A 130,232-nucleotide genomic window follows, 5' to 3' on the forward strand; every position below is an offset into this window, starting at 1 on the left:
ATCATCCAATTTGGCACCGTCTTAAGCATTGCAGTGTTTGTCTTAAGTCATTATTCCTCTCCATTACAGTTGATTTCAACGTAACACGATGCGACACATCTTAGGTGAGCGAATGATGATGATGATGCATTACCACGGAAAGGGGGTGCAGTGGCTTCGGAGGGTAAAGACCCCTGAGTACCCGAGGGCAGAAATCTGACTTATAGCTCATATGAAGATGACACACACATTCGCTTGCACAACCCCTTTTTACGGGGGCTCTTTCACGCCCCTCACAGACAGAACACAGGGTAATGAACAACTATGCCCGAACCCGAGACGCCCAGATCTCGGGGAAGACGTGCTACCTCTAAGCCAGGATGCCGGCATTTGAGTGAATGGTAGCTGGATTGAAACATGTTGCTAATATAAAAAGGAAAGTAAGGAAAGTAAGCATAATCACTCAGATGTTGAACCCTCTTAATAGGTTTAGTTTAGTTCAGTTAAATTAACGTCCCGTTTTAAAGCAACACTAGTAGAGCTATTTCGAGACGGACCTCGTAATTTTGAACTGCGGTCAGACGACGAGGACGACACCTGAGCTTTTTTGAAAGGGGACAACCATGAAGGCAGAAATACATTTAAAAATCGCACTAATTCATTGAGAATTCTTAGGAAATTTCATGACTTTACTATATTATTATCGTCTGCCAATAAAAATAAAAACTATTGCAAAAATTCAGCAATGTGAGGAAAGTGAAAATCTAAGAAAAATCGATCGAAATTGTTATTATTTTATTATCTCTCAAATAACTTTAGAAAACAAAAACAATCATAAATTCGAGTCAACACTACTATGTTTTAATGTTTTTCAAAATAATCTGCTACAAAATTTTAAAAACTTCAAATACTAAAAAAGCAGAAACTAGTGCACTTGAAAAATGAGCATGCATTCAGTGGGAATCCTCATAAGGCAGGTTTACTATCGTGCTACCATCTATCGATAAAAAAGAAAACTACATCAAAAATTCAATAATATGAAGCTGGGATAATAAAATCGTTTGGGATTATTTTTTATATTTTTATTCTGTCAGAAATTACATCAAATAATTTTAACATATTAAAAGAAGTTAACAGTAAAATTACTATGTTCTAATGTTTCTCAAAGTCATTCCCAAAAAAATTTGTGGAACGTCCAAATATTCAAAAAATAAAAGAAAGTGTATTCAAACATCGCGCTGATTCAGCGAGAATTCTCATAAAAGAGCACAGTTTTGTGCTATCATCCAGTAGTAAAGATTAAAAGTATTGCAATGTAAACATTTTCTTTGGACGGTTTTGAAAAATAAATTTGAAAATTGAAAAGAAATTTATGAAAATTCAATGATAATTTGCAATGCAAGGACTTTCTGACGTTTCCAAGAACCACCTTTGGAGATTTTATGCAAAAAACACGTAGCCTTCTATTAAAGAAAAGGGTTGGTTGAAAAGACTTGATTTTACTTATGTCTCGTTTCAAAGTTAATCGTGAAAATATTCAAAGAAATTGCGCATGTCGAGATCACACAACTAAACGGCGAAAACGATCCCTATTCTGAAGAGACACTCTGCGGACTTTCAAGAACAGGACATTTGACTCAGAATAACTCATTAAATTTTTACCAGTTCAGCATATGCTGTGTACAGCTAACGACGAAGAAAACACAGCAAAAATATTTTCCCTCGATTTTCTCGTGCATTTACTATTATAGTGTGTTCATATTTAATTTTGTTGCATAGCGAAGAGAAGAGACTCGACTAAATTTCAAACAAAATGTCAGGACCACTTAAATAGTCGAGGGGAAAATATTTTCCCCTTCAATTTTCTGCATTTATATTTACAATGTTTTTATGTTTAATTTTGTTTGTAGCAAAGAGAAGCGACTTGACAAAATTTCAAACAAATGCCCAATTTTAATGTCAGGATCATATACAAAGTTACTTCTATCTTGTTTGTAGTCTTTTTTAAGTATCGTGCTTTCATACATACTCAGATTCAAGTCGATGTCAGTAATTTAGATTGCAGTGCACTGAAAGTAACTGATTAAGAAAAACATCGATAAGCATCTTCAGCAATGTTATATGAAAATTTGTTGAGTTTAAAAAAAAGAAAAACGAACTAACTTCTGTATTCAAATTTAATAGAAAAAAGTTTCTTGTTGAGATTGTAAATTGCTTGAAGAAGCAAATTCTAATAATTTCACCTTTGCTTTTAAAGACTGAAAGCATGCCGAATTATTAACACAACATGAAAACTTTTCTCAGCATCAAAAAGAAAGTTCACATTTAAAAGAATCGGTGAAGCAATCAATGCGTCTCTTTTAAAAATATTTTTTAAATATGTTTTAATAGACAAAAAATATAAATTATTGAAAAAACCATTTCCCAAAGAGCACTGAAAGTAATTAATTTTTGGTACTTGGAGAATTGTTATCTAGAGATTCTAATCAAACGGTTAGAAATAAATAAAAACAATAAAAATTATTTAGTGTCCATTCAATTATTTTGAAAATTCTATACATTGTTACAACAAACCTATATATATATATATATATATATATATATATATATATATATATATATATATATATATATATATATATATATATATATATATATATATATATATATATATATATATATATTCCATTGCAATAGATTTAACATCTGATGCTTCCCATTCTGATCCACTAACAATAATTTGTGTATAATCCAGTATTTGCCTGGAAAGATTCAAACGAATTCTTTACCGACTATAAATTGTTACGATTTTTTTTCGAAACTTGGCTGTGCGCAATATTTTTGGTCTCTTGCCACTTTTCGGCGATGATTATCAATATTGATGGATACTTTGCCCTTGTCTTTTCTAAATACAGTTGCGTACGGAAGGAACTTTCGTCAATCAAATAAAAGCCTGTGATTAAGAACAATTTTCCTTGTGCTTTCTTAACTGTGTTTGCAGATACAAGTCGAAGAAAATATTGCAGTAACTGGAAAGTATAAAGCAAGTCAGTGTGAATGTGTGGTATCTTTGGAATTAGAACATACCAGATGCACTTGTGAAAGTGAAGGTTTCGATTAAATGAGCATGTAATGTGTTGGCTTCTTGTCTGATTAGTTAATTAATCCAATCATTCATAAGACATTTCTTGTTATCTAGAGATTCTAGACATTTCTTTAAAAAGACGAAACCAAGATTTATTAAGAAAAAAAAAATGTGCTCATATCTTGGACGCACATACTGTACTGTTTACATTCTACAGTAATTTAATTCCAAAGCATCTACTTTTTGTCATTCCTCTAAAGACATTCTCTATCTAATTGCTATAAATAAAGCTTGAAATTAAAATAAATCAATAATTTTTTTGTCAACCACAAATTAAATATGTTTAAATTTAACCATCTTCAGAGAATTTTCCTCACTTGAACCAAATCTTGTCATAATTATAATAGAAAATGAAATAAAACAATAAGAGCAGTTCTGCCCAGCTTACATAAAATGTAACGCAATGGTTTACACAGAGTTAACTAGGGTCGTTACTTAAGCGTTGGGTTCGTCATTGAAATTTGCATCGAGCTTATCGTCGTTTTCATTCCAACTTTTTCAGACTTTTAACTGGCTGACTAGAGTCGTAACGGTATAAAAGTAGAAACTGCTATCTTCTAACTGTGATATTTTATACATAACATCAAGAAATATGTCTGAAACAACCATTGGTCTTCAGTACCTTGATTTTGTTGAATTATCTTTTGCCTTAAGAGAAAACTATGATTTCTCTTTTATCAATTGATAATATATCAGACTTTTTTTTATCGTAATATACATTTACATTATCATGTTATTTTAAGATATTTTTTCACTTTCTTTGAGTTGTAATCTTACTGAATCATTTCAAACTCCACCTTCTCCATCTGCAAATAATCTCAAAATCCTATCTTCATATCCCACGAAGAATTTCAAACGATGTTCTCCCATGATTTATTCGCAGTGTTGTCCAAATTACATTTTATTTTCTTATATTTACCATCCCAATCTTTTTTATCGGCATTTTTACCGGCTGTTAAAATGATTGACTATAATGTTCTATGTATATACTCGACCATTTTATCTCCTTATGGATGGAGGCAAAGTGTAATGTCTACAAAATTTCATTCTTCTGCAGAAACTTCGTCACTCATGCGAGTGAAACAGGAAATACATCTGATATTATACCATTCATAATCTGAAGTCTTCAATGAGATACATCTCTTAGATGACGCGTCCCTTTCAGGATAGAGGCGTACAAATCTGGTTACTTTACCAATAACGACAAATAATTCTTTGGTTCTTTTAGAACTTGTTAGGAAGGCACCTAGGTGATTAAGACATATAATAGCAAGGATTTCTGACTTGATGAGATGGATTGGAGAAGACCTTGCCTCTTTCTATTTGGAAATTTGGAACTTAAATGATCATTTATTCGAAACAGGTTGATAGGTAGTGTTGAACAAACTTCAGCATAAAAGTGAATCAATAAAGTTTTTTGACTTTGAAAACAATCTTTTCTACATCAAAATGTCCCACAAGGTGATGAGTGAGACTTTGTTTTTTTTTATTTCTTTTGGTATGATGAAAAAATGTCTCGCTTGTACAACCTCATTAATGATGTAATTGCTAAATATTTTTTTATAATTAATACTAGCTCTTTCAAAGTGCCATCTACTTACTACATTATGAGAACTTGATCTTCAACACTCACCGTGAAACATTTTCTATCAAGATATCTAATGTATCTGAAGAATTTAAAACGGAACTACTGACTGCATTACATATGAGACATTTTAATGCCGGATTTATGACGAATTTCAAAATTAAATTCTTGAATGAAGATAGTTTGACTCGGCTGCTTAATTTTTCTTTCATATTGCCACATTGAGGAAATACAGGCCGAATGGTCATGGCACTGGTCTCATGATCAAGAGACCTGGGTTCGAATCCCGATAGAGACAATGTGATTAATAGTATATGTAAATACTTAATTCCTCGATTTTATGTTTTCCTTTATTTTATGTTCCAGAAGATACTGGAGATTTCCTTAGTTTACCAGACAAGTGTTCTGGACTTTTCTTACTGTCTCCAGAAGAGTATTCTGGAACTTTCTTTGCTTGTATAAAAGAAGAAGATTTGTCAGTCACTGTATTCTCAGTTCTGAGTTCAGTTAATAAATTGGTTTAGCTCTACCCTTTGTGTGTGCCATTCAGTTCTATATCATAGTATCTACGTGACAATATAAACTAAAGCTTCGTCGTCCGTCATTAATGTGAAGACGATGCCAAGCAAAAGTCGTTCTACTATGCGCACAATTGCTATTGATTCCGTGTTTTTCGAATGATATTTATTTCCCGTCTCCAGTCCTATTACTCGCACAGTAAACTAAATGCACTTTGTTACCGCTTCCCCGTTGAATCTACTCATGGATCGGGTTTTCATTTCGGGATTGTAGAAAGCCAAAGTTGATTAACTCGCTAACTTACGTTTTGCGGATTCGAACGACCCTTCCTAAACTTTTTCTCATTAAAAAATGTCCTCCTTTTTCGTAAATTGAATCAATCAAATATTTTACTTTAAAGTCATAATTCGAATAAATTTTTAAAAGTTTATCAGAGAAAGCTTCGAGCGTCATGCCTGGGTCTTGGCGTGGAGAGATTAACCCCTGCCATAAACGCAAATAGAGCAAAGGGACGCAAACTTTAAAAAAAAAAAAAATAGTAAAAAAAAAAAAAAGGTTTAAAAATTAGTTTGGTATAATTTGATATGTAAAGAAGACTTAATAACACCCATAATATTTAATACATATTTTGTGGTGTATTAAACATTATGGGAATTATTAACCAATGGAGGGGGCACCTCGAAATGAGGATGAGATGCTTCCAGCATGGTAGTTGGATCTCACCACCCTGGAGAGTACACGAAAAGATGGAGGGTTTGGCTCCTCTTATCGATGACAGGACGTACTGCCTCAGGGAAGGGTTGTATGGTGGCAGGTGATGGAGACCTTACCCCATCTCGGGTAAGGTCCCCAGGGACTCGACCACAGTTTTTTGTTGTGGCGGTCCGGTCATTCAGTATTCATTATCCGTGTGCCTTAGGGCGGGTTGGAGAGGCAATGATATGATTTATCTGTTACCAAGATGTAGTTTAAAACATAATCTCCTCCGTGACATAAGTTCTTAGAAATCAGCCGATTAAAACAACGCGGCTTTAATTTCTGTCATAATTTGATGCTTAAATATCATTAAGTTATGCATAAGAAATTTAATTCCACATAAACACAGCTGAAATTCACGACGAACTAGTTGGCCGACAAAGGAGGCTTATAAATAAGATTAAAAGATATTTACATCTAGTCATTTATTTTCCTTTATCAGACTTTCCTATTGATAATTTCAAATGTATTCAGGGACCTCAATTCAACAAGATCAAGACAATTAAAGGACGTTCTTCACATGCTAATACCGCATTCAGTTTTTGAGATAGTACGAATAATTAGACAAAAAAATTGGCAAGTTATTAGAAGAAGTACTCTTTATCTTACTCATCATGCAAGTTTGAGTGCTGCGCAGGGTTCTTACTTTATCGACTTTGTCTTACAGAATATATTTGCGATTTCTGTTTTATCTGCTACAGTTATAATTTTTGTCAAACTCGTCTTTTTTAATTCGCTCATTTTATGACCATCATTAACATCTTCTCCCAGTTCTTGAGCTAATATTTTTTTATAACATTATTTTTGCTCTACCGAAAATAGACATTTCCGTACTTATTGAAATGCTAGCAGCTTTGGAAAACAGCTGGTTCGCCGGGATTCATTTTCTATTAAACATTTTATATAACTTGGTCATTTAATAGCTTCCTCAACAAATAATCATGTAACTCACATTATTATAGTAGAAGCGTACGCTGTTCTGTTCATTGCTATAACAATCTTTCTAATTTTCTGTCAGTTCCCATAAAATTTAAATTTTAAATTGAAGAAGAAGAGATTAAACTTCAATTATTGCATAAACTTTTTTTGTTGAAATCAAACATGTTTTTTTTAAATATAACACATCACTCAATAAGTCTCAACTCTTAATTTTTTTTTTTTTTAGAAATTTATTTTATTTCTCAACATAGTCTCCGACAAGAGAGATATATTCATCCCAATGTTCCTCAAGCTTTCCGATGCCTTTTTAGTAGAACGATTTGTCTTATGTCTCAAAATAGGCCTCAGTTTCGGCAATCACTTCTACATCTGAGTTAATTTTTTTTTTTCCCTGGAGCATCTTTTTGAAGTCTGCAAAACGCCAGCAGTTGTTGGGGGGGGGGCGGATCTGGAGAGTGCGGTGGGTGAGGAAGCAATTGCGAGCGTAATTCATTCAATTTAATCATCGTTTTCATCTGTTTGTTACACGGGCCATTGTCTTGATGGAACAGGATGTTTTTCTTCATGTGAGGGCGTGTTTTTTTCCTTGTTTGTTTTATGCCTTGCAATATTCGCTAATGATAGTTTTACCTTTCTCAAAATAGTCAATGAACAAAATATGGATGCCATAATTTTGCCGACTATGAGTTTTTGGTCGGTTTGGACAACTTTCAGTGGCTGCTGTCCACTCAGTTTGACGATCTTTTTGATTCAGGTGTATAGTAGTGGATGCATATTTCATCCACTGTCACATATTGAAGCAAGAAATCCTTTTAATCTTGCATGGGCAGCTCCAAACAACGCTCTAAATCGTCGGTGAGTTTTTCTTTTTGGTCTTATGTAAGCAAATGCGACAACCACTTCGAATAGAAGTTACACATACCAAATTTTTGTGTAAACATACTACCTTCTGATATCTTTAAAATGCCAGTTATCTAACACAATTTTACTTTGCGGTTTTCCAAAACTATTTTGTGGACTTTTTTTTTTTAATGTTTTCCAGAACAACTGCCGATTTCAGGCGACCAAAGCATTCAGCATCATCGATATTTGTACGATCGCTTTTAAATTCAGCATGCCAGTGAATAACAGTTGATTTTCCAAACGCAGAATTCCCTTAACGATTATCAAGCCACTGTTTGCTTTCAATTGTATTTTTCTCAATTAATAAACAACGTTTAATCAACACACGAAATTTTTTTTAATCCATTGTATTGAAAATTACAAAACTGGCGCCACTGAAACCTCTCTAAGTTGTAAACAAATTATCAGAATGTCATGAAATTCTGGCGCCTGTTGTTGGTACTATCCAGAAATTACGTAGGTCTGCCAACCTATTGTCACATAAAGTCAGATGGAGACTTATTTAGTGATGTTTCAATGGATACAGAACACAGAATCGTTCAACATTGAAGTTTAATGTGCACTACAGAGTATTTTTTATAAATTATACAAAACGTAAAAAATTTTTCTTAAAAATTTAAGGTCAGCCAGAGGAAAACTGGGTGCTGATTGCCATGTTTTCTTCAAAACAGTCAATGGAATGGTCTAAAATGGCGTATTTTTATAAAATAGTTGACTTTAAAGGTTCTTAATTCACTCAGTTTTAATCACAATAAAATGGACCTTTCTTTTTATTTAAAATGCTAGTGTCTCAAGAATATTTTACTAAATATTCTTGACTTTAAAAATAAAGAATTCGTAATTCATTAGATTATTTATTGATTCAAATTGTATAAAATATGCTTTACTTCATTTAGACAATTTTTTCCATTAGCTACATATACCTAATATTAACATTCAGAAATTATATACTAAGATTCGATTAGAGTGGATATATATATATAGAGAGAAACCGTGTTTGCCTTAAATAGTATAGAATTAATAATATAGATATTCTAAAAAATTGCGAAAACGTTTTTCTTGCACTTACTTATCTTTCTGGAAAATATTATGCATATTTTATTTTATAGTAAGCTTTTTTTTTTTCTTCAAATTTACAGAAAGAGATAACTTTAGAGCCGATCTTAGGCGGTACGGGATACATTTCGAAACAGCATTAGTTAGAAAACGCAGATTTCAGCAAATTTGTACCGTGGGTTTTTCCCTTTCCCCCAATCGTCTTTTACGTATTTTCAATTTTGGAGTGAAATAATGATAAACAATTGAGTTTTGAAAAAGGAAAATAATGCAAACTAAAAATTTCTTTGACAAATTTATATATTTTTTAAAAATGAGAATAGACATTTTTTGCTGTTATATTTTAATGCAATGCAGAATTTCCATTAATAGAGTAAAAATAAATTCAAAACGAAAAAAAAAAAAAAAAATAATAATCTAGTCTAATCTAACCACTCTCCAACATTAATCTGTAAAAAAAGACTACATATGTGTTATCAGCAAGGGTGGATGCGTGTACGGATTGGCGCTCGACCTATCAAATTTGGCACGTGGGCTGGGGTTTCAGGACCTCGGAATTTTGGTGTTTTTCTGCCGAAACTAACAAAATTATTATTGCATAAAAATGAATATTGCAAAGATTAAAAGTATAAAAAATTATCTTTTTTTAATAAATATCCACTTAATAATCATAGGAATTAAAAAAAAATATTTGTCTAATTTTCAAGAATATATTACATTGTTCCTGAAATTCAAACTGATTTCATTGTTTCATCAATTATCTGATAGCGTGATGATATGTTGTGACTGGCCTTTATTAGAAAGGCCCGTGTGCACAATTAACTGAGCATATATTAGAGACAGTAAAAACATCACGGCTTAAAAAAACGATAATTTGGCAGAATTTTGGATATGAAGCTATACCCACACGATTTAAAGGAAATTAAATATAACTAATATTTGAAACGAACTAGCGGGTAGCCAAAGGATGGATTTAAATAAATAAATTTAAAAAAAAGGTCTATTATATTACGACTAAAACCGAGAGAGTTATGAAAATTTTAATATTACTATTTTAATAATGCGCGATTTTAGAACGCACCATCGACCGTCACAGTGAAGATAGCAATCAGCACCCAACTTCCCCATGGCTGACATGCCTATGCTATTGAAAATGTTGACTGCTCTAAAATTGTAATTCATTGTAGATTTGATCGCAGAAGATAGAAACTTTATTAATTTAAAAGTTGTAGTATCAAGAATATTTTGCAGAATTTGACTGTTTAAGACCAAAGTAGGGTGTAAAATTCAAACTTTAGAATTTTTTTAAGTATATTTATTTAAGGGAACAAAATAAAATACTATTATTTACATCATTTAAATTCTTTAGAAAGCAAAAGTAAAAACTGAATTTAATGATGAATCGAAAAAACTTTTATTGAATACTTCTTTGAGATAATGTATAAATTATTCTGTAGTGCACATAAGATTTCAATGTCAAATGATTCTGTTTTCGGTAAAATGTAAAAAATTACTTGGTTCAGCAAAAAATGTTTTTATATTAACTCAAGTTTAATTATTTCTATTTTAATTTAGAGTTCAAATTTTATGGGAGCTGACAGAAGACTTCAATAATAGCTATGAGATATCTGACTATCAAAATTCATAAAAACTAATAAAGAAGGAAATCCTCCCCCCCCCCGTCCATCATCCTCATTTTCTGAAGTTCTACACTGCCACTTGACAAGCAAATGTTATGTCTGAAATTGTTATGTTAAACAATAGTTGTAATAACTAAATCAAAATTTTCTTACTTATCCTTAAGAGGAGTTTGAAAGATAAATAAAAATTTGCACTATGAATAAATAAAACAAATTTATTTAACATAAACAAGGGATAAATAGACAAGCAAAATAACAAAGTAAAAACAGGGCAACAATGAAACAGTACTGAAGCACACACAAGTGTGCGAAATCCATTAAATGCTTCTATTTGATTACCAAAGCGTGCAAGATTACTACAGATCTATTCTGATTTACAGAAAGAATGTACTACTAATAAAAATAGACTGCTCCATGTAGAAATGAGTTCATTCATATCTTATAAAAAAAACTGTAAAAAATATATTTTTTAAAATTTAATATAAAAATGTTTCTATCCACAATGTTATATATATAAAAGAGATTTTAAAGAAATGAACCAAGAAAATTATGAAAATATTTCTATCTATATATTTATATTATATTATATATGCAATAAAAATAAATATTTTTTACCTGATAGAAGTATTAATAGAAAGACATAATCTCAGTTATAAGAAAAAAAATTTTACTCAACGCATATTGTTTTGCCTTTTTGCAAAGTAAAAATCCATTACTGGAATTTAAAAAATGTTTAATCATTTTATTATATTATATTTTCAAATGCATCATCCAGTACAAGGGAAAGGACAGAATTTCACCAATTTAGAACAATTATTACACTAGTTAAAAACAATAAATTTCTGATTAGATCAAAAACACATTTAACCAATAAAAGACATTGTTCTTACTGAAATGAAAGTATACTTTTATGATGAACATAAGCAATAGGTATAAAGTAGCATTAATCATAATGTAAGCAATTTATATTTCCAAATGGAATATCATATACTCAGTTGAGTTTTAAAACATTCACGTACAAATTTATGTTTTTACTTTATATTAATTTCAACATATTTTAAAAATATATTATAAATTTGGAATGTAAACTTCAGGAGTGGAGGAACAATTTCTCCAACATTTTGTAAAATCACAACACTAAAAGTACTGATTTTGTAATGCACATAAGTCACTGTGATACCTTTTTACAAGTTTAATTAACAAAATTTCCATAAACGATTTGTATTACTTCATTATTTCAAACATAAGTTGCACAAATAACTGCTAGAAATAAATTATGGCAATATACCAATAACAAGCACTCTTGCAAAACACTTTCTTTCGTGAAGCTGCCTTACAAAAACAGACTTAAATATAAAATAACTGTTTTCAGAATATGTTCTGAAGGTTTTATTATAAATCATGGATTGCTATAGATTAAAATCCCCCCCCTTAAGCATTTCATTAAAAATTATAAAACATTAAATTAAAAAAAAAACTGACTTCAATATGTACATATGCAATACTATACTATACCAAATTTGATTTAACACAACACTGTGTAATCCATCCCAAGACAAAGACATAGTTGAGCAGACCACATGTGCCGCTCCTGGGAGTGACTGCATAACAAATATGTTAACTTATCTTTAATCAATATTTAAATGAACTTATTAAATTTCCTTACTAAATGCCAACTAAAAAATTGCTTATTTTTTTAGCAATAGCTTTTTGATGATGGAAATAGGAACAACATGGAACAAAAGATTGAAAATCCTATTTAACAATTAATATTATTGAATGTATAAGAAATGTTTATCAATTACAATAAATTTTTAAATCATGCATTTACATGTATGCTTGCTTTTAAATTAATAGCAGACACGCAAAATTCTAACCAGATTTAAAGAATTATTATTCTAACTATAAATATTGCATCCCAGTTAATAATTAAAAATTTTTTTTTATGGCAGATAGGATATCACAAAGAAAAAAAAAAAAGAAAGTCCCATATCAGCATTATCAACAAAATGTGTGAAAATAGAGCATTAAATAATATGTACGAAAATGTAACAATAAAACCTTAGAATAAATATTAACTATAAAATACTATTTAATTCTCAAATAAAAAAAAGAGGTAAGTAAGGATTAGTTTGGGAATGTTGTCACATACGGTCAATCAAGTATTTAAAAATAAAATGTAACACAAAATTATATCTTACATATAAAGTATTACTTAGTGTATTCATAAATTCATTAAACTTACAGACTTTCCCACATCACACCATGCATTAACTATAAATTTTACATGGCCTTTTTTTTTTTAATTTTGATTTTTCTCAGTAAAAAAAAAAAAAGATTATTATTTTATGAAATGTGAAAATCATAAAACAGAAATTTAATATCCTTCAATTGAACAGCTTTATGTAAATGAACTGGTAAAGACAATTTCACTATAATTCTGAAAAATAGGATTATAAAATGAGGAATTTTATTAAAATACACTATATTGAAGGCAGCATTTGGTTATCCCAAAGCAAAATCATATGGTTGATCCCAAATGAAGTAATCCTGAAGATGAAAATTAAGAAACTCTTTATATCAAGGAATAGCTGCTTTCTTAAATTTTTAGAAATGAAGTTTAAGCTGTCATAAAAGCAAGTTTTAAAATCAAAACTGCATGTGGTGAAAAATTTTATATGCTAAAATTATAACATAAAAGGGGAAAAAATATGAAAATACATTGCAGCAGATATGATTGTGATTGTTTTCTTCTAATAAATGCTAAAAGTAATTAATCTCCTAAGTTAAACAGGAAGTTTTGAAATTTATTTTTTTATAGTTGAAAAATTCATAGTACTAAAAAATTCTAAAAAAATATATAATAAGATTATGACAATTTAGCTATTATTAATCATAAATATTATTCAGTATAAACATAAAAAAATGATTAAATTAAGAAATATGGAATTTCTCAAAATCCCAATACTATGCAGTGTGATCCCAAATGGAATCATGACTCAAGCTTAGAACTAAACAGAGAATAAACATACAGGCTGAATTTTTTACCCAATAAATATGAAGGCTCTATAAATGTTTTAAAATATTCTTTAATACAAATGGGATTATATTAGGGAAAAGAATTCATGAACTTACTATATGCTTACACTAATACTGAATAAGGCATAAATTAGAAAAAAAAAATTATATTATTTATAAGGCACAAACTCACTGATTTTTACAGATAAGATATCATCAAAAACTTCCAATATCTCTTTTCAATCTCTGGAGAAGAAAATATATATAATCTAATTTATATAACAAAATAAGGTGAACATATAGTTATACTGCAAATAAAGACAAAATTAAGAAATAGAAATAAATATTCTTTTAAAAATATTCACAGATTCCTTTAAGGCTATATATTTGTTAATCAATTTTTGAAATCTCTTTTTTCAAATCACAAACAGGTTGCTCTAAAATGCTAATTCTGATTTCATAAAGTTTTTAGTCTTTACAAATTCCATTTACCTCCCCCTTTTTTCTATATTATATATATAAATTGATTTTGTTTTTTATCATGCAAAATGAAAACACAAGGTTGTTTGTAATTATTGAAGGTTCATTTAGAAATGTGGTTTCTACATTAACGCTTAACTGGGGACGTGCGGTCTGTTAGACAGCAAGCAATGGATTTTCGGTCACCCCTATTCTATTTTTAGTTTATTTGAATGGAGTGACCCTGTAGCTTCCTGTTTTGTGACCTTCAATACACATGCATTTTTTTCAACTGATTTCAGCGAATGCTTTTTAAAATAATTCATTTTTTTAGCGCGGTCTCTAAGACCACACCTCTCTGTTAGTGTCCCAGTGATAAACAAGACCGAAACATCATCCAATTTACTAATCCTATTATGAAATAGTGCTCCAGATACTTTTAAATGAAGCAGAAAGTGATTTTAGTGATAAGGATAACTGTACAGTAGAGTTTTTTGATGAAAGTTCACATTCAACTGATTTTGATATGTATGCTCAAACACAATTTTTTTAGTGATAATATATTTTGAAAAATATATTAATTAATCAAGAGATATATATAGAGATTTATAGGTTGATTTTTATACTAATTCTTAACCTGTATGTTTAAAATGCCCGAGGAAACCGTGCTATGAAAGTCATACTAGCCGATAAAAAAAGGGTCAATTTTACCCATTGTCATTTTATATTTTATTTTTCATATAATTGTTGCATTTTACATTATATTGTCTTCTATATACCTTCATATACTGTAAAAATAAATATGATTTAAAAAGTAACACGTTTTTTCAAGAATATTATTTATTGTAACATGTAATTTGTGAAGAAAATGTATGTTCCAATCCATTTACTTTTTTCTATGATAATATATTTTGAAAAATTTCTAAAACATATCTATATATCAAGAAAAATATCTGCAAAATATATTGGCAGTTTTTCATACTAATACATTCATTAGAAAATTTCATTTGAGTGTAAATGAAATGCGGTCTCGTAGACCGCACCTCCCCAGTTAATGGTTAAAAAAAGTCACAGTGTATTTATTATATGGCTAGTAAATAATTTTTCAATAAAAACTATGCATAGCATTTCTACTACATTACTCATAGCATTTTAATATGATGCCTTCTATACAGCTAAGAGAATGCATAATTTTAGAAAATTTAAAAACTATATTTATAGTTTAAACTGAAGGATTAATATAAATATATAAAATCAGTGAGGGCAGAGGAAGAAGCAGAATTAACATTAAAATGGTATAAAAGAAACAAGAAATAAAATGTGTTAATAGATGAAATTAAAACAAAAAAATCGATGAAGGTCATTTGCATGTACTGAAAAATTAAGTGACACACAGCACAGATGTAAATATGATCATAAAATCTATGTTATTTGTATCTACTGTTAATTTGTAATAATTCCTCAATATTATTCACATTAAATTATTTTTCTGCAGTTAAAATATACATTACAATATTGTTTCTGTTTTGAAAATGACTTTTAAGAAACCGAAACCAAAATTCTATATGAAATGTAATTTAAATCAAGGAAAGTTTGATTTTTTAAGGCATTCATTTACTATTATACTATAACTTCTACTCCTGCAATTATAATGTAATATAGCATTAGAATATAAATTTTATAACTAAAATCACTGGTATTAAGAACAAGGCACATGAAATGTCTATCTATGTAAAACAATCAATTCTGTCCCTTTTTAATTATTTAAAGCAGTTTCAAAACAATTCTTGTGCTCAATATAAATATTGTAAAAAAAAAATTATTGAAAGTTTTCCCATGTTGACAAATTAGCAGACACTTCATTTAAGTTTTCCTTTCGGCAGTTGTTATTTTTGCCATCTGCAACTATAAAAGGATTTGTTGACACTTTAGAAGCAGATTTTAAAAGCAACATGGAAGGTGGATCATTGTAAACACCAGAGCAGGCAGATGGTGGAGTGGATAACGTCCTGGATAAATTTTGAGATTTAAATAACACTGAACCGTTTGCTTTCAAGGCTTCCGAACTTGAAGACAAGTGTTGTGGTGAGGAAGACTGATACATATTTACCAAATTTTTCACATTTGGACCCGAATAACTCTTGAAAATGGACAATTCAGAATCAGGCGATGAAGTCACTGAGAGATTTTGGCGAAATGGATTAGTGTTAACAAGATTTTTTTGTTCCAGACTATCAGGAAAGGAATCTCTACTATTATACTGAGAAACTTCATTAAAATTTGAACTGCTGCATGGATCAAGCTGTATGAGTAATTCTGCAGACGCATTGGAGGGCTCTGAAAGTGCACCAGACAATCGTGTGTCCAATCTGGATTTGGAGCCAGGAGGTCTAGGTAGAAGTGGTGGAGGTCCTGGATCTGAAGGTGTCTGTGGAATGTTTGAAGAGCGTTTCAGTGGGGAAGCAACACAGCTAGGGCCACATGGTACTTTATTTTCCAGCTAAAGAAAAAAGTCAAGACAGGTTAAGATCATTAGAACATATTAATGTTATACTAAACTCATAATATCAATGATTCTAGATAAAGCTTTGCAAATTTATGCACTTTTGTTCATGCACTTTTTATGTCATTAAAATTATTTTTGAATGTATCAAAATTCAATAACTTTTTAAAATCAAAGTCAAATTCCAAAAATATATTCAAGCATTAATTAAATTTGTACAGTAAATGAAAGAGGAATACAATATCAGTTCTCATATACTAAATTTTATTATCTCACACATTACATAAAAATATTGAAATACATGAAAAGTGAAATATATTTTTATATTTTCAGTTATACATAACTTTAAAAATATTAAAAAAAGGCATTTTTGAAATATTTGACAACTTTCCAGCATCTCTTTCAATAACTAACATTTCAAAAATAAATTTATAATTTGTCGTATCAAAGAAATTAATACATTATAATAATGTCAAAAATCGAAAATGGGGAAAAAAATGTTTCTTAATTTTAAGCCCTGGAATCAACCTTTCTTAATTATAATAAAATCAACAATGAACAAATTTTAGTGAGGATTTCAGTTAGTATTTTTGGTAACAAGCTTATTCATCAATAATGTTTTTCTGCCTGTTTTAAAATTATTTCAAAATGAATATTTACTTAATATTACATTTTTGTTTTTAGAAAACACTGCAAAAATATTAATCTTATGTGAAAGTGAATAACATTTTCTTAAATTTTCTTTAAAAATACAACATTAAAATAGCCTTTCAATCTAGCTTTGTCAAATTCCAAGCCAAATGTGGCAAACACTATGTCATAAAACAATCAATTATATATTCAAATGGATTTCATATGACTATCATATACATTTAAAAAAGACAATCCCATAGGTAAGGAGCACAGCATGCAACTGATTTAAAATTTACTCTAAATATTTTTAATATTTTATAATAAGAAGTGTTCGATTCTGCAATAATCATATACTAATGCTTCAGAAGTACATATAATTTATATGAAATATGCAAGAGATAGAAAAAGTTATGGGGAAATATTAAGTTGTAATATTTTTGTGAAATTTATTAAATTTTTCTTCCGAAATTGAGGGAGAAAAAGTGTACTAAATGAAAAACTATCAAGATAAAACCTTACTGATAAGTCAATAAGCTGAGGATCTGAAATACTGGTTTTAGAATTATTGCACAGAGAACAACTGCGAAAAATCACTTCATGAAGATCTCCCATTAAATCTACGTCAATAGGTTGGAATGTAAGTTGAGGACTATCAACAACACTTCTTCGGACTGGAGACATAGGAGTGAGGAGGTTTGTTATAGCAAGTGCAGAATGTCTGAAACGGGACAATAAACTGTTATATAAAAAAAAATTGGTATACAAATGTTACAGGGTTGCCACTTTTATTGAAGAAAGAAATTCAAGGACTGTAAAATTATATGCTTTAGATATAGCAATGCAAATAATAAATTTAAATAAAATATTTTTACTATTAATTTTCAAATGCAAGATTATTTTTTAATTTACTACTTCTAAATGCTTAAGAAAAGAGCATTAAGAATTATTACACTTGTTTTCAGTTAATGAGCTAACATGTGCAGTCCAAATTGAATTTCAAGGTCACAATGCAATTACCCAATGCTAATTTCATACACACAACTAAAGGCTACTGACTTCACAAATATATTTACAATTCAGTTGAAACAAAATGTTAATTCTATAAGAATAACACTTTTGTATGAATCCTTTTTTAACTTTATTTTTGATCAGTGTTTAACAGAATGAGGGGGAGGTGCAAGAGGCATATATTAAGAAATATTTATTTATATTTAAACAAATGAACTGGAAAAAATGTGTCATTATCTTCTGCCTTTTCAAATATTTTCCTTGTACTTTTTTGCATTTTAAAAATAGTCTTTTTTTGTCCTTTTTCATTTTAAATTATTTAGTAGTCTATTATGTATTTCCTTTTATTATGCTTTTTAATAATTTGAGATTGCAATCTTCAGTTATTTTTTCGTCATATTTAGAGATGACATTTTTCGGTTTATACAAGTTCTTTTATGATTTGGACATTTTTTATTACACTGCATTTTTATCATTTTAATACTTCAACCACAATATTTTTATTTAAGAAAAATTCCTCTTCCAATTGTAGTTTGGCCATAGGATTATACAATCAGAGTCTTTTAATTAATTTCCACAATTTCTAATAAGAATTTTGTTTTTTTAAATGTTTTGATGAAAATCTGTCTATTAAATTTTTGGATACTTCAAATTCCTCAAATCCTACTGAATTGCAAATCACATCATTCAAAAAGTAGTCCAATTCTATTAAAATAGAATCACATTCTTTTTCTTGTAGGTACTAGAATATACAAGAATACAAAGAATGGCTTTCATCATGATATAGCAAGATTTGTTTGTTTTTTCTTCTGAGATCTTTTTACCACTCATACTTTTGGCAAATATATGGTTGAGAAGGAAATTATTTAAAACTTTAAAAATGAAGGATTTGATTGTTGACTGTTTTTTCTGACAATTTTTTTTCTTCTGATTAATTGGATTTTTATAAATGTCGTTTCCAAAGAATCCAGAATTAACTTTCCTGATATCGACATATCAGAAAAGTTAATAATCTTAAGTTAGCTAATAAATAGAATATTTAATTGAAAATTAAAGAAATGCTATTTACAGTTTTTAAGCTTTCACAAACATCTATTTTCATGACATTGAAAGTTTTCAAACTGCCAATGGCAATCTTTTCATATTTTGTACAAAAAATGAATAGGTAATATAGAAGAATGTAAAAAGTTGTTAGATAATTTCAGTCAGTGATGAAAAAATTCTATACCTGATATACAGAATCATTACATTTAGACTTAAATATTATAAATTGCTCTTTTTGTCCACATAATACCAAACTGTTTCTTGTTAAGAATGTTCATTCAACAGTAGCTGCGTTCACCAAACACCTAGTTCTCCAAAAATATTTATGAAGTTTCCCATTCTCTAAACATATGAGGCATAATCTATTTTTGCATTGGCAAACTTTTGAATAAATAATAAATATTAGATAAAAGAGATCAAAATCCAATGCATTACTTCATTTATATCATGTCCAAAATTTTTTTGAATTTCATCACTGAATAGATCAAAAATGACCTCCCAGTTTACTGATAGATTTCCATTGAGATAGATAAAATAATTCTCAAATCCAATTTTTTCTTAGAAAATATTGTTGATTGTGAAATGTCCAATTAAAGTTGAAGCTTACACATAATTTCTATTTTTCTTTCCAATATAGAAAAGATAAATTCATTTGCTTCATTTCAAGGATTGGTTGAATGCTCATCGCACATTAGATTAAATACATGATACTGAATCAGACTCTTATACAGAGTGCACCCCGAATGTATGGAACAAAGCCAAATATAAACAAATCTTTACAAGAGTTATATGAATAATAACTCTCTTCACATTAAAAAAAATCCATCCAAGCATTGTGAAGACACAATGGATGACATATAATGTTATCTCCAGCTACTGGGCCTATTGAAGATTCCTTTCATCGGTGGTATTCTTGCTTGCTACATTCCTGTTCCCCATCCTTCAAATTATACAGAAAGATAAGATTAGAGACTGAAAATTTTCCAAGATCAACATCCATTTCTTGGTAGTGGAATTCTCAAGGTAAAACCAAGAATCCAGTCAAATTATCGTGAAAAATGTGAGAAAAAAAATACATAACAGATAATTTATTGATTTAAGCTGTCTTTTGTACACAGGCCTCTATGTTTCCACACAAATATGCTACTGGAGGATTATGGGTGCAGTAAGCAAGCTGGAACACCAGTTTTTTTACTTTAAATAACAAGCTATTCATCCCAGAAGAAAAATTTAAATTGAAAAGTTACAGATATTAAAAAGACCTATATAATGAGCAGTCAAATGTTAATTAATTAATTAATTAATTGAGGAATAAATTTTTAAAAAAGCTTAACTTTGGAAAAATAATTTAATTTTTTTTTCAATTTAACTTAAATTTTTGCAATTCCATTTAAAGACATGTTAAACAAACAAACAAAAAAATGTTTTGTAAAAATTTTAAGACTGATATCTGCATTACTTTTTCAAAATTCCCCTTTATCAAAAAAAAAAAAAAAAAAAAAAAAAAATGATTATTTACATTTTTTTTTATTGGACTGAAATGGGGGGGGGGGAATCCAGTTAATTTTGGACAAAATGAAGGCTAAAATTACACCCATTTACTGAAAATACAATACAAAATTTCAAATTTAACCAAAGAAATTTCAACATATGGATAGACCATACATACAAAATTTTAAAACTTCTCAAGAATTCAGTTTTTCTGTAGAATTAAGATAATATTGTAAAATGTCTTCAACTGTGGGATGTTCCATGAAAGTTCTTTCATTGTGAGGCAAATACATCTGCTTTCTTTGTAAAGATATGCTGAAATTTTCATCAAACTTTAGACTGTATACATTAAGACCAAACACATATTTAAATTAAACAGTTTAATGTATGGTGTAAAGCTAAATGAAATAAATTAAGAGCATTTTGTTGGCCTATAGAACTTTTTAGAGATCGGGAAGATTTTTCAGAACAAGTTTGAAATCTCTTTACAAGAATTATACAAATACAACTCTACACACTTCAAAAATCATTTCAACTCTTCAGCATTGTGAAGACACAATATCATCTACAGCTGCTGCGTCTGATGAAAATTCCTCATCAATTGTGAAGGTAAGCCTTCTTCAAACTACACAGAAAGAAAAGATTGGTGACTGATTCCTAGGGATTGCAATACCGGTATTTTGAGCCATTTGTACATTTTTGTAATACCGGTATTCACAAGTTTCAATACCGGTTTTTCAGTATTTACTAGAAATTTTTAAAATTGTCTCCACTATATGTTCAGGGATCGCCAACGTAGCCAAATAGTATACGTTTTTGTTTTTATGTCTCCCTGACGGGCGAAATTAATTAGCTAATTAATGGCTTAAATCTAAATTAGCAAAACATGGATTATCCCTTATTGTATCCATAACGACTAATGGAGCAACAGTTATGAAAAAAGTTGGAAAGTTGATTAGAGCAAATTAGCAATTGTGCTATGCTCATGGAATTCAATTAGGATTGATGTATTATACCAAAAAATAAAGATCAGAAGAATCCAAATACTGTAGATATAGAAACTTCGGATTCCAACTTTGAAGAGAGTAAGAGTGGGAGTGATATTGACAATGTAATTATTGAAGAAGATATTGCTGGATGAAATATTAACCAATCACGAATTGCTTCCTATAATTTATAAAGTTCGAAAAATTGTTAAGATATTTAAACGTTCCCCTACAAAAAATGCCATATTACAAAAATATATACTAACTGAAAATAAAACAGAATATATGTTAATAATACATTCTAAGACACGTTGGAACAGTTTACTCCTAATGATGGAACGATTTTTGAAATTTAGAAATCCAATCAAAAAAGCAATAATCGACTTAAATCTGTAAAATAATTTTTCAGATAGTGAATTCGACTTAATATCCAGAACTATATCAGCTCTACTTCCAATAAAACTGACTATAGAGGCATTATGTCGGAGAAATTTTAATTTATTAACAGCTAATGCAACAATAAGTTTCATGTTGCAGTCATGAAAAGAACAGCACATATCACTAACTGAAGAATTATATATTACATTGAAAAATCGCACAGAAGAAAGGCATACCGAAATAGAAAATGTCTTATGGTATTTACATAATTATAATGATTTTAAAAATGAAAATGAAAAGAAAATAATCAATTCAATTCTGATTAAGTTTATAGTAAAGTTAAAAAAAAATTTTTACCCACAAATTTATCCACATTCAGAAGAATTCGGTTCAGTTACCGAAGATTATGATGACACTAATGTCCATAGTGAAAAGGAATTGTCTCTTGAACAAAAATTAGAGTTAGCAATAAATAAATAATAATAAAAAAAAAATCAGCGAACAAAAATACAATACAAAAATCAGCTATATCCAAAACCATCCGACAAGAAATTGATTTGTTTGAAGATGAGGGATTTAGAGGTAAATACTTGGAAAAAGTATATCGCACATTGCTAACTACTAGCGTAGATGCCGAAAGAGCGTTTTCGGCAATTTTTGCACAAAATTACTTTTCAGGCTTAATGACAGTACACTTGATGCATTATATTTAAGATCAAATTTCAAAAATTTGTAATAACAGACTAAATAGTGATATTTACACTTTTTTTGAGAATTAAATAAATATGTTGTTCCTTTACTTTTTTGTGATATTTACATACTGTTATAATTTATAAGTTACATATTATTTTTTGTGATATTTACACACTCTTTTAAAACTGGCGAATAAAACAAAGAAACCTCTGTGTTTTCTTTCTTTTTCTAAAATTTCTAATACCAGTATCAAGATCTAAAAAAACTGAATACCGGTATTGAAATTTTGGTCCGGTATTGCAATCCCTACTGATACCATTTGCACATCAAACCTTTCATCGGTAGGTGAAATGTTCAACGTAAAATCAAATCACAGATTGTTTTTCTCTTCTCTTTCAAAAAGAATGAATGTATATCTTACTTGTTTATCAAGTATTCGAAGAAAAACCAAGTACTTTTCTGGGTCCCAAGCTCAAGTAAATGCAAAGAATTTAAAAGAATTGTGGGAACCATAAATTATTAGTCAATCTATGAAAAAGACACTTCTAGCCAACTGAATAGTGAAACTTAAAACAACAGATTACAGGTGAAGTTTAAAAATCTTTTAAACAAATTTCTTAAAAAAATAAGAAGTCTTTAAAATTAAAATGCAGACAGGCATATAAAGAATTAAAGCAGCATTTCTTAAAGGGAAAAAAAATTTATATTCATATTTGACATTTTTTTTTTTTTTTTTTTTGAAATTGTATCAGACATATTTCAAGCAATACTTTTAGTAAATATTACTTATAGGGAACACTCTAAATATTTTTAGTTCTATTTTTAAAAAATGTAGTTTGCAATAAATAGAAAGATGCTAAGTACTCCAATTTTTTAATCATTAAAAATCATAATTTTATTCAAGATTATTTTTATATTTAATTTTCTACTGAAAGTAGTATGTAATTTCCAACAAAATAACTGCATGAGATACTGTTGATCTAAAATGAATACATCAAATACATTTTGCTTCCCAATTAAATTTACTGAATACTGCTTTTAATCTTTGGAAAAAAAAAAAAAAATGCAGGGAATTCAATTCATTAACCATTTTATTCACTCTCTGCATTGCAGTTTTAATCCTCAAGAATAAAATAACACTGATAAAGTTATTTGTTCACATTCTTTCATGCCATTTTATGATATTCAATATAAAAACAGTTCAATGAAATTAATTTCAGAAAAAATGCTTGATATTTTATCAATAATTCAATAAAATACTTACACAGGTGTCTCATCAGCTTTTGATTTTGATAATGATTCTTTTTTATGAAGACTCTAAAAGCAAAGAGGAAATATACAACATTTATTTTCAGCTCAATATGAATGAACTAGTTATTTAAATGAATAAAAGGTAAACATTAGTTTTTATAATAATATAGAAAGTGTCTCTGAAAACTGCAAGAATGCAATGCTTAGTATTAAATATTTGGTTCAATCATAAGCAAGCTTAACAAACTTTGCAAATCAATAAATAATACTATTTACAATGTATCAAAATGTTTTTGAATAACATATCATAATACGATAATTTTTATTTCACAATGGACAGAAATAGCATCTACCATTTTACATAGCAAATCAATACATTTTAGATTTCTATCCATTCTTTGATGACAATATGGCTCTAACAAGGTAATTAAAGGAAGCACATAAATAAAAACAAGATATTGATTTACAGAAAATATTGTTTCATGAAAAAAGGATATTTTAAAACCAGGCTATTTTAATGCCTAGATATTTTAAAACATTCATTATCATACTCAAGCAGTTCAAAAGTAGTGTACTTATTTTATTAGTTGCTTTCCAACAATATGAAATTTAAGAAAACCTTTAAAGAAACAAATGCACTAACTTTTTTATGAAACATAATCAATATGCACTCAGTTTATGCTACTGAACACATTTAGAAAACTATTTAAGTAACATTACTAACTTTAACAGAGTTTTTGGTATGAAGATCCAAATCACTGATTGTTGTGGGGGCACTGCCTCTACGTTTTGGTACTTCAGGAGCATCATCTGAAATCATCTGCTGCAAAAGAGAGAGAACGAATAAAATTATTAAATTAGTGATGCATGGTATTATAAAAATATTGTAGCATTGCACTTTCCTTTCCACAATGCTTTAGGGGACATACCACTGGAATTATATAATTACTACATATAATCATGAAAAGCTATAAGATGTAATAACTCATAATTTAAATAAGTTTGATAGGCTACATAAAATAAGTGTTAGATGTTTGCTTCATTGAAATTCAGAAACAATTCAAGTTTTTTCAATTATATAAATATATTATTAAGGAAAATCCAAAGTATGTCGGATAAAAAGACTCCAAGAAAAAAATTCATGAGTTCTTATTAATTTCTCTGACTTTTCTAGATTGATAAAATTCCCTGACATTTCCCTGATTTTTCAGTTTCGTCACCATTCTTAATAACAAAAGATGATTTAAAATTGCTTGATTAAACCTTTCGACCATACCATGGGATCCAGGATATAATGCTGTTGTTCAAATCTTTATGATTCCCAAAAGTTTGCAAAGCTCAGAAAAGAGCGAAAAATTAGAATTTTTGCCTTGATTTGAATGTAATAACAGCATAGAAATGCTATAATGAGAAATATTGCTTCGAATGAATTCATCTATAGTTCAAGGCTTACTGACTATGAATGACTTTTAGTCATTGAATTTATGGTGAAAAATCCTAGAATATCCAAAATTGTTCTTTTGAATAGTGTACACACATTATAGTGCTGCAAAATGAACTCTATTTTCTGGTTCCGAAAGAGTTGTATTTTCTGCCCCATTCCTCACTGTTGGTGCGAAATCAATTGGAATAAAATCAACTTCGAATTTTATTTAATATTTATTTCCATGATTCCATTGCCTTCCACTAACACTACCATAATACACTGCAGTGCTTCTAGAACACAGCTCAATGAGAAAATTAGTAATTACTAATGACACATTCTTCATCTACAATTAGTTGCAAGAATAGGGTTTCTATTCATTCATTAGTAGCATCTGTATCCAAGATAAAGTTTGTCAGTTCAAGGTTAGATAAAAATAGATGGCAAGCTATCAAAGCCTGCTTTACATTATTGAAAGATTTCTCGTAATTTTCTGTCTAGTTAAAATTAGTTTCAACTTCGGTTAATTTATGTAGAGGTCTTGCTGTCATTAAAAAGTTTCTAGCAAAGTAAAGACAACAGAAGCCCAAAGAAAATATGGAGATCATGCAATGTCTCAGAAAGAGGTAAATCAATAACTAATTTGATCTGGATCAGATCTGATTCCTTCTGCTGATATGATATGTCTAAGAAAAGCGATCTCCATTCAGAGCAATCTGTATTTCATTGGGTTTAATTTAAGGCTAGCATTTTATAGTTTCAGAAATTTCCTTAAGAATAATTTTAGATGATTTTCAAATCTTCTTTTCACAGTTATAAAGTTGTCCAAATATAATAAGCAAGACGGATTTTGTGGAACATCTCTAAACTATTCGCCAAAGTCAGGATTAATATTTTTATCTGTTCAATCTGTATAAAATGTAGATTTTTTAAAAATTTCTAAAAAAAAATTAAAAATTTCTAATCTACTCTTAATAAGATCAGAATAATAAACAAACCATTCAATAAAGTGAGTGACTAAATACTATAGCAATGTTTCTGTAGATTGAACCAGAGAAATTTATTCCATTCACAATTACAGCAGTCTCGTGTATGTTTATTAGTTGCAATCTGGAATCTCATGAAAAAAGCACTGTCTCTCGAACCAAAATTCAACTGAACTATACAAAGGGGGGGGGGTGAGTATAAAATAAGTGAGTTTCTGCTTTTAAATCAAATAGCAGAAACCTGCCAAATAACATAATCGTGAATGGTGTTTTGTTTATGGAGCTTACCCTACAATTTTTTTAATTCTTGAAATGTTAAGAGATTGACATTTTTTAGGAGTAAGAGAGGGGGGGGGGAAAGAACTAAGAAAATTAAAACTTTCAGTACTCTCCCTGTTTTTATGGAAATTTTCAAACTACCCTGCATTTTCTCTGTTTTTTTCCCCAATCTGAAAGGTAGTCCAGAAATTAGGATAGTCCTGAATTCGCACTGACAAATTTTTGAATAAGTAATGCATGTTAGATGTGTTAGATAAAAAAAACTGATTCATTATACCATTTGGCTACTACTTCACCATGACTAAATAAAAAAAAGCTAAGACTACCAACATTTATTAAAAATATTGAAAATTCCTTTTGTGTTTCAGTATTTAATAAATTAAAGAAGCTTCGAATTAATTAATTATTTATTCACTGAGATATAAATCCTTCCTGAAATTCAGTTTTTCTACAGGACTTTAAAAAAAATCCCATAATGAAATGGGTAAGGACGGTTAAAGCCACATAAATAATTCCAACTTCAAAGTTCTCACCCTCCCCTTTATTTCAAAACTGAATGTATAAATCTGAAAATATGTTTGAAAATATTTCACCAGACACTGAATTATACACGTTAAGATAATCCAGATATTGAAATAAAAAATTAAAATAATAATAAAAAAACCCTTATTTCCTGAGGTAAAACCACATAAAATTGAATAAAAGCATTTTGTTGGCCTGCAAAAGTCTTCAACAATCTTTATAGTCTAGGAACATGTCACAAAACCAGATTGAAATTTCCTGGCATAAATTATATAAATAATTATTCTCCACATACTTCATTTGAAGTTCCAATTTTGAAAATTGTGAAGACGCAATAAATGACATGATAGTATTATCTCTAGCTACTGATTTATTGAAGATTTCTTGGCAATTCTGGAAGTAATCCTGCTTGTGCCCTCTTTTTTCTTCCGAATACCACAGAGAGAAAAGATTGGCAATTGATGGCATTTCCATACAAACACACTTTTCCCATTGGTAGAATTCTTAATGTGAAACCAATATTTTCTCTTCTCTCCCCCCCCCCCAAATTATAAATATATTTGCTTATTTTTACAGGATCCAATGAAAAAGTATTTTCCTGGGAGTGCACATACAGCAAAATGAAATTCAGTTTTAAAGGATTGAGCAAAATCTATATATATATTATACTAACAACAATACAACATAATATGTGATTCTATGTTCTACCAATTAAGGAGTTAAATAAGAAAACAAAATTACTCACTGTATGATTATGTATATCTTGAATACGTGAACGAATGTCTTTGTAAGCCTTTTTAGAAGTATCCTTCATCTAAAATGATGTTTATTCAGTTACAATTGAGTTTAAAAGAAATAATACACATGAATGTAAACCCTCTAATTAAAAATAATAAAGCATTGAATTTTAAAATGACTTACAAAAAAAAAAAAAAAAACATACTTAAAGCAATGAATAAAGGGAAGTTGAGAATTAATACCATGATAATGTAGTTTTACTTTGGAAATCAAGATATACCAAAATTTTTACTTATTAAAAAAGAAAAAAATTATACTATACAGTAAAACATGCATTTCAAGAATAGATGACGTTCATCAAACAGTTTCATATCTGCCAAGCAATAATACATCCAAAATTGTATACCCAATATATTATTTTTTAAGGCACACATCATCTATCATATTTTAATGCAAAAGCCTTTTGAATAAAGTCGTTTTTAAAATTAGCTAGATGAACAACAACAACAAAAACAAAACAAAAAAAATCTATTTTTATATAATTTGTTGTAATTAAATATAAGTCTACAGTGATACTGAGATCTAATAATCAAAGATTGCAAGGGCACTTTAAAATGAAATTAAGATGGAGGAAAAAGTATGCAATTTTTAGAAATACATAAAAGATTTCATAGATAAAATAAAATATTTTCATTTTAATATAGTATACATTAAGAGGCCTTTTTAATGGCAATAAAAAAAGAAGTGAAGACATGAATCATTTGCAATGTATCTGGTAAGATGTGCAAATTAATAAGAATAGAGCAAATAACTATATAATTTCTCAATATATGTGTGTATATAACTGCTAAATTGATATAAATATTTTTGATTAATTAATTCAACAATCCAAAAGTATTTAACTTGATTATTCATATAAATTCGTTATGACAAATATATAAAAACTTTCAGTTTTCTTACCATTGTCTTCACATTTTTAAAGAATGCTCCACCTTCCTTCTATAAAGTGAAGGAAAAAAGAATTAATTTCTACTACTAATAAAGGTGAATATATATATATATATATATTAGATTGGGGAAAAAAATATCCATTGTTTTCAGTGAACTTCAAGACTTTATTTAACTCCTATGTTCATTTTGTATAGTATACCATACATACAACTTTATAAAAATATACTACCACTATAAAATAATTTTTAACTTAGTTTTATTAAACGATTTATTTATTTATTTTTTGATGTTTTTTATAGTGTAAAGAAGTTACCTATATACATTTTTTTTGCTTTTCTTCAAAAAAGCAATCTTGCTACAATAAGGGTTAACATGGCTATCAATTTTGGTCAAATATATACCTCTTTATTCTTTAATTTATTGCCATTTTCCATAATGCTATTCTCATAGAAGTTTTGGTCCTTACTGATGAAAAACTCTAGTAATCAGTTTTCACAATCTTTTCTTGATGGCAATTTCTTATCACTAAGTAAGTTTTGCAATGCAAGATAAAAATGGTAATCGCTTAGTGCCAGGTCTAAACTATACGTTGGATGCATCAAATCTTCACAACTCAGTCCCAGAGTTGATGGAACACAATAATTCTGTTGGCCAATTCTGATCAATCGCTAGCTTTAAATGGTCCAGTTATTAACAGTAGAAATCCAAAATTAATGTTTGGCCATATGTAAGCAACTTCTAATAAATAATTCCTTTCCAGTTTCACCAATTGCACAGCAGGACCTTCTTGGCCATTAGACCTGGTTTCGCCATCGTTTGTGCTGCTTCACCAAACTTTGACCACAATCATTTTCACATGCAACCCATTTCTCATCCCTAGTCACCATCCATTTAAGAAATGGGTTAATTTCATTCCGTTTGGCCAAGGCTTCACAGATAGAAATTTGATCCATCATGTTTTCTTATGTTAATTGGTGTGGTGTCCAAACATCAAGCTTCTTTTTTAACCCAGCTTTGTGCAAATAGTTTAAAATTGCTTTATGATCAATCTTTAGCTCCTCTTCGATGCTACAACTGCTGTCATGCCCGTCAATTTCAATTATTTCCACGATTTTATCGACATTTCTGATGACAGGCCTACTTAAACGGAATCGACATATCCAAAATTGCATGAAATTGGTTATTGTAGCATTGGAACCATAAACACCACTCACAATTACTGTCACCTGGCTTGCATTTTCTTTTTTATCAAAGAAAAACTAAAATGTACCGAATTTTCTCTTTGTTGACTTTCAATCAAATATTTAATCATGATTTCCTCCTATAATGAGATGGCTTTAACAAATAAATGGCAGGTCAACATTAGATGAATTAGTGCATTGGACGAAAGGGAGAAAAATATTTAATGGGAACAGGTTGCAGAGAAATAATAGGATTGTGCATGCTTTCTCTACTTCCCTTTATAGATATATCTTCATTCTTTGTGCAATGAATAAGTGAAACATAGTCAAAATTATATATAACTGATATTCTCAGTAAACTATTTGGTCACTAGAGGCAGTTAATATTCTATTAAAATATATAAAGGAAGACAAAATTTTAAAAAAATGTTAAAGAAATGAAAAGAGTCAAACTTACTTTCATATTAGTTACCCAATCCCTGTACTGATTTCTTAGTCGGAAACTGGTTTTATCTTCATGCGCAGTCAATTCAAATTCGAATTCATCATTCACACCTTGGCCAGCATTCAACTTTTTAAGCCTGCTTTCTATAAACTTTATAGGGAAAATATAAAATAAAATTTCTAAATGTCATACACATATAATTGAAATTTCAATATATAACAAAAAATTTGTCAATGTCACTTTTTATAATCTGTAAATCGATTAAAATGTAAACCAATGCTGGATTAAAACAATTCTAGTAATAAAAAGATGAATAATTCACTATTAGTGAACAATGCTAAAAGGAAGAATCAAGCATCAATCAATGTCTTTTTCAAAAACTGAAAACTTGATCGCATCAGATTTACCTTTCCATGTGAAAGTTAAAAATAATTAATGAATAGTAAAGTAAATTATTTTTATAAGTTTATGTTTTATGTTAGTTGATATTCATACTGTATAATATACATAAATTTATGCTTTATGAAATTATGCAAAATATTATATAATATATTTATGCTTGGTCAAACTTTTCTATAACTTTTAAAAACAAATACAGTTAATAAAAATAAATAATGAAGCAACTCAAAGAATATGAATATGAGCAATTTTGGAGTAAACTAAAATGTTTTTAATGATATGGGTGTGACAAGAGCCTGGCATTTATAAAGTGCTGGTATATCCTTCGTTTTCATTACTTGATCTGACTTTAAGTCATATTTAACCAGTAACTGAGAGCCTATCATATTTTAACAAGGGAAAAAAATCGCAACAAATGTTGTGCAATACATTCACAAAAGTGACAATTTTTAAACCATTTTCTTATTTCTTTCACATTTATATACATTTTTGTAGTTTTCTCCCTCTTTTTTCTTGTGTTATTGTGGAATAAAGAAAGGGTTTTGTTTATATTTTGGACCTTTTTTTGCATTTCACTGCACTGATGGCTCTACAAATTTTATACAAGTAAACAAATATCCCTTGGTTAGAAAATGATACTTCATAGAAATTATTTAAATCCTAAATTTAAATGTGAATCAATTAGTTACAAACATACCTGTTGAAATATTTGTAAATCAAGCATCTTTTGTAGAAAGGGCTGCATAGCAGAAGGTCTACTTAGTACAAATAATTCAGGGCTAAACGTAATCTTTTCAGTTGGTCTTAACTTCAAAGCATTCCAATATCCACCAATGAGTTTCACAAGTGCTCTTAGGAAAGCTCTTGCAACTGCATCACCTAGCATTTCTTGGGGGCGCTTCAAATCATGCCTCAAAGACTGAAGCTGAAAATGATAAAAAATTTATTACAAAAATATTGAAGTGATTAATATTATAAATAAAATTAATATTTTTGTGATGATTTCGACTTAATGACATTTTTGACAACTTGTTGACTAAATGTATGTTTGAAAAGTACAAGGTCTCAAGATTTAATGCTGCTTGATTTCTGAGATATGAAAAAATCGACTCACGTTTCACCAGATTACAAAAGACACATAACGACTCTAGAATAGACATTGAACGCAAAAAAGCCTAGTGAGCTCTGTGATACTTACAATTCTTCACATTTAGTTGTATTTGAGCTATATTAGTAAACTTTTTCACATATCAGAATTTGTGACTTTTTAATACAATAATCATCTGCAAATTATTTTAATCCTATGATGCATTTACACCTCTTATCCTAGGAGGAAGACAATATGTGGTACAAATGGTTTCAAAAATAGGATTGGATTTTTCTGTGAATAGGATATAAAACAAAACAAACAAAAAAAAACTGTTAGAAGTGATGACAAAGATATAAGACAAGAATATTCAAAAAAGAAAATGTAAGATGCACAAAAAGATCTAGAATTCTTGGGGAAGAAAATGAAGCAGATCAGAAACAACTGATAGCTAAAACAAAATTCAGAATAAATAAATAAAAGCAGAACTTTAAAACAACAAGACGAGCTTACCAATCTTTACCTGTTGCAACTTTCAGGCAGATATAGAGAATGCTGGAACACAATTTCAGGAGAAAGAAAATTACAAGTGTAGCATATTGACCTAAAAGCTCCTTCCCTTAATTTAAATATTTTTGCCCTAATATCAGAAAGCCCGACATTTCATCATGCTTAATTACAAAAAGCAACCAACTATTGTGGAATTCAATTTCAGTTGGTTGAGCTACTGAGTGCAACACCTGCAATTTGCATTAGTACCTAGGTATTATTCATGCTTGATTGCTACTGAATTATAAAAGCATACGTCTTCAAAGCATTAGACTATGTTACCTTTTACTATAAAAATCATCTGTAAATTAAAATCCATAAAAAATCATCTGTAAATTACTCAAATCCAAGGAACCTTGGATTAAAGAGTATAATTCAAATCCAAGAAATTAGAAATAAATCCTCCTTTTGCAAATGAAAGAGTGTGCAATGCAATAATATTAAATACTGTGAGTATATGATTAAGCAAAAAATTTATCCATAAGTCAAAACATGAAATATTGTATTTATAATTGCAATAAAAATTATAGAAAAAGAATTTTTGCGACACATTTCTTTTACAATTGCAGTTTTGATTATAAACCTCCTAGAATTAATATAATATGTATCTCGAGACAGAACCAAAACAGTAAAATTTAGCTTCAGATAATGTAAGCAAATTTTGATAAAAATAAAAGTTTTTGATGTCAAATAATTACAACATTGGAGTAAAAGAGCACTCCCAATAAATGATGCAACTTTTTTCAAAAAATCTTGCAAGGCATGCTAATAATAATGAAGCACAAAGTAACTAATAGGATAACTAACTTTTATTACAGAAAATAAATAAATAAAATACAGAGTGTACAATTTTTTAAAAAGGTAAATAGAAATAAAACAAAAAGTATTAAAACAATATTTGAAGCAAACTTATTTGACAAATTTTATTCCAAATATATTTCAAGCTCCAATTTTATTAACGTGAGGGATATTTTAATGCAAAATTTTGAAGCCTGCCTTATTTATTTGAATTTTCTTATAAAACAACAAAAAAATTATTAAAATTATTTGCCTTAAAAATATCTAAAAAACAGCAATCAATAAAATATTTTTCACAAATAAACTTAAAGGATGTCTTAAAACTCATTGTACATATGCTAGGAGGTGATAGAACATAACTAGACAAGCACAAATCATCATGCAATGCATGGGTGGAACTCAAGCCATAAAGTGCTAGAGGGTACCTTCCAGCAACCATAAAAAAAAGCTGTTCACAGCAGCCATCTTCATACGTTTTGTGGATTCCTGATGAGATGGATTCATACTCAAATTAGGAGAATGCGGAGATGCATTACATCTACGGAGCTGCAGACGGCAATGCAAAGGAAGCCGAAGGAAGATTGTATGTACCAAGAGCCTTTTCTAACAAGATGCGTCCCTGATTTGAGGACCTTTCAACAACTGCACCGATAACTCTGCAAAAGGGGTTCCTTTTCAAGTGGCATGCAGGACACTGGGCGTGGAAGAAGTGCAAGGATGCCATCTGTAATGGACGACATTGTATATTGCATTAGCAAGTGCCTTGACTCTAGCATGCAGCAATGTTCCAAGCCATTCAAGTTTCCCATAATACAGTGTGGCAAATACTGTGAGAGAAAGGAATACATCTCTACCACACGCACAGAGTTCAGGGCCTGGAACCATCAGATTATCACACACACGTCAATTTTACAACGAGGTTTCTGCAACAGACTCGGATTCTTGTGCATACATTGATCACTGATGAATGCACATTCACATGCCAGGGTATTTCGAATATCCACAACAATCATAGATGGGAAACTGAAAACCTGTACATATTACATCCACGTTCATTCCAGCAATATTTTGAGCTAAATACTTGAGTTGGAATCGTGCACAATTATTTTTTTGGATCATACTTACTGCCAAGACGTACTGGATGGAGTTTCATTTCTTGTGTTTTTGCAAAAGGTATTGCCGTGTTCCATGTTCAAGCACACATCATATAACGCACGTGGTTCCAAAATTATGGGCCACCAGCACATTAAAGTGTGATTGCATGTAACACCTTAAATATCATGTATCCAGGGCGATGGATAGTCTGTGGTTATTCAATCAACTGCCCAGCCCACTTACTTGATTTGTCAAGTCTAGACTTTTCCTTCTGGAGCCATATGAAGAGCCTATCTATCAAGATGGTCCTAATGATTCTGCTGAAGACCTTATTGTCCATATATCCATAGAGGCTGCTACCATCAAAGATGTCTGGTGTTTTGCCAATGTACAGCGGTCATTCCATCGATGTTGTGAAGTCAGCGTTAAAATCAGTGGCCATAATTTTGAGCAATTGCTGTGATGGGGGACATAGTGTTGTTTAATTTTATTTTGTTGAATAAAGTGTTTTTCTTCCCTTTTATAGGTTTCGTGACACATGTTTCAAGCACTAGTGCTTTATGACTTGGTATTCTGATCACAGATTGTATGGTGATTTGTGCCTGTCTAGTTGTGTTTTATCACTCCCTCACATATGTACTGTGAGTTTTGGAACACCTAATATATCTTCCACTAGAAATTAAATATGAATTTTATGTAAAAGTTTGAACAGAATTCAAAGCAATAAACTAATTATGCAGGACAAAATTATTGCAATTTTCTGCCAGCAGAGCCTCTATACAAAATGTACCATATCATATTGATAATATCCAGGACTGACTCTCAGAAACAGACATTAGCACTAGAACAAGCTGATAAATTATTAGGACCCCTTAACAGAAAAATACCAAAATAAGTTTCTGTCACCTGAATTTAAAAAAAAAAAAAAATGTATACCACTTCAGAAGGGAGAGCATCAAGATCAGCAAATGGTGTTTCAATTTTATTTTCATCAGCATCTAAATATACAACATCTCCCATATCTGTCATTTTCATTCTCTGAAAAAGAATTAAGAGATATTATGCACTTTAACATTTAAATACAATATATTACAGGGATTGAACAAAATAATATGAGCACCTGTGGGGGAAAAAAAAACTTAAAAGAATTTATTGTATACTACCGCCCTTTCTTGTAGAAGAGTGTCACTAGTCGGGTAGAATATGTACATATCAATCTAGTGATAACAATGATAGTGTTTGCATACAAAATATACTGGAGTAATTAAAACTTCATTGTGATTAACTTCACAGATTTTGAAAAGAGATGTAGAATTTTTTGGAACCCATCTTAACAACCCTTGCTGTACAAAAAAAAGCACCATCTCGACAGTAGTGATAACCCATAGCAAACAGGGAAAGACATCATCTGTGAAGGAAAACAGCAGCCGAAAGTCAAAGTTGGTTGATAGATATAAAAGGATTTAAAGTAGATCATAGTAAGAAAGCACAAGACAATCTAGACATCCAAGTGACATCTTAGATGAACCAACATCTATCATCGACAGGAAGGTTTATCAACAAAGACTATCTACCACAAACTACAGATAGCAAGAATATACATACAGTAGAGTGGTTCTTCCAAAACTATTGACGATACCATGCAATACTTTGAAATGATAAAAATGGTATAGACTATACGAATCAGACATGGCAGAAAGAGTTATTTGGTTAGACAAATAATCATTCACCTTATTCCAGAATAGTAGACATGTGGTGAATGTAAGCAAAAACCTATAATAGTGATTGTCTCCTTCCTGTTAAGAATGGATGCAGAAAATCACCATTCCCATGTTTAGTTGTGGTTTTGAAGAAATTGTTATCCTGCATGTGCACCAGCTTATGCAAGTATTCTGGCTGACCATCTTCATCCAATGGTGCAAAATCTGTCCCTAATTTTCAATCTGTGTTATACGACGATAATGCGCCCATTCACAATGCTGAAATTTTTGGAGATTGGAATGATGGATAGAAACACCTAGAGAGAGACTTCAGTCCCCAGATATATAACTGAATCTTTGTGGGATATTTTAGAGGGCAAATTCTGCAATAGCTTTCTAACTCTAAAGATTTTGAATTAGTGACATTTTTATTGGATGAGTGACTTTGTATCTCTGTGACAGTTGAGCACGACTTGCATTTGTCCATCCTACCATGGATGCAAATTGTAATTAAAGCAAAAGAAAAACCAACAGCATATTAATAAAGATTTTGTCTCATTCCAGAGATGCTCTTATTACTTTGTTCCTATATATATATATATAATCACACTTATTCAAATAGGAAGTCTAATAAATAAAAATAATTTTATTCCTCAGTGGCAAATTGAAGTATTTTGTGGTCTAAAGCACAGGACAATATGAGGTGCCTCTTTTAATGATAAATTTAGTTTCATATTTCATAATGTTTAAAACTGAATATCATGATAATTCTATATTTTAGGCTTATTGTTTACTTTAGTAATTTTATGAAAATGCATATGATTTTATTTATTATGATACATGATTGTATGGCATTCATGTTTGTACATACTGTCAATGTTTGTACTAAAACAGATACTCAATGCTTATAAATGTTGTAAAAACTAAGTGAAAGTTTTGAAACAAACAGAAACCTGAATAATTATACTTGATAAAGTATTACTGTTTTTTCCAAATTTCTTTACTTGACACCTAAGCTAATAATGTATCTTTAACTGACCTGCCAGCTCATAGGCAGGTGCTTAGTATACCTATTTAAAAATCCAGCAGTGCAATGCTTTCGTTTTATTATTAGAATATTTGCAACTTATTTATATCAACTTATTTAAAGAAAAATACATCAAATTCACAATTTTATTTATAAAGATACATTTATGAAAAATATACATACAGCTAAAGTAGTTGCTGGGATTCCAATTAAAAATGGCATGGGAGCACTGAAAAAGAAAATAAGAGCTTCAAATAAAGGACTTGTGTAAAAACAGATTAACTTAATGATTCAACAGTTAAAAACAACAGTTATTTAACAAAGAAGATATTCATATGAATAACAGTTCAATGAAAACAAATATTTTACTGCTGGTCAGTAATTTATATTTAGCATTTATAAAGAAGGGGAAAAATAAATACTAAAGGATAATAGTTTCTTGTTTAAGAATATACCTATTTTTTTTAATAAAATAAAATAAAATTTAAAGTAGTAACCAATAATGATTTGATTTTGCCAACTGCTGTTTCATATGAAAGCTCATGGAATGGGAGCAGTAAAAGTTTCTTAGATATCAATTATTGCCTGCTTTTCACCATCCTTCCTTTTTGAGAGAAATTGAAAAAGCACTAACCTACTGTACATTCTCCAGGGGAAAGCTATGGCATAGATAGTCATATAAAGTCTCAACCACAATACAATTTTCGAAAAAGTTTTACCTCATATGGAATAATGACCCTTAGATACAACATCAATGGTTTCCTATCCTCTGTTATTCTCTACTTTATAGAGAGAAATTATAAAAACACAACTTCAGTGTTTATTCTTTATAAGAAAATCTTGCAACAGAATTTCTTATTCACATTCATTGTACTAATTTTGAAAAATGCATTTCATATTGTTGTGAAACTTCCTCCACTACGTCCATAAAGTCAACATATTCACTTGTAGTGGCTGTATGGTGTAAAACAATCAGCAGGCTTTAATAATAAGCAAGGACATTTATTAACACGAATACAGGCAAAAATTACATAGCCAAAATGCACACAAGCAATATACAGCAGCCCACAAGTAGTAATCAGTAGTGAATAACAACCCCAACACACAAAGCAGCAAGACGGAATTCAGCAGGAGGAGGAAATCTACATAGCTACACTTTACAGTTTCTTAAAATGCCTGTAATTCTCCACTATCTCCTCGCTTTAGCTGATCCAATTGCCAACTCACTATTGCACAACTGGCTACTCCTCCCAAGACTCGATGCTGCTTCCATAATAAATGCCAGGATTTGGACACAGTTCAATTCACCAATTGCTTGAGCTCCACTCAACACTTGCGCTTCACTAGAATGATGCAACTAATTTGCTGTTGACTTGCTACATGACTCTAAACTTCCCTGTAATAAATACATGACTGTTTTCAACTCGGACTGCTGGCCTTTTATAGTTTCCAGAGCTGGGCAGAGAAGGTTCTAGAACAATCAAGCATATCTTAGCTAATATTGGCTTGAAGATTTTAGCATCATCTATTTTGTCATCAAATTTTTGTCGCCAAGCCTGGGGGTCACTGATCCGACATTCAATCAGCATCCAATAGAGCTGGTGATAAAATGGTCTATCCAATGATAAAACTACACATGCTGGGAAGCAACATTACAGATTCGTAACATTATGAATGCTCATGATTCCTACACAAATCTTGCTTTAATTGTGATAAGATTGTTCATCAAAGTTGACTGACAATACTAAATTAATATTATCATTAATAGTTGCCTTCAGCAATCATATACACCAATTTTGATGAGATTTATCAAAAAAAAAAAGTAAAATATTATTTAAAACTATGATTGTATAATAATGAAAGAGAATTCTGACTAGTTAACAATGCTTGCAAAGTAGCAATATTAACTGTAATAAAAATTGGCAAAATAGATCTAACTGGGAAAGTTTGGAACCTGCCTTTTATTATTTCTCAAAAATAGAGGTAAATGACCTTGACCTACCTGGATGAGATCTTATAGAAAATAAAAAATGGTGAGACATTAAATATTTTCTTAAATGTTTGAGATTAGGGAATTATGGCAATATCTTTCTTTGTAAAGAATGCACAATTAAGTAGTGTTTCAGTGATCTTTTTAAAAAATAGCAGTAGTTGAGAGAAAGAAACTATTGATTGTGTATCTGGCTGTGATTAACTTTTATTTCAAATAAAAATTGGAGAAATCATCACAAAAGTTGTGGCTGGGGGCTGACTCTTTCACTTTGCCAATTATTTTAAATATATAGATGATGGGTGAACTATTAGTTTTCAAAGACAATTAGATTATTTTAAATTCAAAAATAAATTGGATAAAAAATCATAAAACCTTGAATATTATTTCACATCATTTTTACAATGCTTATGGTTTATACAAACATAAAGATCCTAATAGCAATATTAAAAGGTAACAGCCAAAAAGTTTTATCCTAATTTTAGGTAAAAAATTGAATCGCATATTGAAGGTTGAGAGTAACTGAGAATATCAATTGCAATTTAAGATACTATTTTAATTAGGGTTATATTTTTTAACTGAACTTTCTATAATCAATTTTTTTACAAATATACAAATATTTGACCTTTTCTTTTTATACTTACATCCTTATTTTATTAAAATCTCTGTTAATAAATCAACAAATATTTCCCCATCTGAATTTTTAAAAAATGTATTATCTTTATTTATGTCTGTCTTAATGCATAATGAAAACAGAGTGCATGCAAAAAAATCCAAAAGGTATATTAATGGAATGCTTAAATTGATAGCCACAAATGATAAAATTATTAAATTACTTTTCTTAAACAGTCTGATAATTTTATGCCATTTGATTAATAACTGCAAATTTAATATATTTGCTTGTGCAAATAAGTAAACGAAGATTTCTTGCTAAATCAACATGCAAATGAGCTATGATAATTTTTATATTGATTTCTAGAGTTAAATTGCCAATTTCAGTGCATTACTATATAGATTAAAACTTACCTTAAATAATCAGACAGATGTTTTGGTAAAACTGGAATGAATATATGTTGCCTAAAAATCATTCACATATATTAAATTTGAAATCTGAGATACAATCAAAATTTCAATATTAAAATTGATTAAATAAATTTCCATAATTAACATTTTGGATTATTTAACATAAGGAAGAATCTATGATTATTTCAAAAGTTTTACACAGCTGCAAGTTAATCAAAATTTGAATTTTTTTAAAAGCAGGGACATCTAGAAACACACAATTAATAAAATACTACACATTGGATTGCAAATAAGTAAAAAGTTCAAGAAATGATTATGCATTTGCTATGGAATACAGACATATTAAAAAATTAATTTAGAATTTTAGGAGGAAAAGAAAGTAATTATTAAATAATAATTTAAGTAAATTAAAATATGTTAGCTTTTTTTCCCTTTGCTAATTAATTATTAATTACAGCAACTTCAAACAATTCAGAAGTTCATACTGTTTATAATAATTTATTTATTATTGCTCTTTATGTAAAATCTTATGAAAATAATAATAAAAATAACCTTATAATAAAACTAACATACCAATGCATTGGATATATCAATGCATTTGCAGCTTGAACACAGGCACTTAACCGACTAAGTTTCTTTGAAGAAATTAATATCCTTCTTTCATGCAGCATGCTAAAGAACAATTAAAACAAAAATTTAAAAAATTAAATCAAAATTAAATAATTTTTTATAACTAATTGCAAGAATCCTATATAGATGTACAAATTATATAGGTATATTATACAATCAGTTATAAGATGTCACATAGGACTAATTTATTTCATAATTTTAAGACTTCTCTACATACATTCATAAATACTACAATCAAAAACTTCAGAAAACAATTTATATAAAAATTCTTTCAATGACCCTTAAAAAACAAAAACCTGCTTCCAAATAAGGATCAAGCTTTTTTTTTTTTAAATTTTAGAATTAATTAAACAACACATGACCACTTATATAACATATCTATAAGACATTTTATTGACTACTTTAGGTTTTAAAGTATCAAATTGAACAATTTCCATGTATATGAAAAAAGAGAGAGAGAGAGAGAGAAAAAAAAAGTATTCTCCACTGCACTTTCTAAGACAATTTTAAATAAATAAGTCACTTATAATCTGATCAAATACAAATTCAGAAACTTTATCAGTGGAAAAATAATTTTTATGTTATCTAAAAATTTTTTAAGAATATATATATATGAGGGATAGAAATTTCTACACTACATTTAAAAATTCCTTTCTAAATACAGCTTTGATAGTATGTACACAAATATTTCCATATTTTCACTCGAAATGACAATTACTTCTAAACAGACACACTGAGATCAATGTGTCATCATTAAAATGAGGTCACCAGGAATAATCAGAAGTAGTACATTTATCCTTTCAATGATAAAACTGAAAAAGTTTATTAGAATTTGTTTTGTTTAAAATTGGTAAATTTTTTTAAAGCAATAAAAAAAAAGTCTGGTTTTTTTTACCCACGCATATATATATTATGTTACTTCAAAAGTTCAAATTATTCCTAGTATCTTTCATGAATTTGCAGTATACTTAAAATAATAGATTTTTTTATTAATGAAATTTATTTCCAATATATTATTTTAAAAATATAACAAATTTATAAAGCAATAAATGTTCTTTGGTGTAAACATGCATAAAAAAATTACCTAGCAAAAATAATCATCATATTCTGAGCATCAACAGCATTAAAATACTCTGTCATATTTCTCTGAAAAGTAATAAAATAAGGTTATTACATTATGTTAAATATATATTAATTGATATGGTTTTCAGTATGTAAATATTTACAAAAACAAAGATAAATTTTCAATTATCAATTATTACTTCACATTTTATACAGAATTTAGACATTTATTAATTAAGAATTAATAAATGAAAATATAAATATTTGCATAAATTTCATTAATTACATTTAAAAATTTCTGAATATAAATAAATAATAACAAATATTTATTCAAAAGCAATTATGTAACCAAAAGCATAATCTAAAAAAATGGGAATGGCACAGGGTGGTTCATATTGAATGGAGCCTAGTTATGAACTCTGTAATTAATTTATTTTGATAAATTGAATTTCCCATGAAATTACAGCTCATTCAAGTTTCTATAGCTGCTACATGTGTGTTCTTTTCAGTGACATGGCAAATGTCTATGTAATATTCTATTTTTTGCCACACTTCAGATAGAATATCCTCTATGAATGAGTTCAACACATCAGTTAACCACTGCTTCAATTGAAACCCTGGACTAGTGGAGACACAAAGGCTTGTCTAATAAAACCACATGAAAAAAATCACAAGATATTAGATTTGGGGATCTTTCCAGGCATGAATGCAATGACATGTAATTTGATTTAGCACAGCCAATCCAATGATGGGATAAGACAATTCTAGTATTGACATACACAGTCATGCCAGTGTCAAACACTGTCTTGTTGCAGAATGAAGAAGGAACTGCTTCATACAACTGAAAGAACAACTATTCTGAGAGCATGTCACGGTAAATAAGCCCATTAATAAATTTTACCCTTAAGGTAAAAGGACTAAAGACACAACTGTTTATTATAATGCAAAAAACACTCACCAGTGGAGATCACACTAGTGTTCCAGTATTCTTTATACATTTTATGTGCCCCTAGATTGTAAATTATGATGATTAACTTTATAAAGTTGGTTCATCAGTAAATACAAAACCTCCAATTTCCAGCTTATGTTGCAAATCCATACAGAAACTTTACACAATGGCTTACGCATGGCTTAAATTGTAGACATCTTAGTAGCACATGCCACACCATTGTTTTAGGCACATTCAGCTCTGCACTCATAAAATGTATTAATTTTCGTGGCAGTTCATAAAAATGTCTCACGAATTTTTTCAGCCATTTCTGTTTTGATGTGTGTTTGTTCTGGACTGGTTTTTTTGCATTAACTGCCCATAATCGGAAACTGTTTCATTAACTGTTGAATGTTGTAATGAGGGAGTAATTCTTTACCAAATATTGAGCAATAATATCTTTGAATGACAATAAACGAAGATATGTTGGCATATTCCAAAACACAGAATGTGTTCTCTTAGTGGCCTCTAGCATTCATTTGATTACTGGAAGAATTTTTGTTGCCAGATAAAACTTATATAATTGTAGTTTCAGAATAAGTTTGTTTCAACTAAATAAATCAATTACAAAATTTGTACCATGCAATTCTTTTTGCCCCATTCAATTTGAATCACCCTGTATTGCTATAAGATTCCAATAAGAGGACTTACAATTTTTTGAATATAAATAAATGATAATATCAGATGTTTACACAAAAAAAGTGGTGTAGCAACAAAAGCATAATCTAAAGAAAAATAGATATGGAATTTTTTTTTTACATTTTCTGGAATGCTAGGAAGTTTCTCATGGTCAGGAGCAGTTGCAACAAAATCCTGCAATTAATACAACATAGTTCTCACATTACATTAAGTAGCACACAATGTAAGTTTTGCCATGAATCTTACAAAACTAAGTTAATAATATTAAGAGTATTATTAACTTAAAATAGAACTTATTAGAATATTATTAAGAATATATTAACAGATAGAAGGAAAAAAGAAAGTCTGCTATATAATATATATAAAGTGAAATTTAATAGTTACCTCATTTTTGCTTGATAAAACATGTAGCTGAAGACCAGGTTCAGGAATTTGAGCATGATATAAATTTTCTAAAAATACTGGTAAACCTTTACATTTTCTGGCCTAAAACCAAAATTAATAAACATTTATTATTTTAGAATATCTATGCAAGTAAAAAAAAAAAAAAAAAACTTTTCTATTTGAACCTAAATTTAATCATAAATTCTACTTTTCCCATTGGAATATAATTAAAAGATCGATTTTTAATAATATTAGATTATTTTGAGAATAATAATTTCAAAAGAAGTATTCCAGTTTTCTCTTTTTAACTATTAAGAATTGATATTAAAAATAATATACCATTATATATGCTTTGCAAGATAAATATTTTCATGAGCAATGGCCCCAGTGAAACTTTTAAAACAAACTTTCAGTTAAAATCTTCATACAAAAGAATTTATTACATCATTTCATTATAAACAATACGAGATGAACCAGATATTGTTTGTGGTGATAATACAATCATGTCTAATATTTTTAATACTAAAATATTTCTTTATGATAATGCCCAGACACGACTTAAACATCCTGATTCCAATTTCCCCAACTCATCATGCTATAGTGAAAACAGAAATGTCTTCATATTGTGACTTGTATTGCCATAATCTGAAACACTGCCCTTTAGCTATTATTTTTATGTATCTGTGCCTGACCAGTAGATAACCAGATAATATTTATTTGCACTCTCTATTGAGTTGAAATCGAATATTATGATTGAATGACCATACAGATTGGATATAATCATTAAAAATTAAATAAAATATTGCATAATAACTAAACAAATGTCATAGTAAGATAACTGTTTACTCTTTAAGATAATAAATCAAAATACAAAAATCCTTTTAATGCAATAACTATTTCAAAAGTTATTTACAAAATAATAATAATAATAAATAAATAAAATTCAGAGTCTAGTTTAATTTCATCTTAAAATCTAAAATTGTATATTTAATGTTATAAATTCCTGAGACAGAGAGAAAAATTATAATATTATAAAAATTATAAGTGATATTTTTTTGCAACTACTTCTTCTTTCCGATTACAAGTATTTTCTGTTTTACACATACACTACATTATATTATATACATACACAGAGGGAGACAGAGATTCTCTCACAATTAAACAGTTTTTCCAACATAAAGTAATAATTCCTTTTATAATTTCCAATTTTAAAAAGCAATCAAAAAGTATAAAATAGTTTTTCAAATTCAAACTATTTTGGATATAAAAATAGTATTTATTTAAAAAATATATTTAAGGCATTATAATTTGAAAACCATAATTATACATTATTATTATCTTATTTTTGCTTTCAATGTTAAAACAAAAGAGTTCAAATGGTAACAGCAGGGTGAAAAATAATTTAATTGCAATGAAAAAATAATAAAATTATGATTTTGTACAAACAGAAGATCAAAATTAAATACAATTGTAACAGGCAAAGTAAATTCAGACAATATACAGTTAAATAAATATATGATTCTTTTAAAAGAAATCCTATTATATTTTTAGAGAATTTTATTCTTTTTCTACTTATATACAAAAAAGAAAAGATGTAATAAATATTGGAAATTTTGAAGTAACAATGGAAAATTTTTCTATTATTTAATTATGTAGTGTTATTCACAGAAGATCATATAATTTCAACCACATTCATACAACAACCAAATATGTGCCAGTGTATTCAAATACGAAGAATAAATCTGATATTCTGCTCAAAAGTAACAAATTATCTACATGCTTCAAACAATTTATTCCAAATAAAAAAGCACAAAGATTATATATATAAAAAAAATAGGAATAAGAATGAATTTTGCCTGAAGAATTTATTAAAGGTCACCTTTAAACATGAATTCAAACAAGGGATTTTTTTTTTCCAGTGAGAGGCCTGACTTTACCCAAAAATTAATCCCTCATAACTTAAAAATCCCCAAAAAATTGAGGTTTAAAGACAGAAAAAAAAAATCATGTCAAGAATAAAAACAAGATAACAAAAATTTAGAAATTCTAACAATGAAAATATAGGAAGAATCAGAACCAAACAAAGAAATGAGTACCATGTAATTTATGATAGATCAGTTAAGCCAATCAAGATTGTTATTAAAACCTACCCACTGATAATTCCACAAATGAAATTAAAGCAGAGCATGATTAGCTTGGATATAAAATTGACCATGCCAACCATTTGAAGAAATTTAAAACAAGAACCTTGCTACTAATTTTTTATCCTCCACTCTCAGAAAATATCAAGAATATCTATAAGCTAGATATACTTTCATATATGCATATCCATACTGAAACATTTATTAGGAAATCATACAATCAATGCTTTAATTGCTAGTGTTGGCTTCATGGTATAAATTAATGCAATCTCAAAATAAATGGCATTAATATGTTGTTACGGTCTACTCAAGTATGGGGGGGAAGAAAACAAAAACAAACAAACAAAACCCCCTACAAAATGCATTAATTATGGAAATCCTCACATAGCCAAATATCATGATCGATATCCAAATATCAATATCAACTGGAAAATCCAACTAAAAAAAGTTTCATTTTTTTAAAAATTTAAAAATAACAATACAACCAGTCAAGATCCACAAAACTTCACTTTGTCAATTAAAGACAACATCTATAGACTTTAAATCAATTAAACAATTAACATAATAAAAAAAAAGATATCAGCAATATCAAAGAAGTACAATCAATCCTTAGTGAAATCAATTTTGCCAGTATTAAAGATATCAAGTTCAGCTAACAACAATTATTGACTAAAAGATAAAGATCCATAGATCATCCTTATAGATTCTCTGAAAAGCAGCCTCTGAATAATTTCTCCCGTTTTTGTCAAGTTTTGCAAAGCAAAAACTTTTTGCCTTCATTGCTACTTGGATTTTCTTCTACTATTGTAAGCTGAGCCCGATTTTGACTGGTTCTCACAACTTTAGCCTCAGATCTCTCCCAGCCTGTTACTGACCTTCTACGTAAACTCCATTTTGCTGTAGGAATCCTTCTTACAACAAAGCATTCTGATTATTCATCTTTTATAGTGACCAGGTTTGACATCTTCATCTTTGATCAATTGTGCCAATAATTTTGTTGTAATGTAGACTGTTCCTCTTCCTTTTTACTGTCCTCCTTAAAAAAAAAATCATAAGCCCCCCCCCTATTAAATTTTTTCCCACTTCAATAATGCTGAATTGAATTTTGCTTTTGTTGCATATTTCATTTGTTAGGTGACTGTGCTGGATATGTATTTTTCTTATAACATAGTTAAATGGAAAGGTTAAGAACTATTGAGTTCAAATGCTTCATTAATGCTCACAACATATTGCCAACGAAAAAAAAATATTTTAAAATGGAGAAATACCATAATTTAAGAAATTTAAAACACCAAAAACAAAATTAGATAAACATGTATATCTAGAAAATTCATCAAACAGTTTAAAAATAATTATTCATCCAAAAGCTGAGACCAATGGCAAAAGAATTGGGAGAGAAAATTTAAAACTACTCTTAAAAAACATGTGAAGACTTGCAAGGAAAAAAAAATCTACAGAAACATTAAAATACCAACATTCAAAATAAATTTTTTTAAACACCAAAATTAGCGAAACATTTTTAATTAGATTGAATTCATCAGTTTAAAAATAATTCTCCAACAAATAAGATCAATGACAAAAGAAGAAAGACCATAAAACAAAGGAAAAGAAATTAGCCATAAAAAGTTTTTAGTTTATACACAAAATATTTAAGTATTTATAAGTTTTGGCAAAAAGTTTATCTGTCTTGTAACAAGTCTATGAAGAAAGAATACAATAAATAGAAATTTAAAAGGACAAAATAGTAAGATAATTAGTCTAAGTAAGCAGTTTTCAAAATTAAAAAAAAAACAAAAAAAAAAAACACCTTGAAATAATGTTCAAATCTGTAATCAACTACATAAAAAAAATTAGAACACAAATTACAAACTAAAATTAATAAAAGAAACACAAAAACTTCTAACCTCTTCCTTATTTGTTAATTCAGCTATATGGTTTAGTATCTTATAAAATACTTCATGCCAGGGTAAGTAACTGAAACAAAGGGAAAGAAAAACAAATAATACAGGGAAAAAAGGTGGGAAAAAAGGTGGGAAAAAAGGATACTTCAAAATATACAAGCAGGGATCAACTACATGGCTATCATGATTCTATCATACTGTTTTGTCAACATGTTAATAAAAATATTCCAAAAAAAAAAAAAGAGAAAGAAATATTATAAGAATAAATTATGCAACTTTTTCAACTGTAAAATAATCATGCATTCCACAAATTTATGAATATGAAAAAATGAAGTCAAAGACAAATAATGCAATATACTTGAATTTATAATTAACACAATATTTCAAACATTTACTATTAAATAAATTGCAGTATTTTAGAAAAAAAATACTCTACAGCATTTTTTTTAATTGCAGTTTTATGCTTGATATTTTCAAAGAATTCTATAATTTTATCCCTATCCGAAAACATTTTTAAAATATGAAATTATAAACTAAATGGGTTATTTAAACAGTAAAATGATTTAAAATAATAATAATTTTTAAAAAATAAATACCAAAATTAACTAGATTAATACAATATAATACTGCATGTAATAATTTTCTCTAATATTCATACATAAAATAAAGAAAACAATGAAATATAAAGTTAAAAATATTAAAAAAGCAAATGCTGATTTTTTTTCTAGTACTGTTTTATAATACTAAATAAAAATTATAATTTCACAAAAAATTATAATTTTTCTATGTTTCAATGCATTTTCAAGAATGAATAGAAAAACATAAACATAGAAGCATTTTCTATCTCCTCCCCCCCCTAAAAAACCCCCATGGGAAGGTATTCGAGGGAGCATCTTTACTTGACAGAAATTAAAATCCTGGAACAAAAAGAGATATTTCAACACAGATGTAGAAGTACAAAATTGTTAAAATTAAAAAGAAAGATTGCAATAAATTTAACCATGTTCTTCACTAGACAATGGAAGCTAATAATGTATCATTGATTTAGGTGTTCAAAGTCCATATAAATAGCTTTTTTTTGCATAGAAGAAAGGGATTTATTTTTTTACTATAATAATACATACTTATTTGAAAACGATAGAAACTTATAAAAGAAGTAAATATGAGCAAAAAAATCAATTTCAAGATTATTGTGCAGTACCAAAATTATTGTGCAAATTAAATACGAAAGCAGAAAATGTATCAAACAATAAAAAGTTAAAGCATAAAATGCACCTCAGAATAACATAACAAGATGATGAATTTGAAGCATGCCTACAAAATCCAAATGTCCATTCACTGTCAATATTTGTTAGAACAAAAGAGAAGTGCTGTACTGCATTGCTGGAAAAGAAGAAAAGAATTTGTCAAACACTTAATGTAATAATTTTGCATAATTTTAAAATACATCAAGCCAAAAAGTTGATATTATGATACTCATTTAATAAATAAAAATGATGCAAAATGTAATTACAAAATTAAAAAGTTTTAAAAATATGGCAAACTTACTTGCTAAATTCACAAGGATAAGCAAAACTTGGTAAAGATTTCAAAATGTCCTGAGAGGAAACACAAAATTCTTAATTAATCATTTTTAACAAAAGCAATATTCTTGAAATAAATTAGACTGGATAAATATCATTAGTTCAGTTTCAATTAATATTCCAAAAAAAAAAAAAAATTCAAAACTATAAAATTATATTTTTAAAACAACTATTTCCTTTAATTTGAAAAAAATAATGCAATTTTAATTGCACTGATAGAGATATAAACCATCTAGAATATAATTAAAAATGTTACTTAAAAGAAGCAACAACAATAAACTAACCTCAATACATTAAAAGCAATTTAAATACATAACAATAAATTGGGGAAAAAAATGCTTATCAAATGTTGATGGGTAGTAATTTCAGAAACATAAAATGTGTTTCTATAACTAAAATTATCTAGCATTCAACTAATTGGTCAATCCTTTTAACTTCTTGACAAATGCTTATCTATTATGCCTATAAATAAGCAAAAAGGCTATTTAAACTGCATAAGTACTAAATACCTGATAAATAAGTTAAACAGATTTTAAATAACAGCCCATTTAGCTCTTTAGTCTTTGATTAATTTTATCATAGCTTTGACTAAATATATTTTCACTTGAGTTTAAAGAATCACTTAAGCCTTCACACACATATTAAAAAATTGTGATTCTGAGTAAAAATAACAATTTTATCATATTAAATGATACTACATATAGTTAATATGTAACAGATAGTAATATCTGGGGGCACGGCAGTGACCCCCCCCCAAGTCGAGCAAAAACAAGCGGCACGGCCGTACCATCCTTTTCTCGAAGCAGTTCAGGCCATTTTTGACCCTCTATAACTTCATTGTGGATAAAACTAGAAGCCTGAATTTTTAGTAACCAAGCAGGCATTATATAAACACGGTATATTTCAAATTTTATTAAATTTGAACCAGTAGTTTAAGAATTATAACTAGTCAAAGTTCGTGAATTTTGTCACTGACTGACCGATCATCAGAACTCCAAGGCACTTCTAGCAGACATAGAAGCTTCAAATTTAGAATAGAATTAGTATTTAGTGTATGAATCAAGGAAAAACGAAAATATGCGTGTAATAATGGACGGATCGATAAATTTCTCGAAGTTTCGAGCCTTATCCATTTTATCGGCAAATTCGTCGCCAAGTCGCCAAATGGTCACCAAGCTCTGGGATCATTGGCTCGGCATCCGACAGCATCCAATACAGATTACTGTAAAACGGTCTTTCTTATGATGATAATATTAGCGCTGAGAAGCAAAATTACAGGTTTGTAACAATATCTAATTTGAAATAATTCAATTTGAAGCTCTGGAAGCTGCAAACGCAATGGATGACTTTCAGAGAATCAATCTGGCAGAAGAATATAAATATAACTTGTAATATAAATATATATTACAAAATATGTAATATAAATATATATACAAATTATAATATATATGGTAGAAGAATATAAATATATAGTCTGGACGGCTTACATCGAATAAATGTCGACTTTGGAAGTATTAAAGCGCAGGAATCCTCAATTTGTGAATACAACAGAATAAGAAGCATTTACCGTCCAGACTTGTCAAAAATTGTAACATCATATCTTACGAAAAAAACCCATAGAGACAGGGAGTGGGCTTTGAGAAAAACTGTAACTGAAGCTCAAGAAGCAGTAACGGAAAAGGAAAAGAGGAAGACTACATACAAAAATAAGAAAAGGACTATCTACAAAAAGAAATGAGATGCCATCAAAAACATAACTTGTAAAAAAAAACCAAGTCTCGCAACTCAGTTCTTCTATCGTAAAAAGTTGTGAGACACATGTAATACCAAGTCGGTCAATTTATTCAGTCCCTACTTAAGAGTCCTTCTGTCTTAAGTTATTACGTAATTAGCTAATTTAACAACATCTTATAGTAACCATATCAATATTAAAAAACTTTTATGGTTTAAATAAATAGATTGACTTGGCAATCGGACTAAACAATCTAATTTAATATAATATGTTAATGTAATCTAATTTAATGTAAAGATACATTGTGTTTTCATGCGATGGCCAAGTAAATCTATCAATCAGTTTTCATAAATAATGAAAACAAATTAATAAAGTCAAAAAAAAATCAGATCTGTAGTTAGAAGCAAAACGGAAACAAATCAGCTAGAGCGGTTGAAAGTATCCGAAAAGCGAATTTGGGTTTTAGATGCATTCTTCCCAAATGATTAAAACAAAAAAATCACTCAAAAGTACACTAGTAGTCACAAAATTACACACCAAATTTGATATATTTAACTCACTAAATTATTGAGTTTTCACGTTTTCAAGAACAAACCAACATGTGGCAAACCCTTTGTTGGATTTGACTCAAAATTTGGCAGATGTTTATACAATAGATATTAAATCTGTGTACCAAATATTAACTATCTAGCTCTCCATTTTGTAATTAACATGCTAACTTATATTCGAGTAGCCGGACAGATAAATAGATTTCCTCTACACGGATGTTGCCGAAAATTTGAACGAAATCTACAAGTATGATGTGAAGAACGTATACCAAATTTCATCCATCTAGCTCAAAGTGCTTTTGCACTATCTTTGTCACAGACAGGCATTTTTTTGAAAATGTGTTTTCGAATACAAGGAGGTATGAAACATGGGGATTCATTAAAATTTCGAGTACGGATTTTTTGACGATTGCAATATTTTCACTAAATTTTGAATACGAGAAAGTAAAAATGCCGATTGAAGCATTAAAAAAAATATATATATTTTTTTTCCCTTGAAACCAGCGCGAGACAGTATATCGCATTGCTTCAAAATTTAACAAATGAAAAGCAGTATCATTTTGAATTTCATTATAATAAAAATATTTGTTATAAACTGTGTCCAAAACTAATTTCTTAGAAATTATTTTTTTAAAAATTACATTCAACCAAACAAAATTTTTATTTTTCATTCTTTATTTATTTATAACTTTTATTTATATTATTTTTAACCATTAAAACGGTGTTAAAATAATTTTTATGCGAAAATATTCTTTGATGTAATGATGGAAACACATTAGAATTCTATTTTTTAATTAAACTTCGAATTAAAAATTAGAGAAATTCGTTTTTAGTGTACCTCTAATACCCAGAAAATAACTTCCCAAAGATCATGCTCCTAACTTAAATGGCTTTATGCTGGGCGTTGCTCATGACAAGACTATATATATAGAGAGAGATTTCTTTGGGGAAAAAATTTCTATAAAAGTTATAAAAAGAAAAAATTATTATTATAAAATGATAGAATCCAAACCCTATTTTTTAAAAATTTCTTTAAAAATATGTAAGTAACTGATCCAGCATTTTCTTTTTTTCTTAACCAAAACAAATTTGACAAGATTAGTCCAACAAATAAAAATGTTGAAATTAATGGGGACATACAAAAAATACAGCGAAAGATACCACGATCATTGAAAATTTAAGGTTTCAAGTTAAAATTTCATCATACTGGATTTTACACGATCTATTAATGTAATCAAGTTAAAATTTCATCACAATGTAGTAGGTCGTTCAAGCAATTGCTTCAAAACGAAACTTTAATGAGAATAATGATTGAATATGTTAGTGTTTTTAAAGCAGCTTTCTCCACGTTCGATATATAGTTTTTGCACATCAAATTCATCCTGCTTTTTTCATATTTTCCGTTGATCGAACCATATCACACATTCTTCTTTAACAACACATAAAACTTTAAATATATACTTACCAGGCATAAAATAAATTCTTTAACGTCTAAAACATTAAAAACTGAAATGTTTTTCAATTCGCAATAAGTGTAGCATAGTATGCATTTCGTACTGCCCCTTCATTATAATTATTCCAATGTTTTAATAAATGGCAATGCACATTGTGGGGGGAAAAAACATAAAGTTGTGGTGGGGGGATCATTAAGCGTTATCTTAATATGTGCTGGAACCTTTGGAATACTTCTTCGAATTCCTCCTCTTTGTTGTTTTCCTTTTTTGATACATCCGGTAAACAAACCTTTATGACCATGATTTCGAATTCTCATATTTTATCTTGTGGCGGAAAAAAAACAAAAACAAAAAACACTCGAAAAGCTTTCTTTGTCTTCGCGAGAAAATTAAGCACTTTTTAAGGACCTTTTCTGAAAATTAAGCACTTTTAAGGTGCGTAAAATTGTTTTATAAATTTAACCCTTTCTAGGGCCGTGGGAAGTATGCTTCCCACCAAATTTATCAATCTTTGTATGAAATTATGTAGGCTGGCATAAGTTCTGACAAATTTTTTTAGAAAGGCAGAAACTAAGATGCTTTAGTTCTTTATCTCACACAAAATGGTGTGTCTTGATTTGTACTTAATTATTAATTAACCAAATTAATTAATTAATCAAATTAAATTTATCTAATAAGCTAAATGAATCCCTTTTCTTATTCTAATTTCAAGCCTCAAAATATTTTAACATAATATGACTAAAAAAAGATGGCCCTTTAAAAGGTTAAGCGCTTTTTAAGCACTTTTCATAACGCTACGCACCCTGTTGTGGACAGTGATTCAGAGTGAACATTTTGTATATAACTGTAAATATATGAAAATAGGGGGGGGGTAGGGGTGAGAACCTTTTAATATTATTTTTTTTAGCCATTTAGTATAAAGATAATAATATAAAAATCAGAAAAATAATAATACAAGATTCATGGTTTGGAAGAGAGTTATAGTTTGGAAGAGAATCTGTTCAACTAATATAGATTTTGTTGATTAAAATAATAAACAAACATTGGTATCAAATAATTTTTACTCTGAAAAAAATATGGTAAAGAAAATACACTGTTTTATTGTGTAAAATTAATTTTACTAAGAAATTAAATTATAAGTTTGTGAAATATATAATTTATTAGATGAAGTAAGAAAAAAATACCATATATTTCTAAGAAATACACAGAAGAAACATGCCAGTTTAGTATCAAACAATACTGTCTACAAAAATAATTATTGTAGATACAGCAACCAGGTAGGATTGGTTTTTTAGGATTAATTTCAACTGAATCAATGCATAATTTAATTTTCATGATTCTCTCAATAAAGAATTTGTAATCATCCAATTGTGATGGACAAGAAAGTCATATAATCTTAGTAATTTTACACCTATTCTGTTTATCTTATACATGAATCTTCAAATAAGCAAGTCATGCAACATCATAGTGCCATACAAATTTAACTCTATGAGCCTTAACTCCTGAGATTTCCATGTGCATAAAAAATTTGTGATAATTTTTTGTGCATGGAAAGTGAATAGAATCATCCCTGTCTTCAGAGAAATTACAGGAAAGGAGACAATGATTGAGCTATCAATGAAGAGCACAGCAACTTTTCAATAATGAAAAGACACCCTGAGGTAGTAATCATTTGCAGGAAGGGTTTATTTGATTTGCAGTAGTTTCTAAATTTACATTCATGGAAGTTATTGTTTTTATATAATTAAGAGAAACTTTAAAAAAATAAAATATGGAAACAAATAAAATTGAAAACATTAACAAGCTATAATGATTCATGTTACAGGTTCAAATCTTGTTGAAAATTTTTACTAAAAATGTGTTTACTTATTCATTAAGTATTGAATCTTTCAGTGATAAAAATAAACTTGCTATTTTAAATTAATTATGACTGATAAGTTTTCTTCATAATTTTTATAAGAGCTTCTTGTATAATTTAAAAAAATTGTCAAAATTATCAATGTATAATATGCAATTTAAATATTGATATTAAATTGACACTTACCCCCTCCTTTTTAAATATCTTCAAAAATGTCTTTTGCAACTGATGAAGAAATTACTTTATTTATCAATATTTTCTTAGCTTTTATAACACTATCAATTTTGCTTTCAATATTTAATTTTACACTGATAATTCACATTTAAATGATTTTCAGTTTAACTTTTTCCTATTTCTTACTACAGAATCTTATATTTCAAAATAATTTTTAAATGGGAAATACTTAAAAAACAGCTTGCCACTTTAATAAACAGAGTTGTCTGCATTTTTTTAAAGCTAGATGTGTGACATCAAGCACATATATTTTTATTTTGTACTTACTAATAAGAGGAAATAAAAAAAAATTGCTCTGTTTATCTTTTTTTTTTTTTCAGAAATATAAATGTAATGTTTTTTATAATTCAAAAATTTTATTCAAGGAAATATTACCAATATTTCTACAATTCACACCTAAAATAAAAGACAAACTGGGCCACGACTGTATAAAGTACCAATGAAATATAATTGAATGAAAGGAAACATTGTCATGTTTATACAAAATAAATAAAAAAATATTAGAATAAATATTTTATGGTTTATATTCAAATATTTAAAAATACTTTCCTCTAAATGAAAAATTATATATATATGTATATAAAGAGGAAGATAGTAGAGAAATGTATTACTCAATAATTTATGCGGAGATTTCAGTTCATATTTTAAATGTAACATTACCCAATGATTTAAAATTTTTGACAAAACTTCAAACTTTCAATTTGCCTATTATAATCTTCCTGAATAAAAAAAAAAAATCCTTCTGTTAAGCAGCATAGCAATTAATGAAAAAAAAAATCACTCTGACAATATTTGGCAAAAAAAAAAAAAAAAAAAATGCTATTGGTAGCTCAAATGATCTTTGCTTTTATTCATACACTGATTTTTTAAAATTTTTATTTAAACCAATTAGATATTTCTGTAGAATTCTGATAGCCCTTCAAATAAGTTGCTGAATCAAATCTAACGTTTTCTATTTCATTTCATGATTAATATATGCTAAACAAGTATTCAGCATGATTTCTGTATTTGTACATCGGTAGAAAGTATTTGGCAAAAGATAAGTTAAATATGATAAGATATTTCAACTAATTCTTAATTTCTCAGTAATTTACAGCAAATTTTTTTAAAAATAAAAAGTGAATTCTTCAGATTTTATTTTACTACGATATTTTATTCACAACTGATTTCAACTGCAATTAGCAATCAAAATATTTCTTTAAAATGCATAAAGTTGAGAAAAACAAACAGTAACTGATAAAAATTGCTAATTTTATAACATCTAAACTATTTTGTTTGGTAAAGTAATAAATTGGCAAGCTGAAATGAAAAATTCGTTAATGATTAAAATAGCTATTATACAATCAATACCATAAAATAAATAAGAGTGAAAGAAGATTACAAAGAAAAAGTGAAAAACCAATATAAATAGGAAAAAAAAGCCTATGATTTTTTTTTTCTTTATTGAAGAAAATTGCAAGTTTACATGGAAATTAGAATTATCTTTCACTAAAAAATAATGTTTCATCTTAGTTTTTGCATAATGACCCCCCCCCTTTTTTTTTTACTCCAGGACAAAGATTTTTTAAAAAAAGGGGTTTCAATCATTGCCAAGGGAATGGTGTTACTTAAAGAAATAAATGCAGCCAGTTGTAAATTACCTTTCCCTCCAAGCTACAGCTGCATGCATGAAAGTTCCTGAATTAGACTCCTATCAAATGAAAAGAACTAAGAAGAGTTTGGGCTCATAAAGTGTCTGTATAATCTATTTAAAACTGCACATGGCATTTTGTGATTACATAATTCACTTTCTCATTTTTTAAGTAAATTATGTAGATAATTCTTGAAAAAAAATTCCCTGTGTTTTCCCTGTATGTTTATAAAAGGAAATGCATGATTAGAACTCATGTTCTAGTCATTATAGAATAACAATACCTCCTAGTTTTTGTCAGTGGAAAAAACAAGGGGAAGTAAACAACATTTCAACATTACCTGAAATAATGGTATATTAAATGAATGTTTAAATTCACATACAGAAAAAAAAATCTTTTTATTTATTGCCTAAATTTCAGTAAGACAAAATTCATATTTTAAGTAAGAAAAAAGACATGGATTATTTCATGCTCTCTAATTTAAGGTCATGTTTGGGTGAAATAAAACATAAAATAACATTCTTGCCATCATGATGCAAACCATTTAATGATTACCTAACAAAACAATTTATAACTCCCCCCCCCCACTCATATATTTGAGCATCAATTTTTGCAACTTCTGCAGATTTTTCAGTCATCAGTTAATTTTTTTTCTCTTTTGCAACAATTTAATTTTCTAAGTTTTTTGTGTTTTTTTAGATTTCCCCCTCCCCTCCCCTACAGAACTCCATAAATATTTATGTCATCATATAGTTCTTCGATGAATTAAAGAATCGCTCTTCAGATTTGCAAAAGTATATCCTAATTGATGCTAAATACTATCATATGATAATACAAGAATTATTTCCACAACTTTCCAAAAAAAAAAAAAATCTCAAAACATTAAAAGAGAAATAATCTAAATAAATTTCTTAATTTTTTTTAAATACATGTGCAATTAACTCCGAATGACAAGCGCAGTTTGCCATTTACTGTTTGTCAATTTTAAAATAATGTTGAATCATAGAAACATATGAAATGATTTGTTCGTAAATTTTATTGTGTTGAAAATAAATGCTAAATGCTATGCCTATAACCTTTGTGCAAGTGCAAGCAATACGTTGGCAAAGTTTTATCGCAATTGGATGAACGGTACGACAGCACATAAAATATGAACAAACATTCATTTTTATATATGTGAAAGAGATCAAGATTGCTGGATATTAAGATGATGATACAGAAAACTTAAATACATAAAATATTCCTAAAATTGAACTTACTTCACGTTTGTAGTTATATGGATACTTCCAACTTATCCAAGGTTCTAGAAAAATAAAACTACAATAATCAAACAGAAAATACATATTAATGTATACTTATAATATAGAATTAATTTTTTCCAAAACTATCCCATATTGTTTCTTTAATTTGAAAAATATACTAATATTTAATAAATAGAAAATACTTAAAACTACTTTTTAAAATAATCTTTACTATTAATTATTTTTATTTGCTCATTTAATTAGAATTTTGTAAGAATCCATCTGACTACCATTTCATACATCAAGAGGCATTCTTAACTTTCATTTTGGTTATTAAATACAGACTATTCAATATGGTTTACACATTTTAATTTCCTAGAAGTCACTAGTGATTATCTAGAATATAATTACTTTTTACAGATATTTACTTAATAACATGGATTTTCAATTGAACCTACATGCAATAACTAGGCAAAACAGAAAAATTCCTAATATGAATGTGAATTAATTTCCACAGACATAAGTCACAAAAGAGCCCAAATGCTAATAATTAGTCTCAAGATCTGCCTTGGCACTTCTGCTGAATGGAATCTAAACTATACACAGATATTAGTCAAATTGAAAGAAATGACATTTTTCTTTTATAATTTAAATAAATTTCAGACCTATTGACTGTCCAATTATCATGTGGAAAATTATCATTTAAAATTATTATTGGAAAAACACCAAAATTCAACTTAATTTTTAAATAAAATTCCATTGAAATTTTCAAAAAAAAAAAAAAAAAAAAAAATGTTTTGAAGAGCACATTTCCATTTTACAAAGTATATATGTGCCAAATTTAGTAGTAGTAGATCAAATGATTTGGTCTGTAGAGTATCATTACAGTCATGCATCTTTATTATGAGTATATATATCATACTTTGGTGCTCAACATATTAGAGATATTATAAATTTAGCACATACACCTCTTATAAAGTTTGATAAAAATTTCTTGCAGTTTTATAATCCAAGATTTGTCTGGTTTTGAAGCATAAATCTTTTAAATTCAGAGAATATTTTTTCCAGAGGTTTTTAATACTCAGTCATGAAAAACAGAACATCACAATTTCTGCATCCTACGTTACACTAATTTTTAATAGGTACTAATATAATTTGATCTCAACCATTATAAAACATTTGGAGAAACCACAGAATAATAACAATACATCTTTCAATAAACTATCCAATTTCATTGTTTTAATATTTTATCTTATCACCAACAAATATACTTATTCTTATACATTTTTTTTACTTAAAAAATTGCATGACATCAGTTATTTTTAAAGCATATGATTTACTATTTAGTACATATATTTCACATTATTCAAATTGCAGTAATATTTATGTATTATTAATTAAGAATCTAAATAAATACAAAAAAAAATAATATATATAAATACAAAAAATAAATAAATTTATAGGAGTATATCACACATACACACAAAATCAAGAATCACAAGAAAATTATAGAATTTTTGAGCATTGTCTACAAAAACAAAGAAAAAAATTATGTACCTTTAGTATTATCAGGTGGAATAGCTATTTCACACACAACTTCATATACAAGGTTTGGATTTTTTCTGTAAAAAAAATTATTTTTTAAATAATCATATTAGAGTGAAGACAAAATGACATACAGACCATCAACTTTAGTTTAATAAAAACAACATATCTTCGAAAAAATTTTGAGCCAAGATTCTTTATTCCACAGAAATCTTATTTATGTTATTTTAAATGAAACATACTATAAGCTGCTCATGTTTTTGAGGTTAGCAATCTAAACATATGGCAATAACCAATAGCTTAAATCAGAGTCCAATAGAATGGTCCCAGTTTCTTTTCTCTGGTGAGATGAGATATGATTACTATTTTTTCTCAGATTGCTCTAAAATGATACATTCAATACTAAAAGTAATTTGCTTAACATTTATAGTATTAGATCTTGCTAGAGTTCAAATACATTCCAGTTTCAAAAAAAAAATATAATAAGTTAATAATATAGCATTTACATATGTTGATTTAGTAATACCTGATTGTTAATTTCATGTGAAAATTTGGAGACGACATTATAATTAAGTTCTACTTAATTGATAATAGTTCAAAGTTTCTATGCAAATTCTAAATGGGAACTTAATCTTTTACTAAATCAGCATCAGAAAAACTTAGCAAATTTTAAACCTATTGGCCTTTTATTTTCTAGCTTCCATAATATTTTCATTACTGCCACACAAGTAAAATCTCAGGTATGTCAACTTAATATTTCTCCTTTTCCTTTTTTCTCATTCAAACTTAAAAAATAAATAAATAGTTGTAAATTTGCTAAGTTTCTCTGGTGCTATTTTACTATAGTAACATTAATGTCCCATTTAGAAGTTACAAGGAAGATATCTGGTATGAATTTCAGAATTTTAAATCATCGTCAAATAAATGGAGCAAAATTTTAGCTGAATTATCTTTTTAACATACAACCACACTTTTGTTGTGGCATTATTGGGTCAACATACATATATGTATATTAAAGTAATTTTTTTTTCTTACACTATAGATTTAGATTACATTTTGATAGGATGCATTGCCTTTCAGAAGAAATAGTCTTTTTTATTGGAAAAGCATCAGAATTTTAATAAATCCTATTAATTATACTTCTGTAGCATGTAATGGTAGTAGTAATTTAATGTGGTTTCCTGTTTGACAATTTTTTTGTAAACTACTTTTAGAATTGAATATATTTTTGTTTTTCTAGTAATCTATAAAAATTAATAAAACACATAATTTTATAAATAGTAACACTTAATTCACATAGCAACTATCCTTTATCTTGCCCAGAAAAACCTTGGGATTGATATGTATAAATAAAGTTTCTGTAAATCAGGAAAAGAAAGAAAGAAAAAAAAAAACTGATATAAATTTTTTTTTAAAGGAAAATACCAAAATTATCGAATTAAGTTAAGAGAAATATGATAAAATAAGATAATTTAAAAACTATTAAATATACCATTATGGAATATAATTATTATTATATGGAAATAAACATTATCAAAATTATAAAAGAATTTAAAAAAACTCATTATTTTCAGAAGTTAAAGTATATTTAATTTCAATACACGCATATATATACATTCAAGAAAGATAAAAAATAACAGCCTGGTATCCAGGTGATCTAAAATGCCTTTGCAACTGTAAATAATAAAAAGAAAATCCACCTACTATACTGCTTAGAAAATCATGGATTTAAGATATGGAAAAATGCAAAATAATGAAATGGGGACTCGAAGTTTATTTTGAAGAAATCATAAACCTAAAAACTACAAAAAGTTTCAAAATGCTTTCAATGAAATAGAAAGTATTGATAACAAAGTTAGAGCAGACAATAGTTTCAGAGTACAAGAAGTAAGTCATAAGATATTCATGTCTTTTAACAACCTTACACAGTATTTAAATGCTTTGCTTTATTTCAATGAGAAAACTTCAGAGTGAATGTTTATCAAATTTTACTGTATACTAACATTTATACTTTAATAACAACACATAAACAATGTAATGTGCATATTGTTGTTACTTTAGGTTGCCTTAAGTTTATTGATAAATAAAAAGAATATAGTCCTTCAAATAAAAAGATAGAGCATTGCTGCTCAAAAATGTTGGGAGAGATGCAAGATGTCAAGAAAAATTACAGAATTTTTAAAGAGAAATTCATATGCTGTAAGTCAATACTAAATAAATATGAGGTAAAGTGACCATAAAACTGACTATTTTCAATTTTGGCTAGACTCCTTAAATTATGTTAAAATTTAGAATTTTTTAAATGTTGAGTTGTTACAATTATTCATTTGTTTAATTTTTTTAAGCAATAATAATCAACAGTCATAATTTTCTTTTTGGTCTATTATTACTGTCTCATCTCCCTCCCTACTTTATATATATATATATATATATATATATATATATATATATATATATATATATATATATATATATATATATATATATATATAAGGGTTCACAATCTTATTAAAGTTCCCAATATCATTAAAAAAAAATTAAAAATTTTTGAAAATTCAAAGACTATAAAATTATAAACTTTAGGTGTAGAAATGAAAGTAATAAAATATTTTCAACATTGATGTTGAAATACACAAATGTACTTAAATTGAAATTTAAGTACATTTTCATTAAAAAATATTAATTCTGTAAAAATCTCTAGCCTTACTTTTGACCAGTAGAATTAAAGAGAAATGCAAGACAAATATACAAATTAAAAAATCATCATTTACATTTAAATAAATTAGAAACAGTGTGCAATTAAAATGTTTCAAATCTATATTTTAAATTACTCCATTTTGATTCTTTTATGCCAAGAAAATTATTTACTATCCCCTGCCTTTTCAATTAATTTTTTCACATATTTCTTCAGTTTAATAATTGCCACTTCAATTTTCATTCTCTCTCTTTTTTTCTTTTTGTTGTTGTTTTAAATCATTTAATTTATCTACAATGTTTCTTTTCTCATGCTTTTCAATATTTTTTGGATTGTAATTTTTGCTTTTTCATGTTCATAACAAAGGGGGGGGGAGGATAAAAGAAAAAAAAGGGGGGGAGGCGGGCAGGGGGGGAGAGGTTGCTTTTTATTGTTTAAATAGGATTGAGCTGTTATCATAGAGCCAGAGCAGCACCCACAAATTAGCAGCTCTACAAAAATATTTATCAAGATATTGTAAGTTTGAAAAAAGCTTCACTATTTTCATCTTCTTTTTTTATGAAGAATACTTTCTTAGAAAGGAAAACAAATATTTAATAAACTAGATAAGCATATTTCTAGGCAACAAAAAGCAAACTGAAACTTATTAACAGCCAATGAGGGAAAAAAAAAAAAAATACTGAGCAGCAGCAAAAGCAGACTGAGAGACAGAAGAGGGGAAAAAAAAAAAAAGTAATAGATGCTGCTCTCCAGCTGAGTCTAATCAAACTACAGTTCTAGTAACTCTAAATTTAAAAAGGGGAGTGGTTAGTTTTGATCTTCAATATATCACTCAATTATGTGCACAATGCAGAATTCGATTTCTTTCATGCTGATGATTAAATAATTCTGATCTGCTTATTGATTTTCTTTTCACATTTTTATTGCCTTTTGGAATTTTGAATCACCATTGTATTCTCAGTGCGAAAAAGTAAACATTGAACATTGAATCGCAAGTGAAAAAGTAAGTAAAGAGCACTGAACTCTCAAGAGTGAAAAAATAAATGAGGCATATAATGAAAATACAACTTTTAAAAGTAATTTCACTGTGTACTGCAGCTTTTCAACCCAAATGGACAAACTGCCACTTCTTTTAGCATTATCTTTCACATTTATCTGCTGGACATACTGATTCTACTCAATCATACATAGATAAAAATGGATTTTTAAAACTTAAGGTTTTCATCAAGGTTGCCAAAAAAAAGTTTTTTAAAAAAAGGTATTATAAATAAACTAAAAATAAGAACATTTTTTTTTTTTCAAAATTTTATCTTACAAATTTATAAAAAGTACAATCACGCAGATAAAATTTGCATTTACAGATGCTTCTTACATAGATAAAATTGGAAATTTATGAATTATTTTTATATATGAATGATACTAATGTAAATAAATATATTTTTGAAAGCTGCAATAATTTTACTAGGTTATGTTTCCAAATGAATACATTTTAGAATAACTTTTACATTCATTCTTTGGCCCTCATTAAATAAAACTAAATCATAACCAAAATACCAAATGTAATGCTAAAAATATAAAGTTTTCTGATGAATATTTCTATAAATATGGATAAGAATAGAATTATAAACAATAAAATCATTAAATAAATTAATTACAAATATTAACACTATGATTCATTTTTTTTAATGAAAAAATTACTATCAAATTTATTTCTCGATTTAAATCATGGAAAAGTTACTAACAATTAAAAGAGTTGAGGAATTGGATTAACATATATCTTTAGATTTGTTTTTAAACAATTATGATTATTTCTACGCTAATTTGACAACAATTAACAAAACAGCAATTACAGCTATTTCAAGTCATATGCATATATATATTATAAAAACTAAATATTAAAGCAATCCGCACTTGATTCTAGTTCCCATTTCTTCTACTTTCATAACCTGTAATAACAGCAAAATATATTTGTAAATATAATTTTCTGACCAAACAATAATTAGCTTTCCAAAAATATTTTAAAATACCGGCATCGGAAATCATAATTTGTATTGAGGACGGACAGAGGAATGATACAAAGGAAAGCTAAAATAAAAATTAATTTAACGTCATTTAATTAACTCATCCATTCTTTGTCATTAAACAAAATTACCGCGGTATTGCCAAACGGTTGGTAAAACAAAGCAATTTTACTTTCGCTTTCTATTATTGCAAAGCTTAATAATAATAATAATAATGAAAATCATCACGGAGTGTAATCCAAATTTCTTTATTAATTAAAACTGAGCAAAATGTAGGATATATTATGATTTTTTTTCATATTTGGAAAACAATTTTTGTAAGGACTCTTAAGTATAAATATTATTAACGTAATTAAATTTTTCAGCATTATTAATTTGAGTTAGTTGCAAATTGAAAAGTAATTCCGTTATAAAATATTTTATTCATTCATTTTTAATATTTTATTTATTATCGGGTATCTTATTTACAGCATCTTCCGTATTATCTCTTCTATTTATTTAACGTAATCAGTATTTTTGAGATAATTTTCCTGCTGTTTACGGATTGGCAATCATGCCGAACGTCAACTAAACGATCTTCGAGGAGAAGTTATGTTTTTGCAAGTGGGTGGGCTAGACAATATTATTGACTTGTAAATATGTGGATATTTATTATAGTTAATAATATCAATTTTCCCATCTAAAATTCTCAATAAATAAATGACATGATAAGACTTTGCTTGTTTTAAAGGACATTATTGTTCTCAGTGTAGTAAGTGTTTGTTAATCTGTAAACTCTGTCGTAAACATTGACACAATTTTTTATATGTTTATGGAATTATATTTGTGTCTATTTAGATATAAGCTGGATAAATATATATCATTTTAAAGAAAAAACTTTCTGAAAGTATTGTAATTGATTGTGAACTGTTATTGCAATCGATATCTTCTGTTAAATACATATCACTCAGTAATTTGTTGCAAGTTCTTTTCTTGTAATATTTTGAATTTTTAAAATTATTGATGTTATTTATAAATTGTTGCTAGAAAAGCATTTTTCAAAAATCATCAAAAAATCCCCTTGGTGTTTTCTCCTCAATACTTTTCAAACGTTCAAAATGCTATTATTTACAGAATATCTGTTATCTTTGTAACTAATGATTAGAAAAAGGTCATCTTTTTTTTTTCTTCCCCCTCTTTGTTATTAAATAGGCTATAGGAATAGTTTCTTCATATTTATGTTAAGCAAAAGTTTTTTTTTTTTTTCTTAATAAACACAGAATATATGTGCTAATTATTTAAAGATTATTTCTATGAAGGTTTTTGCTTACTCATTTTTTAAGTCCATTGACACATTTATATTTATTTATGTGTGATGCTGATGATGCATATGGGAAAGAAAGCAAAAAAACTTCGATGTGGGATGCAGCTGCTCAATCTTTGCAAACCTTGCATCTTGCTGTGTTAAAACCTGAATAATTGAGTATATGAATTGAAATAAAGCAAATGTAATGAGATTCCATCCGCTATAACATATGAAGTAGATGATTGGGATTATTATTTAATATACATATTTATATTAATAATATAATATAAAATAACATACAATAATTTTTATAAGATTTTTGAAAATTATGTCAGTTTTGGTTGAGAGTTTCCCTGACCTTTTGTAAAAAGGCCATTCTATTATTCATCACTTATGGATCCACTATGTTCTATATTAGTAAAATCAGCAGCTGCTTGAATGTGCTATCTCATAAGAATAATTACTTTATAGGATCGTGGACCACTTATCCATTGTAGATAAACTATTACTTTTGTTTATTTTATTTTATTCAGCCAGTCAGCTACTTTTATATTTGCATTTATTGTTACTTTAATATATTCAGTTTTCTAGTTATATTTTGTGCAAATTTTTTCTACAGTAGATTGACTATTTTCTTTAAAAAAATGGTGAGTTGAAATGTGGCAATACAAATTGTAAAAACAACAACAACAAAAAAAAAAAAACGATGTGTGAGTTTTTCTGCATGCACTATACTGCTATTTCCTTTTTTGTAAGGACAAAATATTTGTTGAATTTCACTATTTTAGTGTTCTCTTGAAATTTCCATTGTGTTTCATTGTTTCAATCTTAGCTTAATGTACTTTAGCAACTAACAATTCTTCTTTCAATGTAATAGAATCTAGAAAGTTCTCAGTCCAGCTGTGAGTCTCTGACGATTTCAGTATTTCTATTGCTTTTATTTTTCCGGTACTGTCAAAATGGGAGGTAGCATCACAGTTGATCTATACATGAAAAAACAGTAAAAATTGTCAAGAAATCATGTATTTCTTAATTAATATTTCTATTTTATATAAGAATTGAAGAAATAGCACCAAATATCTCTTTGCAAAAATATATATATTTCTCTTTTTAAGTGATAAGACAACCAATAATACAATTTGTATTTGAATAATTGCAACATTTGAACTATTGTTAATTTCTTTTATGCACAGTTTCTAAATCTGTATTTTCATCTGCTGTTATGACCCTTAGTAAATAATATTGAATTTCAGATCCCAAGACTATTGTCAGTTTTCTATTAATTGCTTTTTTTTATGCAAAAAATCCTTTTTCCTGTATCTTATACAGTATGTTTGGCATATGTAATATTGAGACTAAAAGTCTTGCAACCCTTCTATTCTGCTCTTATAAGGTCTTTGAGATATTTATAAAAGATAATTATTGTATTTCTCCCCATAATTATTAAGCAAATATCCATAATAATTTTTGGCCATGATACATATTATGATAAGAATCCTCTATCCGAGTCATAAATATCATTATATATTTCTCTACAACACTTTATTCAAACATTTTCATCAGAGAAAATTTTGCACCCTTTTGAAGTGATATCATCAAATGTAGATGTGGATATGCTAACAATAATATTTAAATTTACTAGGACTATTGCAGACACATGAAATGAGGTTGAAGATTTGTTTAGAATTAACAGTAACGTTTTTGGTCGAACTTCAACTTATTTTCGCTGTTTTTTTTTTGTTTTTTTTTGTATCTTTTCAATAAAGTCTGAATTTTTCAAAATTTTTCCTTTGATTTTCTTAATAGCTTTAAGTCCAATCTCATAAATGTTGCCACAATCTACTGAATTGTCACAAACATATGATTTTATAGACACCATTTTTCCTAAGAGTTTGGTAAATGGTTTATGATATCATAACAATATGGTAAACTTTAACAAGTTAAAAATATATACTTTTGTTTTTGACTCTTATAGTCCAAGTAAGAGTATATATGTTGTCCAAGTATAGTATATATGTTGCTCATTGTATTGATTGATATTCTAAGAAAATCTTCAATGATTTAATGCATTTTAAGAAGAAGGAGGGAAAAAAAAAATGTTCCAAGAAGGTATTTCAAAACAGTGCTATTTTTTATACCTCTTCTATGTGTTGTACTTCTTATTGATTGCTTTGTTTGCATGAGGCCTTTTTCTATACTCATATCTGTCCATATTCCGGACCAGTGTATGCCTTTTCATCTGATTGTTTAAAAAAAAAAAAATCAATTTTTGAAAAACTAATTCAATTCTTGCTCAGATACTTTTGATTCAATTCCCATGCAAATATCCCAGAATATGTAATAAACGACATGTATCTGTGATTATGTAACTGAGCATGCTCTATATTTTCCACATTATCTGCATATGCTACATACTTGGTCATATTCCCAAGTGTCTTACTTTTTCTCTCCTCACCAATAGCACTAATAAATAAAATTGTGTATCAGTAATTTAAAAAAATATGAGTTATAACTTCTACTGGAATGATTTTTACATAATATGGAAAATAAACTAATCTAACAGAAAAAGTGAATTTTTAAAGACAAACTTTTCACATATATTCTAAATTTATAATAAACTATTTGATTTCACGTAAATAGGATAACAAACTGTTCTTGTTATTCAATCGAAAACCAAATGGGAAAAAAAAAGGTAAAACTTCATCCAGTCATTAGTTATGAGACAAGATGGGGGAAGGGAGCTCCAGGGAGATTTTTGAGGTGATAATAGTGATCTATCAATGGGGGCAATTTTGCTCTAAGCTAATTTTTTCCAAACTTTGATATTTGAGGATCTTTATTGAATGCTATTTCTCTCAACTTGATATTCATGGTTTCTTCGACAAAGGATTCTAAATAAATTTTTTGTTAGATATTTAAATCATCTTATTTTCATGGATTTACACTCATTCTGCAATAATAGATTAGTAAATTTCCTAAAAAAGTTATATAATATTGTAGATTTCACCAAATTATGTAATCTGAAAATGACCAAGTAAACCAGGAACCGTAAATTACTTTTTAAATTAATAATTAAAAAATGACTTTTTTATCATTAATTCTGAAATAGGATTTTCATTTCCACTTATATTTTATAATATATATGCTTTTAATTTGTGCCTACAATAATTTATTGTAGATTGATTCAATTAAAGTCCTATTTTTAAGTTGTACCAAATAAACTGAAATTTTAAAAAATGCATTTTATATTAATCATTTGCTAGCCTAAAAAATAAACCATCTTGGTGAGCAAGCTGGTTAATAAAGGTGACTAATTTATTTGGTACAACTTAAAAATTTAGAACAAATTTCTGCTGCAGAAAGTATTGTTGCAAATAATGAATAAAAATGTAAAATTATAAAAGTTCAAGGAAAAATTTCATAACAGCTGATTAGAAGATAATTTTTTGTGTATTAATCGCATGTCATTAATGAACATTAGTTTATGGAAGAATTTATTAACATGTGATCTTAGGTTAATAATTGCTGGTATACATTTTTTTTAAATTTTAGAGATGTAAAAAAATAATTGTGACATTTTGACAATTTATTAATAAAAAATTAAATAAAAAAATCAAATCTTCATATGATTAATTGAATTATATAAGCATAAATTTTTAATACAGCTTATTACTAATTGCATTTTTTTTTTTTTTTTTTTTGATAAAATGTATGTTTTTACTTTTTAGCAAGCTTTCCAAAAATGTCATGATGGGAGTGTTAAATATTTCTATTATTATTATTTTTGTCATCTCTTTGTCTTCAAAATTTAAATATGAATGAAATATTCCAGTTGGATATTTTTTTTTATTAAATTAACAGTTGCTGCTAAACTCCATGGTTTGTGTAAAAATTTACTTTTTCTTTTTTGTAATATTTGTCCAAATGATATATGCATTTTGACTGCTATGGAGTTGTTGTACAAGTGTCTTGAAATTATTATTTGTATTTCATTTTTATTATGATCATAATATTTTCAATAAACTATAATAAATGTATTCTGTTAGAAAATTTTTAATATATATATTTTTTTTCCCTTCCATAGTGTTGTTTCCTTTGAAATTAAATATTTTTCATTTTAAACAGGTTGTATAGATATGTCATCCAGAATGGATCTAATGGATCTTGCACGTCACTTAAGGCAGGAAGCTTTATTTGTTCAATCAGAAAAACAAAATCTACAATCATTAAATGAAAAGGTAGGGCACTTTTGTTTTGTTTTATATGAGCTAAAAAGATTCGAAAATATTGTATTTTTCATTATTGGATTTGAAAATCAGTCCAATTATTTATTACTCAAGTATAACTCATTTTTCATTATTTTTAGTTTTCAGTATTTTTATATGAGTTTTTAAAATAACTGTGTATTTGTGTGCCTTACAAAATAAAACCCTGCTAAGTTCCTAAATTACATTAAATCTAAAATATGGGACTATTGCATAAAAATTTTAATACTTGTGCTTCTATCCATCTCAATAGATTCCTTGGAAAAATATATTGCAATTTTGATTGGTTAAATGCTTTGTCTTTTGTCCATTTCTATTGTCTTACTAGGCAGTACTGAATTTTATTTTCAAGAAACTATGCATAGAAAATAAAAAATATATGTTTTCTTTATCAAAAGTGACTACAATACATGAAATACTAAGATAAATTTTATTGCAAATTTTTTCCAGGTTCAAAATAATACAAAAATACACTTATAGTGAATATTGCTAGTTCATTTTAGCTGGAGAAAATGCTGTTAGACTTTATATGCTTTCAATTTAAATGTAATTAATTATTAAAATTTATAATATACTATTACACATAATGGAATCGCATTTCATGACCGTCTACCTAATAGCCAGAATAGCGTTTTGCAGCCAAAACGACAATTACATGGTGGGGTATGAATTCACTGTTACTTTTAAACTGGCAACAGGCATCTGACCATGAGAACTGCAGAGCATCACTTAACTTGTGAAGATTCTGAGGTAGATGGTCTTTCTGTCTGATGTTTCGATTAAGATATTTCCATGGATTTTCACATGGATTAAGATCCAAAAAATTTAAAGGCCTAACTGGAACTCTTTCTTGTGCTTATCAAACCATAAATGGATAATTTTGAACACATGGTATGTAACATTATATTACTGAAACTTGCCATCATTCACAGTAAGTTGCCATGTAAGGATATACCTGATCGATAATAATGGATAAATACACATGGCCTGTTTTAAGAGTACCTTCCACTGAAATCAATGGACTTAAAGCATTCCAAGAAAACATGTCCCAGATCATTTCTCTGCTCCCTCCACCTTGTTGGTACCCAACTATTGTTTCTGGAAGTTTGTTTTCCGATTTTAGCGATTATGCCAAGGTCTTTCAATCCAATGCAATGAAAAGAAAGGGGAAAAGAAAAGAAAAAAAAAAAAAACTCATCTGAATAAGCAATCTTTTCCTACTGTTTCAGGAACCAGTGCTTGTACTGTAATGCAAATTCAAAATGTCTGTTACAATGCACGCTTATTAACACATGCCTGAAATCAGACATCTGTTGCAAAGGTCAGTATGTAATAAAGTGTTTTGAACAGTTGTCCTTGATAGCTTTTGGATGTATTTCTGATTCATTTGAAGTGTCCGCTGTGTTGAGGGTAATGTTTTGATCTCTTAACTAGGTGGCACAAGCAATATTCACCTCTTTTATTAATGGCTTGTGGTGTGCAATTTACACACCTGGACTGCACAACGTCTCTATTTTTCTTCACATTAATTACAGCATTAAGTGAACACTTTACAAAAGTTGCGGTTTCAGAAATGGTTCCACTGCATTCGGTTGTTCACATTCTTTTAAATGTCTGTTAAACTGTGACTATCGACTAATATAACTATTGTTATGTGACACTTACTCGAAAACCACTTACATATGTTTTCCAACAGATTTCTCTGTTGTACCAGTGATTAGCCACAAATTTGTTTATGTTAACCTTTGTGGTGATCATATTATTGTAATTTAACTGTGTATATTTCATACTATGCTTATTTACATCAATTTTTATTATTATTTTATTTATAAGATTATTTTATTGAAGAACAATCTGTGATTAAGTTATGCTTTACTTATTTTGATGATTTTGTGCAAAATTACTAAATATTCACTCATATTGATTGTTCTCGTCTTTTTTTTTTTGTTTTTTCTTTCCATGATTGAATTTGTTATTCTATTTTAAGAAATGACTTTTTATCCTATTAGGTTATGAAAACTGCAGAGAATTTATATCATCTATCATGGATAGCTCGCCAGCAACGTCAGACCCTTGATAACTTGTTACTCTCTCATACAGATTCAAATCTGGCATCTTGTTATCAGCGCTCAAATGTGGTTGAAACTGCAAATTTCATTGATTCTTACAAACAACTTGGGATAAATGATTGTAATTTTTCGGAATTTCTGCAACAGTTGAGAGAGAATCCTAAAATTCTTGCTTCATGTCTCAATTATGGAGAAAAGATTGATTTAAGTGCAATGCACCAAATAGTAAACATTATTATGGCTGCTATATATGGAAACTGCATTTTGCCAGAGGATGAAGTTCATGCACTGGTCTTGTTGAAAGAGCTTATGTCACTCCAACTTGCTATGAGTGATAACCCAAGAAGGTTATTAAGACATGGTTCCTGTGCTTTTAGTCGTTTTTATAAGATATTCAGTGAGTGTCTGTTCAGTGCCAAAATCTTCCTCACTGCAGCACTCCATGAGCCTATAATGAATCTCTTAATGGAAGATGATTTGTTTTTGGATATCGATCCCAGCAAAGCTGCTGTGCGATTTCATCCCCAAGAGCGACTGCAACATTTTGGAAAGGAGGGCACACCTGAGTATGCTGCGTCTCTCCAAAATTACCGTAATTGGACCGTAAAGAAACTGGTCAATATTACCAATCGCTTTATTGAAGAGATACGCAACAATCTCTACTGCTTTCCCCAGAGCTTGTCATGGTTAGCTCGTCAAATGTACAACATCCTTATGAAAGCAAAGCGAGTGGAAGTCAGGGAAGTTGGGGCTATGTGTGCTGACCTTGTATTTGCATTCTTCATTTGCCCAGCTATTGTTGATCCTGAATCTTATGGAATAACAGATATTCCAATAAGCTATATTGCCAGATTTAATTTGATGCAAGTAGCTCAAATTCTCCAAGTTTTAGCTATGTCTAAGTGGGAGGAAATAGATCCAAAGCTTATGGATTTATATGGAAAATTTGAAAAGGTGAAAAAATTTAATATTTCTTTATCATTTTTTCTTTAGTTGTTATAATGAGTTGCTATTTAATTTTTTTCAGAGTTTAGATAGTTATGTAAAAGTATAAATATATTTAATTGAAGTATGGCAAAATTTATTATGTAGTTATATAGACTTTAAGAAATCATGTAGTTAAATCCTGCCTTCCCTTCTGATTTCCTTGGGTATACTTGTAATCATACTTCTTTGTTTCATAGTGCTCTTTTTCTAATTTCAAATTATGGAACCATTTTATTTATTTGGCATATAATATAAGGGATCTGTTCTAATTTTTCCACCACTTTAGTATTCTATACTACTTTATTAGTTTGATAGAAAAATAGGATATTTTGAAATTAATCATAAATTCAAATTTATAAAAATAAAAATATCTTCTGGTGTCTTATCAGAAACATTGGAAGTTTACCGGCATGGGCAAACATTATGCAGATTTTGAGTATTTGAGAGAAATGAGGTTATTTTTATTGCAAGCCTTTCATTCAATAAAATTTTAATGTTGAAAGAGCATTTCATATTAGCATCTTAAATGCTCGTGTATTATAAAAACATAAAACTACTGCTTCTTAAATTTATCAATTACTATTACCTTATTAAAATGATAAGTTACACCAGTTGGAATAAATAACAGAATAAATGTTTGTTAAAAACTTCAATTAAACACCAGATAATGCTTAAATATAGATTTTATATCGATAGTGCTTTCATAGTAAAAGTTTTAAACTTTAGATTTTCATAGGTATGTACCACATATGATTTGGTGCAATATGGCCAAATTTGGCTTTTGTGCCAAAAAAACCTCAACTACCTACCACATATGATTTTAATAGCCTTACACAATTCTCTTCAATGTGCAATGTATCTCCTTAAATTTTGCTCTCTCATCTAAAATTTGAGTTTTAATTTGAAAACAGAAGTATGTTAAACTTATACAAAGACTTTCTTGCTGAAATTTAATATATTTAAAATATAAAAACAAAGTAGAATAATTCAATATTTAAATTTTATGTGTATTACCGAATATTTTTCGTAATTTGTGTAATAACTGAGAGTATTATTCAATAAATGAAATGATAATGAAAGTTACGATGAAAAAACATTAATTAAAATTTCAAAATTATAATTCCGAGGTGCACATTCCTATTTTCCAAAACATTATTTGTTCTAAATTTGATAGTTGTATGTTCAGCGATCTGTACTGAAAAGCACTAACATATGCACATTCGTCTTTATTATAAGTAGAGAAAATTAAGTTTTTCAGACTGTAATTAGATACAAATTTGCACTTAATCCACAAAAAAAAAAAAAAAAAAAAAAAAAAAAAAAATCTCAAGTGTTATATGAATTTTAATTAAAGCAATAGGTCAGTAGGCTTCTAAAACCTAATTAAAATAATAAAAAGATTAAAATAATTAAGATTGAAATAATAAAATTTAGAATTAATAATTTTTATGATAAAGATAATATTTTGTTTTAAGGCTAATATCTAATTGTAGTGGCTTTATTTTTTTATTTTTTTTTTTCAGGATTGTATGTCTTCATTGTTAGATTTAATATTAGAAGGCAGCACTACTGACTCACCTGCAGATTTAGTAAACCAATTTCAGGATCTTAATAGATCAGCTATTCTCATAACAGAATCAGAACTGCATTCATTGGTAAGTTTAAACATGTTGCTCTATTGAACTATTTGCATTGGGCTAATTGTAATATATATAATATTTTTATTTTTTAAGGCATATATAAAAAATAATTAAGCTTTTTAATATTTAAAAAGGGCTAATTAATTATTCAGAGCAGCAATGACTGCTTCTTCTGGTTTAATGTAGCTTTAAAAAAATTTCTGAACATCTAGCTGCATTTATTTTGAAGCTAGTTGTTTTCTCTAAAACAATCATGATGTATAGCGCCATTAAAAGCTACTTATTTTTGACAGTCCTTATATAAGGGTCTTAAAAGTGCTTATTTTTTATCCTGGTGCTTATATTTTCCTTCTGATGGGGGAAAAAAATTAATTTCAACATGCAGTCCGATTATGAGCTTTATTTTCTTTGTGCTGTTGGATCTTTCAATATTTAAAGGATTTGATGAATCCTTATGTCAGTGGAAATGCTTATATCTCAGTTTAAGGAAATACTGACAGAATGCGAAAAATATATGCTTTTAAATAGAAGAAGAATCCATTATTTTTAAAGATAATTTTATGTATTCATATAAAACCACAAGTATTGGTTTTTAATGGTAATTTTAGCTCTTCATTGTTTTTCTACATATATTTCATATTGTAATTGCTCATTAATTATATTTTAACATCATTTACTGATTCTCCATCAGTGAATTATTTGAGTATTTTACTTTAATTTTGCATTTTTTCATTTACTGAATGATTCAAGGTTTCCAAAAATAAAAGTAAAGCAAAATGTTTATGATGCTTTAAAGTTACTTGTAAATCAATTTTTACTCTTTCCCTAATCTATTAAAAATAGATTAATGTCAATAAAATTCTTTATTATTATTATTTCATATATGAATTGTTCAAAGAAAAACAACTGTATTTACCAAAAAATATGAATTCACGATTTCGCCCAATCTCCATAATTCAAACTTCCAAATAACAATTTTTTTAAAATTCTGTCTGTTTTTGAATACAATAACTGAAAAACGTTTTGTGTCAAAATTTCATATACTAAATTTGCAGATTTCTACCAAATTTTGAGTGAAATATAGGTTTTTGTTTGTTTGCCTGAATACCGGTGAACAAGATATCATGAAGATATAAAGTGCTACATCAGTAAAATTTGATACTCAGTTTTAGCATCTATAGATCCATGTCAAATTTTTGAACCAAATCCACAAATGAGTTGACCATCTGGCACTCTATTTGATCGCATGTATGTAAACACTGCAACAAAGAATGGAACATTGGTGATGCACCAGATAAATGGAGTTTTATAAGTTATTTTGTTTTTAATTTATAGCTCTGTCAGAAATTTTAAGTTCAGTTGACCAACCAAAAAAAATTTGGAAATTTTTTTAAAAAAAATCTTTCTATCCTGCCACTCTAACAAATAAAAATCTGTGTACTTGTAGTATTTACAGACTTGTCCAAAGTCCCTAACTTTTATGCCATTGGAGAGATATTTTTAGCTGGTTTCCCATGTTTTGCAGAACTTATTAAACCACTTCTTCAGATATATTAAATTGATAAACCACTTTTGCCTTTTTATGCATTTGATATACATAAATTAATAAAACAAATATTGTATTTTTTCAAAGTTTCAAAAGAAATTTTCTGAGTTGAAATTATTTCTGTTGTAAATGGCTAATGCCAGCAATGTACCTTGTACTGCAATTGATAAAGTGAGTGTGCAGGCATAAGAAGGAATAAATTATTGAAAGACATATATCCGACAAAGCCAATATCTGATAAAAGTATAAGCTTTTCAATCTGAATTGTCAGTAGCTTGTTTTAAAAATGTTGGAATGCCTGATGAATAGATTTTCAACAAATTTTGCATTTGTAAGAAATTTAGTTTTGGCAGAGAACAACTAAGTGTGAGAAATAGAGAATTTTGTTCTTTGTTATACTTTCACCAGAAAAGATAAAAAGATGTTATGAAAATGCTCTTCTTGTGGAGTTTATAAATTTTCTGGTCAAATAATCAGAAAATCAAATTGAATGTTTTTCTTATCCTTTATTTGATGTTCATAAATTTAAAAAAACTGTAGACAGTTTAAAAAATTATTTTCATTCTTTCTCATGAACAAGCATATGTGGAAAAAGAACTCAGCATTAATTAAAATATTGGAGTGGGAAATTGAATGAAAAATATCATATATCTTGCAACATATAGTCTTATGACCATATAAAACACTCAAGCAGAATCCACTCAGTAAACATTGTTAAAGAATTGCGAATGTTAGTAACATCAGCCCATTCAAAATATTGCCTATTTTGGGGGAAAAGAAATAGTTGTTAAAGACAAAGAAAGTTTCTCTGATTTTTTTATCACTTTACAGAAAATTTCTCTATGAAAAAGAAATAAATTAAATATAAAGAAAATGCACTTGTTCTAATGAGAAACTTTTCACTATTAACAAAATTTAATAAATTGGAAAAAATTATTTGTGAAAAAATTGAGTGAATTTCAAGTGTTAGAAAAAAGCTCTAAAAAGAAACAACCTTTTATTTGCATATTTAATAAAATTTCTTTATTTTTATATTCTAGATTTGTTTAATTATGCTAATATTTTTTTCCCCAAAGAATTGGAATGTTAATGAAACAGCAATATAATTCTTTTTTTCCCCTTATACTACTAATTTCAGATACTTGATGAAAGTCTTTTAATGAGATTTTTCAAATGGACCTTGCTTAAAAAAACATTTTAAATAACTTTATTTCAATGTTCGTAGAAAATACTCTAATTCAAAGCAGTATTTTATGTTTAAATTTGTGTAAAATTGGACATTTACTAAATTAATACACAACTTAATTTATTTCATCGAATTCATAACTCTATAATAAAAAAGGCTTTTAAAGTGTTTATTTTTTAGTCTTGGCATTGGTGCTTTAATATCTTCTCCTTGGAATTAAGAAATTTGTGTATTATCAAGAAATATGTGATGTTCATAATAGTAAAACATAGGAATGGATTTCAATGTTATACATTTTTCAATCTTGTATTGGATGTTCATTGAAATTTCAAAAATATTTACACTTGTAAAAAAATAGAGCATTATCAGTTATAAAAGTACAGTTTTTTTTTTTTTTTTTTTAATTAGAAGCATGTAGAATTTTCATATATATGATATATTTAAGACAATGAAGGATGAATGGTAACAAAATCAAGGAATTAGTCTATTTTTACACTGATCCGAATGTTTCTTAGGCTTTCCCTACTATTCTATTTCTAATTGATTGTTATACCCATTCATCCAAAATTTTATTTGCATGCTGCTCTCTTTTTCATATACTATACAAAATGTTTTGAATTCTATGTTGTCTCATATTTTTATTTGAAAAAGTTGTTTTACATCGCCATGAATATTGAAGCAGGCTGCAGCGTTAAAGGTGGTTGATACCTGATGGATAAGCTAAGCTTTTTTTTTTTTGTCACCATGCATCTTAATATTTTATAAATGTAGATGTGAGGCATTGGCATTTTGCTTTTCACTATACTTTTTACTGTTTTTTTAATTGGACGTTAATGAAAAACTTGCGAGATAAACTTTCAACCAATAATTAATATTCTTGCATGCTAAAATGTTTGATTTACAATATACCAACTCTTGTATCTATTATCAGTTGAATTAGCTTTACAAAGGGAAATCATTAAAAAGAGGTAAATCCAAGCCTTTGCAATTAATAAATGTATGGATTAGAATTAAAATAGGGATCTAGAATTACACTGCCATTCTACTTTTAATTAGTAAACTGTAAAAAATTTCTGAAATGAAAATTTTGGTATCTAATTAAAGTACAATTATTTTTTTAATCATACTTTTTCAGATGTTTTTGACTTCTAGTGTATGTGATTTAAAATTTGAGAAGGTACTAATTTCCCATATTCCATTAATTATACTTAGCAGATTTTACATTATCTATTGCAACTTCTACCTATCAAACTTGTAAATACTATATATATAATTCTTATATTTAGTATATTTGGGATATTTAGTTCATTAATGCAAAAACAAAGAAAAACTTAATATTTTGTTGTGTTTTATTTGCCATTAAAATTGAATATATTTGAATTATCCTGATCATATTTTTTAAGTATTAAATGCTTATTAAAAATAACTTTTCTGTTTTAAATCTTTTATATTATAATGGTGATAGCATTCTAACTTGCTAAAAATATTATCAAAGGATTGTTGCATGGATCATTTGCGATTACTTACTATTCTGCCATTACTGAAATCTACAGGAATAGTCAACATTTAAATACTTTACTTCACCATTCCATTTATTGGCATCAATGTACTCACTTTGCCTTTTATTTATCATCACATGATTTTTTTTTTTTTCCTTTTTATATCTTTATGAGACTGGATATGTCTGTACTCTCATGTGTCGAATCAATCTGTTGCCTTAGATCTGTATTAACTGCTAAATTTCATAATCTGTATTCTGTAAACTTAAAAAAATGTTAATATGTTAGTGATATCTTAGGTGTCCTTTTTGAAAACTATTGAGGCTGAATCTTCAGACCCAATATTGAAAAAAACTTTATATACAATGGTAAACCATCTTCCAATGCTTCAAGTAAATGGTCCCTCTATGCAAAATGGAAATCTAGGAAGTCCTGGAATAATTTCAAATTCTTCTGACAATCAGCCAATGACACCATCTACAAAAAGGAGCTTTCTTGGTAAAGGTATAAAATTTTTTTCCTTTTTTTTCCTTTTCTTAAATATTAATTTCAGCTGTTTATTACTTATTTTTGATTTTCAAACTTCTCCCTCTTGTTTATTTTTTGAGGGAAGTGGGATTTTTCCATTTCAGTCTCACAAATTTGGTTCATTAACTTCATGTTATAAATTAGAACATTAATTAATGGTAACTAAAAAATCTAAGACAAATATTATTGATTTTTTAATGAAATTATATACTTAAAGGATATTTTTATTACTACTCTATTTTTTAAACGATAATTCTAAATGGCCACCTTTGCCAGAAATATTGGTTATTTCTAAACATCAAATAGTGCAGACATTTAAGCAGTGTAATTTTATCCGAAATGTACTTATTTTTATTTATAATATACATGAATCAACTGAAAAGAAGCAAGGAACAGCTCTTTTCTTATATATTCTTTGCAATTAATTTACATATGAAAATAATGCATTTTACTTATATAAATATGCTACTTATTTATATAATATATACTTATATAATGCTGTTAATATGCTTAAGCATATTAATTGCATTATAACATGTTGATAAAAAAAATTTAAAGTAGCAAATATATTCCACACACAGGGATAAAATGATACGGTAAGGAAAGGAAGTAAAATTTCATAAGAATTGCCATTTTTAACGAATGGGAAATAATAATGAAATAGTCTTCATTTGATAGCTTTTAACTAAATAAGAAAGAACTATACATTTGTAGGGGAAAAAAATTGAAAAGGATTTAAATTTGCTTGCAGCAATACAAAGTATTTTTGCAAAAAAAAAAAAAAAAAAAAAAAAGCTTTATATAAAGGTTTAAAAAAAAAAAAAAAAACAATTTTAAGTGATGTAAAAATTGTATTTGTATAATATTTCTAAAACTTTTTTTCAAAAGAAAAGAAAAAGCTTAATTCTTAATTATTTAAATCTTTAAAAAAATTACTCCAAGCTACATATTCTCACTTTACAAAATCCACTTGTCCTTAATTTGATAGCTTTAGGTTCAGTGGTGAACACTATATAGCCTCAATAGATAAAAATACACACAACCTTATTTTATTATTAATAGAAATTCTGAGAAAGTGTCAACTTTGAAAGTTTTTGTGAGCTCAATATTTTTTTGTAGTCCCACTTTGGAGATTGAAACTATCAAATTGCCCTGATTTAAATTGAGCTGTAAATTTGAAAGCAAACAACATATCTTTATATAATTTTTCTTATTTGAGGCAAATTCGGCATCTATTTATATTTGATTATTACTCATTGCTAGTGTATTGTTAATTTATTTATAAAAATTTACCATGGTTTCTAAAGATTTCATATCTGTGAGTAAATGATTTCTTTTAATAGTTGTCTGCCTAAAAATTTCGTTTTCGAATTAGCTTAAGATATGTATTATACACTGTTTTAATTTTTGATATTATATGTTTTGTATGTTTGGTTAAAATATATTTTTCTGACTTGTTAAAACTGAAGTATTTTAGTCAGAATAATTATATAAGGTCATATTATAAACCTAGAAATGATAATCCAAGTACTGAATTTATTTCCTATTATCAGTATATTGTATGTTTCATTTATCTTACGAATAATGAAAATATGTATTTTTTGGCAGTCTGCAGGTCAAGTCATTTGACATAATCAAATTGAATTTGGTACAAATATAATTTGGAAGTGGACTTCCTTATTAGAAAGTTTCACTTACACAACAACCAAAGTAGATGAAAGACTGGTAATTAACACAGCTTTGATGTTTATCATAGTATACAGCTTGAAAATATTTTTTTGGGAGGATCATGAACATCAAGTTTTGCATTAGAAATTTAATTCATTGTAAAGCACAACACATACAGAGATATAAATAATAAACACACACACACACACTTTTTAAATAGTAGTAAGATTCTTTAAACACAGCCAATATTCTTATTTAACCAGTTGATTACCAAAGGTGGCTTGCTATGAATGTGTTAATAAAATTTAAATTTTGCTTCATGTTGATTAGGCATGATATTTTCATATTCTTTGTTCTCTTTGATTGCAGTTGGTCGTAAAAGTTCAAAATTACCAAGTAATATGATGTTAAATTCCGATAACCACGCTGATGAAACCAATGGTTTGCCAGAAGTTGATGCTACTGTAGCAGCTAAAACACAGTTAGAGGATGTCTTGGTTGTACCTATTTTGGGTATTGATTTTGATTGCCCAGGAATGTTAACAGAGGATAAAGTAATTTTTAAAGTTTCTTTTTTCCCTAATTATTGAAAAAATTTCATTTTATAGAGAATTAGAGCTGTTGATTATCAAAACTTCTAGAAATACTTAGAATTTACCCAAGCTGTCTTATTTCATAATTTTTAAATAGTAGAAGTTTTTTTTTTTTTTCATTTAAAAAATTAGAAAAATATATATTTATCTAATCAGTTCTTAGCTAATCACTGAATATTTTTCAATATTTGTGTTTAATGTCAATAAATTATCAGCTAGTGATTATTTGCAATGTCATGGTAATATTTCTATTTTTTAAAACATTCTTTAAAATGAAATTTAAAACAATAAAAAATAACCATGAAAACTAGCTTGTCAATTATTATATTCAACATCTACCTAAAATCATTAAATCTTATGAATCAAAGTATGAAAATGCTATATTCCTCAGCCATATGGATATTAAATATTAAATTAAGGATCTATTTTAGATTAGTTATATTATGCTGAATGGGAAAACTATATTAATCATTTCAACATGATGTACTCTGAATATTAATGTTATTCTATTATTTTGTATTGTAACATGTACTTAAAATTTTCATATATTTTTAAGCCAAGTGTTGAGAAAATGTAGCTCTTTTTATGTTAAATAAATTACGTTTATCAAAATGAAATATTAAATTTTATGTAGAGAAAAGAAATTCAAAAAATTTCTAATAAATTCTTATTTCTCTACGATTTGCACATTTTTAATGACAATTAATTGATTCTGAACTTGTGAAAATTAAAGAAAACATACTTATTTACATTCAGTGATATATATACTTATATATATAACTAACAATGTTGCATCATCAAAGATTGATTAACTTCTCTACCTATATTTCTCTCACCTACATTTTATTGAATAATTATGTTTTATAATTGCAGTACTGTGATAATGAATGTATATATGCAAGTTACAGAGTACTTTAATACTGTTAATTATTTTAAATAAAGCAAAAATTTATTGATTTGTCTTATCACTATAATTTATTTGGCTATCATTTTTAGACTAAAGTTTTCAAAAAATTGATATCTAAATCCTGGGTCATTAGAATTTTAAAATTCTTTTGATATTTGTTGCATTTCTGTAGCCTGTGCTATAAATACTGAAATTACTCATTTATAATTCTAAACAGTTCTAAAACAGAGATCTGTGGAAAATTTGTTTAGTAGCTATTCATAGTTAGGAAAGCAGCGTTCTTGCTAAAACACTTATGCATATTTCAGCTGAGCACCTACACTAATCAAACTATCTCTGCCAGTTAAATATAGCAAAGAACAGTAGAGTCCTAAATTGAAAGTCGAACAAAATAACTTATGTAGATGGGGGGGGGGATAACATTATTAAAATTTTAGTAAACTTATACTTGTTACTGATTGTTCAAAATCCAAATTTTTGAGGAGATTTAAATTTTATTAGAGAACAGTTATTAGATTATTATAAGATTGCTTAAATATTAATGTATAATAGATATGGCTTAAAATAATGCAACTAAATAGATCACTTAATCAAATATCTGTGTATTTTAATGAAGATATTCTGAAATATATTGTTGGCAGTGGCATCTTAATTGATACATTTTCTCAATAATGCTCTTTGTAATTTAAGGAATTTTTTCATTTAACATCTTTTTTATTAGTTGTTTCCTCTGTATTAATATGAAGTACAAAAGAAAAAATATTTTTCTTATTAAAGGTGTTGGCTATGGAATCTCAAAAGAAAAAAGCATCCCTGGAAAATGGTAGTTTATTAGAAGAAAGCGATACTTTGAGTGTTGGTCCAGAAATAATCGAGAAGAGGACGAGATTCTCTCTTTCACAAGATCAGGAATCTGTTGGTAATAAATCATTAATGTTCATTCTTATGCATTAAAAATATAAGGTTGTCTTATAATGTTTCTTTTTCTTATCAGTTTTAACTTCTCATAATATTAACTGTTGATCATAAAACTTCTCTTTTATTTCCCATTGAGAAAATTCCTAAAATTATCTTTTAAAGGAAATTTACTTCTCATAGTTTTATTTTATAACAAGCAGCCTTTGAGGACCAGCTAGTTCACTAGAATTAATGCTAGCTGATATTTTGAATTAAATATTTTATGTTACTTGGTTTCTTTTAATTTAATCAATTCAGCAAAATATCTTTAAATTTCAAATTTTGATAATCATATACCATATATATTATAGAAGCCTTATGCCATTCTGTTACTATAGTATATATTGCTGTATTTTTCTGTCAGCTCACATAAAATTAGAATTTAAAATTAAAGTGGAAATAATTAAACTTCAATTAATATAAAAACTTTTCTTTTACTGAAACAAAACATGTGTTTTTAAACATATGACTACAGAAAGCAGAATCGTTCTGCTTTGTTCTTATGTGCTCTACAGAATAATTTTCATAATTTATGCAATATTGCAAAGCATTATTCAATAAAATTTTCTCTAATCCATCATAAAATCCAGTTTTTAATTTTATTTTCAGAAGGTTTTAAATGATGTAAATAAAAATATTTTATTTTGTTTTGGTCAATAAATACACCTTTAAAAAATTTGAAATTTAAATTTTATAACAATCCTATGCTTTTAAGGAATAATTTTCTACGAAATAGTCTTTTTTTACAATTTGCAATTTGGAATATTACTATTCCAATTTATAAATGCTAAAAAAATGTTTCTATCTTCTGTAATTAAGTTTGTCCAAATTATGAAGTTTTGAATATTGCAATTTTAGAATAATCAGTATCTCCATAATCTTTGGCTAAGCAGTCTTGTTGAAACTCTGGGTGCTGATTGGTGTATTTTCTTTGATGGTGTGGTCTAAAATCACTAAAAAAATTTATGAGATAATAATCAAATTTTTATAACTTTCTTGGTTGTAATCACAATAGATGGCCTTTCACTTTATTTAAAACTGGTTCTCTGGGAATATATATGGGTTATATTTAATTTTCAAAAACTGTATTTTTTAGTTTTTAACAATCCAAAAAAAACAACATGTGATCGCATAGTTGATCAAACAACGAAAACAATTTAAACTTCAGGACAACAAAATAATCTGCTTTTGGAAATTAATCAATAAAATATTTTTTTAAAAGTTCCCAAAACTTAGCAAAAAGTTACACAATTATTAAATTAGTATCATAAAAAAAGATTTTTTTAAAAAATTTTTTTAAAAGGTATAAAATTTACCTTTTCGTGATTACATTTTTGGAAGTTATTTGGGAAATACCAAGTTCAGCTTAATTTTTAATTAATTAAAATTCTAATTTAAAAATTTAAAAGGAAATTGCTCTGGTACACATTATTGTTATATATGTTAATTTTTTAAAATTTAATTTCACTAAAAGAAACAGTGTCTTCCTGGCAATCTAAAACTTCCTCTCTTATTAATTTATCAAATTATTTGCATGCTTTCTTAGTAAGCAGAAGTTAAATCAAGAAAGCGTTCCTGTAGTAAAATGAGTTGGAATCCAGTATTGTTAATACCAGATGTGTAGGTTTTTTTTTTTTTTTTCTTCTTTCTCCCTGATGGTGTGGATGTGTTGTTGTCCAAATGTATTAAAGTGATTGCAAACTGCATGGGAGAAAGCCCCAATTCTTATTTACTGATTTATTAGAAGTAAAGAAAAACTTTTTATTTTGGATCATTAATAAAAAGTCAAATTTTTGTTATACTATTATAATTTGATTAAAAAAATATTCAACTTTGTCATTCTATATTTATTAAAAGACTCTGACTATCTAAATGCTAGTGATTGTTAATATTGTTACAAATCTGCAATGTTGTTTTCCAGCATGGTTAGTTCTATCACTGGAAAGACTGTTTTATGATCAGCATTCAACAGAGCTCCCTTATCAGTGATCCTACCGCTGCCACCAATTCAACTAAGTCTGTAAAGTTAATGGGTTTGTGTAGTTGGTGTATGGAGACACACAGTCAACAGGCTTCGGTTGACAAACAACGTTTTCATTAACACGAAGTCATTGATTCACAGTTAGAGATTCATGCAAAAAACACACAGCAATACGCAATAGCACAGCAATGATAAGCTGGTCGAAGTACTCAGAGAGAGAGCTTGTTCAACTATTAACCAGAGTTTAACTCCAAAACACTTTTTTCAGCTTGAGATTAAAGACCTTTTATAGTTCTCGGAAGATGGGCCGAGAAGATTCTGGACCAATCAAGCATATCTTAATTCCTATTGGCTGGATTGCAAAAATTCTCAAGGTTTCCAATAATATCGACTTTGTCGCCAAATGATTGTTAAGTTTGTCACCAAGTCCTGGAATCACTGTTAAGGCAGCTCTGTTGGATGCTGATCGTAAAACGGTCTTTCTAGTGATAGAACTAACCATGCTTGGAAAGCAACACTACAGATTTGTTACAATACATAATTATGTAAACACATATAGGCTTTTTACTTTTCAATTACAAAAACTGGAAAAAGCACTTGTTCATTATTTAGTAGTATTCTTTCTATATTTGATTTTCCTTTTGAATATACAGTTTTTTCAGTTAATCATTAGTTCTGCCCTGATTATTTTTTGAAATTTGTTACTGTAGGCACCAGTGATAATCTAGAAGCTGTGTCTGAAGCTGCTTCTAATCATTCAGTGGCTTCTTCACTCGATTTGGAAAATGAGAATGAAAACGACAATTTGTCGGATATGGTATCTGCAAATGTTAGGTATAAACTTTTTTTTTACCTAAACATATAATTTTAAAACCATTTTGCTTATAAATGTTTATATAATATTTATTATTTATACTCTTTATAGATAGAAGACATTTAATGTTATTTACATTGTCTGCAATAATTTTCTGTGTCATTTTTTTCCCTATAGTCTCACCTATTCATATGTTACAAACTCTGTCCTTTTAAGATATCTATAATACTCATTATACTTTTCTAAATCAGTTAATAATTCATTGTCAATACTTAATATGTAAAATGAGAGAATTTTAGGAATACATTTCATGTAACAGTTTTAAATCATTTAATCTATAAAGCATCTGAGCCAACTTTTCTATATTGTTCTAGTTCGAAATTATGAATTCCTTTGTTTTAGCGTGTTTTTAAAATTATAAGAATAAAGATGGGAAATATCACTCAGTTGAAAGATTCCAGCTCAAAGTGGCCCATTCTCCATTTGACTTATTTGTTTCAAGTCATTCGCAAGCAAACGATTTGTGGATCAAGTCTCCCCCCGCCCCATTTTTGAACAAAAGAGTAGGCTCTTTTATTAGTGAATCACGAATTCTTTTGTAAAAGAATGAATTGGACACTTTTTTTATGTTGGATATTTTTATTAGATTTTTTTATTAATAAAATCTAAATTTTTAATAACAATAATGGTTCTAATTGTGATGTTCCTTGATTGTTAGTGATACCTGACAAATTTTTGGGTGAGGCACAGAAAAAAATGTTTGCTCATCATCTATTATTAATTATGTAAATACATTGTTTTCTAAGTTATTGAATTATTATTTATGATGACACTATTTATTGGTTTTAAAATATGTTGTAATATAAAAGAGACTGAAAAATTAGTATTTATCTACTTTTTTATTTAATACAATTAAGAGAAGACTTGACTATAATTTTATTGTGTGCTATTCAGTTTAACTTTGATTCTCCAAATAAATTTGTCTATGTGCTGATGTAATTATAACATTTTTGAGCGGGGTTCTCTGGGGAATTTGTCAATCTTGCTAGTCTTCTATGCTATTTTCCATGTATGATCAGATATACATTTTTATAAATATTTTAACATGTTACTGTTTATAGGTAGACAGTCTGTAAGTTGTGTGATGTAAAAATTATTTAAAACACTGGAAGCAGGCCATTTAAGAAAATCTCCCTTTTGGCTCCCTTTTATAGTAATTGGTGCAAAGAAAAGTTTTTTCAAAATTTAATTAAGATCTTTAATGAATTAAAAAGAATTGAAATTTTAGTCAATAACTTCAGAACATGTTATTCCACAAAATTATTCTATACCAGTTTAAAAAAAAATAATGTTATGATCACCATAAACTTTTATTATTGTGATGCAATTTATTAAACAACATAACAAAAGTTTCATAATTTGCAAGTAACTTTTAAAATTGCATAACAAATTTCACTCATCTAATTCTTTCCTTTAAAAAAATCAGATTATAGACAGAGCAACAGACGTATTTAAAAAAAAAATTAATGAGGGGACAGGACTTGATGAGTTATAAAATGAATAGATTCCTTAAACTCTTTGAAAGTTTTAAAAACTACAATTGTCAAAAAAGTTGACTTTGGGTGCATTAAATTTTTAAATAAACTTTTCGAGTTTGTTTTTCTCTGATTCATCATATTTAACAATAACAGCAGTAACAAAGAAAAAAAAATGTTTCCCGATTGAAACTATCTACAAACAAATTGAAAACATTCATACATATGGTAACCACCAGTGTAGTTTTGACTTTTCCAGCCAAATACTAGAGCTTTTTTTGTGCTCCATGAAAATCAAATTAAATAAACATATATCATTCAGCTCTTTCCCTTTTCAGTGTGAAATAATAAAAATGATAAGCATATGCATTAAAGTCTATAATTTGATATAAATTTTGCATACAACAAATAGATCATACAAAAATATAATTAGTTGAAAGGAATTCTGACCTAATTGATTATTTTTGCACCATTAAATACATTAGCAATTTTTGTAGAAAACAAACATAACATTTACCTTTTGATATAAATGTCTATTAAATTATAGATCAGAAGGAAGTAGGAAACAATTTCTTACTAAATAAAATTTAAATACATGTTTAAACGAATATGGCTTTGAAATTATTTTTAAGAATAGCATATCATAAAAATCAATTGTAAGAAAAAAAAATATTTTTTTGAGAATTTTTCCAATATAGTATTTATGTTCCACTAAGAATAAATGCCTATATATTTTTAATTAGTTGCAATTGTTACAATAAATTTTTCAAATCATGGAAAAAATACTTTCTAATTATCTTTCTTTTGAAACTTATTAAATTGAAATAAAAATAACTGAATGCTAGAAAAAATGTCTATATTACTTATTTGGGTGGTAAAAAAGTAATGCCTGCATATTATTACATAGGTGTAAAGTAAGCTTCCAAATATGTTATTAAAGCAAGCGAATCAATGCATATCATCCTCTGTTTACAAAAGAAGTTATGTAATGTCTTTACTTGCCAAATATATATTTTGTTAACAATGCTTGTAATTTAAGAAAAACCAATCAATATATTTTCTTCAAAATTTTATCTTAAATATCAAAGAACATGTACAACTGAAAAAAAAAATCGACTATATATATATTTTATTAGAACATGATGAAATATTTCTAAAACAGGCAATTTTTATTTAAAACATGTTTAAAAGATTCACAATTGAAATTTGAGTTTTTAAAATAAGTTTTTTTCTATGATCTCATATTCTCTGCAAACATTTTTTTTAAACTATACTCTGAAAATGGACTTTTAACAGTTTATATAAGTACACGCATTTTCCTGCCCCCATTTCAATAAATCGCCTTTCATCCACAGCGCTCTGAAGTCAATGGGATCAACATCCCTCTTGCAACCTCCAATTCATTTATTAGTGATGGGAGAAAGCATGAATCACTGAAAAAAAATCTTCCTATAAAGCTGTCAATCCTATCAAAGTCAATTGTCCTTCTTTTGCCTAGTGATATTGCAACCCTTCCAACTCCCTCTTGCTTCTCGCTCTTCCTGTGTGCAAACTACTAAGTGGTTTGCAATCAAGAATAGCATGTTCCACAAAGTCATTTGCGAATGTGAATAGTAGAGTCCACTCAGTTATTTGCGACTGAGAATAGCTGGACCCATACAGTCATTCACAATCAAAAGACATTTTCAGAAAATTTTGACCTAGTTCAGTTCGTTCATTTAGATGATCCGTTTGTTCATAGATAAATCATCTCTAATATGAATAAATTATTCTTATGGTAGCAAAAACCAAGATGCTAAGCACATAATTTAATCACTTAAAATGCACATTCTCATATTTGAAATTTTATAAAGTTATGATTAGTGTTTTCAAAACAAAGAAAAAAACATTAATATAAACAAACATTTCATTTTTTACATAATAAAAACAAACATTAGGTTTTCAGAAGAATATAAATAATAATGCTTTGATTAGTAATTTTTACAGTATTATATATAAACAGACTGATATTTCTTAAATGTTTTCTAGTGGCCGAGGGACGCCGAATGTTAGTGGCCGAGACACTCCATCATCTCAACTTGAAGGTGAAGATCGTGAACAGAGACCTCTCGATTTAGTACCTCCCAATAGCAAACAAAATCAAGAAGATATTGAAGATAAATTTGGAAAGTTTGAAATTCATCCCATGATGGAAGGTATTTGTTGGAAATTTTATATTAACTATAGCAATCAGATGCATCTAGTTATTTTGAGAGGGGAAAAAAATGCATTTAAATTATTGCTATATTATAACATTAGTAACTGCAATTTTTAGGAGATGAAACAAAATCAATGGTCAGTGATACTTGGAGCACTGATGTTCTTGCTAGTGATTCTGAAACAGTGGAACAATCTGATATATCATCACAAATGTCACAGGTATTCTTATTGATTTATAGAATAAAAGTCGTTTTTCTGAAATTTTAAATAAATTGTTATTTTTCCATTATATTTTTGAACCTTTTCTCTTGACAATCTGTAATAAATGCTTTTTTTATTTTTAGAGTTGCTTGGATCGAGCTTTATTAGATACTTCAGAAACTGCTAGTCAAAGTGATGCCTGGAGCACTGATGTCCTGGCTTCTGATACTGAGAGACTCCAGGATATTGATACTGATGATACAGCAAGTGTTGCTAGATCAGATGACACTGCTCGATCAGAAGTTGATGGTGAATTAGCAACTGGCACAGATGATATGAGAATGGAACGGAAAGATATCTTAGACTCTGATGCAATGAGAGGTAAAACAGCATTTACTAAACAAATAATTTCAATCAATTTTTGAATAATATTTTAAAAAATTCACATTTTTTACAAAATATTTTAAGAATAACATATGACATGCAGACTCTACATTTTTAAATTGTGTTCACTTGTACTCAGACAACCAGACTTTTTATAAATAGTTTTCATTCAAAATTTGATAGAAATCTTCAAATTATTAAAATGTAGAAAATATAAATATGGTAAATACTGTGATAGCAACTAAGTGCTCCTTTAAAGTTGTTAGTCTTCTAGTTTTCATATATAAAATATACAATGGGAAAACATTGCGATCATCAAAAAATTCAAACTTAAAATTTTGGTGATATCTCCACATTTCAGATTTCCCTGAAGCTGAAAAAAATGTATTCTTGGAATTATGTTTGTCTTTGAACACAATAACTAAAAGATGCTTTGAGCTAAATGGATGAAATTTGATATATGATCTTTTATTCAAATTTGTAGATATATGTCAAATTTTGAATGATATGGTTTCATAGGAAGTCTGACTGAATATAATTGAATGTGGTAATTTTAAAATGTAAGGAGTTAGATAAAAATTACAGCAAAATTTTGGCATTTAAAATTTTGGGCTGTAACAAATTGGAAATATGCGAAATCTGGTTGTTGGACTACATTGTTACATGAATGTAAGCATAATGACTTAAATGAAATTTGGTATGTGGTCTTATGACTACAATTCTAGCTCTTTGTCAGATTTTGGTTTTAATTGTTCGAAAAAGGGAATCCAAAATACATATTCAGTTTTTTAATACTTGAATTTTAATTGTGTCTCAGCAATTAATCACCATAAAAAAATAAGCAAAGATCACTTACTGATAAGCTCTTTCGTGACTATAATTCACTAATTTCATATAATTGACATACAACTACCAGTTTTCTTGAGGAAGAAATTTCAGCAAAGTTGAGTGGCTATGAGGCTCAGGAAAGAACATCAAAGAATTTTTAAAATATCTTTTACTTAACAGCCATTACCTTGGTTTCAACTAAAGACATAAGCTAGCCAGGTAAAGAATGACTCTACAAAAAACTAAACAATATAAATACAAGACACATGTGTTAAGTACATGTTTGTGCACATCGTAATCAGTCAAAAATTTAGTGTATAAATCATGACATCAAGGACAAAAACAGTTTGCATAGTGGTAAATCTTTAATTTCCAACATTTCTTTATTATACTAAGAAGCATACCACTTTTATATTAAAATAAAATAAAAATCTAAGCATTAGTGAATAATGCATCCATGCACAAAATCTACAATTTAATGCATGATTAAAGAGGGATAACACTTTTATCAGAGAATATACAATAAAATTTTGAGGAGACCATTTCTGCTGCTTTCTTTTATGATTTTTTAAAGCTGTAAAATTTACAATTTTATAATGTTATTTTAATTTTCACAGCTTATATTGAACCAGGTTTTGTTACTTAAAAACATTTAAAAAGGTAAAAATAGTGTTTGCATCATTTACTTTTGATATCAGTACTATATTTTATCAAATTTATGTTATTTAAAATGAAATGCCACTATATTTACATATTTCTTTGAACATTAGCTATCAATTATCTTAACAACCATTCAAACAATGCATCCATTAAGTTGGGCATCAATTTGAGCTACATTATTTATACTGAACTTGCATGTTATTATTTATATTTCATTCTTGATTTGCTTATTATTGTAATGTTTACAAACATTTATCATTTCAAAGATGACAGTGTTTCATTTATTTAATGGTTGTATTGCTGGCTGGCCTGCTAAGTAGATGTCCATTTAAAAAGAATGCCTTTAAGCAAAACTTAGGTTTATTGCTCTTAATATACAGAATTAAATAAAATAAATTGTGTTATGTAACAATCATTACAAAATATTTTTCAAAATCAGAGCAGTAATCTATTGTATATGTCACTCCATAGTCATTGATTTCTGCATTCAGTGGCTCCTTACCCTTTTAATGCTCCTCACTTGCCTGTTAGTGATAATAAGCTGTAAGAAGAACCAGATAATTGAGACTTTACTCTATTTATAGGGATGGGTTTTTTTATTTGCACTTTCTTCTCTCCCCCTCCTCCCGGGTTTAAAATGTTTGTGTAATATTTTACTTTTGTAAACATCGGTTAAAATTAATTCAGTGCATGTTTTGTGTTATTTTCTATACTGCAAGCTGAATTTCAGTTAATTTCAGCTGAATTTCACTAATTTATTCTTGTTATTACTGTATTAAAGAAGCATATTTTAAATTTAAAATATGTGTAAATTGAGAATTTTTGGACCACATATAGTATACTCTTCAGAGTACACAAATGGAAAAATATTTTCAAAAAAATATTTAATTCCCACTTAAGAGGTTTTAAAAACTATACTGCATATCTTTTCTAAATAATAGTTTGTTTTTTGTAAAAATGTGGTATTATCTGTCTGTAGTTAATATTTGGAACAATTTAAAGTTGTATTAATTAATTGAGACTTGGTTTATTTTGCTTTCTTTCTTCCTTTCTTTTTGAATTTAAAATAAATTTTTGTTCTTTTTATAGATCCATTTTTATCTGAGGCATTTGGCACAAGTGACAATCCAGTTTTCATGAATGCTCAACAAATGCCTGCATCTGATAACTTTTCCAGGGAACAAACAAATTTTGATGGATCCATGTTCCCAGAAAGTAATGATAAAAAAACAAACATATTTAGGCATTTATTTTGAAAGTTTATGTAAAATATCTCCATTTTATAAATGTTTCCTTTCTTTATAGTTCAAGTAATAGTTTTCTTTTTATTATTTGTTATTAAAATTAGTTTTGTGACACTCCACTTTAAGTAAATGTTAACTAGATATTATATGATTAGCAATAGTGGATGAAGTCGTACTTTTTCATTGACACTTTATTGTTCTTTTCTCCCCTTCCCCTGTAATGTATTTTACAAATACAGTCAGTGTAAATTTGCTAAATAATCTTATAATTTAAAAACATAAAAACTATTATTCTAGCTTTGTACACAATTGTCTTGTTTTTAGTACCCTCTCCTCTTAAAAAGCAAAGTTTTAATATTTTTACTATTTCCTATTTTAATTACAAAAATGTTTTTCTATATCTTCATCTATATATGAAGAAGAAGAAAAAAACAATAATCTCTGAAAATATAAATAGATGTAAAACAGAAAATGAAATGGCAAAATGAAATTTTTGTTAATATTCAGGGGAAAATATTCCAAAACCCTTGTTTGGAACATAATAATGCTATAATGTTATGTTAAAAAAAGAAGTAATATCTGCATTACCATTCGCATTTTTATTATATTTCACCTTTGTTTGTAAATCATGTTTATAAAATCTTCAAATTATGTCAAATTAATAGAAAGTATTAGACATTTCTATTAAATATGAAATAAAAGCATGCAAAAATTTAAAAATATTTAATTTTTTTAATAAAAGATTTTTTTGTGTAAGGTGACTTCACAATTAAACTGTTTCAATAACAAATGAATAGTAGATATGTATTGCATAGTAATTATTTTTTTATTTGACAGATCCCATATATATAAAATTGGTAAGACTTAACGCTTAATTTTTGAATTTTAAATTGGTTTAAAAATGTTTTTCCTTTGATATATTTCAAAAATAATAAGGAAGAATATTTTAAATTTTGCTTAGTTTTACTTAATTAAATGTATTTTTAAAAACTCTATCTTAGTGGCAAAAAATCATCAAAGAAATAATTGTATGCACTATAGTCTGCTTTGTAGAGCATTTCGAACAATTTTTACAGCGCACATTACTTATGGTACAATTAGCTGATAATGCACCAGTTTAAAAGCTTTATTTATATTAAGATGAGGTATATATTGTATTGTAAAAATTTTGATTAACTGCTTTCATTCAATATAAATTTAACATATTGGTTTATTCTTATAGCAATTCGAATATATATCTGCTCAACCCTACTTTGGTTATTACCCATATTTTAGTTAAGCCTTGGTTTCAATATGTTTTTTAACGATCATATTAGAAATAGTTTGGTAATATATATTTAAATGGTGTTATAATTTCTCATCACCTTTAATTTTAAAATGAGGTTGTTTTTATTTTGAGTGTTATTATTTACCCCTTTATATATCCGTAGAATTTCTATTATCTCTGTTTTTTAATATTTTTTACTAAGCTTAAATAGTTTGATGTGTATAAAAAAAATTTTAGTTGAATAAAATTTTACATTTTATTATAACATAACTAATCATAATTGAAAACTAATCAAAATTATGCTAATTTTTAGGGGATATGAGAGAGAACATATCTATGTATGATTCTGATTCTGATTGCTTTAAAGTTCCTGATCTGTTATGTATGGATATGGAAAATACTTGCAATGTGTAAGAAAATCATTTTTTTTTTTTATAAAAATTTGCAAAAGAAAATAAAATGTTTTAAATCTGTACACTTTTTGTTCACTTTCATAGAATAAATATGAAATTTTTTAAAAAATATATATATATAGTGATTTTTGAAGAAAATCAGCTTTCTGTTTTAATAATTGAATGAGGATATTTAAGACAGAAAGTTGATTCCTGTAAATTTGCATACAATGCTAATACAGATTCAGAGGATTAAAATGCACCATTTTTTCAATATAAAATATTTGGGTGTATGTCATAGAATCAAATGTTATTATATTTTACTTTGAGCATTACTTATGAGATAATTATGGAGAAAAAAATTATGAATATTTACCCATCTATTAAAATGTTTTTGCCAGTATTAGAAAAAAATTAAATTCTCTAAAATTTTATGAATTACTGTGATTTATTTTATTCATCAAACTTTCCTTTCTTAAATATTGTATCCTTTCAATTTTTTCAATTATTAAAGCTGATTTGTTTAAATAAATATAAATCAGAACCCTACATTTATATAGCCTATAAAAAATTGTGTTTATATGTTAGTAATTTTAAGATTATTCATTTCCACTAAGCATGTGCCAAAAATTGATTGATCATAGATGAGATATTTGAATGTTCATTAGAATTTGTAATTCTCAAATTTTAAAATCATAAACTAAACAGAAAAATAAATAATTATCATTCCTCTCGTGATTGTTTATTATCATCATTAATTTTTCTTCTAAAAATACATAATAAATAATTTTTATAGCATGTACTAAAGTATGGTATGGCATATACTAAGGTATTGTGTTCTGGATTTTTAATTTCTTTTTTAATGAAGCTAACTAGCTTTCTTGAAGTGTCAAAGCAATTTCAAATTGTGGGCTTCATTTTAGAGACTTCAAAATTTGTTACAGTATCATCACAACCTTTTTGACAATGAAAATAAAATATTTGAAGCACAAGTTGAAGAAATGACTTTATATAAGAAGAAATATTTTTCTAAATATATCTAGAAAGTCATTTTTTTTTATTAAAAACTTTTGATGAATCTACTGCCACTGGTTGATTTTCTGGCATTACAATGTGTAAATCTTGCAAAAGAGCATTAGTTAAAGGAGCTTCTGCTATATTAGAAATATTTTTTGGTCACACCCTCTAAAACAAGAGGGTAGATTTCCTGGTGTCTTCAAGATAGAGAGCAGAATAACATAGTTAAATGTGAATGTAGTTATTTGTCATTTCACAAAATTATTATTTATTTATTTGCTATTTCAAAAAGCTTTACTACTATATAGACTGTAATTAAAAGAATTGATGTTAATGTAAAGGATGATTTGAAAATTTAAGAATATATGTTTTTAGTTTTAAAAAGTAATGATGAGATTTTTATGTTTTCAGGAGGTTTCCAGGATTTTGCATGTCAAATAAAAAAAAAATTCTGTTAGTTAACATTTTGAACTATAGATTTTTTATTTGAAAAGATTTTTGCTTTCTGTTTCATTATATATGATTATGTCATTTCATTATGTATGATTTATTTATGTACATAATGTCTATAATTATGTTTATAATAATTTTTAATAAGTTTGTGTATAATCTTAGTCTTTTATATAATAATTTTTCAATTTAAAATTCTATTTAGTTTTACCTTTTTTTATTAAAGCGTCTTAGTCACATATAAAAAATATGATGGGTCTACTAAATACATTTCAATTTTAAAATACAAGAAATATTTTTTTTTTTAAAATAGAGTAGATGTGACTAAAACTGTCAATAGTAGATCTTTGTTTTATGAAAAATTGATACTTTTTTTTTTTTTGTTAATCAGTAAAACCTAAATTCTTAACACTTTTTTTTTTCCTTTACTGCTGATTAGCATTCTAAATTTTACATTTTTGAATTTGAATATCTGGATTTTTACCAAAAAAAATTAGACCAATTTCTCGAGGCCTAAGTATTTTTCAGTTTGATTTTTATTTATTTATTTTTTATATAAATGTATGACTATGGTGATAACTTTTTATGAACAAATTTTAGAAAGAAAGTTTTCCTGATATACATCTGTGTGCATTGTTTGTATTCACCAATAATATGTATTAAAAAATTGAACTTTACAGAATTTTGAGAGAAATAAAGATAGCCTTATAAAAAATGCTCAAAGATATAGCTCCTGCAATAATGTTTCACTCTCTGTAGAATCTATTCTTTGGTATATCTTCATCAAAATAAAGTGTAATTTCATTAATTTTTTTAAAGAAATCAAATATTGAATAGTAAAGTGATTTTTTTTTTATTCATGTTTCATTTTATTTTTGCTTAGTAGCAAATTGTCAGTGATTCATCTGTGTGAACAAAATAATTTGTCACCATCAAAGCTATATAAGAGACATTTAATTTTTAAGTACCAATGATTTTGTTGATATTTTCTAACTGTTTATTGTTCTAATTATCACATTGTGTATGTATTTCTAGATCTGCATTTATTGTCTGTAGATAATATTCCAAAGGTTTGAATTTCTGATTAAAGAGATTCATTAATAAGTAGATGTATACATATATATCTTTTTTACAGGGAACCTATTGATCCTGAGGTCAGTCAAGCAGCCCACGAGGAAAGCCTAAGTAGCATGCAAAGTTTAGGTAAGAATTTTTAGGAAGCTTATTATATTGGCATTTTTATGAGATGTAATACATAAATGCATTAAAATATTTTTTGCTGTCCTAGAGCTTATTAATTACTATATATAAAAATAAAAGTTGCTTAAAATTTTTATCAAAATATTTTGCATATCAGGATCATTAATAATTATTGGATCAATCGCTAAATATAATGAAGGATTGATGAACCATGGGCCCTTTGGTGAAAGATTTTTATATCCAAATAATAAAAAAGCCCCAAAACAATAAAAAAAAATGACATTTTGTCCCAGATTTGTACAACTGCCAACTTTTCCCATTTAAAAGAAATATTAAATTATATATTGATTGCATTAAATTTCATTTGAATCTTTTGTATATAACTTAGTCTTAATGGTTCTCTCAGCAAAATATTCTTCATACTTTGATAGTCATGTAATTTATACTGTTTAGGAGCCTTATATATCATATTCATTACAATATATGTCTCTTTAATTTGTTGTGATTTCACCTGAAATTTTAATTTTATCAGAAAAGTATTAAATTTAATAACAGGCTTTCTGAATTGAAGAACTTCCATAAAAAATACAAAGAAAGAATATTTATTCAGCATCAAAATTTTGTATGATGTACACAAAATATATCACAATTTATATAGTATTTCAGCGGATTATCCAACAAAAATTTCTCTGATTCAGTAAAAAGAATGATAATAGTACAGTGTTTAAAAATAAGCATGTTTTTAAAATGTTCAACCTTAGCTGTAATTCCCATAGTATTCAATCATTTTGTTAGAAGTATGCTTTAAATAAAAATCCATTTAGTATGTTAAAATAAGCCAATTCTTCATATCTTGATCATCAATAATGGGAGGGGACAGGATGAAATATTAATAGTAGTAATGAACAATTTCATATACAGCAATTTTGTTGTAAGAGATATTTAAAAACATCTTTAAAGATGAGAAATTAAATTTATATCATTGAAATGATAATTGCTTGATTTTTAAGATAGAGTGAAAATTATTTTTGAAGAAATATATTTTCAGAAGTTATGGGAAAATGCCAAAATATAGTTTAATTTTTAATTAAAATTTCAAAAAAATATTGCTTTGAGATGTACATTCCCTCCTCACCCCCCAATCAAAAATGTTTCTCAAAATTGGTAGCTTTAGGTCTAATAATATGCCTTCTAGAATGCAAATATACACACATTTCTCTTTATTATTATTCTTAGAGGTTAAAGCCCACAAAAGATATTAAAAGCAACAAATCTTTTTTACAAAATCTGCCGTAATGCAGAGGATTTCAGTTTCAATAATCCTTGTGTTCTATTCAGTAATGAGATTAAGAAAATTATCCTAGAGAAATGGTGAGCCAGGTAAAAATTGGCATGGACTTTTTCCTTAATCAAATTTTTACATACCATGAGATCTTTTGGCCCCCACCTCACCCCTTTTGCAAAAATGTTCATCAAAGATTAAAATTATTTGTGTGATACAAAATTTGGATAATCAAAATTTATTTAAAAATTAAATAATTATGAAAATAAAGAAATGGATGAAAAAGACTATTTCCTAACTCATGGTTTTAAAAAAATATATATGCTTCCCTAATTGTGAAATGCTTTCAGGATTTGAAAATGATCATTAATCATTAATATCTTTTTTTCTTCCTCTCATTCTTGTAAACTTTCTGCCAAAAAAAATTTTTTTTTCCTTCTTTATTATGCCAATTTTTTTAAAAAATTTATATTCTTTATTTCTTTATCGAGTTGCCTGAAGTGACCAACTGGTTCTCTGGGACTACTGGTTATATTTGATTTTAAATAAATCATTTTTTTAAAACTCCATGCTCATGATCCCACCAAATTATCTGATATCAAAGCCACATTATAAATTTCTTGTTTAAGCTCTATTTATTGGATAAATGAACCTTTCTAATGGAGACTGCCTCATCGCTATTAAAAATTAATTATCCGGTTCATCCATCTTCTGAATTTATGCTCATCTTGTAAACTACTGAAACACTAAACAGCTTTCTTCTTCTTTAGCTTTCGTCAATAGAAGAAAAAATGCAATTAAGTATTTGTTGAAACAATGAAAAGGTTTGTACTTCCAGGCAATGATGAAACTTGTTTAAATCAGACAAAATACTTTTTTTAAAAAAAACTGCAAAAATTTTCACAACTATTAAATTAGTATCATTAAAAAGACAATTTTTTAAACTTTGTAGTGGTGTAAGATTTATATTTGTGCAATGATATTTTTGGATAATAATCACACACACATTTATCTTTAGTATAGATTATTTCCTCCTCCCCACTTTATACTTCTATATATATATTATTTAATATTTATATATATGCATTAAAGTACCTTGTATTTTTTTATAACATGTCTAGATCTATTTTATTTTCATTATATTTTTGTGATTTTTGTTTTATGCACCCTTAAGCTGGTGAGTTTTATATTTGAAATTAGAATAAGAATTGATTTGTAAAAGGAATTTAGAAATGAGAAATGTAAAGTTTCTTAAGTGTCTAAATGGTTTCTAGAAAAAGTTTCTGGCATTTGCAAACTTATTTTTTATTTATTTATTTTGTGCATTGTGTGATTAATTTTAAATTTTTTTTGTGTGTGTATCTACTTTTGTGGACTTTTCATTTAAAAAATTAGCCTAATAATAATTATTACAAAATAGTGATGCTGGATGAATTGCAGTTATGTAATAAACTTTTAGGAGTGGTACATCTTATTAAAATATGCCGTATGTATGGAAGTTATGCATTGAGACAGAAATGCAAAAAATTAGGCATTGAAAGGAGAACAATGTTTATTTACAAAACCATCGCTAAGTGCTCTTTGCATCAAAACTAACAGTAAATGTTCAAAATTGCAAACATCAGCAATAATAAATACTTGGTAGCATGGCATTTCACGCACAGTTATAGCTACAATGGATAGTTGAGCAACAAAACCCTCTGTCAGATCTTTATTTTTCTTCTAGTTGAATAACCTACTATGTAAGCAGTTATAAATATGTAGTCAAAATCTGTAGATAATTTTTTTTTCTGTTTTGATTATTATTCTGTTGTGCACATTTCAAAGGGAATAATTCTCCACCACCACCACCATTGATAAGCTTCGAGACAAATTATATAATCCTGTTTTCGTAATTAGAACTATGTTAAATTTAATTTCAGCTCAAACAAAGTACAGAAATAAAATCTGACTGTCCATTTATAAATTTTTAAATCCAGTCACGATAATGAATGATATTTCTAACACAGTTTTTTTAAACATTTGTGTGTGTATGTCCACGTGCACACATTCATGCGTGTGTGTTGAACCCTCTACAAGCCAGGTTATTTGACTTACAGCTACCAACTTTCTTATATATGTATACACCTTGAAATGTAGAAATGTGCTCCTAAGGGCGATTTCTTTAAAATTTTTAATTAAAAATTAATTTGAATTTGGACATTTTATCATGAAAACTTTTAAAAATATTATTTCTCAAAAGTGAATTGACATTTCAAAATTTAGCAGTTGTCTTTTTAATTATGTCAATTTTTTAGTCATGAAAACTTTTCCTAAATTTCCAATTTTTTAAATATACAGATATAGCCTTATTTTCAGCAACAGATTACCTTTTTATCCTGAAATGTTAACTCTTTTCATTTCTTTGGAAATATTTCATAGTTTGGTTTTCTTCTATTGTTGAAACTTATGAAAAAAAGATTTATTTATGATATCTGTATAATATATAAGACAAATAAAAAGATGAAATTACAATATCATGGAATTTAGAAGGCAGATAAGCTACACAATTACATTTTTAATAGCACTGTAATGTCACGTGGCTGGTCTCCATAAGAAATCATATACATATTAAAGAGGACAAATGAAAGACAATTAAAATAATACAGCTCTATAACTTGAAAATTTAGTAGAATCATGTACATGAAAATTGATTTAATTGGAGTTAAATATAACCAATATTTCACTGAATCAGCTGGTCGTCAAAGGTTTTCTTCTTATCCTTTTTTTTTGCATTCATTTTTTAGTGCATCATTTTCAGCCATTCATCCTGTAGGTATTATTTTTATTTTATACTAGCTGCCTTTGGCAACCAAATGGTTTACCAGAATTAATTTTCATTAAGATTTGAATTATTTTGTGTAACTTGGTTTTGAATGATTTTTCAGTAATATATCTTTAAGCCTGAATTTTTGATAGATATATAATTCATACTATTTTAAAAGCTTTATACCATTTTGTTCATTTTTCTATACATTTCCCTTATTTTCTATTAGTTTCCCCTAGCTTCATTAAAAAATTGATACACTTTACTATTTTTAGCCTTTTAAAAGAATGTCATCTTTTTAACCTAAAACAACGTGACATTTTTTGTTTTTTTCTTCATTTCAATAAACTTTAATCTTTTATGGATTCTTACCAGAATTAAATAATTATATCTCTTGCTTTCCTGAAATCTGCTTGATTGATTGACTGCTTGATCTAATGATTTGTGTTATGAATGGGATAGTAATTTGGATTGTAGAACTGAAATGAAAAAAAAATAATTTTAATACTGACTTTTTTTTGATAACTTTGGTGTTCCAATATTCATTCAGTTCTTCTTTAAAAATATGTTCAAACTATTTTTCAAAGAATTGACTTAATATAGAAAAAATATTTATACAGCAAAAAAAATGCTATTTAAAAAAAAAAAAAAAAAAAAAAAAAAAAAAAAAAAAAAAAATTTTTTAAAAAAAAAATTTTAAGCTGATGCATGAATTAGCTTTGTATATGTAATGTGTTTTGGGAGTTATTGCAGAAAAACACCACAATTGCTTAGTTTTTAAATAAATTAAAATTTCAAATAAATTGCTTCTTGGTACAGATTCCCTCTCTTGAAAATATTAAGTTTGATAGCTCTGTATTAAACATTCTGTAGATAACCAACACACAGACATACATTTACACACATTCATCCTTATTATAAGTAAATACACATAAACAGAGTAAGAGTTTTTATAAATGTTTTATACATCTTTTGGAATGAATGAATAAGATTCTTTTGAAAATGCTCATTGAACTAATGATAGGATAACAAACATCTTCTTCTACCAGTCTATTTTCATTCATCATCCATTATGTTACATGAAATCTCTTAGTCATTAAGTGAGAGAGTTTCAAAATTGCTTCATTTCCACATTCCCCCCTCCTTTACCAATATGCAAAATTTGTGACTGAATATTTTTCAATTCATCAGGTCGTGTAAGCTTAGCTGTTCGTGAACTGCCTGATGCTGGGGATCAAGAATCAGGTGTCACACTACTGGATTCACTACAAGAAACTGTATCCATGCAAAATTCACAGCAAACTCATCGTTCATCCATAGTAGATATACTCTCCTTAGACCTGACTCGTACATTGAACTTGCCATCCACCTCCAGTGCATCAACAGATTCAGCAATATCATCTGGAACTCCAACTGCTGATTTTGATCCATTCTCCTGTAAGGTAGCATCAAAATCTTCCATCAGCAATGATTCTTTTAAACCCAAACACTCAGCCAGTGAAAGAGGCTCCAAGCGAAAACTACAAGACTTTGGCCCTGAAGAAGTTTGTCCCCAGTTCCGTGCTGTCTCATTGGCTGGAAATTCTAGCAGTGGAACACAAAGCACATTTGTGTCATCTACCACAGATCAGTCTGATATATTTAATTCCCGACTCATGAAAGGCATTTCTGCCCCAGCAGCCTCTAGTGGAGCTATATCAAAATCCATCAGCTTCCATAAAAGCACAGAAGATATGGTTCGTATTTTTCATTGTTGAATGATAGCTGACTTTTAATTGAAATGTATGTAATTCAATCATTCATAGTTCTTTTGAAAAAAATCAGATTTGTAATATACAGTAAGAGTAATGTTTAAAAGAGATAAATGTCTCATAGATAAACATGAAATTGAAATGTGGCATAAATTCATTTTCAGTATACTGTATATTATACAGGATATCCAGGCTTATCTTACAATGGCTAAATTTTGTATTGGAAAAATATTTTAAAGGGTGGAAAGAATTATAATTTATAGAGTTTGAATCAATAAATGTATTTTTTTAATGACAGGTTCTTACTTTTGATATGTTCTAATATAAAAATTTATATGATCCTATTATGGCCCTAATTTATATGATCCTAACAATCTTACTTAGTAAAATATATTTGACCTTGTAGCATCCATTCATCTGCAATTAAAACTGGCTTATGAAACATCGAAGGTCTTGTTTTATACAATAAATTTGGGATCTCAAAAATAGATGTTAAGGTAGTGTTTGCAAATTGAAATTATGCACTGATATATTATTTTTTGTAAATTTTTCGTTAAAATATACATTTGTACATTTTTTTTTTATCATATGCTTTAGAATACTGAATATGATTAATATGATCAGAGTATTATATATGAGAATTCATAACTTTTTCAATAAATACACTTATTGACACAAACAACTTAAAATATAATTCTTCTTTTCAGTTAAACAGTTTCCAGTTGGAACTAAATATCTACTTCTAGAAGTATAGAAATTAGCTGTTGAGTCACAATAACAGTGTTCATTGTTATTGTGGCTTAACATAATTTTTTTTTTTTTAACTAACATTTTATTGGGTGAAATTGATTGAATTTTATGTTTTATAAAGAGACTTAAGACATAAAAATGAACAGTAATAATAATCTTGAATACCTATGTTGCTTGGAATTTATGTATATATTATTTAATAATTATTGTGATGACATTACTTTGTTATCAAAATTTCTTTAAAAAGTACTGCCAAAAAAATTAAAAGCAAAACCTGCAGTTTTATATAATATAATGTAAGTTTTACCTATTTTGATGTTGAAATAGTACAACTTTGTGCGCAATACCTTTGCTTTTACATATTATATATCACTATCATATTTAGTATTTGAGTTGCAATTCTCTTAAATTTTGTTTTGTTTTAACATTAAGACAATATTTATGTGTTATTAAATATATATGATATAATATATATATGCAATTCTAGAAGTTATTGATTATTAACAAAAATTGGAATGCTGTGTACCTATATCTTATGAAAAAATCGTGAAAAAAATGCTATTTATTTATTTTTAATGATATTTTTAATTAAATAATATATAAAAAAATTATATTAAAAAATTTGAACTTTCACTTTTTGTTTATTAGGATTCGAAATATTGTTTTGGTGTGTATCTTATTCATGTATAGTTTTATTAATAAATAAATTCTATCTATTCTTCTGAATGAAACACAAATATTCATCAAATAAATGTATTAAATATTAAAATATATTAAGTTATTATATGTTAAGTATTGGAAACATTTTTTTGATTCTGTTGTAAGGAAAATTTTATTTTTTTCTCTTAATAGTTGTAATAACATTGTTAACTGTAAATTTATTACATTAATTGTTCTTCATTTATTTCACTCATTTAAACAAGTCAAATACTTTTCATTTTCTTTTTGTGGAGTTAAAGTAAAAAATTTTACATAAATTTTTTTTAGAGTTAAACTAAAAATTTTAAATGCTAGAAATTTAAGTATTTTATAAAAAATATTTTTAATTAGTTAATTTTTATATGTTTTGTAACTATGTAAAATAGTCAATTAGCAATAATTATTAGTTATATAAAAATGTTTCTTTTATTTTTGTTTGTATTTAGGATATGGAAATGGATGACAAATTTGGAGGCGATAAGCATAGAAGAAGTTTATTTAAATTATCTGGATTTCGCTTCACTTTCAAAGGGAGAAATCGAAAATCACAACAATTTCGATCAGATGGAGATAAAGGTAGGAAAAAATTTGAATGTTCTTAAACATCCCCTTATCTATATTATTATTATTTTCTATAAAATATTTTCTTCTTATTTCCAAATACAGATAACCTGAATGACATTGATATGAGAACTGGAAATCAACAATCTCAAAGTTCATTTGCAGAAATGAGAGCACTACAACTTGGTAATAAAGCTTTCTTTTTGCAAGATAACTTTTTTTAACGGCAAGTTTTTAAACTTGAATTAATGTGTTCACTAAATAAAATTAAATTCAGCAATGGCCTTAAGAGATTCAGAGCCCAAAGGGAAAGATATCTTGAGTTAATTTTCACCAATTTCTGTAGAAACATAAAATATATTTAACTATCTCACTTCAGCCTAAAGGAAAATTTCAGTCTTCTCCAAAGATTTGTTTGAAGAGAAATGCAGTATTTTAGTATAGAAATGTGGTAAACAAGTATATTAAAATGCTTATACAAATGCTCTACTTTAAAATTACATTAAAAAAATAGTCTTATTTATTCATTATTTTGAATATATATATATATATATTGGTTTGGCAATATGTCAAATAGCAATGTACTTTCTAACATTAAAAGACAACAACAGCAAAATTAAATCAAAATGAAAAGAAAATATTTTAAAATTCAGTGAAAAGAATTTTCATTTATTATATATTCATTCCTACATATCTGAGGAGGAAAACATGTCAAGTTTGGCTCTTCAAAAATAGAATTTTGACCACTGAAAGGAATAGAGGGAATTTTCTTACAACAGAAAATGTTTGCAAAATATTTGTTTCCCAAAAATGAACCAATCATTTTTGGCGTTATCGGTGCACAAAAATCAGAAATTGCCACTTATGAGCTGAGATTTATGATGGATGCCAAACTATAAACACAGTATGTAAATTCACAAATCTCCTTTTTGCTTTTTTTATATATGAAATATTACAAAATATAACTATACATGATAAAATTTCCCTTAATTTTACCTGCAATGTGTTTTTATGATAAAATTTCCAATATTTAATAATGTTAATTCATATAGTTAACAACTAAGTTTTAATTACATTCTTTTTTTACGTATAGTTTAAGTTTCTGAATAATCTATTTAACTAGCAGAGGAAAAAAAAATTTAATGTGAAAATTCTATTTTATATATTCTTTAAAATTTACTTACTTAAGATACAAATGAAAGCAATTTTAAATGTGCATTTTATCAATAAAAGAAATGTATGTCATATCAAAAGTATTCCAGTAGATTTATGTATTTTTATGAGTTATTGCACAAAATATTTAAGGAAAAAAAATTGAAAAAAAAAAAAAGAAGTTTGCAATCATCAAAATATAATTCAATCATTCATCAAAGAAGTGGGAAGTACCCACTTTAGAATATTACACATTTGAGAACGGATGCATAAATATAAATACTATTGTTTGTTTGAAAATTAAGTTTCTTCTGAAGTAAGTACAATGTAGTAAATCATACAGCTAGGGATGGATAAAGCTTTCTTGGGACTTTTAGGTAATGTAAGACTTGCATGTTCCTTTTTCCTTTCCTTAACTTTTAAACTATTTTTTTTATTTATTAATTTTAATTTCATATCTTTTTAAGTAGTTTTATATGACAAATAAAAGTAGTAGTAATTAAGTGGATTTATATGGTTTCACTGGTTCCATTATTATTAGTATTATTATTATATAATATTGCAGTATGAAAATGTGTTTTCATTGAAAACTATGGCTAAGATTGTACAAATAGATAAATGCTTTAAAAGTTACATAGGAGGACTTAATTATAGGCAGTGTATAGGAAAGTTATAGGCATAATTTCAAATGCAACAGCAAAATGTATGAATCAACACGAGAAGAGAATTGGAAAATCTGCAAAAATAAAATTTTTAAAAATCTATGAAAAATTGCTTAAAATCCAATTAATAAGTACCATATTAAGCATTATGAGATTGTCAGATTTATTATGGTATCTTTTCCTATTGTATTCAAGGTCATATAATAGGGGAATAGTCTGTCCTTGATGGTACTGAGAGTACCATCAAGGAAAAGGAGTGTGCTATCTACTTAACAATTCCCCCTCCCTTCGTTTTTATTATATGTTTAGATGGAGTAATTGCATTTACTTTTTGTAAAGTGAAATCGAAGTAAAAACTTATAGTATTTTCAGAATGTATGATATTCTAAATAAAATAAAAATAGTGCAAAAAAAAAAAAAGATTCATCACTTTTAAAGAAGATTTTCATTAGATTTTGTTCAGTAAAATAAATAAAATGTTGAGTTAATAAAATTAGTTTAATTAAAAGTTCAATTGTAATTATCTTTGAAATAAAAAAGTTTCAGCATTGGTAGCTTCAGCCCTACTACAATCTAAAACTAATCTTAAAAATCTGAAACTATATTAGAATAATTCAGCTTTTATAAAGTAAATCAAAATAATATCATATTGAACACTTGAACAAATAAAATAAAAAAAACTTTTCCTATTATTTACCATTACATCTTTATTTACTTTATTTTTGTGTGAAGTAAATTTTTGTAAAATATTTGCTGGTGTGTGTGTTTATATAATATAAAAAAAAGTGCAGTTGTTACTTATTTTCTTTTCATTGATTACTTTTATTTCCATTTCCTAATTAGTGAGTATGATAATTAATGAAGTATTCACTTTTATATTTTTTTTAATATTAGCAAATTCATTTTTAAACAAAATAATTAAAATATAGCCTTTGAGAACTGTTTACTTAAGAATATTTCATTCCAGTCTTATCTATTAGAATAATATTTGGTTTCAAATTTACAATTTTAAAATCATTGTAAAACATTGCATGCCTTGCATATTTTTACCTATAAATTATAATTTCGTCCTTAAGTTGTGAAATGTTTCAAAATAATTTTTGAAAAATTAAGACTGGTTAATTTAACTGTTATTTGGGGTGGGGGTATGTTTTACAGAATCCAGTGATGAAATTCTTGCCAAATATCGGAAAAAATCTCCAGCTACAGCTGCAAGCACAACTTCAAAATCTTCAGCTTCAGAATACTCTGATACTATGAGCAATGCATCCGATAATGCCATTTTAGATGGCAATCTTCAAAATTTTGATCCTGTAAACATGGAGAATTCAGCCATCTTTTCAGATGCTAAATGCAAACTAAGGTTAGTGCTTGGTTCAGCAGACCTTCAGACATTACCTTGGCTTAACCACTCTCGAGGACGCTCCATATCTGGTGCCTTGCAGCGGCTGCAAGAAAATGAATTAGTGGCCTTCCTTAAAGTTTTGTTAGCTGAAGCTATTAACTTGCAGCAAAGACCACTCATGGCTCACTTGCATGAAGCTTTAAGATGTGTTCGCATGTTTGATGATATTGGGTAAGTGCTTGTATATTTAACAATTATAAGTTTATGTGAATACTATTGATATTAATTTATCATCATCAAGAGATTTTGTTTATTCATCATGAGTGTTATATGTCAATTGATGTTTGTTAGTCATAATTTATTTTTTTGTAATTTTGTATTTATTTTACTGGTCATAGAGAATATTGCAGTGCTGATGATATTCATTATTTGTTTTTGATAACTGAAAGGGATTTGATATTGTATTGATAAGTGTTTAATCTGTCATCATAAATTGAGAAAAAAAAATTACAGTGGTTGACAAAGAAACATTTTGAATTCCCTTCCAGTTAATATTATTAAAATTTTTTGTAAAGTGTGTTGTAAATTTGTGTGTGTTGTGTTGTATTTCTGAATTTTTTTCCTTAAGCATTGAATTTTATTAAACTACTTTAAAATTGTAATAGAGACTGGATTCTAAGTAATATTTCAAAAGGAAAAATTTGACCATACATAATTCAATTATTAATTAATTGTATTTAATCTTTTGACTATTAACCCAACTGTGCAAGCTTTATACTGGTGGCTGATTTCGGACCAGCTTCTGTTTCAAATCAGAAGTGTACGATGTAAATCAAAGACATCCCTGGTGATAACTCTCTTTACATTCTGCATACTTCATTTTAAACAGAAACCATCTCACGGGTTTAGAATTTGCATGGCCAGGCTAATAATGAGAGATTTTTTAGCATAAATGTAAATTAATCATTTAACTTGTTTGAAGTTATATATAACACATACATACAAGCAGAAATATATTCTGATCCAAATTAAATAGGAAGTATTTAGTTATCTCATTAGATTTGGTCAGTTTATGAAAGAAAGAAAATTATTTCCTATTTTGGCCATTAGGGGAGGAAATAGCATTGTGGAGTAAGCAATTTATATATTTCGTAACATGCACATCATCCATCTCACCTCCATCCTTTACTTATATAAAGAGTCATGAAACATCTTTTTACCAAACAAGTATTGTGTCACAAAAACTGATTTTAAGATATTGTGTATTCTTGTTAAGTTATTTTGTCAATGAAATAGCAATGTTTTTGCTGAATTTAAAGCAATTCAGCAGGTAAAAGATTTATATATGGACCTTCTGATAATTTCTTCGAAAAATAATCTTACATTTTAAATAAATTGAAACATTTGCCATTAAACTCAGATAAAACTGCAAACCATCTCAATTGCAACTGCAGAGTATAACAGAGAGTATTAAAGTGCTCTTGGTAGCAATAATGCACTTGCTCAAAATAACTTTGTATGAATTGGACATGTTATACATCCTTGTGTGCAGAGTGATATCTTGAAGTTTCATTCAATTAAGATATATGGCACCTGGAATCGCTTTCTGGTGATGATAGGGGCTAGAAAATATTTTCATGAACATTGATTGCTTCGATGAAAGCAAATGAATGCTGATAGCTTGTTGAAGGTAGAATAGTCTTGGCAGGATTAGAGTGATGAGATGCATTTCCATTTGAATGATGTTGTCAACATTCATAATTGCTATGTTTGATTGTATGCTTATCCTCACATTCATTTGTAAGTTCTGCTGTATACTCCAGATGTAACCTCATCTTTCAATATTGATCCTTACTTCTTTGAAAAAAATATGTTTGAGTCAATAATGTGTTCTGTTACTGGCTATGTATGTATTCATGGTCTGAAACATTGTTATTCCATCATTCCAACAGAGAAATTGTCTTCATACCACAATTTTCTTGCAAAATAGTACATACTTGCACATCACATAGTACGTACCTGTTCAAGCATTGTTATGGCAAAACTTTTTAAGGATTGCAGGGGATTAAGATCATTTTTATGATTAACAAGTCATCTCCAACATCATTGCATTTCAGTCATCTGATTTAAATTCTGTTAAATTTTACTGTGGGAGATAATTAAAAAGGTGAAAACTTAGCTGTCTGAAGTGACAAAATTTTGCAGCATTTATCCCACCTCCAAGTGAATGATGCTCTTCCATGGAATGTGTTGCGCATCGAATGCAATTTCTGGAAAGGTGAAGGAAAACATATAAAACTATATCTGTGATGACAATGTGATTCCATTTGTGAAAGCAATAATTATGCAAATATTGTTTTTTTAAGTCATGCTGTCTAATCTGTAGTTAATTTCATGTGATTGCAATAAATGTTATTGCTTGTTGGAACACATTTATATTGTAGGAGTGTGTTTCATTGTCACATGGTAATGCATATTAATGATTTTTAGACATATTAAGAAATATGTAAATTAATTTCTCTGCAGTGCTATTTCTTTCCCTAGCTGCTGAAATATGAATTTCATTTTTCCTCTTTCAAAATTCAAAATTGCATCCTCAGGAGAACATATGTATGGGAATTGAGTGAATTTGGCCAAGTAGTTTTCATTATAGACAAGTAATAGCTATATAATAGTAGTGGTAGTAGCACCAAGTCGAGGAGTCTGAACAACTTTAATTATATATATAAATATATACATACAGTGGCTGTGTTTTTTCAGTAGTAAAATTTGTAGCAATATAAATATTGAAATGCAATTTTTTCATTATAAAATTGTTTCTATAAAAGTTTTACTTTACTTTTTTTACAAATCTGAAATTAATTTTTTTTTTCTTTTCTTTTTACTTCAAAAATACAAAAACTAATTAATTAGGCATTACATTGTCATCTTAACTTGATTTAAAATTGAACATAAGATTTTGCTCTTTACTAAATGGCCTCTATTTTGTCACTATTGAAGAGATGTTTGGACTATCCAATACTGTATAAAACAGACTGTAGCTTTCAATACATTCAGTTTATAGTATTTCCACTGAAATAATTTTAACTTCATTTATAAGTGAAACTACATTTTAATTTCTTATATATTTAAAAGTTGCTGGTATTTTCTATAATATTTAATTTGAATGTGTATTCTTATTGTTTGGTGCATTTATCCTGTTTGGTGATCTTGCATCAGAGAAATGAAATGTTTTTAAAATTGCTTGTTGATTTAACACATTTTTCCTTGCTTTTATATGATTATAAAAGACGATTCGTAATGTTTAAAATCAATGTGTACTTCATTGTTGTAGATGCCAAAAGCTGTTTAAATCCCTGAGAGATGATTATAGGAAAAGGGCCCCTTATGTTGCTTATCTTGTTCGGTGTCGTCAAGGTCTCCTGTCAACTCTTTCTCACTTGGAGACGCTGACAGAAAGAGTGGAGAGGTATATTATCTTTGTAAAATACTTAATTATTTATTAAAAAAATACCAACTAATGTAATAAAAAAGAAAGAAAGAATGTGATTAAATTTCTGAATGGGTAAGATGCAAATTCCTACTTTGCTCACAAATGTCATGTTGGGATTGCAGCTTATTTCATGATTTAGGATGGTTGTTTGTAATCTTGAATCACTTTGATAAACAGCAAGATCAAACTCAGGATTACTTCAACTGAAGAGCATGGTTATTTCATTAGATTATGTTCATATAATGGAGCATCTGAGATATAATGCAGCAGGAAAACATGATGATAATTTAAACTTTTATTTAAAATACATTTCTTTAACCAGAGACTGTTTGCATTGAATAAATTTAAATTGAAAGAACTTATCCTGAATCAGATATAGATATTAAATAATGTAATCTCTTGAACAAGATAATAGTAAAAATTTTAAAAGTAAGAATGTTTAGAGATCATCTGAAAGATGCATTGACTTGAAACTTAGTGAAAGATAAGTTTTTGAATTCACAAACATCCCAAAATAACACCTTCTAAAGTGAATTGAATAATTATTTAATATTTAATCATTAAAAAAATCAGTATCGTGTAACATTTTCATTGTTATGGCGCCTAATTTTAAAATAAAAAATATATGTCATGATAATATTATATTCTTCATAGTTTCATCACTTTCTCGCATATGCTTTGCTAAAATTTCTTTATTTTAGGGATAAGCAAGTCTGCAATCAATATTTGATTATGACAAGTGTGCGGATATTTCTAGAAAAACATGATAGATACTTGCAGCATTTTGTCAGATCTTTCCAAGAGCTTGTGGTAGCAGATGAAAAGGTATTCATTTGAATGTGGTCTCTAAACTTATGCATTTTATTTTTATTCTCTCGATGTTTAATATTTAAAACTAGTTTATTATTAATAAAACTAAATGTCCACTAAATATTTTATAGGCTATAAAAGTTGAAGAATTCTTGAATTATCTTTTCAACTATGTGCAGAATGACCCTATGTGGCAGAGTATGTTTATTTATTTATTAACTAATAATATTGCTATTATTACATTATTTTCTATTTGTTTCATATTTATGTAATTCAGTTCTTTTTCCTAGAATAAGGGATTCATATATATATATATATATATATATTGTACAAGTATGAGAACATAAAATTTTACATACTATTATCTTTATTGAAATTTTAAACATGTTAATAATACAGAATTATTTTGATTAACTTCTTCTTTTTCTTTCTTTTTTTTTTTTTTTTAATGCAGTTGAACTTTATCTAAGTAATTTTTTTAGAAAGTCTTCAACTACAGCATAAACAGAACCTCACTAATACTTTTTTGCCAGATAATATATATTTCATGAATTTGTTTGTTCATGTTTTCTACAACAATTACTACATGCATGCATATGATTTCTTAATGGCAGTTAAATAACTATTCAAAATTAAATAATTATATATTTTAAATAATAAGTAAAATTATTAAATCAGTCATCCAACCTTAATTACTGGTATAATTTTACCAAGTTTTATATTATATTAAAACTTATAGCTATTATATATATTATCAAGGATCTATTGTTCTTTACACCCTCCATTATGGGAAAAATTGAAAATGAAAACTTCAATGTACTTTCTCTATGATAAATTTTGCAGCAGTTTACCAGCCTCAGACACTTAATCAATCTTAGGTTTTATTCCATATAAAAGGTCATGAGGCCTAGACATTTCATCATTTGCCTTTCATTATCCACTCCCCCCCCCCCACTTCTTTTGTACCCACATTATAACACATAAAGAATGTACAATGAAATTAGGCTTTTGAAATATCTCTTGGAAGTAAATGATGATTAGAGAAGGGCACCATTGATCTGATATGGAATTCATGTGGACTCTTATTTCAGGCAAAATAAAAAAATTGGAGAAATTAGTGTAATGCTTGTGGTTTTGGGAACGATTTTTAGATTTTGCCAATTATTTTAAATATGTAGATGATGGATAAATATCTGGTCACCGAAAATGTTTGGTTAAAAATTAAAATGCAACAAATAAGTTTTTAAAAAAATTGGAAATTATTATGCTTGCTTATAAGATTTTTACTGTTAAATTTTATAAAATAATTTATTCCTAGATGTGAACATTTCTCAATCAAGGTTATGAAAGTCTGAAACTCTTGATCTACTTCTTTCTACATAACTTTTAAGGTGTTTTTTTGTCATCCATGAAAAATGCAACAAAAGCAGAGTTCTCTAAATTCTGTTCTACATCTATATATACACGCGCCATTACTTTTTTTTTTTTTTTTAAACCTCCTGTGCCTGAATTTTGGTTTTAAATTTATGCCTTTAAAGTAACCATTATTTCGAAATTGTTGGTTATGAGATATTTTACTGTATGTAGAAAAACCATTTCTTTTCCAAATTTTATTTCTGTTCATTATTCTTATCATAGCTGCCAGCGCAATGCAAATAGAACATGCCAAAGCTGTGATTGAACACTCAGTGATGAGTAGGATTTACATATTTGCCCTCCATCCAAATGGTGATGGAGATGTTTTAAGAGATATGTAAGTTTCCTGTTCTATTTGAGATCCCAATTAAGTTATAAATGCAGTATGCTTTTGTATTTGAATTTTTATTTATTTATAAATTTTTTGCTGTGTATGTTTACTTCTAATAAATTTATGAAGAAACTTGGCATGTTTTTTAAAAGTTAATATGTAGAATTCATTTCATTAAATTTTAATCATTTTTTTTGTCTGATATTTTTAAATATTCGTCAGGTAAATTGCATGAATAATTTTAATATCTATTATTTTTGTAACTAATTTTTTTTATTATGTGTTTTCCCTATTTAGATTTTATAGTATATTATCCATTTGTAATAAAACTTTTTCTATTATAACCCTCTGTAAGTTGATCTTACACATTTTTTTTTTTTTTTATGTAACCAAAACAAATAATTTTAAATGTCAAAAACAGTTGATTTGTTAAAAATTGTTTTTTTCCCCCCTATTTTCTAAAAATAGAGTTCTTCATGAACACATGCAGAAATTATCTCAAGTCATTACACCTAATCATAAAGATCTGAGAATTCCTAAGGTATTTTTTATTTTTTTATTTCAGTAAATCTATCAGAAGTTTTTCTATTCTTTTTTAAAAGAAAGTTACCATCTCCCCAATTTCATTACAGATTTATCATTCTGAGTGCCCTTGGCCTTCAGCACGAGCAGAACTTATTAACATCAATGCATACAAGGTAAGTTATTTAATATAAATAAAGAATTAAATTTTTATATGGACTATTGGAGTTATTTTATAAAATCTGAATTTAATTGCAAAAATTAGCAATTTTTGAGTATTTTTAAAAAGAACTAATTAAAAAAATTGTTTTTGTGTGCAAAGCTAAGTCAAATTCTCTTATCAGCACAAATTTGAAATATTGTTTTATTTCTTTTCAATTCAATAGATGATGTACTTATAACAATTAAAAAAATCCATATATTATTCTTTTAGCTTTGCATAAGAGTAAAAATGTGCTTGGTTCTTATGATGAAGGCAAATAGTTCCTACTTGTTTACACCCATATTATTTTTTTCACCTAAAGGTAAAGAGTGAAAGCCAGCAAAGTTTTATGTTAAAGTTTTCTAAAATGGACTGAATATTCAATTTATATTAATACAATTAAAATATTATCCTTTGTAGATATTATAAAAGAACAAATAATTTCTATTGATATATATATATATGGGATGTTCTGGTTGTCTTTTAAAATAGCTATTCTTAGCTCAAGTTATTACATGTAACATGAGTCATTAGTAATAAATTTACAATTAGTCTATTTTAATAAAATACATTAAAGTTTAATATCAAATTAACTAGTTTATTAATAGAAATGAGAATCATAATTATTTAAATAGAATTATATCTGGTGTCTCTTAAAAATATTTATACTGAATAACCATTAAATCAATTATCAATAACATACATCAATGCTCCATAGCAGATAATGGTTCACTCTGGTTGGAATTATTTTGTAAGAGGCAATATAAAACTCCTCCTATGTTCACTAAAATCTCCCTTCAGCAGATTTTATTTTGTGTGAACACCTGAAACATGATGGTTTTTATAGTTAAAACTATCTGTATGCTGATATGCTGTAGTAACATTTTCAATGCCATTGGTTGAAATTATCAGAGTACGCAATTGCTGCCAGCAGTTTGAATTTTTTCAATTGCTAGTTAGATAAATTTAAATTAACATGAATTTTTCATATTATATTTCCTTTTAATTTATAGAATTGTAATTCAAGAAGTGGATATATTTTTGGAACATTTTCTATGTAACTCATTATTGATTGTATAAAACCTGAGATTTTGTGTAACTTTCCACTTGCTAGTATCACATAAAGTGGAATTTGTGTTGTTTTAATAATTGATATTTGTATTTTTCTCAGACGCCAAGGGATAAAATCCAATGTGTTCTAAGATGCTGTAATACTATCATGAATCTTCTGAGCATGGCCAGCAACAAGTCTGTTCCTGCAGCAGATGACCTCATGCCAGTGCTTGTGTATGTTCTAATAAAAGCCAATCCCCCTAATCTGCTCTCGACAGTTCAGTATGTCAACACATTCTATGAAAAACAGCTGGAAGGTGAGGAAGCATACTGGTGGACACAGTTTGCTTCAGGAGTGGAATTTATAAAAAATATGGATTATTCATAAATGAACCTTGCCTATTATATATGCTAACTTTGTGGTTTATTTTTCTTTGAATCCAGCTATGAAGTAAATTAGAAATTGTTTTATACGGCATCAGATTTTAAATATACATTTATTGAATTGTATCCAAAAAAATGTGTTGTGAGTTTTATTGGAATATTCATTATAATTCAAACTGATTCATTATCTGTCTCAATAATTAAATTGCTGTTGTTTTAAACATGGTTAAATGAATTTTTTATTTAAAAATCTTCCGATTTATGATTGATGTGATAGAAGGAAATGGCTTGAAGCTATGAGTTGTAACTATTGTTTTAATATATGAACACACACTCCTTATAGCTATCACTGTTAAATTTATTAGTATTCATTTGAACTTCTTGTTAAATTGTTTTAGCTTGTTAAATTTCTATTTAAAGTATTGTTTTGGATTTGGATATTAATTTAATATAAAATATTTCAAACAAAGTATTTCAGATTTCTTATAATATTTCACTTTTTATAATGAACATCTTGTTAACTTCTTTGATCCCAGAAACATTAGCTTAAATTTTATAGCATTCTTAATAAAGAATTGAATGTTTGAAATTGATCATAATTTTGATTATTGTTTTCCTGATATTAATAATGATAAACTTTTTGTTCTATTAAAGATTAGCAATGTAAACTGATAATTATTTCATTTGTGTGAAGAAGTATTTGAATTTTAGTATATTTCTGTATGTATATGTTATATTAATTTTTTTTATGGCCATTTAAAAAAAATGGTTACACTTTTTTTTTTTTTCATCCTCCCCGTAGGTTGTGCAGCATCTGTATATTAAAAAAAAAAAAAACTTAGCTTAATTTGCTGAATAAATAAGTGTAATTTTTCCTTAAATTTATTATAAACTCAATTTGTAAAAGAATTTTTCTTCCCTCAATTTTAGACCCACACTCCAAGTAAAACTAATAACTACATAAATTATAAAAGCCTTGAATGTACTGATTTACATAAATTAAATGCTTTTATGCACTACAGTTATGAGAATTCAATTTTTACACTTTATTTTTTATTAAAAATGCAGTTGTTTCTTCCTCATGTTAATTCATCATTACACTTTAATGTAAGAATAATTTAGCTTCATATTTTATCTTTTATTTTGAAGCTTTGATGGTGAATATGTTGTTATCGTTGAAATAATAATTGATCTAGGGATAAGAGCATATTTTAATCTTTCTCTCTCCTTATTTCATGAATTAGTTGAGTATTTTCTGAAATGAGATATTTTATACTTTAGAGATTATATATACACAATATATATAGATTTGTCTTTTTCATTATTTGTTGATGTCTGTTGTTATTTTTTGCTTTATGATATTTCATGCATCAAGTAAGAATGTTTGTTTATGCAAAATTATAATTCCCAGTGTTGAAATTATTTAATATTTTATCCAGTGAAACTCACAACATTTATTCCATTATTTTGTTGCTCACTCTTGAAATTCAGTTACTAATATTTTTTTTAGTATTTTAACAACTTTGAAATAAATATTTGATTTTTTCAAATTTAAGTGTATATAAATATATATCATAAATTAGAATCTAAATTGAATTGTTTTGAATTCTTTAAATGGAAAAAGTGTCATCATTTTTTTTTTTAAGAATAACCAGCTAAAAATGTCAATTGATGGTTTTGCTTTTGATGGTATTTAATTGACTTATTAAACTTTTTTTTTTATTGACTGAGCCTTTTTCAAATTTGTATTTATATTCTTACAAAGTCTATGTATATTAGAGTCTCAAGTATTTTGCTTTTAGAATATAAATAAATACTTCATTTGCATTTCATTAACATGTAAATTGTAAATGTATTTTTTTAATTAAACTTACTTTTGGTAAATCAATAACTAGAAATGACTGAATACTTTTTTATTGTCTTTTATGTTTAATTAGTTGAAGTTTAAAATTATGCTATATTTTGAAAATATTAGGCTTAAAATTAGTTTTTACACTTTTGAAACTAAACTTTTATAAAGTAAATATTTAATTAATTTTAATTTTAAAATTTATTTCAATAAAAATTGCAGTTGATATGAATACAAAATAATGAATTGCTCATCGGGTTTTTAGATCCCCTCCCCATATAGTTATCTTGGCTTCAACATCATTTCAGCACAAAAAAGGTAGCACAGCTTAAAAAAAGTAAGTTTTTGAAGAAAATGATGTAAAAACTTTTCACTGAGTTTGTCAGATGAAAGAATTTTTTAATATACTTGTTTTTGCAATTGATATTATGGTATTTTATCCAATGAAAATCAAATCACTTTTGTCATTTTCGTCAAAAAAAATGACTGCTTTTCTTTATAAATGTCTGCTTTTTTGTTGTCACTCTTGTGCACCACCTGTCATATAATATATTGTAAATCCATATTTCCTTAACAGGTATATAATGCTGTTGAGTATCTTAACAACATGTTCATAAAAATTGTTTGATTGAATCTTTTAAAAGAGCAGATCCAAAAAGATTCAACTCATTATATGTAAATGTAAGCACAATATGGTTATAGAAGCACATTTTAAATCTGTTGTTCAAAACAAACTTTTTTCTATCATATTCATTTCTATAAAAATGCTTCAGTTCAATTTTATATATTAGTTAACTAGCAAGTTGTTTTTCAACATGATAGTATTCGACACATTATCAAAAATATAAAATTCAGTGCTTTACTTTTTCTAAAATTAAGCCAAATTTTTATTATTTTGTTGTTGTGTTGAGTGAAATCTTTAGTCATCTGTATATACCGAAATTTTTTCTATGTACCTGCTATTCAGGTGCATTAATGCTTGTATTTTTTTTATATTAACTTAATCATGATGCAATCATCTTATCAGGTAATTAAAGAATTCTATGATTTTTGTCTTTAAGAATGTATTGCTTGCTATATGTATTTTTATACCTATATAACATTGCTAACATTTAATAGATTTGTATATATGTAAATATCAAATATATGTAAAACTTGTTAACTTATTGGTTAAAAATTGCTCTTTAGTATTTTATGATTATAAGTTAATCAATGAATTTGTAGAAAAGTGTTCTATTGTTATCTTTTATTGTTTTATGTGTCCATATGCGGAATAATTTGGGGTTTTTTTTTCTAAGGATAGATCTAAATAATTATATATGCAATACAGTGAATGTATAATGTAATATAATAATATGGAATAAATTTTAATATGAGTTCAATACAATCTATTGAAAATTAATTGAATTTTGGGGATGTATAAGATATTTTATGTCGTAAAATGCTTATAAATCTTTTTTAAAGGTGTTTAATGTATTCTGACAAAATTTCAATATTTGTGATGATGATTTAACAAGTTTTAATATACATAAATAATAATCATGATAAAGGAATAATGGAATGAAAGTGATAAAGGAACTCAACATTTTTTTCTATGTTCTTTTAATGATTGAAAAAAAAATCTTAAATAATATCAACAGGTTTTTTTTTTTTTTTTTTTTTTTTTTTAAGAAAATAAATGTTTTTTTTTTTGTTTTTTTTTAAATAAAATTGTTTTTTCAGATTTTTAATGTTGTATAACGACAAGGATTTTTGTGAGTGTTGGTTTTAATTATTATATTTGTATACAGTTACCCCCCCCCCCCCCCTCCACATACTCTTTGTACATCTGCTGTTTTAATTTTCGATGCTTGTTTTTCGATTTTTAAAGAAACAAAATGTGTCGAGAGATTGAAATATGATGCACAACCCCCACTTCCTTTCTGCTGCTCCTCCCCCAGTGTTTGGTGCTTTAGTGTATAAAACAAATGTAAATCTTATCTGAATGAAGAACTGTGAATAAAATTGTAATTTTTACTTCAAATTTGTTTTTATATTTGATATTCTTTGTAAATTATTTTAATCTCTCTTTATTTTATGATGTGCAGTAAAAAAAAAAGGGAAAAATCTTTTTTCTTATTAAATTTTGCTGATTATATTATAGCTGAATGGATAAAATGTATTTTTATGCTCTATTTATGTATTGGAAATAGAGAATACTTTTTGTTGTGTATAATTGTGCTATTGTAAGTATGTTTGTCATATAGTTATAAAAATAAATATTCTATTAAAATAATTTGATAAGAGCTTCTTTTAGGTTAGACTTTGATAGTTTTAAATTGAAATTTTATGAATTCAAATGATGACATTATCTCATTATTCACTTCCATGTAATTTAAATTTTGTAAAAAAAAAAAAAAAAAAAAAAAAAAAAATCCTCCAATTAGTCTTGGAAACTTATTAAAAAAATAACCCCAATGCTTGGTAAAATTATGTATTGAAAAGATATCTTCACGCTATATTGTGTTTACTTCATGTTCTTGCCTACATTTCATATATAATAACTGAATACAGAATTAGAAAATCCCATCAAATTTTTGTAATATCCACATTTAGCTTTTGCTTCATTTTTAAGTCTTGTGTGAAGTATTTAAGAAAAAGAAAGATTTCTTTTCTTTCGTCTTCCTGGTAGTTTTGTGAAATCCGATTGCTTGGGTTTGTTATTGATCACATGAATGGATATTCTGTTCTATAAACATCTTTGTTTTATCCTATAATGCCTTTAAAACATTCATTGCATTTTTTTATAACTTAATGCATTGTCATTTATATAATAAAATAAATATGGTAACTCATGTGACGAGTAATACTGTTGGCTCTCTCGAGTCTAAACATGTTTACCTGGAATCCAATCACTCAGATTCAAAATAAATGACTGTCTGCTGAAAACTGAAATGCATCTCAAAACATCTCTTTCCAAAAATGAATACAAATTTTAAAAGCAATGGATTTTAATGCAAACTACAGCAACTCGCTTTCTTGCTATTTACCCATATTTTTTACATACATTGTATTATTGCTCTTCATCTTATACGTTTTGAGTTATAACTATTTTAGATAGTATTGCTTAAAATGAAATCCTAATTAAAATCCTAAGGAAAATTTTTTAATTCTTACAAATAAGAATTAAGTCGCATACATAAGTTTAGCTCTTGTACCATAAAATTCGGTGCAAGTAATAAGTTTACAGTATATTACAAATATTATGGGTGTGTGTGGATTGGTGGTAGTCTTGGATATTGCAAATTCAAGACTTAATCCCAACGAAATTTGGCCATGCAAGAACAATGAGTGCATTTTAAATCGAGCGAGGCCAAACATCTTCGCGTGATATGGAAGTAGAATATGTAAGTTTTAGCCCAAGTTCTTTCGCCATGCATTACTATTCAGAACTTTCTTTTGAGACAGCTAGTGTGGCTTCGGATTGAGACAGCTCAACTTGCACAATAAATAATCATGCGCTCGGTTTGGGTAAGGTGTGCTTGCACATGGACACAGATAGACGAGCAGTGAAATGATCAGGAACTATTCATGCATACGGAAAACTACAGTGTTGTATTTGTATAACTAATTTATATAATTTTGTGACACACTCACGTGTATATCGCAAAGTCAGAGGTAAAACAGTTTCTAAATGAAGGAAACAAGAAGAACCAATCATTATTTTTTAACTCCTTTTTTTCTATTACTGTTTTTATAAATTCTTTTAAGTATTTTTGTCGGGTTGGAACCAACGTTTTTGAAGCATTTTGTTTTTAGCCCGTTGCAGTACATTGACTTTTTACTCCAATCGTAGTGGTTTATTTTGAGAAAGCTTGTAGTTGAGAAGACTGCGGATCTGGATGAAGGCATTTTAGTACGTTGGATATTAGTCCTTATATGAGCTCCGGGGCCTGGAGATTCAAGCTTGAAACCCGATACCACCAAGATTCACTGTATAGGAACGATAAGGCGCGATAAATCTGAAGTCGAGGGTCTTAGCGGAGAGCCACGTTTCCTGCTGATGCAGTGAGGATTTCTAGTAAGTCCTCCTGTGCCGTCTATTCTCAGTTCAAAATGACGAAGTCGTGGAAGTACTCGGGTAGCTTCAAAATGCGATAGCAACAAACAAACTGAGCTGATTTTACTATCATATTAAAAGATAAAAGCTGATTCCCCAAATAATTTATGACTGCAACAATTATAATTATGTTTTGTAATACACAAATATATGCATTAATTGTAAATGAATTTTATTTCTCTTATTCCAGAAAATGCGTATCAATATTAGGTCTCCATATTAAACTATTCCTTACGCGTTCTTCCATTTCATTTAAGCGACGATAGTTGAAATATAACTGGTTCACTGTTCACTGTCCCCACTGTTTACTGAATAAAATAGTGTACGATTATTCTCCCAATTTGTTATTGGTTTTTCTCCGATGTTGTTCTTATTGGTTTTCACAGCAAAATATTTTTTAACTTCAAATTTTATATAACTCATACTATTTTAAAAGCTTAACACCCTTCCTTAATTTTCTGTGAACATCGAGTGACTTCACAAAAAAGAGGGCAGCAATGCTCAAAAAAGATGACTGTTTAAAAAATAATGGCTCATCATTCCTTCATCATGAATTCAATTACAACAAAATTTCAAAAAATTTATTAAAAGATACTAAGCTTTATACTGACAACTATTCAGCGTGGGAAAAAAAGCTGAATCTTCAACATCAACAAAGGAAAACAAATTCAGTAGGGAATATCGGTAGCATTAATGAAAATGATTTGAATGATTTCACTTCAACAATAAAATGCATTGTTGTAAAAAATGCCTAAAATATATATTTTATTAATTTGATTAAAAATATAAGGCAAACACTGGCATCGTCGAAAAAACATTTTTAAAAATTTAAATTGATGTAAAATTTATTTTTGTGCTGTTATTTTCTGAAATTATCGTACAAATACGCCAAAATTTCGCTTAGTTTTTAATTCATTAAAATTTTTAAAAAACCGCTTTGAGGTGCACATTCTCACCTTCCAAATCATATATTTACCAATTTTAGCTGCTCTAGATCAAATAGTCCGGCCTGTTGCGTGCGAACGTACACACACAAAGTGCTCATACATTCATGTTTACTATTAGTAGAGACAAGGATAAAACATTTTCACAAAAGAAAAATTTCCTTATCAAAATTTACAGTTTCGAAAGTGCTAGATGATTCTTGCAAGTGTGTGGCCTTAATAAATATTCATCTGACAAAGTCATTTTAAAAATATACGCGCTCAACATGTGTTATTGAATTTAAAAATTACTGTGAGAAATATTACGGGAAAACACCTGTAAGCAACGCTGTAAGAAAATACTGTCACTATTTTTTTTTTTGTTTCTTGTTTTCGTGCCTCAACAATTATATTTGCACTCACACTTTCAGGGCTTTTTTTTTTTTTTTTTTTTTTTCAGAATACTCACGGGTTTTATACCATCCAGTATTTTAAATGATTAAAATTGCAGTACTAAGTCTTTACCGTTATCAGTTTTGTAAAAAAACTGATAACGGTTCCTTTTTACAAGAAAGAGTAAAAAAAAAATTAGCTCTCAAATAGAAATATATTCTGACTATTTAGTAATTACAGTATTAAAACTTACAGAATGCTTTAGCATATAAAGTTAAACAGCACTTATTTAAAATATACCAATATTTTTACGAATTGAAATTATGAAGGGGGAAAAAACCGTCCTTAAACAAAGTTTTCCTCTGAGGTCTAAAATCACTGCTTCTGAATTGTAACATTATTTTCGAGCAGGAAATGAATTACGCCAGAAGCTGTGTGAAATACGGATTCCTCAACGCTCTTTTTTATCCCCAGGCCTTCTCTCAATAAGACGTCAGGGACAGAACACTGAAATACCATCAGAGATTTCAATCTTCTGGATTGATGTCTGCTAATTTAGGGACTCCCTGATAGAGTCCGGCCTGTTGGTGATCGATTTCGAGTTGCCATGGCGACCTGACGTCATCACATTTCAAAGGCATGTCGGAAAATCACCACAAGGGACTTCGGTCGCCAGATTGGCGACATTATCGCATATAATAATCTGGAACTACCACTAACAATTTAACAAAAAAAAAAAAAATGCCATGAAGACCTCCAGAAAGATTGCTAATAAAAATAAAAATCAAATTGAAACGATTTGATAAGGAATTTTAAACTGTATTTTTTATTTAATAATAAAATTCAGTGTATTCAGGTAAATAAAAGTAACGACTCAAAAATTCAACAAAGAGATTAGTGACATTTTACAGTCAGTATATTTTGTAGAATTTACAATATGGCAAATTTTCTATTCAACAGGCGATCTTTTATATACGCATCAGTTCCTTGCTGTAATAACAAATGTTGTCATTCGATGTTGAAACTTTTGCATTGTAACTTCACATTATGTAGTGAATTTTAGAATGAAAATTTATGAAGCCACAAAATAAGACGCTCATATATCTACTAAGAAACCAAAAGGTCCATGACAGTTATTATCCAAATTAGGAAAGTGAACTTTGGACCGATATTTTTCAAATTCTAACCAATAAAGAATAAAATTTTAATTAATTAATAACTAATGGCGTTTTCCATTGATGGCATCACACGAAAGTTATTCTTTGCTCCATCTTTCAAAAGTATTTTTTTTTACCCAAGTATTGATAATTCTAGAAAATAATTTTATGTAATATTTTCAGAAGTACTTTTCATTGCTTCAATGAAATGTAAACTGTTTTCAATATTCCGCAGATCATTGCCGAGGAACCGTTTATTTGCATTTTATTATAGAATTTTTCTTTATTATTTTATTTCAGAAAATTTCTTTTTTATGAGTTCTGTCGATAGAGTCTTTAGAGTGCTGTCATTAAATCAGCAGACGGTATCCCAAGACGAATTATTTTAGATTTTGAAGTAAATTGGTTGAATTTCTTTTAGAGAATTTTATTAACATCCATACTTCCGGATGGAAATATCCAAGTGGCCCAATTGTTTACGACGGGTACTAATAACCAACTATGTGAGTCATTGAGGGAAACAAATTATATTTTTTAAAATGTACTTAAAAAATTTTAACATTTTATTTAATTATCTATTTTGCAAGTGAGCTCATTGCATTGATCTCAAAGTAAATATTTTAATGTTGGAGTGAACGTCCTCTGAAATAACAAATTATAAATCAGAAATGCTGAACAATTATATGAGAAAATATATATATATATATATAAAAAAAACCACTGATTTTTTTTTTTTTTTAACGCAGTGAGCCTAAATTTCTAAAATATGAGAAAAAAAAGTCAAAAATTTACCACAAAATTTTAGATTACTTAGTTTACTTACAATAGTAAACTCAGTACTTCATTTTACTTCGTTTGAGAAATTATATTTACCAACCGTCTTATGAATTATATATTAATTTTGTCAAAAACCTAAAAGTTTTAGAATTTAGAAGAAAAAAAAAATTGAAGTTTTTTTTAATTTTTTATAAACCGACGTAATGTAATATTTTAAATTTAAAAAGTTTACTTTCAAGATAATTATATTAATATTAATAACTTCAATTAATATTAATGACTTTATACACTCTTTTGTGATATGAGTGAATTATTTTGCAGCTCTTCGCCGACTTCACAATTTTTATATAAAATAACTCAAGACTCACCATGCAGAAAGGGGCACAATTCAAATTCCATCCATATCCTATTCAAACAATTAGGGTGTATTAAATCATGTTTATCTGATCGAAGTTTTGTCAGTTGTCCTAATTTCCGATTTTTTTTTCGTTGAATTTCGATATTATGGATCTTGAGGGTAATCTGTTGGAGCCATCTATGTTTCCTTATATGAACTTTTTTCCTTAAGATTCTGTAACTAGTTTGAGCGTCATTCGATACTCGAGATAAGTCATGAAGAATTTTGAAAGATCAAACTCGGCAGAGTCTTATTTCGAAGAGATGAATAGTTTACTATTGTTATTATTATTTCTTTTCTTTCAACAAGTTTTCCGTTGTTGGGTAGGGCGACAGAATACATTTTATTCGATCTATTTGCTCAATGCAGCCCATGACATCAGAATGTTTTAAGGGAATCTTAAAAAACTTCAGATTTGTAGTTTTCTCCTTTACTACTCTCATGCAGTTCGGGGCCGCGGTAATCTGGCAGTAAGGTCTTGGCTTCGAAAGGTTTCAGGTTCGAGACCCGACTACATCGAAGAACCGTCGCGTAAGCGGATCTGGTGCACGTTAAATCCGTCAGGACCAAACGTCCTCCAGCTGACATGGTATCAAAGTTTGCAGCGAGGGGTGGCAGCTCAGGTATCGTCCTCGTCGTCTGACGGCGGTTCAAAATTATGAAGTCAGTTCTAAAATAACCCTAGTGTTGCTTTAAAACGGGATGTTAATATAACTAAACTAAACCAAATTATCTCCTGCAAATCTGCTTCTGTATGTGTTGTCTCTGATCCATTATATTAGTCAACAAAATATTCGCAGGGTGACAAAAGAATGCATTTCATTCAATCACAGGATCGATTATTCTTTAAAGCCAACTGGATAATGTCTCGTTCAAAATATGTTTAGGGCCAATTTCACATACTGACATCTTTTAATGAAAAAAAAAAAAAAAAAAAAAAGAACATATGTTGTCACAATATAATTTGCAAAAATCATGAATTCAGTTGTAAGGCTTTTTCAAAAATATGAATCGTTCAGGTACGTTTTGTCCAATTCACCCATTGAGTGACTCATAGATTGGCCATCTCAGTCATTCTTGGTGTGTGTTCCAGATCTGGAGGAAAATGCTTTGCCTTCATTTTTCTGACAATATTTGATAGTCTCCTTGGTCTTTAATGAAATCATTTTTATTTGTTTGCTTGCATTTAATTTAATTGCTTCATAATTCAGGACAGTTTTTTTCACAATTAAGAAGTTTACGAAATTTCTCAGAGAATGATGCTGTTTCCGTCGTCACTCTATCCAAGTATTCGCATAAACTTCTGAATGCTCTTTGAAACAGCAATAAGCGCTGAAATGAACTTCTGTGTTACGGATAGCATCGCTTTCATTTTTTCGTATGTGAAATGTGCAAAGAGAAAGTATTGTAGTCGTCAAACAATTCAAATTCCTGCTTTTAATGCATCTCCTTGTCTTCCATTTAAAAATCAAATTTTGGGTATTCTATCTTTCTGACTGTGAAGGCGATAGTTCAAAAACGCTTTGAGTTCGACTTAAGGAATTGGATAAGTGGCCTTCATCATATCTGCAGATTTCTATCAAAGTTGGAACAAAATCCGTTCACAGGAAGTCCGTTCATTCCCGGTGCAGCTGGTGAACTGCAGAATGTAAAAAGTCGGGCGGATCAAATGTGGAAAGCATCATTTAATGCGTAGATCCGCATCAAATTTCGAACCAAATTCGCCAAGTGGTTGACTGTCTGTCGCTTTGCATTTTCGTATATATGCATGCAAACGCAATAACTTTAAAAAAAACATCGACTTTGATAAATGAAATCTGACACATAATATAGCATCTGAAATGCAGATTTTTTTCTAAACATTCAACTAAAATTATTTATGGATTCACCGTCGAGCAGTTTGTACTTTCGCATGCATACAAACGCAGTCATTTGGAGTTGAGTTTAGTTACATAAACGTACCTTTTTAAAGCAACTCTAGGGCTATTCTGGGAAGGACCTCGTAACGTTTCGAACTCGGTCAGATGATGAGGATGACACCTTAGTTGGCACCCCATCTCATGCCACACCAGCCTGCACCTGGTCCGCTTACACGACGATTCTTCGATGGAATCGGGTCTCGAACCTGAAACTCTCTGATTCAGTAGTCGAAACCTTACTACCAGGCCACCGCGACTCGCACAGTAGCTCAGAAGCATAATATTTTAGGTAAATGAAATTTGTCGCACTATTTGGCACTTTAGTTGGTATCTATAGACCTTTATTAACTTTCTAATAAAATCAATCAAAGGAATGACCGTATGTGCTTTTGTCGCGTGTCAAATATTTGATCCATTCAATCGAAGGAAAAAAAAAAGACGTTCAACGTGCATATTCGATTTTCTTCACTACACTACGAAGCACAAAGCGCTTATGTATGAGTTCCTGGGAATAAAATTCTGAGTATTCATAACATTTCTATTTTGCCCAAAGTCCAAAATTTTATGCGGGAAGGTCACACCTTTATTGGGCGAAAAAGTTTCGAGGAGACCACGCCCACTCATTTTATCCTGCGTTTGCCACTCGATCGATTGCGCCCAATTCACTGATTTCGATGTCATTTTCTTAAGGCTGCTTCAATTGCATCTGGCTCTTCTACTTTCAGTTCCACTCGCTGGTGAACTTGATCGAGAAATCGACCATCAGTCACGTTGTCTTTTATTGTGGTTCTTATTTTTTCTCAAAAAATGGTTACTCATTTTTCTACCATCAAAGCACATTTCCCTTTTTTATTAAGAATTTGTTCATATCTATTCTAAAGTCAATTATTTAATGAAATATTATAAATATTTGTATATCGCTGAAACTCCGATATTGCAGAAAACTCAATAATTTTAGTACATTTTTATGAATTCGAAATGTATCGTTTTTAAATGTAATTTTTCATGTATCAAGCAAATAAAATAAAGTATTTAGACACTATTAGGAAACTAAAAACCAACAGGCCACATTTTTTAGGAGTAAATGTAAATGTTGATTTTTTTTTTTTTTTTTTTTTTTTTTTTTCATTTTTTCTCCAGATTTTAGAACTGAACTAATGATTCAAGACGAGAAATTTTACAATACTTTTTTCGTTGTTTAGCAAGCAGAAACGAATCTTTTCAGCGTTATTAACCCTTATCGTGGCAAGATTGCTTTTTTGAAGAAAATCAAAAAATATATTTTTTAATAAATATATATATATATATATATATAAAATATGAAAAAAAGTATATTTTTATAAAGTTGTATGTATGGTATACTATACAAAATGGACATAAGGGTTAAAATTCAATAGATCAAAAATAGACTTTTTTTTTTCTTCACTCCACTCTAGTGCTCAAGAAAATATTTTCACTTGTAGGAAATATAGCTTTTCTTAATTATAAAATTAGAACTACATTGTGAGCATACACTGAATTATTAATATCACTGATTAAAGAAGGGACAATTTTTGCACATGTTTGCCCGTAGTGTCATTTCTAATGGTTTTAAGAACGAACACTTATCGTTCTAAAAAAAATTTGTTTTACATCTTTGATATAAATTATTAGAATGTAATATGATAATTTTTAAATATTAGTCATGCTTCCTGAAATTTTTTTAAAAACGAACTGAAATTCTTGCCATTT

General features: G+C 27.7%; 2 protein-coding genes across 4 annotated transcripts; one reads left to right on the plus strand and one right to left on the minus strand.

The window, feature by feature from the left end:
• Window positions 1–10,719: 10,719 nt before the first annotated feature.
• LOC129971545 (DENN domain-containing protein 1A-like) lies at window positions 10,720–64,588 on the minus strand. 2 transcript variants are annotated; one of them, XM_056085415.1, is made up of 22 exons: window positions 64,473–64,588; window positions 64,357–64,391; window positions 59,763–59,827; window positions 58,224–58,267; window positions 49,473–49,522; window positions 49,200–49,307; window positions 47,928–47,997; window positions 43,883–43,984; window positions 43,619–43,672; window positions 41,894–41,955; window positions 40,753–40,851; window positions 40,183–40,233; window positions 37,350–37,395; window positions 35,376–35,477; window positions 31,608–31,835; window positions 30,524–30,661; window positions 28,895–28,933; window positions 27,942–28,010; window positions 24,711–24,806; window positions 24,000–24,052; window positions 17,655–17,853; window positions 10,720–16,499 (listed from the first exon to the last, which is right to left on the minus strand). In XM_056085415.1, exons 1-22 carry the CDS (start codon window positions 64,476–64,478, stop codon window positions 15,819–15,821), a joined length of 2,397 nt encoding a protein of 798 aa, XP_055941390.1. In that variant the 5' UTR covers window positions 64,479–64,588; the 3' UTR covers window positions 10,720–15,818. The 2 variants fall into 2 exon arrangements, with proteins under 2 accessions (XP_055941390.1, XP_055941389.1); XM_056085414.1 differs by having other exon boundaries at window positions 24,711–24,809.
• A 414-nt stretch (window positions 64,589–65,002) lies between these two features.
• Window positions 65,003–118,407, plus strand: LOC129972191 (GTPase-activating protein and VPS9 domain-containing protein 1-like). Of its 2 annotated transcripts, none has more exons than XM_056086221.1 (25): window positions 65,003–65,069; window positions 69,877–69,989; window positions 72,026–73,039; window positions 74,596–74,727; window positions 79,243–79,447; window positions 81,509–81,693; window positions 83,417–83,558; window positions 86,288–86,411; window positions 89,955–90,121; window positions 90,241–90,344; window positions 90,470–90,707; window positions 93,288–93,413; window positions 95,023–95,119; window positions 97,704–97,771; window positions 103,048–103,592; window positions 105,503–105,632; window positions 105,723–105,803; window positions 108,590–109,007; window positions 112,111–112,245; window positions 112,971–113,094; window positions 113,211–113,277; window positions 114,718–114,832; window positions 115,295–115,367; window positions 115,459–115,524; window positions 116,722–118,407. In XM_056086221.1, exons 2-25 carry the CDS (start codon window positions 69,888–69,890, stop codon window positions 116,989–116,991), a joined length of 4,728 nt encoding a protein of 1,575 aa, XP_055942196.1. In that variant the 5' UTR covers window positions 65,003–65,069; window positions 69,877–69,887; the 3' UTR covers window positions 116,992–118,407. The 2 variants fall into 2 exon arrangements, with proteins under 2 accessions (XP_055942196.1, XP_055942195.1); XM_056086220.1 differs by having other exon boundaries at window positions 65,023–65,217.
• Window positions 118,408–130,232: the final 11,825 nt, after the last annotated feature.

This window comes from Argiope bruennichi, chromosome 6, assembly GCF_947563725.1.
Source record: "Argiope bruennichi chromosome 6, qqArgBrue1.1, whole genome shotgun sequence".
Taxonomy (NCBI): domain Eukaryota; kingdom Metazoa; phylum Arthropoda; class Arachnida; order Araneae; family Araneidae; genus Argiope; species Argiope bruennichi.

Excerpts from the sequence above, each read along its gene's own strand:
- LOC129972191 (XM_056086221.1), top strand. The coding sequence starts at position 69,888 with ATGTCATCCAGAATGGATCTAATGGATCTTGCACGTCACTTAAGGCAG. Across the intron at positions 113,278-114,717 it reads GAATGACCCTATGTGGCAGA|CTGCCAGCGCAATGCAAATA; the intron begins GTATGTTTATTT and ends TTCTTATCATAG. Across the intron at positions 115,525-116,721 it reads TTAACATCAATGCATACAAG|ACGCCAAGGGATAAAATCCA; the intron begins GTAAGTTATTTA and ends TATTTTTCTCAG.
- LOC129971545 (XM_056085414.1), bottom strand. Across the intron at positions 43,985-47,927 it reads AATTAACAAATAAGGAAGAG|GCCAGAAAATGTAAAGGTTT; the intron begins GTTAGAAGTTTT and ends TTTTGGTTTTAG. Across the intron at positions 35,478-37,349 it reads TCCCAGCAACTACTTTAGCT|AGAATGAAAATGACAGATAT; the intron begins GTATGTATATTT and ends ATTCTTTTTCAG.